This window comes from Nelusetta ayraudi, unplaced genomic scaffold (genome assembly GCF_046127955.1).
Source record: "Nelusetta ayraudi isolate G7.1 ecotype Tasmania unplaced genomic scaffold, CSIRO-AGI_Nayr_v1 ptg000060l, whole genome shotgun sequence".
NCBI classification, from domain to species: Eukaryota; Metazoa; Chordata; class Actinopteri; order Tetraodontiformes; family Monacanthidae; genus Nelusetta; species Nelusetta ayraudi.
This window is the reverse complement of record NW_027466110.1, coordinates 2,630,735-2,772,152: the sequence shown is the minus strand read 5'-3', so window position 1 is coordinate 2,772,152 and position 141,418 is coordinate 2,630,735. Positions and strand designations below refer to the sequence as shown.

The 141,418-nt window shown below is 46.4% G+C and overlaps 7 protein-coding genes across 17 annotated transcripts in view; 2 read left to right on the top strand and 5 right to left on the bottom strand.

The window, feature by feature from the left end:
- Positions 1-10,414: 10,414 nt before the first annotated feature.
- galnt13 (polypeptide N-acetylgalactosaminyltransferase 13) lies at positions 10,415-39,261 on the bottom strand. Its single transcript, XM_076040242.1, has 12 exons — positions 38,857-39,261; positions 35,387-35,650; positions 30,010-30,178; positions 27,459-27,625; positions 27,166-27,373; positions 25,585-25,755; positions 24,937-25,054; positions 23,724-23,904; positions 21,412-21,551; positions 19,603-19,701; positions 18,563-18,697; positions 10,415-10,719 (listed from the first exon to the last, which is right to left on the bottom strand). The coding sequence occupies exons 2-12, from the start codon at positions 35,526-35,528 to the stop codon at positions 10,579-10,581; spliced, it is 1,671 nt and encodes a 556-aa protein (XP_075896357.1). The 5' UTR covers positions 35,529-35,650; positions 38,857-39,261; the 3' UTR covers positions 10,415-10,578.
- A 2,057-nt stretch (positions 39,262-41,318) lies between these two features.
- Positions 41,319-42,131, top strand: rprma (reprimo, TP53 dependent G2 arrest mediator candidate a). The gene has a single exon (XM_076039910.1). The coding sequence runs from the start codon at positions 41,708-41,710 to the stop codon at positions 42,017-42,019; it is 312 nt and encodes a 103-aa protein (XP_075896025.1). The 5' UTR covers positions 41,319-41,707; the 3' UTR covers positions 42,020-42,131.
- A 22,481-nt stretch (positions 42,132-64,612) lies between these two features.
- Positions 64,613-76,762, top strand: prpf40a (PRP40 pre-mRNA processing factor 40 homolog A). 5 transcript variants are annotated; one of them, XM_076039832.1, is made up of 26 exons: positions 64,613-64,660; positions 66,487-66,627; positions 67,663-67,746; positions 68,111-68,129; positions 68,231-68,250; positions 68,362-68,403; positions 68,517-68,627; positions 68,892-69,012; positions 69,151-69,175; positions 69,375-69,590; positions 70,158-70,263; positions 71,761-71,825; positions 71,903-72,067; positions 72,497-72,605; positions 72,722-72,872; positions 73,124-73,257; positions 73,373-73,487; positions 73,586-73,677; positions 73,784-73,900; positions 74,018-74,155; positions 74,611-74,706; positions 74,801-74,887; positions 74,997-75,087; positions 75,194-75,255; positions 75,340-75,495; positions 76,185-76,762. In XM_076039832.1, exons 1-26 carry the CDS (start codon positions 64,658-64,660, stop codon positions 76,272-76,274), a joined length of 2,556 nt encoding a protein of 851 aa, XP_075895947.1. In that variant the 5' UTR covers positions 64,613-64,657; the 3' UTR covers positions 76,275-76,762. The 5 variants fall into 5 exon arrangements, with proteins under 5 accessions (XP_075895947.1, XP_075895946.1, XP_075895944.1 ...); XM_076039831.1 differs by having other exon boundaries at positions 75,337-75,495; XM_076039829.1 differs by having other exon boundaries at positions 73,574-73,677.
- Positions 76,763-78,227: 1,465 nt separating this feature from the next.
- fmnl2a (formin-like 2a) lies at positions 78,228-127,903 on the bottom strand. 5 transcript variants are annotated; one of them, XM_076039721.1, is made up of 27 exons: positions 127,014-127,903; positions 112,385-112,468; positions 108,111-108,191; positions 103,846-103,922; positions 100,069-100,152; positions 98,774-98,929; positions 95,068-95,176; positions 94,784-94,860; positions 92,557-92,650; positions 90,644-90,718; positions 90,160-90,270; positions 89,923-90,072; positions 89,058-89,159; positions 88,623-88,953; positions 88,307-88,507; positions 87,146-87,270; positions 86,865-87,067; positions 86,268-86,502; positions 86,111-86,179; positions 85,925-86,005; positions 85,469-85,598; positions 85,205-85,368; positions 85,016-85,117; positions 84,349-84,444; positions 83,860-83,983; positions 82,384-82,503; positions 78,228-80,432 (listed from the first exon to the last, which is right to left on the bottom strand). In XM_076039721.1, exons 1-26 carry the CDS (start codon positions 127,125-127,127, stop codon positions 82,412-82,414), a joined length of 3,267 nt encoding a protein of 1,088 aa, XP_075895836.1. In that variant the 5' UTR covers positions 127,128-127,903; the 3' UTR covers positions 78,228-80,432; positions 82,384-82,411. The 5 variants fall into 5 exon arrangements, with proteins under 5 accessions (XP_075895836.1, XP_075895835.1, XP_075895838.1 ...); XM_076039720.1 differs by lacking the exon at positions 82,384-82,503 and adding an exon at positions 80,803-80,902; XM_076039723.1 differs by lacking the exon at positions 82,384-82,503 and adding an exon at positions 80,856-80,902.
- Positions 127,904-132,004: 4,101 nt separating this feature from the next.
- Positions 132,005-134,693, bottom strand: sumo3b (small ubiquitin like modifier 3b). The gene is made up of 4 exons (XM_076040245.1): positions 134,544-134,693; positions 133,554-133,682; positions 133,267-133,338; positions 132,005-132,819 (listed from the first exon to the last, which is right to left on the bottom strand). The coding sequence occupies exons 1-4, from the start codon at positions 134,562-134,564 to the stop codon at positions 132,754-132,756; spliced, it is 288 nt and encodes a 95-aa protein (XP_075896360.1). The 5' UTR covers positions 134,565-134,693; the 3' UTR covers positions 132,005-132,753.
- Positions 134,694-134,829: 136 nt separating this feature from the next.
- pttg1ipb (PTTG1 interacting protein b) lies at positions 134,830-138,254 on the bottom strand. The gene is made up of 7 exons (XM_076040244.1): positions 138,034-138,254; positions 137,554-137,609; positions 137,359-137,467; positions 136,759-136,861; positions 136,280-136,345; positions 135,804-135,850; positions 134,830-135,487 (listed from the first exon to the last, which is right to left on the bottom strand). The coding sequence occupies exons 1-7, from the start codon at positions 138,137-138,139 to the stop codon at positions 135,444-135,446; spliced, it is 531 nt and encodes a 176-aa protein (XP_075896359.1). The 5' UTR covers positions 138,140-138,254; the 3' UTR covers positions 134,830-135,443.
- A 1,888-nt stretch (positions 138,255-140,142) lies between these two features.
- Positions 140,143-141,418, bottom strand: part of myo10l3 (myosin X, like 3) — a 47,655-nt gene continuing 46,379 nt past the window's right edge. For all 3 annotated transcript variants that reach the window (XM_076040239.1, XM_076040240.1, XM_076040241.1), the window contains exons 39-41: positions 141,292-141,418; positions 140,993-141,184; positions 140,143-140,864 (exon numbers count right to left, since the gene is read on the bottom strand). The exon at positions 141,292-141,418 is cut by the window's right edge and continues 329 nt beyond it. In XM_076040239.1, coding sequence (XP_075896354.1) covers positions 140,760-140,864; positions 140,993-141,184; positions 141,292-141,418 — 424 coding nt within the window. In that variant the 3' untranslated portion in view covers positions 140,143-140,759. The remainder of the gene's footprint in view (positions 140,865-140,992; positions 141,185-141,291) is intronic.

Here is a 141,418-nt window from a genome sequence, read left to right as displayed (position 1 = left end):
GTTTGCAAAGTCCGAGCGCAGACGCCATGAGAACGGCGGCGAGCGAACCGAACCGCGCAGCATCCAAAAAAAAACTAACAAACCCCCCCCACACCCAAAAAAAAAAAAAAAAAAAAAAAAAAAAAATCACGTATGTCTTTGGTTTGTTGTTGTGTTCCTTCTCTTCACAGCTGCGTCGTGAATCCTCGGTCGACGGAAGTTTTTTTTTCTTTCTTTCTTTCTTTCCTTACGGAAGTTAAACAAAAAAAATAATAATCCGCCTTTCCCCCGCTTTCCTCAGGACGCAAACATTTACGCGTGAACGTCGTCGTCGTCGCTCGGAACTCCAAAAAATCCAGGAATCCGGGGATGGGATGCGATGTGCGCGGCGGTTCGGCGGTTCCGTCCCTCCTTCAGCGCCTCTCGGTGCTCTGCGTGCGCATGATTGCGAAGTAGAAGACGAGGGAGAAGAAGAAGAAGAAGAAGAAGGACGGCTGGTTGGATGAGTGGAGTGGATGTCCGAGCGCTGTCCCCGTCGGCTGCGCGCATCGACGCTGATGGTCGGCTTCTTCTCTCTGTCTTTTTGGGTGGTTGGGGGGTGATGGTGGGAGGAGGAGGAGGAGGAGGAGGGCTGCGCCTCCTTTACTACCACCAGCCTTCAGTCAGACGAGCGCAGACCAGGCTGGATTCTCATGGTTCGCTCGACTGAGATCCACCAAATGCTCGTTTGGCTGCTGCTGCTGCTGCTGCTGCTCCTCGGGTTTCTCTCTCTCTCTCTCTCTCTCTCTCTCTCTCTCTCTCTCTCTCTCTCTCTCTCTCTCTCTCTCTCCTCTCCTCTATTTTCTCCCCCTCTCTTCTCCTCCTGCGCGCGCGGCTCCTGCGCACTTGCAACGCTTCCAGCGATGCGCTCACTGTTGGTCGCGGCGATACTACAAAGACAAGCAGGCAATTTGGCTGAGGAGGAGGAGGAAGAAGAGGAGGAGGTGAGGTGAGGAAGAAGAAGAGGAGGAGGAGGGTTTGCCTTATTTGACGGGGTTTTCTTCTTCTTCGTCTTCTTCTTCTTCTTCTTCTTCCTCCTCCCTGAGGTGATTTACTGGAGAAGCTGCAGCTGAGATGTCGTCATGACTTCCAGCATTCAACTTAACAGGCCTCTGACTTAGAATTCCACTCGTTTTAAATTCTTGCTTTTAAGCTTCTTTTTTTTTATCAGGTTAATGGGGAAGAACGTCTGTCCATGTTGTTGCACATCTGCCTAGTTTTTCTCTCCCCACTTGTTTTTTTTTTTTTTTTGCTTTTCTTTTCTTTTCTAGGTCACCGTGGCGCCCCGGTGGTCCGGCTTTCCATCCCCACGGGTGACTGCACCCACTTTCGCGCACGAAAGGCACAAAGCATCACCAGTGATCTTACGGGAGCAACGCGTTCTGCACGGTGGTGAGATCCTGTCACACACCAGGGCCGGAGCTGCGACCAGGATGCACAGACACGCACACACATGCACCACGATTCAGCCGTCGTTATTGTCGAGATCATGGCCACAGAGGAATCCACCCACACCGTGGTTACCCAGGGCTGCCTGTCAAGCACACACACACACACACACGAGTCTGGATGTGGCACACTCGGCTCCCTACTCTACCCCTCTTGCATTATTCCAAGGCTCCTGTATTCTGTAATTCCTCCTCAGCTAAAAGCAACAATTATCACTTAATCAGGTAATCACCGAGGACTGCGGCTTTCAAATTTGGGGGGCAACCAGATTAAGGCGCAGGCCTAATGAATCAGCAAGAGTTCGAGGGTCGGGCGGGGGGGAATCAGATCAGTTCTGATTATTTTAACCCCAGTAGGAGTAAATATGAACGGGGGGAGGGGGTATAATTAGCGACCCCCTCCCCCATTTTCCGCTGTATGAACAGCCCTGTTTCTGAATCAAACCAATTAGCCGCAGAGAGAGACAAGATTCTCGGCGCATAAAGCCGAGCACAAGACCTCCTCTGCATATGAAAGGAGCTGCTCCTGCACTGTGCCACCGCACAGTTCTGTACCATTCTGGTGATGTGCACTCTTTTTTTTCTTTTTCTTTTTTTTTTTTATGAGGCAAAGAAAAAGAAAATGTGCGAGCACGAGCAAGGGCAGACGCTCCGTCGAATCATTTTCGGATCCATTATCCGGCCTCACACGGATCGATGCGTCGTCAGGCCGGGTTCCAGGATGGATCCCCCCCAAACCCCCCCTCCCCGCCTTTTAGACGATCCTGCAGGTTTACAGCCACAGCCGAGGTCCCAGCATGCCACTGCTAAAAACAGCGCCGCCAAGGCCGAGGTCTGACACAACTCTTTCCAAATGAGCGACGGCACCGTGGCGGCCTCAGAGTCTGCCAGGATCTTTGATTCTCGGACGGGTGGCGGGGCGCTCGTGAGGGTGGGGTGGGTATAGACGGACAGGAAGAAGATTTCCCCATCAGTCAGCAGGCCATCATAATTGCCAGGTGAACGGGAGCTGTGCTTTTATAACGAGAGCTGTGGGACGGTGGGGGAGACGTAGAGGGGGTGGGGAGTGAGATGGTGGTGAGGAGGGTTTTTCTTTGGGGGGCGGGGGGGGGCAGTCAGCCACCATGCATTCCGGCCTCATTAGGAGGAGAAGGCTATTCACATATTTGCAGAGCAAAGATAAGGCTATTAGTCTGGACGAGGCCCCGCAAGCCAGTCAGCTACAGCACCTTTTTTCTTTTTTCTTTTAATTGCAGTGTGTGTGTGTGTGTGTGTGTGTGTGTGTGTGTTTTAAGATGGTCCCTGTTACGACCGGTTTCTTTTTCGGCATTTCATGTCAAGAATCCGTCCTGCATGGTTTTTAGAGAACGCAATTAACTCCAAGATGCAATGACAGAGGCTCCCTTGGCTCTAGTGGGGAGGGGGCTTCATCTCCTAATTTTCATTATTGGGTGGGAATGTGTTTGATTGACAGCGACCAAACAATGCGGCAATCATCAGTCTCGGGATCAATAGTCACTCAGCCCTGATTGGTGCCTGGTGTGTAGTTGACGCACCCCCCCTTACCCCCTTCTGTATTAACGTCAAGCAGAAAGCGAAGAAGAAACGTCTGCCTGATAACAACCTAAGCGGTTCCAACTTTGGTTGGAGGATTGTGTGATCCCTGCACGAGCGCAGCTATAGAAACCATGATACAGTTCTTTTTTTTGGATTTGTCTTACATCATCAAAAGACGTTTTATTTCCAATGGCCTCCAAATAATAAAACCCCATTTCCATGTGGATTAATTTCCAGAAGAGTGGAAAAAAAAAAAGACAATTCTGCAAAGACGGAGAGGCCTTTTAGCGCCGGCTGGCGAGGGAGGCGACATAACCCCGGTGTGAACTATCTTTCAAAACCTTTTTTTTTTTTTCCCGGCCGCTCAGGAGATTCCGCGCGACGCGCAGGGCTTTGTCACTGACAGCTAAATACAAGAATGGGGGGTTAAGGTCTGGGCTTGTTCTTGTCACACGCCAGCAGGCAGCCGGTGTGTAACACAGGCGCGGCCGGCGTGGAACGTATGCAGATGAGGTCTGAGCGAGTCGCGGCTGCACATTTCGAATTAGGGGAAGAAAAAAAAAAAGAAGCGGGGGTAGGTCGGGGGATGGAAAATAGTGGGTTTTTCCTACAACAGAGTGCGCTCCACTTATATCATCCTTGACCTGAGAGCTATTTATGGCCCTCCGGCCTTCCGAAATTCAACTCCAAGCACCATTAGCCGGCGATCGGAGGGAGAAACTTTGACCGATCTACAGTAACCCATTTTGCAAAAATAGCCCCCCCCACTGCAGAAGCTGATGGGTGAGTTTGGGTGCGGGGGATGAGATTGATTTATTAATCTAATCAGAGCAAAATGTAGGACATGAGATGCATTCGTCCTCCTCTCACCGCGTCGGCCCCGGCGAGCACTTGAGGTCATCCTTTGAGAAGATCAGCCAATCACTTCAGACAATCTCCTCTAATTTTCCATCTTGCCATATAATCTCCACAATCAGAGCCAGCGGGTTGGGTGGGGGGTGGGGTGTGTGTGTATGTGTGTGTGTGTGTGGGGGGGGGACTCTCTCGCCGACCTTGGATGGGTTTGTTCTCCCATTTCCCCCTCAAATTGACGACCTCCCGGCTAACGAGGAACTTTTCTGTAATTTCATTTTTTGCTGCCACAATATTGATTTCACCCCCGCCAGTTTCAAACAAACAATCCAGCGGAGGAAGAAGAAGAAAAAAAAAATATGATGAGAGCTGCGATTCTATCCCTGGAAAGAGGTTTTAACCTGATCTGAGAGAAGCTCCGGCTCCTCTCCTGTGCTCGGCGCGTAATGCAAAACCACGGGGCGGACAAGCAGCATCTGTGGAGCTGTAATCCCTGTGGGTGCAGCAAGTGGGTCAAAACACGGCGGCCTTTCAGGGGACACATGAGATTGTCAACATCTTGTGGTAATTAAAGGATATTACAGCTAGATTTTTTTTTTTTTTTTATTACTCAACAACAGAACAGAAGCAGAAGCCTTTTAAAGGTCCCGTATTTTAGCCCTCTTCACATTGCCTGAGTGTGACTTGGCGAGGCAAATTTGCATGATTTTTTTTTCCCCAACTCGCTCTTCAGAAAACAACATATTTAGCCCTCTGGTTACAGCGAAGCAACAGCTGTTTCATCGTCGAAGGAGACAAAAATCAGCTGAAGCAACCCAGCCAGGCTAAGGCACGCTAAGCCAGCAGTGCTATTTGTGACATCACAAAGGGGTGAGTCCAGCCTTTCCGCCTTTTCTCTTCTCAAATCAATTCCAGGCAGCACGTTAAATGTGTCACTGACAGGATAGAGGTTCAGATTTTTGTTAGGAAACATTGGCGAGGTGAATTGTGTGTCATGTGCTACCTTTAAACACGTGTAACTGAGGAAAAGTCAAAGCCAGCCCCCGATGAGCGCGCTTGAAGAGCAAATGGATATACTGTTCGATGCAGCCAATTGATTTTTCTTCCCCCTCTGCTGAAGCCAAACCGTCTTAGGTGTTTTCTCCTGGTCAAAAATAGCAGCTGAGGAGCAGCGGCGGCGTCTCGATCGGAGATCTCCTGGAGATTGACCATTGATTGGTGCACAATTACTGCACGGACGGCAACGAGAGGCCCCCTCTCCTCCCAATCACCACCTTTTTTGTCGCTAAAAGGAGATTACCACCCGGGAAAGGCGCGTAAAGAGCCTCTTCCTCCCTGCAAATCGATGAAAAATGGCCGGCTGAGCGTCGGGAAGCGGCTGATTCCACCGTGTTGGATCTTCAGCACCAGACAGGTGTTGTCGCCTTTTTGTTGTTTGTTTGTGTGCACAGCGTGAGTGGGAGGGTGAGCTGTCAATTGTGTGTGTACACGAGAGAGAGAGTGTGAGTGTGTGTGTGTGTGTGCGTGTGTGTGCGTGGCGGCTGATCTGACCCCCAGTGGAGACGGTGGTCTCTAGCCGTGTCTAATTAAAGCTGCTTCTCAACGACGCAGCCGCTCTGAAACTTAAAGTCCCCCTGAACAATTAGGTGCAGGCAGAGTTTTTTTTTCCAGCTCCCCCCCCCCCCCCCCCCCCCCCCCCCACAAACCCCCAACACCCGTTCAGGTCTCTGGCGAGAAAACTAAAAGGCACATCCAGGAGGTTCATTACCCCTCCCGCCGCCACCCCGCCTCTACCTATTATTGGCTTCACTTAGTTGATGGAGGCCCCATATATTGAGCGGAGGTGGGTAGGGCGGGGGAATGGAAGGAGGGGACGGTCTGGAGAAATAGGACGGGGTGGGGGGAGGGGGGGGGTTAAAGCGTTGTGTTTTAAGTCGAGGCACGGAGAGCTTCCCATCGTCAGGAGCAGAATTAGCTCGGAGACGAAGGCAAGGTTAGAGGCGCAAGTCCACGGTGCATCCATTGTGTTGGGGCTCTTTGATGAGGTGAATTGCTGTGTTTGCCCGGCGTCAACTGGGATTCTTATTTATTCATTGATCATCCTGTTTCACGGCACAGGCCATGTTGTTGTCGTTCTACGGCAACCTGCCAACGCTTCAAATTCACAGTCCACAAGGAGTTTCCATCCAAACATTGTTCCATCGTTTTTTGTTTAAATAAAGCATACTTCCTCAATCACTGTACTAAATACTGGAGCGTTGTAGTACTCGAGATCTTGGAGATTGTGGTCTCAAGACCGGTCTGGAGAGCACTTTTTAAGGGTCTCGGTCTCGGACTCCAGCTGCTTCCTTTTTGCACTCTTGTTTGTGACACCCAGAGTGACACAGCCCCTTATTCCTAGTTAATTTACTTTTTAGTTTTATAAAGCAAAGTTGTTTTTTTTGAAAATGGTTCAAAATAGTTGGCACAGCAGCAAAATGTTCAAGAAGATTATTAAAAGATACCGTTCTGAAAAGAGATTTTGCTGTTTTTAATTCAATTTCAATTTAGAAGCAAACTTGGAATTTAAAAAGTATGCTGGTCATTTTTTCCTGTTTTGTTTTTGTTTTTCTGTGATGTATGAAGTCTTGGTGTTGTCTCGATCTTGACGATTTCTAGTCTTGACTACAACACTAAAATACTAAATCTAAGAGCAAATGAGAATGGAGGAAGTGCAATTCCACCAAAAAATGTGCTGCATTAATTTCCACCTCCAGCGGTTCCGTTTGCCACGTTTCTAAAGAGAGCAGGATGGCCGATATTACCAGAAACTGGAACAAAAAATGCCAAGCCACATGGAATTGGACAGAAAGTCAGCGGGTTCTTGATCTCTGAAAGCCCAAAGGTGTCCGCGGTGAGTGCTATACATTTCCTGAGCTTCAATGAGCCTCATCCTTTAGGTGTTGGAGAGCAGCCAGCAGCTCTGACCGCGAGCGGCAGCGGCTCTCAGGGCAACGGCGAGCCACAGATAAAGCCTCCATTAGAGCTGTTATTTTAAAATATCTCACTCCTTAATGGACTCCCATGGCCCCGACCACGGACCCGCTATCTTATCCCCACGGGCCCCCGGTAACCAGCCCCGGCGCTGCTGACAACAGGTGTGAGGCCATCTGAGCGCCGCCAGTGTCCCCCGGCTGAGAGCGAGTCCAGGCGCCGAGCCGCTGCCTCCGCAGGATCATAAACTTTCAGCGAAGTGAAAGGGAATGAGAGGGAAGGAGGGGAGTGATATATGCAAGCACTTGGATGGGCTCATGAAATTGTCCTACAAGATTTTTGGCACGTTGTTACAGATTAAAAGCAGAACGAAAACTCTGTTTTATAATATATAATATAATAATATATAATAATAATATAATATAATATCAATAATTGAGTTATGAACAGTTTTTTGGCTACACAGACCTTTTTGTTCACCACCTCAAACAAAGAGATCACAGCGGTCAACACTGAAGGCATAACACCAACCAATCATCGTTCTCAGGGCTTCGGGGTGAGAGCACCTCCTGATCCTATTGGCCGGCATCACGGAAACATGTCGCACTAGATGTCACAACGTTAATAATTGGGCACAGTGCTGGGAGTCTGTTTGCCAAAAACCATATCATATAATAATCGAGCAGAAGTATAAAAACCAGACTTCACTAATCGGCCAGCCGGGTTCCCTTTAGTCTGAGGTTTCTCTGGTCGCTGTAATGGTGACTGTGCAACTGAAGATCAACATCACGGAACGTCACAACTTGCTTGGATCAGGTTCGTCCAGTCACCCAGGTTATCTTTCCCTCGTTCAGTCATTCTCAGCGGACAGAATGGGTTTTTTTTCACTTTTACATGGCAGATCTCAGTGCTGAACATTTCCCCACGTCTACCATTAACAAAACAATACATTATTAATATCGCACACCTTTAAGAAATTTAAGCTCTCTTTAGCTTTAGGCAGAATTCTTTTTCTTTCCCCCTCGCTCTAATTGCCAGGGATAATATTTCCGGTCGTCTTCCCAGTCGCCCTCCCGTCCACCCTCTCGCTGTTAGCCGGGAGAGAGTTATTCCTGGCGGCTGAAAGGTCAAGTCTCGTTCGCTCTAAATGTATAAAATAATGAGGCGTGTCACGGGAGGTCGAGCCCATCATCCGCCGGCGACAGGTGTCGTTACATAAACGGAGCAAAACAGGAAGCCGACCTTCTTCCCCGGTCTGGAGCCGATGCGGAATCCTGCCCGCCACACTTTTCCCAGGAGTTCACCGGAGTGAAGCCACATTAAGAAGAGACAAACACACGTATTAAAAGCTCCAATAATAAGATTTATTTAACAACTGATGCATTGTAATGATGGCCACATCTCCCTCAATAGCAGAACAATATCATTAGTGCTAAAATCTACACATGTTCAGTCAAAGATTGATTTTTTTTTTTAATTTTTTTTTGGTTAATATAAAAAAAAGGCAAACGGTACAAAAACGGGAAACATCACTTTGCAAACCTGCACACTGAAACATGACATTCCTATTTTAAACGCCATGCACTTTATGATGATGAAAAACAATAAAGTTGCGGGAGTGTAACACAGAGGGGGCTGATTGGATTTGAGTCGGAATGCCGCGGTGGTCGCCGGGAGAGAACTCCCGTCTTCTGGCTGCATCGATCATCTTTCTCCTCAGGAGTTTCTCCCCCGAGTGTTCCGGCCGTCTCTGAGAATTGGTTTCACGGCGGCCAGCGATGATATTCAAAGCACAGCATAAAGTCCAAACACCAGAGGTAAGCAATGCTTTTTTTTTTTTTTTCTTCTTCCTTTCTATTTCTTTTTTTACGACCACAATTCCGAATAATACGCCGCGGCGTCGCTATTCCGTGCCGCTCCCTCTCGTTTTCCTCTGAGGAGTGTTCAAGTTTTACAGCGTCTTAAAAAAATAAGTGGTTCTGTCGCGGGCAAGCGCGATGAGTGAAACCCGTCAAGTGTCGACGTGTGGTGGAGTCGCTTGGTTTTCCCAGATTTCAAGAAAGAAATACAAAAAAAAAAAAAAACCCCGCAGAATGAAGCGGTCGACTACACTCGCTAAAGGCACACGCCACTTTTCCAGGAGGATCTCTCTCTCAACAGAACTTTGGAAATGTTTTGAAACATCAACACGACGAACAACAGGATGCAGCGAAGTCAAAAGTATTTCAGAATACTGTTGTGGATATTTATGAAAAAACTCTTACATTCGATAATAAAAAAAAACAAAACAAAACAATGACATCTCATTAGCTCCCCCTTCACTCTAACAGTCTTTTATAAATAAACTTCTGAACAGTACGACAATCTATAAAGCTGCCTCGCGTTGTGCTGGTCGCACTGCAGTTCCTCTCTCAACCACACTGGCTTGTCAACCGCTGACGTTTTTTTGTTTTTGTTTTTGGAGATTTTTAAGTTCTCTGCGCTTCTGCTGCACATTTTCATCAGTGTTTGCTGAAAGCCATCGGTCCAGCGCCCTGAATTTGATCTCTGCTAGGAAAACCCACGCGCTGAAATGACGGAGGGTAAACTGGCCAAAGTGGCCCCTAGTTGGCGCAGTCTTCTCTAAAACACATCACGGCCACATTTAGGAGACGCAGCACAGTGCTGGAGTGGAGCAAGTGCCGTGAGAATTATTTCGTAAAACTTCACCTCTTGAAACAACTTTTGACTTCAAGCCGATGTGAAATACCGACTCTTATCAGTAGCTGTCGCTCATCAATGCACCGCAGCAATGGACCTTAGATGCGCGTAAACCTCTTGGATGAAAGAAAAACGATACTTTTCCATGCGTGGGACATGGAAAAATATCCTCCCTGGATTTTATGTCGTCCTCCTCCTCCTGGACATTCGCTTCACATGGTTTCTACGTTAATATTTTTTGAGCGACCCAATCCATCCCTGCGGTATCCTAAAGAGGACCTGCAACCCATCACATATGATATGAACTTCACCGCGTAATCTAAACTCAAAGTACAGGTTGGAGTTAAACTAAACATCACACACATCACTCTTGGATATCTCTTCACTTCCTCGGTATCCAAAAATGCGACTGGAACATTGATATTGTAAAGAGGTCGTGCGGCAGTCTAGAATCTTCCGTCAGGGTAAAAACTCTTTTGTCCGAAAGCAGGACCGTGCTGATTGACAGTGCGGACCGTTGGAGAGAGGGGGGGGGGACAAATAGTTAAACCTTCTTGACGGATAAGTCCCTGTTTAATCATCGGAGTGAATCAGCACAGAGGACGTAGGGTGGGGGAAGGCGGGGGGTCAACAGCTGGCCGGCAGGTAGGCGGGCGACCGCCTTGATTACGGCGCTGTCCGTACGCAGATGTTGCACGTCGCCACACCAGCACGGATCGCTTCCCCCCGCGAGTCGCCGGTGCCGCCGGACGTAATTGGCTCGAAAAAACCCGCGGCGAGGCCGCCACCTTTCGGATCTCTTTCCGATGTTCAGTCCGGCACGGGGTGAGTGTGTGTGTGTGTGTGTGTGTGCGTGGGGTGGGGTGGGGTGGGGGTGGGGGTGGGGGTGTTGTGTGATGTGCGGTGCGGTGCGGTGAAGAGCCACCTGGTGAGCGTAGCACACGGAGCCAGGGCCGGCCGAGATGAAAGCAGCGGAGAGAGGGGGGTGCGGGGAGGGGGGTGAAGGGCGGGTTGGGTCGGGGGTGGGAGATCAGACGCTGAGGGTCATGTTGCGGAGCAGCCACTGCTGCGAGCGGCCGTTGTTGCAGTCTCTCAGCGTGGGCACCATCTTGTCCTCCTCGGACGGCATGTCCAGGCACTGGTTGCTGTTGACGTGCAGCAGCGTCAGTCTCTGCACAGACCAGCACAGACAGACACACGGAGACAATCACACAAATGTGATATACATCTGTTTTTAATGGAGACAGCAATTCTTGGTGAGTAATTCAAAATGTTTGATGATTTATTTCACTCCCTGAACGCGGAGGAAGAAGAAGAAGAAGAAGAAGAAGAAGAAGACCAGGAGCCCAGTGTATTTACAGAAGTAGCAGCTCGCTAGCATGACGCCAAAGAATGCAGACAAAGAGACGTTGTGGATGGACGACAAAGTTGAACATCTGCTTCGAGTTTCATTTCCAATGAAGTACTTCATATTTTTCTTGCTGTAAAACAACATGTGCATTGGCTTTCTCCACAAACTAACGCCTAGAAATAGACAGTTGCTGAAATCCCCACAGCCTCAGGTCTCCGTCACCTCTTAAGGAGGCAGTATAACGCTCCAGGCAAGACTGCTCTTTTGATAGTGAAGGTTGCCGACCCCTGAGTTAAGGCAACTGGACTTGTTCTTGTCTTCCAGTCCAGTGCAGTTGCCCTGACTTAACCCTTCTACTTTACGGTGACCTGGATGACTGAGAACCATCGCAGACACACCCCCAACAAACTCTTTCCCAAACCTGCCGCAGCTGGGGCAGCGGAGGGAAACTGAATCCACCTGGATGACTAAGATGGAGCTCCGCAGACGCACCTTCAGCTATCGATTTACAGCATCGGACAGAAATACCTCTCGGCCCGGCAGATGGCCCGAGCTTGTTACACTCTGTTGCCGGAGCGTGGAAAAACAAATATAGGAGACGACGAGGGAGCAGGATGTTCTGCTGAAAGTGAGAGTCACGCTGCCTCGATTAGGAGAGAAGAAAAAGAAGGAGCGAGCGCCGAGGCAGCGCTGTCAGAGTTGGTGCGGAGAGACTCGGCCTGTCCCATGAATCATTAGCCCAGCTTTGAAGCCAAGGTGATAATTAGTATTGAATAATCCCGCTTTAGGAGTGTCGAATGTCAAAAGACGGCTGTTAGCTGCTAATTTCTCCATTTCAGGAGGAAGGAAGCCCAATGCGGAATGCTGTTGGACCTTGAAATGATGTCAGAGGTGTTGAAACCAGAACCAGTCCCAGTGCGATTGTGTCTCTACAAGTATGAAATACTTCATCGCATTCACCGGCTTTCATTTACTAGCTTGGTTGCAGAAATCCAGATGACTTACAAAACACAACGAGCAAGGGGCTAGAAAACAATAAAAACTTGCACGGGGTAGCAGCAGTTGCTTCTTAAGCTGTTGTAATCACATCAGTCCCATACATGATTTCATGTTCTGAGAGGCACAATTCAGTTAGCCTCTCTCTACTGCTGACAATGAAGGGGCAATAACCCCGTCAGTTTGACCTTTAGTGGGCAGCAATCTGCAGACTTCACAATACGGACCCATCTTGCAGGGTTTTAACCTCTAACGCCTGTTAACAGACTTGTATGATATACTAAGAGACTTGTTAAACAGATGACCAATAGGTCGATAGGTCGTGGATGGTCACCAGAATGTGCAGAACACCAGGAAACTCATGTCTGTGTCTGCGGTCGCTGAGGAGGCATCAATAGTAATACAAATTGATCTGATTGATGATCTATTCATCCTCTGAATTAGATTTTTTTTTCCACCACATGAGCAGCCACGGCAGATTTGAATGTGAACTTCAAACAACAAGGTTATTTTTAGAGTAAATATTCCGCTAAACAAATGTTCTCAACGAGATCAAATTCACATCTTTTACACGCAATGCTTCCCTTCCCCCGTGTTGTGTTCGCCGCTCCGTCACGTAAAGCCACGAGTCCGTCACGCGAGCGCGTTAAAACCGCAACAAAGTCTTCTGCCGCTCAGGAGATAAACCGCCTGCTGCGGACTGGAACCGGAGCTTTCGCCGCTTTTGATTATCCGCTCGCGTTTAAGCGCAAAGAAGTCTCAGACTTTTGCAAAATTTTGCTGCGGCTGAACCGAGTGAGATGGAGCCTGGGAGCTGGAGAGGCAGCTCGGGGAGAGGGGGAGTGGAGGCTTGATCTCCATAGTGAAGCGAAGACACACACAAAAACAAGGAAACGTGGCCTATAGGTGGCGATAAAACAAGCACATTGCCCTGATTTATTCTGCGCATGGGTCGTAGCTCTTCATCACAAGAGCGTGCGGGGGACCGTCGACAGGGGATATTCTGAGTGATGAGCGCACGGGCCCTGTTTGATCGTGAGCCATAAAACAAAAAGGGGCCTGACCTGCTCTGCCTGGATACAGAGTAGTGCACACAAGACACACGCATACATGCGTCATAAAGAACACTGATTTGTTCAAACAGAGGAAGAACAAAGAGAGCAGGTGGAGTTCGACCTCAGACCCCTGACACAACCCCAAACAACATGAAAAAAAAGCTGCAGACGCGTCACCTCACACATCCATGACAGACGCTATGCTTACATGGACACAAATAGTCGGAATAAAGGCCCAATCAGATTAAAAATGCTTCGTGTAAACACGACAATCGGGAGATTCTGATATCGATTGGGTCCATTCGGGATGAAATTTCATTCCGAAAGAGGGAGGTGGTTTATGCCGACCATTATTCCGAATGGCGTCCATGTCCACACCCATTGGGATCCTGTGTCTTCCTGGTTGGAGTAAAAATTACCTCCGCTCCATGCCTGTGTGCTAGGTCAGCATGACGCGTCTCCGCCCTTGTGGCAGCCGGTCGTTTTTCGGCAAGCAGAACACGTGGCGGGAGGGAAGCAAGACTGGACTTTCTGGCTGGAAATTTGAAAAGATAAAAGTAAAACGTGAGGGGTACAAAGGGTGAACGAGCCGAGGACGTGCGGACAGGACGTGCGGTGTTTGTTTACGACACAGGCAGAAGTACACGCACGTCATGATCGGATCATTTTATTTGGTGTACGGTCATATAAATGTCTTTATTCAAGTCTATATACAACAAAAAAATACGTATTCACATATATTAAAATAACCTCATTTACAGCTAAAATCCCTCACTAGGGCATCATATTTTTTTTGATCCCCCTCCGATTTAAAGATTCAAGCCTACTCGGAAGGGGAAATTAAATAAAGGAAAAAAACCTGTGAATAAAATACTAGAAATGTGGAGGTTCTCTCCTGTGCTCATAATTATTGCACATCTCCTCTGGGGGGAAAAGTGGGGAAACTCCCAACTCAGCTCCGCCGCGGAAGAAACCAGGCGGCGTCTGCGTTGCCCAGCGTTGGCACAGCTGAGACCGGCTAATTAAATGAGGCCGTCTCCTCGCCGCACGGCCCTGTTGAGGAAACATTGTAAACAAGCGGCACGGCGGACCTGCTGGAGGGGCGAGTGGGGTGGGGTGGGATCCTGTTTGATGTGCCGACTCGGGGAGGAGATCTCGAGGGCTGGCCTGCTTTTTGTTGGGGGAGACACGAGAGGGAGAGAGGGAGAGAGAAAAAAAAAATCCCTTTTGTCTCCCAGCAGAGCCGAGGCCACGGTCTCATTTAGCTGTAATGGTGGCCTGGTCGTGTGTGTGTGTGCGTGTGTGCGCGTGTGCGTGTGCGTGTGCGCCGGGCTGCTTCCTGATGCCACAAACACTTTGAGCAGGAACAACAAATCAGGCCATCGAACAGCAGGTCACTGCAGCCGCGACTCTGACACACAAGAGCAGCCGCGGCCAATTTAGCCCGTTTGGTCGCCACAACGACAACAACAACAACAACAACAACGACGACAACATCTCTGGCACGTTGCGGTGCAGCAGCTGTTGGAGTAACGAGAAATCTCTCACAAAAGTGCCAAGAGACACACCGAGAGAGCGAGAGAGAGAGAGCGAGCGAGCGAGCGAGAGAGAGAGAAACTCACAGAGGCATTAAGGATACTGGGAAACGTAGCCGGCGTTGGCATAGAAAAGGAGCTCAGAGGCAGATATGCAGGAAAACTGGATGCAACCCACTGTGTTTCCATGACCCCCTAGAATCGCGCAAAACCTAAATATTGCAATAAAAAACTGGCAATGGAAACGGCTGAACTTCGGACGTCTCAAACACGGCTAAAAGGTTTTTACGCTCTCGTGAATTGCGGAAAACCTAAATATCGCAATAAAAAAAACTGGTATTGCGATAGAGAGGTATCTCGCAAAAGTGTCACGGAAACACTTTTTTTTCGCATTTACGTGCGGGGTCACGTGACCAGTTTACTTCAAGTGAAAATGGCGCGTTATGTTTTTTTTAAAGAGAAAAATATAACAACCATCATTGAAAACAAAAAAAAAGGAAACAAAAGCAAACATAATGCTTGGGTGAACTGCGGCTTCTGCGCTTCACACCGTTCAATGGAGACACCTGCAAATCGCAACTGTACTTTGCAGAAACTTTAGAAATATTGCTTCTATTTCGCGAAAAACGGCAATGGACGCGGAGCTATTGAACGATGTGATGGACGCAGGTTTGAATGAAGCTTCAACGCGAGTGCGCACAGCTGCTCGAAGCCAATAGGAGAGTGGCGTGAGAGGCCACTCTCCTATTAGCCGCTCTACGGTGAAGGATCACATCAAAAGAGGAGGGACACAATGGCAGGGGGCTCGTATTTAATCAGCCCTGATGCTAAATAATCAGCTAAAAATAAAGACGCCCTTCTTCCACAATGGGAACGGTGTTTGAAAAGCGCAGGAGGAGAAGGCAGGTGACGGACACGTCAGATCACAGACGAACCTGGCTAAAGGTCCTGCAGTCCTCATCTCACGCCAGTGATTAAAGGTCCCATATCATTAAAAAAAAAAAAAAAAAATTTAACTTTTCTGTTTCTCTAGCCCGTACAGGAATGGAATTAAAGGTCCTTGCCTTCTTTCTCATGCTATACTTTTTCCTTGAAAGAGTGCAATTGCGGAAATGTGCCCTTTGTGATGTCACAAAGAGCACTGATCCCTCACGGATACCTCTCAAGGTTAGCAGCGTCGCCCCCAGCCAGGTGTTGGCCCTTTTCCAATCGCTTGAAAAACGTTTTGCTTCGTCAGTTTTATAAGCTGTTTTTTTTAGCAGGAGACTACAAACAGAGGGCTACATGTGCTGTTTTCTCCAGATCCAGAGGGATTCACCGGAAAAATCAATCATGCTCGGCTCCCCCAACTGGAGTCTGAAAAGAAAAATAAATGTCAGACCATGGGAATAACACCGGAGCTGGATGGCTTTCGGCTTCTTTTGCCGCACACTCTGTGACAGAAAACAACACACACACTAGGCTACAGCGGCGTCTCAAACAGGTCTGAACCGCTACACAGCAGCTACGTGGACTGCTAGCGTCTCCTCTACGACTACTTTGTAGCGACTAAGCGCTCACCTCAGGACCCGCAGCCGTCAGCGGCGCGCTCAGATAAAATACTCAGCGGGGCTGAAGTAAAGGTTCCTGGCCACCTCCAGGCGGGTGTAGTTGCGCAGGAGCCAGTTCTGGGCGGGGCTGCCGTTGCAGTACTCCACCATGGGGCCGTAGGTGCTGTCCTTCAGGCGGCCGATGGTCAGGCACATCTGGGTGACGATGTGCAGGAAGGTGCGCTTCTGCGGACCGGGCCGGGCCGGCAGTGCGGAGGGACAGACGGCGGTGGGGGTTGAGTGTGCGATTCGTTCGTGGTCGAGCTTTTCAAAACTACGAGGCCAGTTTCATGGGTCGCAGTCAGTGTGCGAAAAAAAAATTGACTGGTAGTGTATAATATAATATATATATGTATATATATGTATGTATGTATGTATGTATACATATATATATATATATATATATATATATATATATATATATATATACATATATATATATATATATATGTATATATATATATATATATATATATATATATGTATATATATATATATATATATATATATATATATATATATGTATATATATATATTATTGTCACTGATGGTCATTAAGATTTCTGTAAGATCATCATGTCTAATATTCAATTTTTTTAAATATGCATGCTGCATGGAAACTCAGAATGGTATTAAGCAACAGTATCAGCCCAAGTATTGACGGATATACATATATATATATATATATATATATATATATATATATATATATATATATATATATATATATATATACATATATATATATACATATATATATATATATATATACATATATATACATATATATATATACATATATATATATATATATATACATATATATATATACATACATATATATATACATATATATATATGTATATATATATCTGTCATATTCCACTTCAGTTCAGTGAAGGTGGTGCTGAACAGTCTTTGTTCTTCATTTCTACTCACTCTCTAGGACACGAGCACAAAATCTCACAAGGTGCAAAACGTGGTACATAAATTTCAACCGGATATTTGGATTTCTATCTACCCATCTATCTATCCATCTCTCTCCATCTACGGGAACAGAGCACAGTATTGGGAGCCCTGTAGAGACCAGGATGGGCTTTAGTGGTAAATCGAGGGTGAAAACTGCTTATTTCTGCTGGCTCGCTGAAAAGAAGGGAAAGCGCTTTGTCACGGTCATGAATGAATGAAGCCGGTTCTAAAATTGTGGGAAAAGCGCTTCATTCCTGCGGACGTGAAAACCGATGACCAGATGAAATGTTAAAGGAACGGCGGCGCTGCGATCCAGCCCCCACGTCTGCCCGCGCTGGGGCTAAAAAAAGCCTCGGCCACCGACAGCGGTGAAACCCCAGCGCTGTTTACAGCAGAGGCCGGTCCTCTTCCTTCATGAATTATTCAAGCTTTCTTTTTCTTTTTTTTTCTTCCCTCCTCCGGATTAAGAATACACGGAGAGAGAACAAAGTGCAATAATGAAAGGATTTCTCCTTGGGTTTGCTGACCGTCTGACGGAGGGCCCTCCAGGCCTCCTCACCTTGTCAGAGACGGAACGTCTCAATCACTGGCAGATAACGATTCGCTTGCCGGGGTCTTTTTATAGCCGCTTGAAACTGGATGCGGAAAGTTCTCAGAGGATACAATAGCTTTTTCAATTGTATCCTCTGAGAAACACTGAAGTCTGTGAATCGGCGAGAACTCTGCAGAGTCAATACTTGCATGAGGATGTTTTGCGTGTTTACTGTCAGGATTAAAGCATCAATCTGGTTTTGGGTTGTTTTTATCGTTCGTTTGAGGGCCGGAGTCTTACCGACCCGTGAGTGCCTCGAGAGTTAGGGGATGAAGGTGAGGAAGAGTTTCCGTTTTATTTTTGGTTTTACGAAATGTATGTTCTCATCATGCCGAGCTTGGCATTGCAATATCAGTGATTTCATTTTTTATATTTCCATCCATCCATGCATCCATGCATCCATCCATCCAGGCAGGTTTTAAAGTGATCATTTACCACAATCCTAATATTGATTGAATGGCCTCTATTTTCTTTCTTCAAACTGCATCAGTCCACTGCAAAATACGTTTTCCGCATTTTCTTTTTAAATCTAATTCTTACTAAAGTCTAACCACTACCTCCACTTCATATAGCCCACATGGTCTGACAGGACATCACAGGACTCACACAGAACCAACTTCTAGCTCCTTCACTGCTGGGAATTCTTACCTCAAAGTCATAATGCCATTTGCCGACGACGTACTATTGGAGAAACAACAGGAGGCGAAAGAGAGAAACACGGCAGCTGAAACACTGACAAACAGCGCCATCTGGTGGCAGCAAACGCGCACTCGCTGTGCATGCACAGACAGTAAAGCCACGTCATGAGAAGCGCCATCCTGGTGATGCAGATAAAAACGTGACCGCAGTTACCGTCGCAAAAAAAAAAGAAATGCGAGGCCGTAAGAGCCTTGCCCTTGGAGCGTCTCTGCCGCCATCAACGCCTACCTCAGGGTCGTACTCGAACATCTGATTGCCCTTCATGTGGTGACACTTGAGCATGACGACGGGCCCGTTGAGGCGGGACACGTCCAGGCAGAGGTCGTCTGTCCGGATTTCTTTGTCCGCCGTGTAGGAGAACACCTGGGGAAGCGGGCGGTGGAAAACATCAGCGAGGGCAGAGACAGGCGTGATGGTGCAGAGACGAGAGCATTTTTATCATTTTATTATCATCTTTTTTGTTTTATTTATGAGCCGCTTTTCTAGGAGAAACAGCCCAAGGTCTTTTTTGTATATTTATCTGATTTTGCAGGATAATAACTCTATATGCTATAATAAACAATGCTACTTAATGAAGGCCTTACGGTCGAATGGGCCATAAATTTTTTTTTTTTAAAAAGCTGGTAAATTATTGGCCCAAACGCGAGAGACTGATCAATAAATATATAGAGGCAAACGTAAAGAAAAACACAAGGTGCGATAAAAATTAATTTGAAATCATAAACTTTATGCATTGAAGAAGAGGAAAAGGCAAAAGCATGACGTCTCTATGCATCTATGCATATTTGTGTTTACGTTCTACCCAAGGGACATGCATGTTGGACGTACAGTAGTGGAAAAAAGTTTTCGGACGGCATTAAAATTTTTCTTAATCCCAACTACTATCAATAAACATTTGTCAGAGATGTGTGTGTGTGTGTGTGTGTGTGCGTGTGTGTGTGTGTGTGTCAAAAGGTTTAGCTGCATCAGAGACATGCAAGCAACTTTTTTGTTGTTCAGTGTTCATAAGACAAAATAAGAAAACTACATTTTTGCAGATCTTGTACTCATGTACTCCGGATGTGTTGCAAGGGACTTGCAGTCCGCTTGATGAAGCATCCAGTTGCGAGCTGGACAGAACAGTGTAGTGGCTGCAGGTACACTTGGGAGGCTTGAGACTGACTCTCAGCGCAATAAGGCACATTAGAAATGCATGAGGTGTCCAAAAACCTTTTTCCACCACTGTATTCCACTCTGCTCTGTGCGCACTGCGTCGTGCCGATGCTCACCTGGTTTCCTCCCATGCCGTGACAGTTGAAGAACCCCACCTTCTCATTCTCCTTCCTCCCCATGTTGTCGACGCACTGGTTGGTCTCCACATTCCTGATCTGCAGGCAGGAAGCCAAGAGGAGATAATTACATTTCCCCGCAGTGCGCCCTCACCGTTTGTCATCCGAACCCGAACTGCAGATTGCACGCTTGCTTGGAGAGAGCAACTGCGGCGCCGCCTCCGACGCTGCTGCTGCTGCTGCTGCTGCTGCTGCCTTGGAGATCGTCTTCAAACAAACATGCTCATCAAAAGTTTATTTGATTGATGGCATCACTGCTTGATCCTGTCGCTTCTAGAGTTCATCTTTCCACCGACGTCCAGTTTGGAAGGTTCGGGCCTCTGTTGCATGACCATCACAAACCAGGGCGGGGCTGTGCATTTTGGAGGTGGAGCCAGACGCCTGGTTGTGGCGATTCTGGCTGCGCTGTGACTGGCTGCACAATCTAGTCTTGATATCTACCCTTGAATTTCCTGAGTTCTATGAATGCAAAGCCCTTCAGTCTCACTGCTGAAGAACACGAGTGGGGTTTTTCGGGATGGCGGGGTCGCCACGGGGTGACGAGAAACTTTTCTAATGAATTGGCACAGCGGCAGAGCTGCAGCTGAGCGGGCCCGACGCCGCGTTTCCTCGCTGGCTCATTATCATGCCCATCACGCACGGCAGCGCCGGCGTTCGCAAATGAAGCGGCATGAAACCTAATGCTTCCAGCTGTTGAAGGAAGGCCGACTGCGAGCTGCAGAGTCAGTCTGGCAGACGTCTTCTTTAGACAGAGGAGGGGTGTCGAGGACGGAGGGAGGGAGGGAAGGAGGAAGAGCGGCCAGATGAAAATCCTCGGTTGCATAAACGCTGCAGGATTAGAAGCTCTCGCCGCCGCGACTTCATCAGCCGCCGCCGACTGACGAGTTTAAACGAAGACATCTGTTGACAGGCAGCGGCGGCCCAGACTCTGCTGTCTGTACACAACCGTGAGGCACGAGGAGGGAAAGTTGAGCCACTTTCATTTCCTCTTTGGGTGCCACTGACTTTCTAATCCTAAAGAGAAAAAAAAACAATAATCTTAAAGTGTTTTCTTCAAACTGCACCAGTTCAGTTCAGTTCAGTCTTTTCATTTACAGCACAGCAGCTCTAGGAAGTTGTTGATATTTTTGCAACGACTCATCGGTCACCCAACATAGTTTGCAGCATTTTATTTATACTCTGTATTTTGCCTTTAAATTTATTTCTGAACTGTTTTTTTAAGCCAATAAACCGATGCTGATAATAAAAGCATGCTTCCATTTTTCTTGCTGGCACAGGAGAATGTAAACGAGGTTGCGCTAAAGTCTTCAACGTGCTGCTTCCCAACTGGACAATCCGGAGTGATATTTGCACGCTCTCGTTGTTTTAAAATCTTTTTTTTTCATAAACATGAGCTTTATCTGAGAGAGCCAGCGGCTCTGGACATGGCTGTGTAAACACGCGACTGGGATCGGTCTGCATACGCGGCCTACTATTTGTTCGCCGTATGAACAGCTGCGGCCGTTTGTTTATCGTCTGGCTCGGTTCGGCCTTTTCTCGCCGGATCCTGATGTTTTTCCGGGATTTATCTGGCGGCGATATTGTCTTGTTGACAGGAGGAGGTGACAGGCGACTCAGGAGGAGGACGGCGCAGCAGCGCGAGCCGGGCGAGGCTGAGCGCCGAACGGGAGGATATCTGCAGCATTGCAAAGGGGGTTGGAGGGAGGGGAGAGGAGGGTGTTGGTTCTGCGTAGGAGAGAGAGCTCATACTTCACCAAGTGAGTAGTATCTCCTTGGGATCTGGGAGTCGGGGTAAATGTTCTCCAGGTACCAGGAGAAGGGTTTGCACTGCAGGGCCTGGCGGAGGGCTTTGCGGGACGAGACGTCCCCGTAGTCGACCCGCATCACGCCTGCAGACAAGGACGACAGAGGATTCCAGCATCTAATGGGACTGAACATCAGTTTGTTGTTCAAAATTAGACTAAAAGTACACCCATTTTTTTTTTGTTGACAGCTTTACATTTCAACCCCTGGTCTGAATCTTTAAAAAAAAAAAAAAAGCACATTCAGCCTCCCACCAAATTACTTGGTTCATAACTTCCTGCTAAAACTGCAGGTTTGAGGGCGGAGCCAACCACTGGCTGGTGGGGTCGTCTTTAGCCTGGTGTAATAAGTGAGTTTGATTTTAGAGCTGCCTATTATTCTTAGAAAACCCTTAGTGAAGTTGTTGTTGTAATATAAGACCTTTAAAGACAAAAATAATTTTTCAAACCAAAGCGAAAATATTGACATTGAAGGTGGTCATGAAAGAATTCAAGGACTTAATGCACGGGTAGGAAGTCACAGGAGGAAACGGATTCCAGTGTGTATCCATACATTTCTATCCTCGGGCGTATCCTCGTCAGAGATGCGCAAAGGCTTTGTGCTTGGGCTACGTGTTATTTTAGCCGAACCGGAGCAGCTGATAAATCAGGCCTGATGCAGCTGAAGACTGAGGGAGGGCTCTTTTCGAACGGCGACTGGGCTCAGACACTTACAAACACATTAGGCAGATGGTTTCTCCCCAGAGTGCCGCGGCAGCTCGCATGTAGATAGATCCATCGGGGTAATTAGTCATGAAAGAGCGTGATTGCAATGCGGGGGGAAAACAGAATACGGTTTTTCAAAAACCAGCCAACATGCAAGACGTGCGGCGCTAATTACCCATCAAAAAACGCGAGCCAGAGGTTAAAAACGGCGCCTCGTGTGATCGCGGCGTGAAATAGAGATTTCAGGTTGGGGGAGATAAAAGCTTTGAGGCCGAGAGGCCGTCTCCATCTCCCTCCTGCTCCCTCCGCGGGGCCCTGAACGCAACACGTTGCCGGATGATGAATAGCCTCTTTGATCTGGAGATCGCCGGCGCAGCGGAGGGTTCGAGGACGGAGACGCGCGTTTGTAGCGCAGGCGACCAGACACCGGGCGAGAGAGAGAGGGAGAGAGACTGAGAGGGAGAGAGAGAGAAAGAGAGAGAGACTGAGAGAGGGAGAGAGAGAGAAAGAGAGAGGGAGAGAGAGAAAGAGAAAGAGAGAGAGACAGAGAAAGAGAGAGAGAGACTGAGAGAGGGAGAGAGAGAGAAAGAAAGAGGGAGACTGAGAGAGGGAGAGAGAGAGGAAGAGAGAGAGACTGAGAGAGGGAGAGAGAGAGAAAGAAAGAGGGAGAGAGAGAAAGAGAAAGAGAGAGAGACTGAGAGAAAGAGAAAGAGAGAGAGACTGAGAGAGGGAGAGAGAGAGAAAGAAAGAGGGAGACTGAGAGAGGGAGAGAGAGAGAAAGAGACAGAGAGGGAGAGAGAGAGAAAGAGACGTCTAAGTGGGGTCTTTTGTTCAGCGTGGCCCTGGATCATTCCGTCTAACGCCAGCCCAGAGGAGCAGGCCGGTCGGCGTCGGGGGCGGCACAATGCAGGGAGACTCATCCATCACGGCCGCTCGGCTCTGTCTGCGCACCTGCCCGAGCCGGGCCGGGCGGAGCGGAGGAGGAGAGGGTCGCCGCCACGTGCGGCATCAGATCGGGAGATTTAGGGATAATCCCTCATAGGTTCGCCGCTACATAAAGCACTTAACCAGAGATATCCCGAAGACTGCTGTCTGCTAAAGGGTAATCACATTACTAAGTCGACAGATGGAGGGGTACTCAGCTTTCAATCTGTGCTGCCCCACCGCCCCCACCAGTCTGCCCTGAGCGTCGTTAAATTAAGACGGAGGTGAATTTCTGAACTCAAAGCTTTCAAAGTGGCACCGACGCCGAGTCGTAACGTGGGAAATAATGAAGCCCCAGTATGACCGGAGCGCCGTCACATTTCGATGTAGGTCACAAAGCTCTTTAAATGAGCAAGATGTAAGAAGCGGGAGGTTGAAACGCAGCTCAGTGTGCCATCGGCCAGCACAGCGGCGGCACCGGCGACACTTCCGTTTCATCAGCATCATGCATTTCTGCTTTTCAACGGTCGCACACAACGCGCCGAACATCGATCGAGCGACAAACAGTTTGGGCCGATTTAAATCCCTGAAACTTTTCCCAGCCTGCAGGCTGTCGCAAGCCATGCGCACCTGGTGATATGATGTAGAAGAAATCTTTGAAATCGTCCATCCACACTTCAGCCAGACGGCGGTTGTTCTTGTTGATGACTTGGCCCGTTCCGCCGGGGAAGCTGTACGGGGTGGCCTTGCGGAAGACGTGGCCCACGTGGGAACACGTCACGATTTCCAGGGAGCCGCCGCACTGCCACACCTGCAGACACACACCGGGTGAACTACAACAAAAAAAAAACCCAAGCCAGTGCAGCCAGGACATTGGTCCGATTGGCTGTTTCGTCCCTTCTCGTGAGCAAAGATTCAGACTTGTGCTCAAAAACGAAGCAAAAATAGTCCCAGTGGTCCAGCAGGCCTGGTAGTCAATGACTTGCAGTTCAGATAATCATCCCGAGCTTACTTAAAATAGTACGGAAGCGCATTGCTGCCACCATAGAAAAAAAAAAGGGCTCAGTATCACGATATAACGTGAAACCATCATGTTTTTGTGTGATAGTTTTCACGTCATAAGGTGATACTGAGGCGACATTCTAAAACCTTAATGTAGCTTGATGTCCGAAAACAGCGATCATCTAAGACCAAATTTCACGTGGACCTTTTCAATCAACTCGAGTTGATGCGCTTCCGTAGTATGCCGTCACACTGGATAAAAACAGGGCCGAGTATCACATTATAACGTGGAAATTATCACGAAATAACGTGATAGTTAAACGTTGCAACATGAAAATGATTACGAAATAACATGATAGTTTGACATTATAACATGATTTGCCCTGTTTTTTTGGTTTGTTTGTTTTTTTCTAGGGTGGCAGCAATGCGCTTCTCTACAGTGGAGCTACAGAGGCACAGGAACAGGAAGGAGACTTCCAAGTCTAAAATGATTCTGGTCCATTAACAAAATCCATCTCCTGAGTTGTACCATTTACTTAAAAGATGTACATTTTTATGATTCATTTACATTATCAAGGAGCTACTTTTGTCGGAAGTCATGAATAAACCATAAATAACGGAAAATGCTGTTTGAACCACATGAAATAGAGTCGCACTCGCATTCCTCCATTCCGAGCTGGATTTGAAACGGCGCAACAGAGTGAGATGTGTAAGGGGAAAGATTCCCTCGACATGCATCTACGGGGTTACTTCTTCAATAATTTACAAATTCGTCAAATCTTTACGTGAAGACATCTGGCGGCACGTCGGCACGTAATTGCATCCCGAGGCCTTCACTCACTCTGAAAGACATTTCCAGGTTCTCTCCGCCCCAGATATCCATGCCGGGATCGTAGCTTCCTATCTCCTCAAAGTACGTTTTGTCTATGGAGAACAATCCGCCCGCCATGGTGGGAGTCCTAAGTGAAAGGCGAACACAAAGCAAACAACAATGACGGCAATCATCTCTTTCTCCTTGCAAGCTCATTGATCACCACGTTTGGGAAACCGCGGGAACATTCCGAGATAATAATATAATAAATGACCAATTAGTGCGACAATATGGCACACAATGCGGAATCTCGTCTATCTGTTCATCCTGTGTTAAATTCAGAATTAAAAATGAACAACGTTTGTTTGCCGGAGCGATTTGTTTTGAGTGGCCAAAAAGCGTGAGAGTTTTCTGGGTTTTCTGGGGTAAGAAGGAGGTGAGTTTATATTTAGAGGCGAAGAGAGTGCGAAAAAACGAAGAGCGGCGAAGCGAACATCAAAGAGATTCGCAGAGTGAGATGAGCTGTTCAGATAAAAGTGGCTCATGTCTGAGTCTGTCCAGGCTTCACGCTCGCGCCGCCTTGCGTGAATGATTCGTGACGAGGTCGCGCATCCTCGGGATCACGCTGCCAAATTTAGACCCCGGGCCGAGGAGGAAGAGTTGTTTTGCTCGGCGTACCTGACGGGAAGCGTCCGGTCGCCCTTCCGCCGATCCATCTCTCTCTGGGGAACCGGGTACCAGCGGAAGTTCAGCTTCCAGTTGAACCCACCGTAGGTCATGTCGGAGCCGGCCATGTACTCAAACGTCTCGTCGCTGATCACGTCGATGATGGGGCACACCACCGCTTTCCTGGGCACACAAGCATCACCAGAGCGAAGTCGTTGTGATGAATTATTTAACAAAATGCAGAGACGGAAAAGAGGGAAGATAGTTGTGGGTTATTATTTCACCGTTGCATCACGATCTGAACACATTAATTACAGTTTAAAATATGTTAAAACGGGTGAAAATGAGTATTTTGTTCTGCTAATCGATTGAACAAAAACACCAACCAGCATGTTTGACTGTTGCTTTTGCTACACAAGACAAACACAAATCCTCCTGATGGCTTTTTTTTTTTTGTTTTGTTTTGGGTTTTTTTCACTGAAATTGAGCGAATTGCCATTAAATGTAAAGTACATTTTCTGGAACATTCAGAACAGCATCCGACTTGCAAAATAGTAAAAGTAAAAAAAAGCAAGACAATTAAATTTGAATTGCAAATGTGCATAGTTGAACATTTAAATATTCAAATTTATTGCACTTGCACAGAAACTTTACCACTGTATCATGCAAACCTGGGTTATTTCTGTCAGCCCGGTGATTGAGGAGATGTGCCAGAGGAAAAAAAAAAGGGAGGAATTTTTATATAATAATTAGATGAACCTGGTGTCAAGCAGCACTTCTGTGAAAAGCCAGAATCATCCATCAAATGAATGTCGCCGCTATTCTATCATCATCATACATCTGTGTGGCAGCCGTCAGAGAAGCTATTACGGCCCACTGATGTGCTTTATCGCAAAACCTCTGAGTGTCTTCACGGAAGAAAAATGAAAGTGTCCAACCTCGGCTGGATAACGGGGTAATTGTGATCAATCGCATCTCGGTTGCACGCTGCACATTGAGACTGTTTATTTTAACGGCCAATTACAACTCCACAACAGGGCTTTAAAAGCTGATAATTGACATTAACTGCTGAGGGAAGGAAGAAAAAAAACAACAACGGCGACTTCCCGTATTTGTCTTTAAAAGTAGCGCGAGCTGAAGAAATCATCAGCTGCCGAGGCTTTTTGTCTGGCGACGCGGGTTCAAAAGGCGCCCTTGTCCCCTTTAATCTCCTCCTCTTCAGCGGCGCCTACTAATATCAGTTGCAGCAGAGTTAATATGTAAGGCAACAGTAATTAGAGGCAGATTTTCCCCGCAGGCAGCCGCCGAGGCAGACGATGCAAGACGATTATCGTCTCCTATCTGCCTCGGTTCAAGCGGAGCACTCAGAACCGAGCGGGTTTTTTTCAGTGCCGTTAATATTTAGAGAGCAAGAGAGAGACTTGGCTCGAGCGCACGCTGATGTAATGTCGCTGAAATGAGACAATACAGGTTCGGGCAAAGTGGATCTGAGGACGCCGGACTCGCAGAGAGAGAGAGAGAGAGAGGGACTGTGATAAAGTTTCGGCAAAATGGGTGAGACGCCCGATGCGGTCGTTTCTTCGGAGCCCCCACCTGTCCTCCTTGATGCGCACCAGCAGCGGCTCCAGCCAGCCCACCGTGCACTCGCAGTGGGCGTCCAGGAAGGTGATTACCTGGCCCCTGGTGGCCGCCGCGCCCCTTAACCGGGCTCGGATCAGACCCGAGCGCTGCTCCATGCGCAGGATCCTCACCGGCACCTCCAGGGTGCGCACGTAGCTCTCCAGCTTGGTCTGCAGGAAGTCTGGAAGGGGGGAGAGGAGAAAATTTAGCTTCGGAAGCCGCAGCGGTGCCGCACTGTGCTGGGGCGGTGGGAGGAGCTTAACGACCTCGCTCGCTGGCGTCGTCCACCAGCACGATCTCCACCAGCAGGTGCCTCGGCGACCGGTTGATGGCGCTGTGGACGGTCCGCAGCAGCGTGCTCCACGCCTCGTTGTGGAAGACGATGACGATGCTGGTGTTGGGCAGGTCGTCCGGGTAGACCTTGGTCTTGCAGCTGAAAACGAAGCCGTGAAGCAGAACGGTTTGGCAGAATGTATCCGTCTAGTAAATGGAGTTCATTACAAATTACAAGTAGGTTTTTTAGTGGTGACATTATTGTTGTTACTGGAGGGCGACACGGTGGCGCAGTGGTTAGGCCTAAATTGCTCTCCAATATGAATTCTGTCCATCTCAAAAACCACATCAAAAAAACAACAACAAGTGCCGCTTTGCAAACTTCGGAAGTGGAAAGTTTCACTGGAAGGAATTGCGGAGTGTATGCTGCTGCTATCAATCTGTGCCCTGAGTGCAAAAAGATTGTCATGTGCGATTTACTGGCAAAACATCTTGGGGAAGGGGAGAGCGGAAAAGGTTAAACCGGCGCTGACAGCCGTGTCAGCGCGTCCTGGGCTTTTATGGGACGCCTGTCACAGCCCTCGGAGTGGGAATGTGGCAAACTTGGGCGGCAGTGGATGAAGCTGAATGGAGAGAGAGCCGCGGCTGAGGAGGAGGATGGCTCGTGTGGGGGGCGGGGGGGTTAGTGGGAGGTGACGGAGGGTGAAAGAAGCCATCAGAGCGGACAACGCCACCGCCGCAGCTGATTCAAAGTGACAGCGCTGACTGACAAAACTAGGCCAGGAGGTTGCCTTCAGGAGCCAGTGCCACCGTCACTCTGGGACGGGGAGAGACAACTGCTGCACGCTCCTTGGATGAAATTCACCGCGACGCAGATGGTCGAAGGAGACGCCAGGCCAAGACGCATTCCGTAATAGAGCTGCTGTAATATTCACACGGGCGGAAAGGATGGAGCCGTGACGGACGGACGGACGGACGGACGGACAGAGAGACAGACTAGGGGCCGGATTCAATCAGCCGAATGATCGGATTTTCTCACTTGTGTAGGTCCTGGTGAACACGCTGAATTTTGAATTTTCAAGTTTTCCGTCTTGAGGCGACGGCGTTCTCGGCCAGCAGGACACTGAGCGATTTTATTGCTAAAATCTGGTAAAAGCCCACAGCGTGGCGTGCACCTCAGAAACTCGGGTTTGCTTGTAGGTCGCTGCATGATGAAAATGATTGCGAGTCGGAATTTGCTTCTGGACCTGGGATCAACGTCTTAGTGCCCAAAGTGACGGCGCGTTTCATATTTAGGGCCCTGTCAGGTGGCGCAAGATGGCAGCTAACGAGAAGCAAGACCCTCATTGCTCTATGCATATTCTCAGATACTGCATGTACTGTATAAATATATGAGAACCGTTCCAAGGGTAGGAAATTACTTAGTAACGCTTTATATTAAAGTCCTTGTAATAAGCATTAGTTAATATGTAATAATAAGTACCTTATAAGATGCTTATTAACATTAATAAGTGTTAAGGTTCTTGTAATAAGCATTAGCGAATAGGTGAATTTATGGGAAGTATGTACACACTGGACCTTTAAGGTTGAATGTTTATGTTTAAAAAAACAAAAAAAACATGACAGCCTGGAGCATCAACAGCCAAGACAAATGGTGCCTCGTGCTGATGAAACAGGGCCTATACTTCTCACAGCGTGTCTGACTGGCAATCGCCTTGCCGGTCACTCTGTGGAGGGGGTGTGCGGTGGGGGTGGGGGCCCTCCGCCCCTCAGCGGGGTAATTTATTAAACATGAATCACTCAGATTATGTTTCCGTCGAACGCCGCCACGTATCACCGGCGCAGCGCGAGATGAATGTGCTCGCGTTGCACACAAATTGCTCCTTGGATCTTCATTAAGTGCTCAAGTGGATCTTGAGTGACGGTAAACAAAACCCGGCCTGCATTCAAATGTCAAGTCTAATGCGCACGCTGGAGAGTTCTGCCGGATTTCAGCGTCGCAGCAGCGGCGTCCGTAATCAGGCGCTCGGAGGCAAAGTGTAGAATGCCGCTGATCTTCAATGGGCTCGACTGATTAGTAATTAAAAAAAAAAAGACAGAAAAACAAATATTTACTGATCGAAATCTAATTTTGTTGATAGTTTCCTGCATTTTAATCTGCAGCCACTGCCTGCAAACCTACGGTGACGTTGAGGACGTTTACGAGGGGAAGGACTTTTGCAGCGTTGCCCGACCCGAACGGCGTGTGTTACTTACAAAAAACCATTGAGGAGGTCAGTCATTGGCTGAACCCTCTGTCCATCAGTTGGATGAATGCTCGTTTAACCGGGACACTATATGAGGGTAAGGCCTTGTGTTCTGTGCTCGGTCGGACTCACACTATCAAGGGCCAGTGGAGCGAGAACACCGCTGTATTAAAAAAACACACACACACACACACACACACACACACACACACACACACACACACACACACACACACACACACACACACACACACACACACACACACACACACACACACACACACACACGATTACTCACCCGTCCAGCCTCACATCCGGCAGGCTCCTGTTGAGAGCGATCATGTCGCTGGCCATCAGGTTGAACTGGTTTATTTTGAAGAGCTCTTTCATTTTCTCCTGGTCGTTCTTGGGAATGTTTACGGCTCTGCCCATCTCGCCCGGACCCTCGTGGCTCCGAGAGATCACCGCTGTGACGCGGCAAAGAGTGGGGGGAAGAAAGACGTCGTTAGGAATGATGATAAATATAAATATATGATAAATATATGATAAACAAATGTACAAAAGTGCATTGCTGCCACCCTAGAAAAAGAAAACAGGGCTCAGCATCACGCGATCATACTCACGTTATAATGTGAAGCTATCACAAAATAATGTCACGAAATGACCTGTTGGTTTCACATTACAATATGTTACTGAGCTCTGTTTCCCACGGTGGCCGCAATGTGCTTCCGTATAAATAAGACTGACTTCCAACGCTTTACGTTTTGTCTCTTTGAGCACGTCCATGAATGAGTAGTCTGCTGTTACCTGCTGGAAGTGTCTGGAGGCCATGACAACAAATCAGTTTTATTGTTGTGAGTCTCTTGTGTATTCAATCATACTGGGATGTATAATTTATGATGGAAGTAGCAGCTGCGGGGCTTTTTTTCTTTTTTTAAAGGTCGGCTTTCAGATCTTTTTTTTATCCCCTTGGCGGTCTATTTTCTTTTGCTATTCCAAAAAATCTCTACGGATCTCAAGGAAACATTTAGCCCTCTGCTTACAGCCTCCTAATAAAAAAACGGACACTCTTCAGGATGTGGTCACTTGCAGGGCATGAGTTGAATTTGTAACTTCAAAGGGTTGACATATTTTAGCAACACACTTTCTGAAATATGGAGCGAGCATCAGGAGCATGTCTGGGGGGTTCACTCAGAGGCGAGGGGCGCAAGGGTTTCTCGGACGATAACTCTGATAAAGATTGAATCTACGAGGAAGACCTTCAGAAAAAAACAATAATCCAATTCAACAAATAAATGTACTGTAGGCACTTTATGACAACAGGCAGCATGTTCAGCTACGTGTGTGCGCGGCGTGTTGAATATGTTCCCCTTCGCAAAACTTAACAGTGCGCATCAAGAAAAATGAGTTTCCGCCTTGACTCGCGTGGTTGAAGGCAGAGAAAGAAGTGTTTTCCTCGCACATCAGTGAGGGTGAATGGGAGGAGGAAAAAAAGTAAAAGTGCAGCTTCAACACACAGACGCAGGCGCTCTGCGTAAGCTCTCCCCTGGGTGCAGCACATCAGGCTGAGTGCGTATTAAAGCACTGTATGCTGACGGCTATATTTAATTTTAATCTAATCTATGAGGAGGTTTGGAATTGGGATTGGAATTTCGGAGGGGCATTTTAATGGATACAAAAGAAGGCATCGCCGTGGCAAAAGCTTGATTGCTTTGTTTTGTTTTTTTTGTCGTTTGCTCCTTCAGTGAAACGACTGCCAAACAGGTAAATAACTCTCCACGGATTTATCACTTCTCTCTAGCTCGCTCGATCGCTCGCTCTCTCTCTCTCCGCCTCTCGCTCTCTCGCTCTCTCTCCGCCTCTCGCGCTATCTAAATGATCTCTCCGAGGAGAGGCGAGGATTTCTCCACGAAAGGGGAACACACGGCTCACGTTAGCTCCCCCGGGTTCAGAGGACGCCCCTGGTGGAGGGGACGGGCCTCCGTCTCGGCCGGATCGCTCACCTCGACCCATCCTGCTCTTCCTTGCCACGCCGCCAACTTCTTGCATCATGCAAGTAGCTCATTATAAGTATTCACAATCCTGTACTTGAGTCAAAGTACAGATACTTGTGTGGGAAAAAAAATACTGTGGTAAAAGTTAAAGTATTTCTTCAACTCATTTAGTCAAGTGAAAATGGAGAACTTACAGGTTCTGAAATGTTCTGAAGTAAAAAGTGCATTTTTACTTTATGAAACAATACCTGTGTTGATAATTTTGCAAATATTAAAAAGTTTTGTTAGCTTTGGTAGTCTCAATGATGTAGTTTGGTAGTTTTTCTTTTTCGACTAGAACCATTTGAGGACCAAGCTGGGCATGTCATCATCCGCCTGTCATGATTCATGCAGCGTTTGAGCCCCTTTCAGCACTGTATTTCATTATTGAAATGTCTTGCGCCACTTTGATCCCTGTTTTCAATAGAGCGGAGGTGCACTTAGGCATTAATGCAGCCTGTTTGCATGCACATCGCCCGCCCATGGCAGGCCGCTCTCACCAGCTTCACCGGCAGCCTCCGACTCAATCCCTTTTCCTCCGCTTCCTGCCTCCACCTCTACTCAGGAATACAGCATGAGAGTCTGACCCTGGTGGCACTACATTATAGATCAGAGAGGGAGAGACTCCAGTAGAACACAAAATTATAACAGAGCGGAACCAAACAGACTGCGGACTGCAACGAGACGACTGCGCACACGCGCACACACACACAAAAAAAGTAGGTTCACAGCCACTAGGAGCAGATACATTATGCATTATTAACCTAAAACTGCTCCCTGAAAACAGAAAAGCTTGCTCTTTGATGATATAAGGAACACAGAGAGTAATTATATTTCACAGTTCGGCATAATGCATTGAGGGTTTTGGCCCATAAACCACGGCATGCGTCGCTGAATTGAGTACAAGAAGACAAAAACAAAACACCAATTTAAAGTTTGCTGCTTCATCTCTAAAACTGACTAAACCACAGTGTATACTGGGGGAATTTATCTTGTGTAAAAAAATAAATGATTTAATAAGTACATGTGGAAAAAAGCAATCCAAGGTGCATCTCAAATTCTGCACTGAGACTGCTTGTTTGGAGGTTTGGTTTCACCAGGAACTGAAAAATCAGATAACGCACCCGTTTTAAAATTCACCAATGTTTAAGACGGAGCAATAATGACACCTCCGCCCAAGAGGCGCAGCAGAACAAAATCAGAGGGCAACACTGTGCAAAAAACATCTAAATTGCACCATTGCAAACAACAGACATTAAATGTGAAATAAACCCAAGGCCCTATAACTAGCCATAAAGACTGTTATGGACTATAAGCTCTTATCCAAGGGAGACCTGCACTAGTTGGGAATTCACTGCGCACATTCATCAAAATAGGCCGTGATTAAGTTAGCATCAGCGTGGAATTGAGAGCTTTATTAGCAATGAATATATCAAACAAAACACTAAGTTGCACAGTTTGTTTCCCAAGGTTTAAAGGCTCTTGGGAGCTCGTTCTACTGCTGCTGCAGCAGCAGTTTCAGGACTGGATGATGTTTCCTCATTAAAGGAAGAAGAGGGAATAGCACCAGAGGCGTCTCACAGCTCCAGACTGGCTCTGGAAACACACCTCAGCAGAACCTCCAACATTTGCACCGCACCATAACCAACTTGTGACAGACAGGAGTTCATCCAATCAAAACTTCCACGACTCAAGACAACGCATTCCCTTTGCAAACATATGTGTCGTTGGCTCTGCCTCCTCCGCCTTCAGAAATCAATTCAGTAATATGTCAAAAAAAAAAAAAAAAAAAGATGCCATCTGTCAGCTTGGCCTTGGTTACTTTGCCCTGGAGGGCACTCACACTCAAGAGCACCAACAGTGTCTTCTGTATGATGCAGTATGACTTCAAGCAGGATTGGAAAAAAAAATTGACATCAGCAATGTCAAATGTATTTTTTTTTTTTTTAAATCCAACAAAATAATTTTGCCACTCGTCGCTTCTGCTGCTGATTTTGCAAGAAAAAACTTTCAGCAACACCCGCTTACTTTAAATTCTATATTTAGCAAATCACCTTTAAGCTATTCAGTCATAGCAACCCCATGTTGCATTACACTTTTATATGGTAATCACTCTCAGTGGCTGACAGTTGGACTTTTTTTTCCCCGTCTCTCTCTGTCACTCTGTCTCTCTCTCTCTCACCGTAAAAGCAGCTTAGTGAGCTCCAGCGAAACCTGCTTACTGTGGTGCACGTGAGGTAACGAAGCCGAGAGCTGCTGTGGGGCACGGCGACATCAGAAATATTCAAAGTCATCCTTTTAAATTCTTTTTTAAAGTCAAGATATTTTGCGGCCCACCCAAGGCTGCCTCGCACTCTCACAGCTCATCTTGTTCTCCTTCCTTCACCACAGGCCGAGGCGTTTGACGGTTCGGCACTTTAGCTGTTTTTGCTCTTGTGCTTCGCTTCAGATATTGTACCTGCAATCTGTGGGACCAACTCGCATGTTGTAAATGAAGGTCTTCGCCCCCTGCAGACCCCTACAATAGGCTCCATGATGCCCGGACTGAAGAGATACAACGGCAGGCTTGACTTCTCTCTAGATGTGTCACTGTGGTGGGACTGTGCCGCTGGTATTTCCAGATCCTCCCCACTTGCTTTTCACTGACCCATTATATGTACTTGCTCTCAACTAAAGCAGTAATCAGGGATGTAGCGATTACCGGTAAAATGATAAACCATGGTAAAAAAGTCCCAACGGTTATTATCACCATTTCAAATTTTAATTATTAAAACCGTGTAACACCATCTGACAACCGCGGTTGTCTGCCTGCAGAAATTTTCAAAGACAGGCTGCATATGCACCTACATCCAAATATACTAAAGACCTCACTGCAGCCCTCTCATATTTTATTGTAATGGACATGATGCCATTTCAAATTGTTGTTATGCACATTTGGTTTGTACTAGTACCAGTTTGTACCAGTTGTATGCTTGATGTTATTTTAATGTTTCTGCCAACAAAACTTACATTGTGCTTGTTCTGTTATTTGTGTTTTCAAAATAAAACTTGGTTAAATGATTCCAGTGCGTGTATAAGTACCTTTTTTCTTTTTTTTTACATTTTGAGCACAGTTCAACAATACCGCGATAATAATGATAATCGTGATAATTTTGGTTACAATAACCGTGATGTGAAATTTTAGTTACATCTCTAGTATTATTGCAATGCAGTAATCTCCACATCATTATATGTGTTCATCATCATATTTCCATAGTCTTCTGAGATCATAGATATAATTTAATAATTATATAATAGCTATTCTTGCTTGTTTTGTTTGGGGTTTTTTTATTAAAAATGGTTTCTGACTTGAAGAAATTGCTCTTGCAATCCAAAAGCTTTCAATAAGCAATCTCGACATGAGCTCATTGATATTCTTAGTTCTACTTTTAGGGGAAAAAAAAACAAGAAAAATTCAGTGAAAAATGCTAAAGGCCTTGATATAAATATGATAAGAAAGTGAGTCATGGTACCCAGAGCGCTTTACAATGGCCTCTTATACACTCATACAGTCATTCGTTCATTCATTCATTCACTCATGCCAGAAGATTAAACGACTTGAACCAGGGAATGGAGGCTGCAGCAGCAGTGACGCAGACTCACCTCGGAGGGCAGGGAGCAGCGAGCGGTCCTTCCTCTCGTCACATTTGTTACACTCGCTGAAGTACAGCAGCAGGAAGACGTCCACCAGCACCCACACCAGGGAGGTGGTCAGCACCACCTTGCAGTAGACGAACCGTCGCATTGTCTTCCCCCGGGGGAGTCAGCCAGTCAAGCCGGGCTCAGGAGCGCTGGGTCCGCTGAGGCAGCGTTCGAACTCTGGACGACGGGGAGTAGACTGAGCAGGTTTGACCGAGAGGCGTCAACCTGCCGTAGGGGAGAAATTAGGAAGAAGCGGGGACGCTCGAATTAGAGGACTTCGATAAAGCAATGTGAAATCAGCAAAGTCAGAGCAGGATCAGCAAAAGTGCACTATGCCAAGAGCTTGCTGGAGGAGCGCATGAGAAAATACAAAGCGTTTAAGGGGGGGGAATAAAATCTGAAATCCCACAATATAAAACCATGAAAATGTTTTTTATTTGTTTCCTGTAAGACTTTGGACACATCTCGATTTTTTTTTTTTTTTTAAAACATAATAGTGTGAAATATTGGCCTACTAATATTGCGATATCCAATTTCCATCTACTCGTCACATAAACTGGTGCATTCAGACGCTGCAGGCCAAAGGAGGTGCTTGGGCCATTGCAGACGGGTTAAAAAGCCACCAGGTTCGTCCTCACACAGTATTTATTCCCAGATGGTTCACTCCAGCCAGCAGAAGCTGGTGAGGTCCACCCAGGTCGCGCCCAACTTGCCATTGCTCATGGTGGTGCATTCTCTCGTCGGACCGACCCCCTGCCCCCACCCGCCCCAGACCTGCTACATTTCCCTACTTCTGAAAGAGTGAATGCTAATTTTCTATTCACGGGCGTCTCTCGCCGCCGACACTCGCCGTGCTGCGAGGGCCATCTGAGAAACTTTCATAACAGAGGCAATTTGTGGAGGTTAGACATCTCTTCAGCAGTGCATGTATGCCTCACAACCTTCCTAATGAAAAACATCGTTTTCTACTTGGACAAATTTATGGAGCTCCCCCCCCCGCAACCCCTTAACAGAAAGACTTATGAAAGTATAATGAGGCAGGAAACAATTTAACACACACAGAAAATCAAGCATACAAATATTGCACGGCCTCTTAAGCATTCACAGCAAAAAAAAACAAAGCCGCATAATGCAAAGCACGGCTCAATATATATATATATATATATATATTCCTTTACTATAACGGGAGCAGCGTGAAATGTAATGAAATGAAAAATTTCCTTTGAACATGTGAAAATGACATGAGAATAACAAACAAAAGACACAAGCACAACATGGAAAAAGACAAGTAAGAGAGAAGTAATCAAACAGGAATAATTAAAAAAGATGAGAGGGGGGGAAGAGCGGATTCACCCCCAGCCCTTCTTCACAACGCAATAATTAATGATCATCTGCTGACTTCCACATTTAAATCCCATTACAACATTCCCGATGCATCTTAACCCATCCTGACCTTTACTTTTACAACTTGTGAAGAAGAAATAGCCTCCGGCCTCTCTAGTGGGGAAACTGACAGATTTCCTTATCTTTTGCTTGCAGCATGGTCACGCTTCTATGCTCAAAAAACACACACGCACGCACGCGCGCGCGCGCGCACACACACACACACACACACACACACACACACACACACACACACACACACACACACACACACACACACACACACACACACACACACACACACACACACACACACACACACACACACACACACACACACCAGCACTCGTGCGGCCCTCTATGCTGCCTGTCTATACGTCCATCAAAGGGTCTGACACTGCTGCCCTGGGCTAATGCTTATCTCATTCAAAAACAAGGCAGGCTCTGTGCATCTACATCAGAGGCTTTAGATCCCAGCGTGGTGGCCGATCTTTGACAAAAATGCAAACACCACTTGCACCACCCCGCCCGCCAACCACCCTGAACAAACAGAGCCGGTGCGGCTCTAAGATAATGACGAGCATCATCGGCGAAATGTTTAAAGGTGCATGCCAAAAAAAAAAAATGTTCACATTGACACGTCACCTGCGCGCACGCGCAGCCGCAGATGCGTTGTCACCGATGATTTTGTCTGTTTGCATTTCTGACCATCTGCTTCGGCGCATCAGAGGAGAGACGTGTTTTGGGTTTGGTATGTCTGGCTTCACAGCTTCCTGGAGACGCGTCCGGTGAAGCCTGAGTCAATTACCATCTGCGCGGATCTGTCGGTTGTACGCCGTGCTAAAAATGGCTCCCTCCCGTCTTCACAAGAAGACACTTTTGTTCCGCCGTGCTTTTGAAGGCAACAACAAAGCATTCGAGCGTTGTGGCTCACATCCCAAGTGTCAGGCGCAAGAAATGCTATCATTTGCTTTATGTCGTGCAATCAGGAAGTTCTATTTTCTGTTTAGGCCCCACTGATTGTTAGGTCAACAGGTGCACCTCTGCTCTTTCACTCTTAGGACCCATCAGGTTGCTGTCTTTGCTTTCCAAAGTCCCCCATTTGCTCAGCACTAGAAGCAACAAGACAAATAACGTGTATAAACAAAGTAATCAAATCCCACCGTCCAGTAAGAACATGCTCAGATGTTTGCTGCTGCCAGGTTCACTGGCACAAAAGTATATCGCAAGCTATCGGGGCTTAAAATGGCCAACGTTGTCCTAAATGTTGCATCCCAATTGGAACAAGAGTAATAAGTGCCCAATGATGATGACAGGAGAATTGGTGCAATATGTGACATGTTAACATACAATTCAACTGCAATACTTTCTTATCATATTAGCATTTGACTGCACTGGCCAGCCAAGACATGTATAGACGTGTATGCACCAGGCCTAAGAGGGCCAGCAGGTGATTACAGAGCTGATCCCAGTAAGCCCATTAGCCCAGTGACAGCAGCGTCTTTTCAGACCCCAAACAAGACTCCAAACAAAAACAAAAGCAAAATACACTCGTTTGGACTTGAAAGGTATTGCACGTGACAAATCTGGCCATGACTAAACAAAGTGATATGCAACGGATTGGGAGTCGTTGCAAACTGCGCGCAGGCTGAGGGGTCAGTGCGACACAGATTGAATATGTGTGTGCACACACACACACACACACACACACACACACACACACACACACACACACACACACACACACACACACACACACACACACACACACCAAATCCTACCTAGCCGGTGGATGGGGTGAGCCACCAGTGACCTGCTCAGGCAACGTGTTGAACGCAGAACAGAACAGAACAGAACAGAACAGAACGCACACCCCATCAAGGCACAACAAAACAAGATACCAACATTGCACGAAAACAAATTGAATCGAACGAAACCCCAGCGGACGACTGCTAACTTGAATACAATGAATTCTATGTACGCCGGAAAATCCGCAATCCCGGCGTGGTCAATGTTCCATGAAAGCCTCTCTGACGGTCGGTCGGTACCTGTCGTCCGGGCTTCTTGACATCAACCGCCGCCGGCTCCGCGGCGGTGAACCGGGGGTGGACATGGACAGCCTCCATCAACGTCCCCAAAAGCGGCCACCGTTTACATACGTCGCGGCACGCACCTGTTCTCCAAACTGGGATATTATCACGGCGAGTGAAGGGGGAGAGGAGGGAGGCGCGAGACAGACACGCAGCCGCCAGAGCAGCGCAATCTAACCTCCACTCAGCGACGACCTGCAAGTAGGCCGGCTGAGCGGGCCGCTCCTGCTCTCTGATTGGCTGTGAGCGACGTCAATCAGAGACTCCTCCTGACGGCACAGCGTCACGAGCGCCCAGTGGAGAGGCGCGTGAAGCATCTCCACGGGCAAAAAAAAAAAAAAAATACACAGCGACACGACACGGAACCTCCTCTCTGGATTTTTCCCCCCCCCGCATTTATTTTGTGATGTGATCACGTTGTGTGTGTGTGTGTGTGTGTGGGAGGGGGCGGGGGGGTGTTTTCGTTGGGGTTTTTTTGTGAATGACGTAGAACGTTGGCCATGCTTGAGGTCTGCCATTTCTTTCATTTATTTTAGGTGGTTTATGTGGGTTTTTTTATGCAAGATTGACTATAATATAATATAATATAACATATGTTTTGATAAGCCTGAGTCAATTATATGACTATTTGTATGATACGCTCTCATTTTATAAACAGAGAGCTGTTGCAGATTTGATTTCTGCTTTGACACTCTCGTTTGTAACACTTCTTCAATTTCCAAATGTTCCATCTTTTGTATCACACTCTGGCAACAAGGAAGGGGAAATAGCAGTCCCGTTGTTGAATGTGTGGAACAGCATGGACATATATTCTGAAATGAGGGGCGTCCAAACTACGGCCTGTGGGCCAACTGCGGCCCACCAACTGATTTTAAGTGGCCCGCGACAGGTCTCTGAAAACATTTTCCTTATGGCCCGTCACTCAGTGCTGAATCAAAAGGAGCTGACTTGGCAAATTTTCTGTCCACCTTGCGATGGCAGCACTTCCATCTGTGGTACGTAGTCACGTAAAGGTGGACGCCAGGTGGGTAGTAACCACGCAGGTGAAATTAAAGTTGTGTTCCATCTGCATTTATTCTGCCGCAGTTGCATCAATTGTGAAAAAATTGATGTTATTGTCAAAGCCAAAGTCCCAGTTATTGTCGCATCCCAAAGGATGCAAAATTAGTTCTCATTTGACCCATCATTTCCTGAGGAAAAGCAGTGGGCAGCAGCGGTTCCGCGCCCGGGTGCCATTACATTATTGGAAATAATGCTAATCATCATAATCACAACTTAAAGGATATGTTGCATTCTTTAACAAATATTTCATGTCATTGTTTTTTTGTTTTTTTTTTAAACTATTGACTATTACCAGGGAGTCTGGGGTTCATAGCCCGCCTACGCCTACTGCCTCTACGCCTTGCCACAAGTGCCTTGGTTTAGCTCAGAGAACTATTGTTTATTTAAGAACGAACACACTGTGCTAAACATGGTTCGAAAAAAATAAATATATATTTAACGTAGCATAATGTAATGTTTTTATTCAGTTTGGCGAGTTTCTTTGTTTGTTTGTTTGTTTTTGAACAAATTATTGTATGTGACGAAGCTGTTGGCCCCTGGGTGTCATCTGGTTTGGCCCCCATTGTAAAAAAAAAAAAATTTTGGACACCAATGTTCTAAATGCATGCTTTTGTTGCATGGTGCAGAATGAGACTGCGTCTCGCAACATATTTAATGAATGTGTGTTTTTATTTCATTTATTTTTAATTTATTTTTTCACTCTGCAAGACAGTGAATTGCTTACATTAGCACGTTCCCTAACATCATCAAACTTCCTCCTGCTTTCCTGACAGTGAATTGCTTTCATTCACTGATGGCACATTCGCTATCACGATTCACTCCGTGTTTCTCTGAAGCCTGAACTGAGATCCCACGAGAAGTCCCTGATCACGATTACACCGTGTAGCGAACGCACCATCTACTGGCAGGAGGCAGGTATTATGTACATATTAATGGCTATGTGTGTGACACTTTTTTGTGTGTGTGTGCATACACATGTTGCTCGTTCATGGACCTGTTGCTCATTTTACAAACCGCAAAAATATGTTATAAATAGGAGGGCCGCCAATTATCAGGTTGGCTTTTGAGGTAAATCATCCTCAAGCAGTGATCATTCTTTTTTTTCTTTTTTAATGCATTCATATTTTAAATGCGTTTCTCTTTTAACTTTATAATCGTTATAATTCAAAATGCTTCGTAGCAACTGTTTAAAAGAAACCAAAAGAAGAAAAAAAAGACGCCAGCGTCACAGTGGCATTCTGTATACTAAAAAAAAAAAAAAGTTTCTCAAAACATCCACCAGGTGTCAGTGCGTGTCCTTTTACTTTTAGTCATAGTTTCATCTTCACAGTTCTTTTTTTTTTTTATCCCACAGTTTACCCGTGAACCCTCGCCTTTGGCCGCATGGTGGCGCTCTCGCCGCTCTGCCCCCTGCAGACTCCGGCGCAGACGGCCGCCGTCTGGCTACTTAAACGGGGTGGGCTACAGGAGTCACTCAGCTCTGAAACCGAGCACGGGACGCACCAAACAGCCAGTGATGCCATGCCGAGGCGGTCGGTCCATCTCCGGGAGAGCGCCGTGTGATCTGTCGGAACTCGTGCCACTCCTCATCACCTCCGCACCTCCACCTCCCCACCCCCATGGTGCATCTGGCCGATCACTTCTCATCCTCCGCCGCCTGCACTTGAAAGTTTGACTCGTTCCGAGTAGTCGGGAAAGAAGGCGGGCGAAAGAAGAAGGTCAGGAGCGGAGAAGCGGAGCAGCGGAGATGAACAACACCGGCTTCAACCAGACGGAGGGCGGGCTGCTGCTCAACAAGACGGAGGAGTTCTTCTGCTGCAACTTTTCCTCCGTGGTGACCGACAACGGCTTGGTGGCCGCCACGCCGGACGAGCGCAGCCTCTTCGTCATGAGGGTGGTGCAGATCGCCGTCATGTGCGTGCTTTCCCTCACCGTGGTCTTCGGCATCTTCTTCCTGGGCTGCAACCTCCTCATCAAGTCCGAGGGGATGATCAACTTCCTGGTGACGGACAGGAGACCGTCGAAAGAGACCGAGGCTGTCATTGTCGGAGCCTACTGATCCCACCCGATGACCCGAATACAGTCGGAGCTCCTGGAGGAGGCGGGTGACGGATGATGTTTCACTGCCACAAGTCCCCGTTTTCAATGTTTATAGTCCTCAGGAATAAGAAGGGGGGGAAAAAATATGGGGAACCTCGCCCAATAGGTGACTCGAACCTTGCTGCTGACTGAGGCGTCACCTTGTTTTCCTGTGGGCGTTTTGCTTTTGTAATGCCAAAAACAAAACAGAGTCGCCCATCACCCAGAGGTACAGAGAGTTTGGAGTCTGTATTTGTTTATAAAGTATTCAGTCGAGCACTGTCCTTATGTCAGTTATAGTTGGACCACAGTTTTCTCTCCCCCGCAGCATCCTCTGACAAGTCGCTGCGTCTCGCTGCCGATGAGATGGAGACGTCCATGTCGGACATGTAGCGCGTGTTGTATGTGTTTTTTCTTCTTCCATACAATATGCGAAAGCGTTAAGTGAGTGTGTTCCTGCTGCACGGGCATGTGCGCACAGGTGGTAGAGAGGAACCCAGCATGCCATGTATCTTGTTAATTGGAGTATATTCATTCTGTAATTAAAGTTTTCTTCCTAATTAAGGTCTATTTTTTTCCCCCTACTTCGTGCCTTTTAATTAAGATCTTAAAATATGGAAATTAGTGCTGTTTAATTAAGAAATGTTGTGGCTCTTTTTTTTTTCTCTGAAACGGAGACGCTGGAAGGAAGAGCCGTGCATTCTCTGGCATTTAAAATGTTCACTTATTTGCAAGTGACATAAAGCATTCGTCATTCAGTAAATCAAAAGTCGTAATTAAACACACTCCCATTAGTGTGGGAAGAGGGACATTAATATTCGATGCAAGCAGATGTGTTTATTCTTATTTATTGCATTACCTGTCTGAGTGAGATTTCAATCCGCAGCAGGGCTTTACGTCATGTCTCCCTCAGTCAGAGCCTGTGTTGCCTCGTGCTCCTGGCCCACCTGCACGTCAAATCCCCAGGGTGAACCAGCAGCCTTGGAAATGACTTGTCATCTCAGCCCAGGGAGGCCAAAGTCGGCAGGCAATATGCTGCTGTGCGATTGCCTGATCCGCAGCCTTAAACAGTTTGAAACTTCTTTCTTTCAACATTTTATGTGTTTTGAGAAAAGGTTGTAATCTCAATATTCACCTTCACTTTCTGTCAATGAAGAGTGTGAGATTATTGACATGGTGACTCATGTCTGAGTTGGCCAGATGCATCCTTGAGGATCAAAAAATAATGTATATTTTAGTGGATTAAAGAAAAACAAAATAGTATTTTGCCAATAGTTTGTTAGTTGTAGTTGTTCAGTACAGAGCAGTGACTAAACAAAATTGTGTGTGCCGAAAATATTTGGCACTTTAGCTGGACAGGATTTGTAAATGTTCTTGCAGGAATGTGTGACGCACACATGCTGGCAACACAACATCATTCCAATTGATGCGTCCAACATCAGCGGCTCTGAAAATTGAGTACAAGTGAATTTACAGCCTCCTGGTGCAACTCGGCAACCAAAACAAACTCAATAAAACATCACAGAAGAATGGAACAGCAGAGTTTTCGTTGCAAAGCATCTGAGACCATCAATTATGAACTGAAATAAAATTGAGATTATGAAATGTTATGAATATGATTTATTATTTTGTTTTCGGTCCATTTCATAGATGCCTGACCTCACCAGTTTTGTTTAAGTATTTTGCATTTTATTTATTGGGCCTCCAGGAGCAGAGGGCAACATCATGACATCACCACTTAAAAAGTCCCATGACAGAGGTGGCATCAGGCAGGTTTGCACCGTGTGTATTCAACAATGTTTGATTGACACTGCATTTATAGAACCTTTTGAACATTTTACAGGATGATGCTTGATTCTCACCACCAGTTGGTTCAAGATAAGACCAATAACAGGCATTTTGGACTGAACATACACGTGGCACCACAATCATTTTTCTCATGACATATTCTTTTGATGTGGGATTAACAAAGACACTTTAGGGCAATGCAAACGCCCTCCTATATGTCACACCTCGTACTATTACACTGCTTTGTGGAATTGCTTTCATTAGAGAGGGCTAGGAATAGCTCCGAGCCAAACGTCGTCGCAGTTTAATATCCAGCAGAGAACAATCTTCCCTCCACAGCTGAACCAGTGTTTCAGCATCCAGCTGTGCCGCGTGCACCGCTATTCGGATGATTTGGATGGATCCTCATCGATTCAGGCGAGCCTGGGGAAAAGATTACAAAAAGCGCTCGTTGAAGTTAATAAACGTGGGGAGCGGCGCCGAGGCTTTGTTGCGAGAAGTTTTTCTGCCAGGGATCCAACACGTTTGGTTTGTTTGGAGACGGTTACTGCCGAGTGATTTAACACACCCGTCAAGCACTAATGCGCTGGGAGAATTTAGAAAACAGTAAACATCGATCTATAGCAGCTCCCCACTCAGATGTTCACACGCTGATGTGCATCTTCTGCAAGGAGCTGTTCGCCGCAGTCTGGGGGGAGTGAGACAAAACTTATTCGGTGTCACAGTGCACACACACACATACACAAAAACATCTTCCAATCTGTCACCGATATAGCACAGGTGAAAACAGCGGCAGCTTACTTTACCCGGCGCTTGCCGTATTGGAGCTGTGCTCAACGGTGATACCATCCGCAGGGTGTTGATTATGGGCTAAAAGAGGCTTCAGGCGGTCCAGTCGATGGACTGTATAGTGACTCAATGCTCCAAATAGCAGTGAGGCGGCCACAATCACCTCCCATTTACTCCCATTGTCCGGCAGCACCTCATGCATCCTCACCTCCGCCGCCCAATGGATTCTGTGGGTTGAAGACAGACCTCTCTGGTCCTTTGTGTCGGTTCCCGTATGGGGATTTGCTTAAGTTATGGGGCCGTCATGTCAAATTTGATTTTGTCCCGCTGTGTCTTTCATCAGTTGGGGAAACACGTGGAGACGGCACGATAATCAATGGAAAAAGATGAAGATGATGCTGAGAAAAGTCAGGCACTAATGTGGCGTAATATTGGGATTCCGAGACAACAAGCTGTGACCAGTCCACCCAGACTGGTTTTAAAGAGTTGTTCCATTACTTGACTTGTCTGGTTCCTGCAATGAGTCACGGCCCTCGTTGTATCCACCAACTGTTACACTCGTAGAGGCATTACAGTTTTCCAGCCATTCGCACTCGCCTGTAACTCAATGTGTGTGTTGGCCAGTTGGTGTCTATATGTGTTTAAGGCAGGCATGGGCAAACTATGGCCCGGGGACCTTTGGGGGCCTTGGCCTTTGCGGCCTGTTGAAGAAATTATTTTAATAATAAATAGCTACATTTCATCTATTTTTCAGTGTGTTAATAGTAATTTCAATAAAGAGCTAAATACAGTGGGGCTTCAAAGCCAGATATTTCGTTGTAATGCTTTTGTTCATTTTCAGTCGTCATGAAAACACTTTTTTTTTTACATACTGTATCTTATGCTACTTTTTTCTCTGTGAGGTGGATCACCAAAACATTCCATCCACGCCTGGTCTGGCAGGAGGTCACTTCATTGGCCAGCTTTGCTCTATGGAGATTATTTTTAGACTCAAAGTTTGTTATGTTCATTAAAGGTCTGTTACCGCAAATACGGTTCTGAGGATTTGATACTTTCTGTATCATGTCACACTGTTGAGACACTGCATTGTGCCAAATCAACTTTCAAATCAAATTTTCAGTTATTCAGGAAGAACACAATTTAAATGGTAAAACAACCAAAGTTTTGTCACTTACTCATACAGTATATTGCTACCAAAGGGAACAGAATGTACCCAACATGTGGACGAGCAACAGGGCTGCATTATCCAATTGCAATCAATGAGTGTAACTAATAACCAAGTTGATGCGATATTGACCCTGAAATCTATTTTGGTTGATGCGCGTACACGTTTTAATGCTTTATTGACCTTCTAATCATGCAATTCTCTGGCAGCTACATCCGAGCCTCATGGGAACCACGTCGTCTTCACGCGACTGTCCCTTCGTAGACTGTGAGCAGGCCTCTCCTCTGCAATACAGATGGGACAAATGAAAGTCTTCAGATCGCTGTGACAGTACAGAAGTCTCAGTGAAAGTCTCATCACCCGCTGTAGTTTAATGCGCATTAGTTGATCTATAGCACATTCTGTCCGGGCTGCACTCTCAGCGAACATAGCCCCTCCTCTTCCTCGATGCGGCTTAACGCCTCTTAATGCCCTTTAGTAAAACACCATCTGATATTACTTTGTAAGTCTACTCCCACTTCACACTAAGTCCCTTTTTTTTCTAATGCAAAGCACTGCAGCCTGTTAGCTCGGGAACGGTCATTATATAGATGACAGGTGTGACGCGCAAAGCTCCCTAATCGTACAGCGTGATGCAAATATGCTCTTCAGCAAAGTGCACACTCGTTCAACCGCTACGTTTTCTCGCTCATGGCATATGGTTATGCAATGTTTATATCTGGTGGTGGTAAACACACGTCCGTGCGGACGTCCATCCGTCCATGCATCCATCCTCTAACACTGCTTATCCTGCGCTCATGGGGTTTTGCTGGAGTCCATTCAAACGGTCTTTGTGCAAGTCACCAGTTTAGTGAAGAGACAAAAATGTACGGACGCTCGGATGCTCTCTACATCTCTCTCTCTACTCTACTTTACGGTCACGTAACTTATGGTGCATGACCACAGAAGCAGTGACAGGGAAGGTTGGCATGGGAAGAACATGCAGACTCTGCACACTCACAGACACACACACACACACACAGTTGTAATTGAACCCACAGCAAGAAGGTTGTGCCAAAGTGTCTCCCAGCCTCTGTCATGTCACATCAGGAAAAATTCTGAGAATATTTAGCGAATCATGTGATATTCCTGACATGATAATTATTACCAGTCAGCTCATGATTGTTTTTCCCCATGTTGCCGCTGATTGTGATCACGACCACAGATGGACTCTTCGTTTTTCTTGCGCTTCGCTCCTTTCCTCCACTCTCCGCTGGATAAAGATACGCTGATGACATGTGTTCTCTTCAGACATGACTGCAGAAATCAGCGGTGACAGTTTGGACCTGCCTGCCAAGTAGCAGTGTCCCGACTGCCTGCCTGCTCGACGCACTCCTTTGCCCCCGCTGTCAGCTGCACTCAGTCACCGCGCCGGTAACGAACCACCTTTGGCTAAGCCATCCATTACCCCGCCCTCCCATGAAACAGCCAATCGTCCTCCAATCAAAGCCAAATCATCCCTTTGCATTTATCACAACAGGATTCCTGTCGGCTTTCTTTCCTTTTTCTTTTTTGCAGGATTCAATCTTTAAACAAGGCGCGTGTGCCCGGTCGGAGCGGGGACTGCATTATCTGATTTGCAGGTTGGGAATTTGTGCCTAATGGTGCAGCTCATGCTTGTGTCACAGCACATGAGAGTGAGGCCTCTTCAGGGTTATGACTTATTGAGCTTCCTGAAATTGTCTCTCTGTCTTCGCCTGCGAGCTCGTCCTCCCCCAAGTCCCGACGCCATTATCACCCCCGTTACATTATCCACATGCTGCGAAGCTCAGACGACCGACGTCTTACAGGTGAAGTGCATTAATTAGAGCTGTGAAATCTAATTAAGAATCCCTAATGAGGATTCCTGCCTTTGTTTAAAGAGAGCATTAATTCCCAGCCTAGGCGCCCTCATTTGAAGTATCATATTTTACAAAAGGCGGCGACGGCGTCCATATATAGGAGACGTGGTGAGGCAAGATAAGCTGTTGCACTGACAGCGCTGATCTATCATGGGGCCAGAGGAGACGCAGGCACGACAGACAGATGGAGAAGAAAAGCCGGGGAAGATTAGGCCGAGAGGGAAGTTAACTCGTGGAAATGTTATTTCGTGCAAACGACGCTATCTGGGTCCGGCGAAAGAGAGCATCAATCACTCAGCAGTCAGAATCATGCACTTCACCGCGCGGGCCGCATGTGGCGTCACGGACACTGACATTGCAAAATGTCACATCTGCGTGGACAATGAGCTGATGGCAGCCGAGAAGCTGAGCTGTCACTCACAGGTGGGGGACAGGTGGGGGCGGACGGCGGGGCGGCGGTTGGGGCGGAGGAAGATGCTGAAACCTGTTTTACTTCACGGCTCTGCATCATTTCAAGGTTGGTTTGGTCACTTCTGGCAGATCGCCCTCCCTCTTCTTCACCTCACAGTTAGATTTGCACCGTGCAAAGTGTTTGTGCATGTGTGTGTGTGCGCGCACATATGTGTGTGTGTGTGTGTGTGCCACGCCTCGCATCCCGTGCTTTCAGAGGGTCATAACTGCACGTGCATCCGGCTACACACGGTGTTGTAGCTGTGTGTGTTTGTGTGTGCATGCGCCTGTGTGCAGGAGGGTGGGCGCCTGTGTGTGAAATGACATCGCGGTCTAGCAGAGCCACACCTTACAACACAACAGCTGTCACAAGGGATTAGCCTCCAGCTCGCCACACTCCAGGAGCCGCTGTCCCAAAGACCTCCACTGTTCCGTTGTCCCCCACCGCCCCCGGATGAAAGGTCAGCCGCATCACATGACCAATAAACTCCTGCTTATCTGACCGCATCGCTTCGCATCAGCTCAGGTTCGGCCAGCGGTGCTGCCGAGCAGGTTCTTTATTTTAGGTGTCATAATCAGTGGGACTGCGTTTTCATCCAAAACCTGTTGGAAAGTGACACCAATGAGGAGCACAACCGTCTTCAACTTGCAAGATTTTGACCATGACACTCGAGAAAACCAAGTTATTGCCTTAGTCCGATTATGATCGGACAACTGAAGTGCACGTAAACACATTAGTCCGACTGAGATCGGAGTTTGAGAACTCCAATTGGAATCGGAGAACTCCGCTTGAGACACCCAGATAATGTGATTGGAATTCGACTTCCTCCGACATGTATACGCCACCATGGTCGGAGTTCAACTGGACAATGCGTGTGCGCGTGCGTCACATCCTGGACATTAATATGACATTGAGGTCCCATATTGTGCCCATTTCAAGGCTTTCATCATGGACTTTCAGAGATGAATCTGGCAGAACAACACCAATAATAACATTTTTCAGATTTCAGAATTTTCTGATATTTGTTCATAGACTATCAGATAAACTAGAAGACAAAAGCAGTTTCAAAGGGCTAAACAAACATCTAGCAGTGGAATCTCTCACCAGTCTGAGAGAGTTATTGCTTAGAGCTTAGCCCTCATTGACAACACAGAGAGATGATCTTTCCTTTTAGAACTGAGTGTTTCAGCCCAGACTTTCTAAAAAAAAGTGGGCCAAACAAACAAAGCAAAACACAGGCTTTCATTCATTTGGGGAGAGTTCACTGACGGGCAGATTATTTCACAGAGAACTTTCCTAAAAAGAAATGTTGCATAGCATAAGCATAGCGCTTATTGGACATCACAGATCAGCTGCAAACCGCAGCAGCTCATCTCGGCGCCATCATTCATCCAGTCAGGGCTTTCAGATATGATTAGCCTATTTATGACAATCTAACGTGACCTCGTTTCATTTACATCAGAAATGAGCCGCAGACTGGGCCATTTCAAAACCAAAATCTCGCCGTAATTCTGTCCAGCCGCCACATGAAAGCCAATGCCGGCCCGCCGTCGCACCTGGCTGCTGCTGCACACGCTTTGATCTATTTCACTGCTTGTTTTCTCCTCTTTGTAACCATTAAATAGCCACCATGTCTCCAGGAAGAGGAAATTGATTTGTGATTAAAACACAAGGGAGGGGAGGGGTCAATTTCCAGACAGGCTTCCAGCAATGTGGGTGTGAGAGGAGATGTTGCAGGAACAGAGCAGGTGCTGCCAGCATTAAACAAATTACCCCGTGGTCATTATGCCTTTTATGTTTACATAAGATTTTCTTTTTGGCCAGAAGCAATAAAGAGGAAGAGAAAGAAAAGGAAATATCGACAAAACTCAGTTTCACTTGAACTTGTCTGTATGACAGTTGCTGTTCCAATTATTTACAATTTTGCATTGCTTTTCAATTGTTAGAGTTCACAGGTGCTGGGTGGGTTAAATTGATTTCTAACTGCACTGCTTGACCAAGATACTAGTCACTTCAGGAGTCATGATTTATTCGGGGGGGAGACACAGTCAGTGCATTCATACAACCTCATACAGCAGCTTTATCAAACCTCAGGAGGGATCTCGGAGTAAAGCAGGTTGTCCAGGAGACGAGGCTTCACCGCAGCTCTTTCTTTTCCTTTTGGGAAATGTGACAATGGTGACAATGGCGTCCAGCGTCCAGCGGTTTCACCCCCTACTGCCGCATACACGTAAACTCCTTATTTATTCCTCGTACCTTCTTCTGTTTCTCTCCCATCTTTTTTGGAGTGCTTCTCACTCTTGCACTCCTTTGTGTGCATGAAGGAAACTAATCAGGTAGAAATATTTTAGAATATGACGGCAGACTGGTATGGAGGTTGGCAAGAGCAATACTTGAGATTTTAAAACATTGTTCATTAAAACCGGAGTGATCCGGCTGTCACGCAAACACTTGCTAAATCTGAGCTATAAGAAGATCCAATGAACGATGAATAAAGAGAGGAGCATCACAAATGTCAAAATATATGTTGAAATTTTAAAAACAAAACAAAACAATGCAATATATATCTAAATTCAATAAATCATACCAGGGAAACTTTTAGAATTCTTAAGTATTGAAAGAGACTTGATACTAGTAATAACAGTGATTTTTCCGGCAGGCATGTTGAACATTGGGCTCAGTCAAACATTCACATTTTCTCTTTTTATCTGTCCGTTTGATTTGTGAATCTTCCCTAGACCGCGTGGCAGAACTCACATTTTGTTTATTATTGCCGTTACTCCTAAATGCTATACTGTTCCCCCGCAGAGTGATGTCCCTTCCCATCACTGATGCATGAGAGTGTAAATGAGGACGGTCCCCAGGGAGCCACACTCGTGCCAGCTGGGCCAGACGTCTGCCTCGACACTGGCCACGTCCTCAAGTTGTGCGAAGACAGGCGAGGAGAGGGAAGCGGTGGTGGGGTTGCAGGAGGGGGATCATGCATTTTTCAAACTCACGCAACTCATCACGGATTTGTCAGAAATCCAGCTGGTCAGGTGAGAGAGCGTTCCGAGTGCAAAAGATAAAAGGTGTTTTTGGAGCCGCTCAGAGCCCTGCACCGGCGCCCAGGAAGACTGTGGAAGGGGGTGAGGTGAGGGCTTCTCACCGGCTGTCGTGAATCGGTAGCCCCGAGGTGGCGGCCAATCTCGGCAGCTGCAGCTCATTCTTGCTCCGACTCCGTGGCTACGACCTCCTTCGCCTCCGCCACCTGCAGAACTGATCGCGTCCGTTGACAACGGCCTGCGGGGGCTTCACCTGAGCGATGGAGCCTTTCGGTGCACCTCGCGTTGCACATTAGCCTGTCAATAAGACCCTCCGCCCCAGCCACCCCCCAGCCCCCACCCCATCTGACACGAAGCATCTGTCTCGTCTGTGTCCCTTCCACACCCGTTAAAGTCATGCTGAACTTTTACTGGCTTGTGGGCAATCGAGGCAGAATGACACAGCGGAGATCGAGGCTGCTGATTTTTAACTCTGCCGTGTATGCAGTTATATATTTTGTAATGTAAACTAATCTTTGTTCTGAATTCCCTGTTTTAGTTAGGTGTTTTTCTGCCATTCTTTAGTATTTATCTTTTGTTTAATCAAAATTTTCAGCAGTAAGAATCATTAAAAAAAAAATTCATTTTAAAAAATGTGAATGAGAGTAAAAGAGTAGGTCTGTGCCTTTGGACCATCGCACAACAGAAAGCATCCGGCTGTGTATGTTGCACCAAATGTATGTATAGCAACCATCCTGTTAACGACAATGATTTTCTCTATTGAAAAAAAAAGAAAAAAAAAAAAGGCTGCACATGTCAGCACTACACAGGTCGTCAATACCGAACACAGAATCTGTGTTAAATGACACATGATGCTGCGACAACCTACCACAACAAGCTGCAATTTACTGGGAAGACGAAAAGAGAAAAAAAAGCTCCGACTGAAAAGAAATGAAAAGAAAGACACCCGACGCTCCTATACTGTTTGTGATTCCCAGTTTGCCGGACCGCTCATCAGAGCGAGCGGCTCTCCTGTTTATGAGGCGGAATCCAGATCAATGTGTATGAATCCATGGGACTTTCCACTGGAGGCGCGTCACGTGTTTCACCCGGGCAGAGAGCACAGGAGTTTGGAGCGTCGCTCAGTAATAAGGTGCCTTGACATCACGAGAATGAAAGACTCGCCTGCTGCTGCTGCTGCTGCTGCTGCTGTGGCCAACAGGGAACTGTCTCCAGGTACAACCAGTTCAATATAAACTCCTGGACAGATCCCCGGTGGTGTGACCCCTGGGGCGGCCGGAGAGAAAGCAGAGCTTTAATCACGCAATCCACCCCGGAACGATCCGCCGAGAGAGACCCCCCCACCCACCCTCCCCACCGCACCTACTTCGGGGGCCCTATTTTGTCAGCCTCTGTGAGGGATCATTGGGGCGAATTGGTTTCCGAAGGTTTTTTTTCCCTCTAAAAATACCCAAGTCTGTGTGGTGCCATGTCAGGCTATTTTTACACAGCACGGGTTGGTGGTGGTGGTTGGGGGGGTTAGTAGTGTGTCACGGCAGCGCAAAATGGATACAGAAATGGGGCCGATGATGATCCTGCCGCCTCCTCCTTTGATCTTTGTTCACTCCAAACAGGCGAAGCCGTGGTGAGGCGACGGTGGAAACTTCGCCTTCCTTCCTTTCTTCCTTTCTTCCTTTCTTCCTTTCTTCCTTTCTTCCTTTCTTCCGTCCGTCCGCCCATGCACGACCGACGCAGCAGTGTGTTTTTTTTTTTTCCTCAACAACTAATGCCCTCTGACAGCCAAGTGACAGCAGCCAATCCTCGGACCCCGGGGGCGGTGGGTGCATAGAGGTTGGCGACGTGCATGTGCGCCGCGTATATACCCGCACGTGCATGCATAAAGTGACAGAGAAGCTTCTGAGAGAGGAAGAAAGCAAAAGCTCTCAGCTGCAAGGAGGGCTGGTCAGCGGGTGATGGAGGGAAACAAAGGAAAAACCTGCAGGTGACATTTTGAGAAATGGTTTGTTTCCTGATGAAAGGCTAATAATGTGAGCCGGCAGGCATGGGCGCAAATTAAACTGTTTGGTTTTTTTCGTTGTTTTTGTTTTTTTCCATCTCGTAAAACTCGATGGCAAATTGAGACTCAAACTTCTGCTTTCCCTTTGTTTCATTTTTTTTTACCCGGGCCGTGCACGTCACTCTCTCTGGAGCGTCACTCTGCTTTCATCCAAGGCCGTGTTTGTGTGGTAGCCGGTGTCACAAGCCGCAGCGGGTTTCAGCGCCACCAGGCGCTGCCACCTGGATCCCCAAAATGCAGATTTTTGAAAAATTATTCTCTCGGAGACCACAGACGCCTCATCTCTCCCGCTGAATGCCTGACATTATACAGCTGAGCACACACGCACGTTTTTTCTTGATCAGCGCCAGGCAGACTGCTCCAGGCTGCGAGCACCAAAAAATTGAAGTGGAATAAATACCCATAAATGTGATAATGTCTCTCTATCGAGGAGTAATGGCTCTGCAGATTGCAGTGCACATAGCAACCGGAGCCTTAAAGACGAGCGGCGGGAGATCCGCGACAGATAGACAAACTGCTTTCTCAAACAGTTATGGGGACGGTGTCGCAATTAGCGGCGTTTTATCCCTCTCTTATCACCGGCCACGTGGCAGCATGTCTCTGTTTGTTTGTCTGTTGTCCCGAAATGTGTCGCACGTGTGCGTAGAGGGAAGAGAGTCAAGGCCGCCGGTCAAAAGTGAGCCGAGCGCGCGGCGCTGGCGGCCGAGCAGCTCACACAGCATGTCGGGCCCCCCTAATCCTCCACAACTTGATTTTGCGGCGTCTGATTTCAGAGGCTCTCCTCCAAACGCCCTCGCCGTGTCCCAACAACCTCGGGGACATCTGTGGAAAGAGCCAGAGGACAACTGCAGCTTTGAACTAACGACATCAAAAGGGTAAATATAGAATCTGCTAATTGCGTTTTTATAAAGAGGAAAATCACAGGGGCGTACGTAGCTATGTAAACTTCACCTTTGCCAGGTGCATTGCCAAAGGTTGTTGAGCTGTAAATTGAATAAATAATATTTGAAACTCTACCTGACGTCAACGGCCACTTATGCCTTTTTTGAGTTTCCCCTCTGTGGATTTCTATTGCTGCCCAAGCACTTTGAGGGAAAAAAAAGAGAAAACAAAGAAAGCACTTCCCCTCCTCATTACTAAACTCTCTTTTGTCATGACTCTTCCCCCCTCGTGCTTAAAAACAGCTCCACCTGTTTACCTTGGCTTCCCTGATTAGATTTAATTTAATTTTTTGGACACCTTGATTAAATTTGTACAATACTAAAAGGAGGAAACACAAACACACACGCAACACCCAAGAAGAGGATGAAATTCCCTAAATTAAATATGTTAAATGGATGAAATATTAAAGTGACAGCATACTTTTAAAGGGAAAATGGGGAGGGGGGGGGGTAGAAAGCATCAATAATGGATTTTGGCTGCACATGCACGCAGCCACTCTTAATGCTCTGTTGTTATTGTTTTGCAGACTCGCATGGGGTTTTTTTTCTTCTTCCCCTCCTCCTCCAGACTTCCTGACAGCTCCCCATGTTCCACCTTACGGACAGACGGACGGACGGACGGGGGAGGAGGGGTGGGGGGGGTGGGGGGGGTTGACGGCCGGCCGGACTGGCGGATGATTTCCACACAGCCTCGAGCAAAGAACTGCCTTCCACGGGGAACATGGCTTTTGACAACTGCCACGACGTGTTAGTCTGCGCGCGTGGGGCTCTGATCACTGGCAGGTCAGACGGTTCTGACACAAGGCAACTGACACTTCGTGTTTGAGTAGCCAGACGACGGGTCGGGAACAGAGGGACGCTGGGTAAAAAGGTGGCTCTCAAAAAAAAAACAAAATCTGACTGGCTCCTCCAACAACTGCAGAGACGCAAAGACGTCGGATTCTTGCTTAAAGAATTGTTCTTTTCTGTCTGGAACCCCGAGAAATCAATGGCAGCCGCTCCTGACCTTTACGTTGGCGTTCAGATCGGGGCTGGAAATCGCAGCCCACCCGTGATTTATTCATTTATTTATTTATTTACTTAGACAGGAGGGGCGAGCATAAACAGATTACGTGCCACATACTTCAAGACTTTGCTGTCCTTTCTTTATCAAATTCTGCGTTTTGCTGAATTCACTGCTTCTGCCGTGCATCAGTTACGTCCAGGTGGCATCTGCCTTGATCTGACTTTTGAGTCCTTCTGATTGGCCCTCTCAGTTTGGTGCCAATGTCAGCTGGCCAGGCTGTGGCTGGAGGACTGGTGTAACCATGGTGACAAAATGGAAGATGTGGGAGGTGGGTTTTTTTTTGTTTTTTTGCCAGTTGGATTTAGATCTCGTACACCTGTTACAGGCCCAACAAGCACACAAAAAATGTCTCTGTTTTTATTTTCATATTATTGATTTGTTTTTAGCCTTTTAAATGTAATCTTACAAGAAAAAAAAAAGTTTTTTGCCAGTAGCTGATTCCAAGGAACTGTATGATTGAGTGACTGCAGCTTCACACAAGGAAGTTTTTGTACTTCTTTTTTGCACCATCTTTTGTTTTTCGACATGATGAAAGCGCTTCAAAGGAAGAAGTCTAGGTTCTCTCTCTTACCACGTTCTACACCGACAATTCATAGATAAGGCAGCCTCTTCAGTCTGAGCCAATTTACAACCAGTTGAATGAAGCCACGAGCACCCTGGGTGAGAATCTAATCGGGTAACAACTTTTTTTTTTCAAGTGATCGATCCCAAACAGCAAGACCACTCAAAAAATAAAAAAATAAAAAAGTAAAAAAAATTAAAATGCCCCGAGGGTAATCGATTCATATTCACTGCACCCCACCGTTTGATGACGAAATACAGAAAAAAAAAGTGGGCGCCTCAGATATCCTGTGACCCAGTGAGTTGGAGGGCCACACGACTGGAGGCAAGACGGCGCAAAACAACTCAGCGATTCTCTTTTAATTAAATGCCTGTCTCCAGTCTGACAGCACTGGGGCCGCAGTATCAGAGCTTCAGAGAAGCGGCACAAAGGATCGCTCCGTGTGTGAAGTCAACAGGGCCGAAAGCTGCAGCCGAAATGAGAGCCAGCGGAGAGAGAGAAAGAGGGAGAGAAAGAGGGAGAGAGAGGTAGAGAGAGATGGCCTCGGCCCAGCTGTTTCCCGGAGATAAGCCGGGGAGAGAGAATTTTGGGACGGGAGCAAATTAAATAGCCTAGGTCGAGCAAACAGAACGACAGTTTAGCGTGATATCTAATTAACGATCGGCTCCTGCCAGTTGACATGCACTGAAGTGTCCGGTTTGGATTAAATGTTCTACTGAGAAATCAGAGGAGTTAAGACATAATTAGAGACCTTTCTGTTTTGTTTTTTTTCAAATAGCAGAAAAAAACTTTCAGAATTTCTTTAGAACAATAAAAGCCAGCAGGGATGCGCAAATAAAAAGTTGAAGCAAAAAAAAACTTAACATTCATGCAATGTCCTGATCAGCCTGGTAATATACTTGTGTTTGGATACACAGAAAGTGGATCCGGATCCCTGATCCGTCTTTCCCATTGAAATTGGCGCAGCAGAAAAGTTTGTTTTTTCAGTCAATCTCTTCTAGTATGTGTTCCTTTCATTTAGATAAAATAATAATGTAATAATTTTACTAAAATATGGATGGACATTGGACACGCCCATGCCCATTACCTTCTACGCAGCTCCAAGTCTGTTCAAAATCTGATGTCATGTGGCCACAACGTGAGACAGAAGCTTTGCCCCGATCCGGCTTGAGTGAGGTTTGCAAGAGCAAACCGTTACTAGGGCACCTCAGAGGAGGGTGTCATTTTTAGCCAGCGGATACAATAGATAAATATAAAAAATTCAATCTTATGCACCAGGTTCACAAAGGGCCAAATCTCATCAGGTCACCGCACTTGAGCTGCGGCTCAGATCCTATCCCGTGTGAGATTTTTAAATAGAGCCACCTTGCATACGATTTAAATATCAGGTCATTTTCCCCACCTGGACCCACTGTTTTCTTTTTTCCATTTCCTTCATGTGCGGCAAACTCATTACAGGTCGGGAGCAGGTGCTTTCAGCTAACTGAATGTCCTAATGCTCCGTCAGTCACCACACGTGGGCGGACAATCAGCCCGCTGGACTCTTTTTAGGTCCTCAGGGGTCTGGGGGGAGACTCTGGAAGTCAGTTTTGGACGTAGGCCAGGAGCAGAGACATTAAATAAATATTCTTCTCATAAATGAATCCAAAGAGCCTATTTTGTGGATGCCACCAAAGTGAGACGACCACCATGGCCTTCAAAGCAGTGAGCGGGAGATTAAAATGTTGTTTACCTTGAAATCTGCTATTCAGTTTGAGATTATTTGACAGAGAAGGGTAATTAGAATTAGAATTTAAATGGTTCCTTTCCCATTTAAAGATTTTCAAAGACAGCTGCTTTTGAATATGATGCTCTTGCAGCACAATTACAGCAGCCGTTGATATTGAACGTGCCAGCGGTGTGTGAAAAGGCAAATAGTCGGGCCAAACAGTCGTCTTTTGTCCACATTTGATAGCATTCGGTCAAACATATTTTCTCTTGACATTTGCCAAACAATCAGCAAGCCAAGCCACACACTTCCAATATTACACCCATATTCCCATAACAAAAAAAAAAAAAAACAATTTCTGCTGTGGGCCTTTCTTCCCTTTCCTGACCATACAGAGGAGGAGCTCCTGCTCAGAGTATGAGAAAACAAAGTGCAGGCTGTCTGGACTGTGCTTTACCCGGGTGCCTATGTGTTTGTGCGGTGATTCTCGCTTGAGGAACAACCCCCTTCACCTTTGCGGCAGTCGTGGAAACAGCGCACGAGGACATCGCTTCGCACAAGCTGCATCTATTATTTACAGATAAGCTCCAACCAGGCTGGAGCAGCCTTTACATTCACTGCCACAGACAAGCCGCTTCCTCCTGCCCATTTAATGCCTCCTCGCATTAACATGTCCATGTTTCCCACCCAGTCACTTACTGTAAATCCTACATTTGACACAAAGGCATAAATATAGAATATTTTTCCCATTACCCTGTGCAGCTCTGTTTTTTGTGTTGTTGTTTTTTTTGGTGAAGGTGAAGAAATTAAGTTTTAGCTCAATTTCAGACATGTCTAGAAATGCCAGGAGCCTTTACCTGGATCTAAAATAAAAACAGCGATAAGTACTTCCAATTAGACATGGAGCAGTTATCTTCTCATTTTATATGATGTGGATCATCATCTGACCCATATAAAAAAAGATTTAGGGCAAAAATGTGTCACATTGGGGTCATGCTCTCAATCAGTTTCAGACATGAACTCATTTTGGAAGGAGACCACAGTTCATTTTCTCGAAAAATCTGAATCTAGCTTTTCAGCAACGGGAACAAAAACTGTTTCGGTAAATATGCATGACATCCCAAATATCTTCCAGTTGGTATTTCCCCATGAAGCTCCCAGGGGTCACAAAAACAGCACTCCCTGAAGTGCTCATTTAAAAAATTCAGTCGGTTGGGATTCTTTGAAAGGTCCAGTGTTATGCTGACCTTTAACATTGACCTTATTTAAAATTACGTTAGAAAGCCCATACATTTTTTATGATATTCCATGCTTTGATTTTCTTTTTGATTTATTATCTAATTGTCGTTATCTTATCATTTTGTCAGCAGCATTGGCAAAAAAAAAAAAAATCTGTGGTCAACGTGGTGTGATTCTGGGGGGGAAAAAAAACAAAACAACAATTCCCCAGTCAAGTTTTCAAAAGTTCAGAACAAAATGTTCCGCTCTCTTGTCCCTCTAAATGGGTAACGTTGCATGTCTAATTGGTGCCAGTTTGGCCAGATGTTTAGAAGCCCTCCGCGACGCACGCTTATGCAGAATTAGTCCTCTTGCGTAACAGATGCTGTATACGTTCCCTCCAAGTGATCGCTCCCGTCAACCGTTTTTTTTATTTTTTATTATTGTTTTCATTTTTTTCTCTTGCAAAGAGCTGCCGGAGCCAGCAAGGTGTGGCGAACCTGCCGCCGCTGTCCCATTTCACAGCACACTTCCCACAGCAGCCCTCCTGCGGGATCCGTGTCTCATTCCACACCTGATGTTGCTCCGCCACCTGATCTCAACACTCTCGCAAAAACAACCACGCTCGGCTTCACAAACAGATGCCATAGTGTGAATATTTTCCCTTCTTTTGTTTTTTTTTGTTTGTTTGTTTGCTAAATTAGTTGCTTTGAGCGTGCCAACTTTGGCGAGCTTCAGTGTCTCCATGGAGTCCCTCCATTGGATCGACAGACGGGTGTATTACATACAGGCAAATGAGCACTGTAATAGCTGATTGACCGCTCATTCATGTCCTGGACACAGTGTTCTGAGAAGAGAGAGGTGGGGACTGTACAACAGCAATTACATTTAGTGGGTGGAAGTCAATGTGCTAATCGATTGTGTTGTATTTTCCCTCCTCCTTTGGGTAACACAGTTCCGCGCTGCGCCTTGGAGATAGTTGTCCCGCTATCTGATTTTTTTGCTGTTCTCCAGGAAGCGGCCTGTGTTGTCAAAGCTGACGGAGTGTCGTTAAAAGCCGCGAGGTGATCCAGAGATTACGCCGCATAACCCGTCGCTCTCGAGTGAATCGAGATAAGCTGGGAGAAATATAAATAAATATATAAATAAAGCCTGTGACTGTGAAATATTCATCCGGCAATCAAGCATAAGTTCCCTCGGACTATAAGTACATGTGATTTTGCACTCTGTGTGGAGAGCTCATGTTTTAATTACACCTATATAGTGTTTAGCGCAAAGCTGCGACATGGGTCTGCATAATGCATGCATTAAAATTAAGCGTCTCTAACATGGAACACGTAGCTGCGGGAGCAATTCCAAAAACGCTCCACTGAGGGAATAAGCAATTAGGTTTATTTTCCTTTCTGCCATTTATAATAAGGATGCCCTAAAAACCAAGCAAGCCGTGTGAATGTTCTCCCATGTAGCATAAAAAAAAAGAGATTAGACCGTCAAAAGAACCTGACATCAAGCAGGAGGAGATACTCCTATTCAACTTCTCCCCGAGTGGCAGAATAAAACACCTTGCTCACGCTCCACGTGTGCCGTGTTATTTTCCCACCATAAGTGCATCCGCAATCACGGAAGAGAAAAAAAATACCACACAGCTCCCCTGTAGGAAATTTGAGACAAAGGACACGGAGCATAAAGGGCAATTTTGAAGACAGCTATTACACATAAATCCCCCGGCATCCTCTCACTGAGCTCGCACCGCTGCACCCCTTCTTCTGCAGCCATTTCCTCTCATTACAGGCAGCAGGAGCCTCCAGCCGGACATCAGTCGACGGCTGAAAGCCACCCCTCTGCTTTGGTCCTGCGTCAAATGCATCAAAAGGGAAGCTGTGTGCCGTCATCAAGACAAAAGTTCAACACGTTATGGGCCTGTGGAGCCACTGCATGCGCTTGAGTCTTGGTTAAAAGGGGACGTTAAAAGCAAAGGGAGAAGCCCGGGGCTTAACTGAAGCGATGCTTCTCTTTGGATTTTTATGCTGTTTGTCTGTGTAGCACAGTGGTGACAGGGGGACCGGTGGGTGGGTGGGGTGGGGGGTCATAAGTTGATCGAATAAAGAGCCACTTGTATCAGCGCTCAGCTTAAAATGTCCTCCATCTGCTTTACGTCAACTCTTCTTTTTTCTTTTTTTTTCAAATTGGATGATCCATTAGCCGCAGCTGAGCCGAGTCAGGCCCGTGTCGGGTCCCTCAGCCAGGTCAACATCAAAATCCACATTTGAACTCATCCTTGTCCCGCAAACACTGAACCCTTCAGTCTGGAGCAGACGGTGTGTGTTTGGCAGCTGACTTGTCGCTTGACTTACTAACAAGACCCGTTTCTGTTAGAGTCGTTACTTCGTGCTTCACGTTTAAGACGGTGAAACAAAACCTTGTTGTTGCCGCGCATCATGAGAGCGTCTGCTCATCAAAGCAAGGACGAATTGGAGCGGAGTCTTGCCACTGAATGTCAGCCTTCATCAGTGACTCCTGATCAAGGGCGTAGGCAAAGCAGGCTGAGTTAATGCCAGGCAAGAAAGCCGAAGCAGGATATTTCCTATCACAGTGAACTATCGCTTTCAAGGTGGTGGTGGCGATGGCGGCGGAGGCGGGCAGGTTAATGGACTTATGGACGCACTTGCTTCGTGTCTATCTCTCTGCATCCACACACACACTAACCACACCACCTGAAGCTTGGCCAATTCATTTTCTGAAGGTTGAAAGTTCTAAAGTGCTCTCACGTGTTCCCGGCCACTACACAACACATGCAGCAGAACGTGAGTGCTCTATCTGGAGGTCTATTAGACAGTTGCAGTCTCTCATAGAAAAAAAATAAGCAAACAAACAAAAAATGCGAATGCGAAAATGTTTGAAGTTGAAAAGATGAACGTGTTGGACTAGTGTGAAATATGGGATTTGCAATGTGCTGTGAAATTGAAGCGGGCGTGTCTCGCTCGTCCTATCTCTGCGCCCATGATCCATCCGCACGTTTTTTGTGCACATGCTGGCGTGCACATGTGTGTGCGTGTCACATCTCAGGGAGAATTCTGAACACTCCCACCTAAATAAATATCCGTGAAATCAGCAGCTTCCAGACAGAAGGGCCGTGAATAGTCGGTACGTAGCAATCAACGGCTTTGTGTGTTCTCGCGTGATAATTGCAGGCTCACCGCGGCACCGCGCCAAAAATAGTTCGGCGACGGCAGGAATACATTTTGCCATGCAGGGCAGCCAAGGTTCACATGTGCAGTGCAGATAGACGCAAAGCTGCATTACATCATTCATTTTGCCATTTACCATATATTAGTTACGGGAGAACAGATGAGTCTTACATCTGACGATCTATCTAGGTTTGTCCCTAAGTGTGTATGGATGCAGATGGATTATCATATGCGTCATGTTGTTATGATATTATTATGGATTATCGCTCTGGAGATTTACAACATTCTAAGAAAAATAATCCCCTCAAGCAATATCACCAATCTAATAACCAGGGCAAATAATTTGTTTCAAGCACAAATGTGGCAACAGAGACGAAAGCATTTATGATTATCATAAAATACAAAGAATCACAAACAATTTTACCCAAAATGGCGGATTGAGAGAAACTGCATCACTTTTACAGAGAAAAAAAATCATTTCAAAAAGCATTTACCGAGATTAATTTACATCATATCACAGCATTATATTGCTGTGGCGTACGGTTGGCACTGTCGCTCATCCCTGCCCCTCTATTTTTAGAGAGGAAATTGAAGAGCATGTTGCAAATGTAATTCTGCACGTTGTTGATTGTTAATGTGACTGTTGTTGACAGGAAGCCAATCGTCGGATGAAAGAAGAGTGCCTGTGAGGCAGGTCACCGTCGCGCTGAACTCACAGCTCACAGAGCAAAACGGCCGCTGGCGCTGACCATTGACCACCTCATATGATGTGAATCAATCACACACGCACGTGCGCGCGTACACACACACACACACTCACACACACACACACACACACACACAAACAAAAATGAGACACAAGCAAACTGTGTCAGGATGGTGGAAGCATGTGTGTGTGTGTGTGTGTGTGTGTGTGTGTGTGTGTGTGTGTCACAGCTAAGGGGAGGTACAGTGTGTGATGCTCAAGCGGGAGACACACTCGTTCCTTTGATCTAAATCATTTGCTCAAGTCGCTTTGGCCTCTTTTAAACATTTTTTTATGAAAACTTGTCCTTAAACTATAGTCATTGTCATTAAAAAATGTGAGCGGGACACATAGTTGGACATTACTTCCTAAATTGATTCCCTTTGGAGAGGGAAGGCAGGAGGGCTGCAGTGAAATCGCCCTCCTGAAAACACTTTTTAGTGTCAATTTGAGGAAATATGCCAACAATTGCTCACATTATATGTCCAATCATGCCATTAAACTGTCTTTTTAATTGTTCTGTCCATCCAATTGCATTTGCATGCAGACACTTCTTCATCCCTCGTTTTAATGTTTGTCTCCCTGACAACAAGTAATGCACAGTGGCGGTTTACTGCCTCCCATCATTAATGAAGCTCAATCCATCAGCACTCCTCCCGGCCATGTCTGTTGCACTTGTTGAGATAATGAATAGGCAATTCTCCCCTACTTGTCGTACAATACATCAGTTGGCTGCCATCATAAGTGAAAACTCATCTTTCCTGACTTTTGTTTTTTTTTTTTTAATGTGTCACTCTTTAATAGCCATTAAATTCATAATCTCCACATTCAACAACAGCAGTGAGCATGTTATTGCGAAAGATGCTCAGCAGATGAAGAGTCTGGTGGTATATATTCCAATTGTGCACGAGGCAAGAGTCAATAAACAAAGTGGTTCTCTGTTTAAAATAACTATCTAATTTAAACTAACTCAGAGAGCTGACAATTTGCCTCATTTTGAATGAACAATGCAGGACCAGAAAACAGTGGGAGAAAAAAAAAGAGAATGTAATACATACCAAGTGGGATTAATGGTAGTTAAACAGGTGGGGGGGGGACAAGTCTTCACTCTCCACTTGCCACTTGCCACTTTCCAATTTCCCAACATCATCGGATATCATTCCAGCGAGAATGCCAGAGAACTGTGTCACAGAAGCCAATAATTGGAAAATCTCAGCCAGCTGTCCAAATGATCCCCAATACACCAAGGTAATTTTGCTCCATGTCTGAATGCCAGCGAGTACAGCTTCTAATAGTGGAGGCTACTTGTATGTAGCAAGTAACAAAACAATGTGTCAAATAAAGCCCCCCAAAAGGAAGAAAGGTACATGATAGAAAAAGGCGGTGAGATGACTGTTCAGAGAATTTTTAAAAATGCTCCAGAAGACAAATGACTGAATGTGCTTTTATGTTAAAGCACCTGTCTAACATGTATTAATTATGTAATGTGAATATGTGACAAATATATAGAAAGGTGTTCACATTGATCATGCCGCTTTCACCTGCTGCACTCTGGGTTGTAAAGATTTATCTAGCAAAAATAATTTGTGCATGTCTTAAACATTTCCAAAGATTAAACAAAATAGCAATTCCATAACAAACAAAAAAATGAAGAAAAAAAAAAACAGCATTTAACAAGGTGTAATTATTTGCAGCAAGTAAAACTTGATAAAAAGCTGGGGGGGTTGATTGTGTAAATACAAGAAAAATGACTGCTTCAGATCTTTTTTTCATTGTACTTCCTTCTCTGAATATAAAATCATTTTGTAATGTGTAAACGTCTATCGTTTTCTTCGAAGAATGGGTTCAGGAAACGCAGCAGTCGTCTAATGCGCATGTATGCACATTTGTAACGCAGAACGAGGCGACGTAATCGTAACCTTTGACCTCCAAGTGTCGGTGGCGAGTTTAACCAATCGGCTTGCTCGTTGTTGAGAGGTGCTCAAGTTAGTCGGGGGGTTCTTGCCTTCTGTTCAACATGGTGAGTAGACCTTTCTTAACAATGTCTTACCTTAATTAATAGTGAACATACGTATAGATACCGTTTGTTCTCTATTGGCTTTTGGCATTTTACTCATTCTATCGCTTCTATTTTAAATTCTGACGTTGTAATTCCCAGGAACGCAGTTGTATAGCATGTCATGTTAGCTATGTGCTAGGACAGCGGCGCACACACACCGTCATTGTTCAGACTATGTTCTGGTTTTGATGGTTGGCGCAAAATCAAAAATAGAGGCTATTAACCTGCAGATTAATTTGAGTACTACAGCGGTACGATTTAAATGTAAATGAGTGGGTAACAAAACTTGGTTAGGCAGTAGGGCGGGCCTTCTAGCGACTTAAAGAGTTAGCTAACTAGTATCTGTCCAGTTAGCTTCATGGAAAGCGTTGTATCCTACCAGGGATTAGACAGACCCTCGTCATTCATTGGCACAGTCGCTGTACACACTGCTGCCACTGTATGTTTACACTCATTTAAAATGGTGGCATTCGTCGTTTCAGGGTATTTTGCACTTAGTTATAGGATTTCACACTTGGATAAGTTTTCTTTTTTAAAACGCAATTAACTGCAACGTAACAATCTCTGAGTCAAAATCTCACAAGTTGGCGGCTGTGTACCACCGACTAAGAAACGAATACCAATTATCGCAACAACAACACAAAAAAAAAGTCTATATAATGGCAACACAAGTAGATTCTCAAATTAAATTTTGTCTGTAAAAACCTTTGGTAATAGCGTTTTCTATATATTTATAATTGCATATGCAGGAAATAACGTAAGCAAACTGTGAGCAAATGTACAATAAATAAACATATCCTTAAACGGGGACCGTCTTATGTTAATAGTCTGAAAAGTCATCAATTAGAACAAACAGTTGTGGATTTTTTTTTTGTTTTTTTTGTTTTTTTTGTCCAGTACAGTGTTTTGTATCCCAATTAACTGAATGCCTAATAGTGGCCTTTAAATCAGCACTGCCAATGTCAGATTAAGCTGAAAGCCCAAGTGCAGCAAAATAAGGTGGGGGAAACCGACGGAGGTGGATTTATTAAATTCTATTACACCTTTAAAAATCTGTCTGTGTTGGTTTGCCGAAGTTTCCCTTTCTCAATGCTTTTCCAAACCAGTGACTTGTCCAGAGAGCTGGAATCTGCCCCAGCATCTCCGAGAGCAGGATAAGCAGTGATCGACGATAGATGGACTACTTTCCCATCGTTAGACTTTTACCACATATATGAAGTTGTGATTTATTGAAGTGAATTATTTCCATTTTTGGCAAAACTGTCATGGGAATGAATAGATTTTGGTTGCTTTTGAAACACTGTTTTGCTATTTCTTATCGTGAGAGTTGCCTTCATACTTTGTCTTCCTCTGTATTGGCAAATACTAAATCATCTACTCCTAATTCAGTCACCAAATGTTCATAATCAATTAAAAGTTGCTAATTCTTAATCCAAACTGCTGCGGTGGGAGGAACCTGGGGCTCGCCGCCCCCTTTAGCCGAACACCACCGGCTGCCGTGAGCTCACTAACTCTCTGCGGTGTCTCTCATTCATGACAGTCTTCATCGGAGACTAATAATGGTCCGACTCATGCGCCACCTTATCCAGGTGTACCGCCCTCAGGGATTCCTCCCCCATTTGTAAGTCAGTGACAGATGCTGTGTGATTATCACATTCAGCTTTTCATCTCTCGGTAGTCACGGACTCAACTGCTTCCTGTGAATGACGTCAAATTCGCAGTCAGCGTTTCATCCGAACCGTCTGTTCTCTCGCTCTCTCTCTTTCTATCTGTATCTCAACCTTTAGATGGGACCACCGGGAATACCGCCTCATTTCCCTCCAATGGGAATGCCAATGGGACAACGGCCTCCCAGCATGACCCCCATGCCTCCCGGTATTCTCCCTCCAGGTATAATGCCACCAATGGGAGCACCGCCAATGGGACAGGTGAGCCTTCCAAAGATTTTATAGAGTAATTTCACTTGCTGTGAAACCATTTTGCATACATACAGCTGCTTGGCCTCATGCCCATATCCATGATGTCATTTTAGCCTAGTTCAGAAAGCCAATCAAAATCAGATTTTTAGCCCATCTAGATTGAAACCGGGTGGCTCTTTTGTAGTCTGTACAGTCACAAATCGCATGAAATCTGATTTTTGCAAAAAAAACGGATTGAAACCACCTTCGGGGGGTAGTTTCAAATCGCATTTGGACAGATGCGTCTCAGTCTGAACAGCTCCAAATACAAGACCCAATACACCAGACCAGAGAGCACCATTCGAGGTGCAGGGCTGTAACGTAATGGAGCAGACAGAAGAAGTAGAAAACGGCAGTTCCTGAAACAGATTTGCCTGCAGTCTGAACGCAGCCTTTGCTTTCAGCTATCAAGTCAGAAATTGCAGTCAGACTGAGTGATCTGCTCAGTGGAATCACAAAGTGTTTGACTTTGGCTGTCTACTTTTTGCATTGCAGCACACATTTTTAGTTTGGGGGATTTATCATAGTTGTGTTGTTTGTTTTTGTTAAGCTGAGTTTTATTACTTTAGCTAAAGAATACTGCCTGCAGAACAATTCTCATAACCGTGAATGAGTTCACAGAAGTAATTTTCTATGACATTACAGTCAATTTTCTTTATCACCACGCAAAGAAAATGATTCATTTTAGTAAACATCAACCATCCTATCATAGGGCTGTGATATTTTGCGGTGTCAGATCAAGGTGGCAGCAGCAACAGCAACATACTGTAGCTCACAAATGTGGAAGCGACAGAGTCTGTGTGCTGCCTAACAAGATCACACCACTAAATAAGCACAGCAGAAGTCTCAGTTTCACTCTCACCTTCACCCCCCTCAGTTGCAAGCAGGCATCCAACACACACACACATCTATGCCACACCTTGTTCCACGCTGTGTTAATACTTCAGCATGCGCTGGGCAGCATGGAAATGCCTGATGAAATTTTCATGACGCCTCTTTTATTAGATGCCAGGCATGATGCCACCCATGATGCAATCGATGATGATACCCCCTCGCATGGCAGCTGCGTCCGGACAGCCAACAGGACCGGTATCTCTCCTCCACACTTCTTTTCTCATCAGCCCTCGGCTTCACACTTCTTTTAGGCCGTCACTTGCTAAATTGGGGATTTGTGCATCAAAGTGAAATCAGTTTGATTTAGATGGATGTATTTTTCTGTAATTATAGTTTTAATCAGCTGAGGCTGGCAATGACAGAATTTTAATTGCAGTGTTTCTGTTGAGGTTTTAATTTGGGAGCAGTGTGATATGTCTATCTTATGACATCCACTGCACCACTAAAGTTAAAGTTTTGTGTCTTGGTAATAAGAGGATCTTTGTTGATGATTGTGAGCGTCAGTTACATTTAAGAATTTGTGAAAGCTTCCACTGACTGTGGTGTTCTGTGTTTACAGCCCGGCGTCGACACCGCAGGTGAGATCCGTCATTCAGCCAAACTGTCACATTTCATTCTCGCATGTTTTGTATTCATTAGTACATCGTCTCATTTGCTCGTCTTCGTCATATCCCCACAGCTGCTGCACCTGGAACAACTGTAAGTTTACAATCATTTCTCTCAATGTGCTTCAATTGCAAGATGGCAGTTGTGAGTTCTCCACCGTAAGTTTGTTCATTGGGTTTTAATTTGCTCCTCCTCTCTGTGCAGAGCACCACTAATGGGTCTCCACCAGAAGACCAGTCAAAGAAGGTTTGAAAAACAAGGAACTATTGAGTAACAAAAGAAATTGTATAATTGTAGCAAGCACAATAACGGTGAAAATGTACTTAAACAGCTGATTGGGTTTTGTTTTTCTGCCTCAGAAGTCCTTGTGGACAGAACACAAGTCGCTGGACGGGAAGACGTATTATTACAACACAGAGACCAAGCAGTCAACCTGGGAGAAACCAAATGACCTGAAATCTCAAGCAGAGGTAAGAAACCTTTGAATTATACTTGCAACCTTGCTATTAGCTACTTTGGGAGTTCCCTCGAGTAATTATAATACATCAGAATCAGTTCGGTCATGATTAGAAATTAAAATATGGATTTAACAAACTTAGCATGTGCATGCAAAATGACATGAAGTAAGAAGCGAATAACTAAAATAAATAAAACATGTTAAAGTCTGGAATTTAATATTTAGCTTTCTTCCCCATTTCCCCCCCCCCTTTTTTTTATTTTTTATTTTATTTTAGCAATTGCTTTCTAAATGCCCCTGGAAGGAGTACAAGTCAGACACAGGAAAGCCGTACTTCTACAACTCTCAGACTAAAGAGTCCAGATGGGCCAAACCTAAAGAGCTGGAGGACCTGGAAGGTAAGAGGGTTTTTTTTAATAGATGGCAGCAGCTGATTGACCAGAAGCACTCTCCTCTTTGTGCTTCCTGTTGTCTATGTAATTCTTTGATATGAAAACAAGTGCCCTGACTTCCTCTCTCCTTTTTCTATTTTCCAGTCATGATCAAAGCAGAGGAGAATGGGTAAGAGCTTCCTGTTTATCCCTCAGCTGCTCTGCACCATGTATCATAAATGACACATTCACCACTTACTTGTTATGACTTTGGCTTCCTCACCCTCCATTTCCCATTACTAATTCAAGGTTTTGGCAGCGACTTAGTTTCCCCTGCTCCCCTCCAAAGCAGCGCGGCTGTGATTTCACCTGTCGTGGTCTGATTTCAGAACGGCGGAGGCGCTCGCTCCCGGCACCGCGGCCGTTCCTGCAGTGCAAGCAGATAACGCGGCCGCTATGGCGACCGTAATGGAGGCAGAGACTACAGCGGCAGTCTCAGAGGAGCCCGTGTCTCAGGCGGTGGTGCATCACACAGCTGAGGTCAAGGCTGCCGATGCACCTGTGGCTTCCTCAGAGACTCCAGTGGCCACAGAGGCCCCGGCGAGGTAAACAATTATAATGTCTACACACAGAAATAACCACTGTTGGAAGGCTGTGCGTTCATTGAAGATCTGTTTTGCATTCCATTATTTAATGTCTGAAACTCAGTCTGTCGTTATCTTTAAATTAAGACAGATAGGCCATTATTTTTGGCCTTTTTCCCTATTATTTCTGTAATTTCATTAATGTAAATATGCATAGTGTACTTAGGAGTGTAGCCTGATGCACCGTTGGCACTTTTGCCATACAGGCACTTTACATGTTTTTTAACCTATTGGTATCTTTGCACTGACTCAGGGAAACACACAAAATGCCAATGTACCTGTTTTAAGCTGTTTTGAACTTGCACAAATGGCAATAAATCGCTAATCTAATACTTCCCCAGGACTAGATCTGTCAATTGACGTGAGCGCTAGGTGTTGCTAATGACCTTTTCACCCCCACAGGAATAGAATTTAGCAAGAGAGAATGTTCACAGCATCTCAGCCCAGCAGGTGTTAATGCTGTCATTGTGTGTTCATGTATCCACCTCAATGTGATCCGGCTCCTTTCCCCCCCCTTTTCGTCCCCAGCGTGGAGCCCCCGAAAGAGGAGCGTCCAGAGCTCCAGAAGAAAACCTACAAGTGGAACACGAAGGAGGAGGCGAAGCAGGCCTTCAAAGAGCTGCTGAAGGAGAAGGTGAGTCGGCCGGCCGGCCTGTCAAACAGCGTTAACACCGACATCCAGCGACAAAGGTTGCGCGCCGCTGGAGAGTGAAGGCGCCGCGTCATTCGCTCCACTTGACATTTGGCTGGTCACCATGAAAAACCGGTGCTGGTGATTAGTCTGCCTGCACCAGCAGGTTAACCTGAATGGACGTCACTCCCCATTTGTTGGCCCGTCCTGTTCATCGCCAGTGTTTAATTAGCTTTTTAAAAAGCTTTATTTAAATGTGCCTTTGCAGACTTGTAGCTCTGCAGGCGGTGGTGCTACACAGAGCCCTACACTGGTTCTCAGGATTTATTCTCACTTTGCAAAGGAAGCCTCAAGCTAGGGAGGTTAACAATTAATCGAATAGAATAATATTTAGACTTTTATAGTTTGTTTGTTTTTGTCAAATGACATGGTGTATACCTGTATACATAGAACAAGTTACTTTTAAACAACTTTATTTTAAATAAAAAAGTTGAAATGTGACCCATTAGTGGTCAACTTAAAGTCAGAGGATAAATGTTTAGGGTGTTTTTACTGTTCTCTAATGTAAACATGGGTCACATTGGACCGTCGCCATTATTTAAGGGTTAGATAATGTGTTCCTTACACATTTTTCATTAGCTTCCTTTTTTCAGTAGCTCCAGTCACAAATCTGATTGGTCGGGCAGAATGTTTGCGCCCTCCATTTTCTCATCACTTTCAATGGGTTCTCGACCAGATGGATGCGTGAGATTCGGCGTCTCTGGTTAGCGCTTTAGCATTCTCCATTATGTTCTCTTAATCAAGGTCGGCGTGTTTGTTTGTATTTCTAACTGCGTGTCGACACTTTGCAGTTTAATGTGAATCTAATTTCTCCGTCACCCCTCGAGTCCCTGCGAGGTGTGAGAGATCACCTCCTGTTGATGTGGGACACCTTGCCTGTTTGCCAGCAGAGCAAAAGGCCATGAGGGCAGGTGGTGGTGGTGGTGGTGGTGGGGGGCACCCACCCACCTTGACTGCTGCTATATTTAGCCTCATTTGAGTGTTGTGCACCGAGCTCTCCTCTGAGATTGCTCGCCGTTTCCCGCAAGATCTTAATGGCTCTGTCCTTATGATTGGCTTTATTGGATCGAAGGCACGCGCCCTGCCGGGACTAAGACAGTGAGAGAAGGCAGCACGCCTCAGCGAGTCACAATAACTGCGACAGCCGACCCGAGTCCCTTCATAATGGATGGAGGAGTCGCTCCTCGGAAGAGCCGAGTGCCATAAAGGGAACTTACAGAAGTCCTCAGTGGCTCTTCTTTGAATTACCGCCAAGGCCTCGCCTCTTAACTCCACATCTATTAGTAATTAAAGGGAAAAAAATTTGAAGGGCACAAAGCATCACGGTTCATTGCTCCCATTCTCGTCTCAAATGCAATAAAGAGCAGCAAACTAATGTGAGTTGATTTTGTTTTGCACGACACTTCGTGACTCTGAAATTTACTCTTTCATTTTGGTCAGGGTGTGTCCTCAAACTCCTCCTGGGAGCAGGCCATGAAGATGATCATCAACGATCCTCGCTACAGGTAGACCGGTGCTCCAAGCACGACAGCACGACCCCTCTCGACTTCAAATTCTCACCCCTCCTTCCTCTCGTTCAAAGTGCACTTCCCAAGCTGAGTGAGAAGAAACAGGCCTTCAACGCCTACAAGGTGCAAACTGAGAAGGAGGAGAAGGAGGAGGCACGAATCAAATACAAAGAATCTAAAGAGACCTTCCAGAGGTTCCTGGAGAACCACGACAAGATGACTTCCACCACCAGATACAAGTAAGAGCGGCAGATGTTCCGACCAGTCGACTATCTACTCCCGTTTCCAGCCTCAGTCTGGACTGATTTACAGTCCTCAGAGCACAGTTCAGCACAGTTCAGCCCAAAGAAAATCAATGTAAATTTGGTTTCTTCAACGTAAGATGCATGTGGGAGTTTTCTCCTCAGACATTTTAAAACCTCCAGAAGTTTGTTAAACATCAGGGAAGCCTTCAAGGGTCACAACATTCAAGCATCCAGCACAAGACTGAAGCCCTTTGTAGAAACATTTCAGCAATTTTTATGGATCATTTTCGTGAAAATTTTTGAAATTCCTTGACCGTGAATGTGCCAAGTTGCCTGAAGTCAGTTTTCCTTGAGAAATGCTGCCCTCATGTGGCTCTCATTGTGAACATCTACCAACCAAGGGTGTGTTTTCTGTGAATCCAGGAAAGCTGAGCAGATGTTTGCCGAGCTGGAGGTCTGGAGTTGTGTGCCGGAGAGAGACAGACTGGAGATCTACGAAGATGTCTTGTTCAACCTCGCCAAGAAAGAGAAGGTGAGACTCTGTGGGCCGTCTCACTTTCAATCCAAAGTGAACTTCTGCTCCCGATCATTTCTGGAAGCTCCGCTAACTCCCTGGACTCCTCCTCCTCCTCCTCCTCCTGTTTCCAGGAACAAGCCAAGCAGCTAAGGAAGAGAAACTGGGAAGCTCTGAAAAACATTTTGGACAACATGGCCAACGTCACGTACCGCACCACCTGGTCCGAGGCCCAGCAGTACCTGCTGGACAACCCCACCTTCGCCGAGGACGAGGAGCTGCAGAGTAAGACGGCACCGTGTTTAATTTGCAGATGGTGGAAGTCTGAAAGTTTCTGCCAGGTTTTACCACTTTCTTCTTCTTCCGCACACCGCTTGAGCGACCGTCCGTCGTTCCCGCAGTCTCCTCATGGCTTATTAATGCCATGAACTGTCCACACCGAAGGACGGCACTTTTGAATTTTGGTTGTTCTTAAATGTGCCATGACAATAAAGAATTGACTTTGACTAAGTTCAATTGAATTCACTTCAATGCAGACATGGACAAAGAGGACGCCCTCATCTGTTTCGAGGAGCACATCCGGGCGCTGGAGAAGGAGGAGGAGGAGGACAAGCAGAAGACGCTCCTCAGGGAGCGGAGACGGCAGCGCAAAAACCGAGAGTCCTTCCAGGTGAGAGGCAGCGCTGCCCGTCCGAACCCACTGAGTGAGGTCACCTCACCTCCCAGGAAGTGGGTTTTTATTTTATTTTTAATGTGAATTCCCTTTTGCGTTTGGCCTCCTCCAGAAATTTCTGGACGAGCTGCACGACCACGGTCAGCTTCACTCCATGTCGGCCTGGATGGAGATGTACCCGACGCTGAGCTCGGACATCCGCTTCGCCAACATGCTGGGCCAGCCGGGTAGGTCGTCCATGTCCACCCCTTTCATTCTGCCGACTTTGTTTGCTTGTATTGTTTTGCCTTTTAAACATCCTTTAATGCGTCAGTCTCTTCTGCAGGATCCACTCCTTTGGATCTGTTTAAGTTCTACGTGGAGGACCTGAAGGCCCGCTACCATGACGAGAAGAGGATCATTAAAGACATCCTGAAAGTAAGACTGTCTCCTCATCGGGGGTCGGGGGATTGAATCTCCCGGCTTTTCAGTTTTCTGTAATCCTCAACCTCGGCTTTATTTTTGCCTTCCTACCGCGCCGCAGGACAAAAGCTTCCTGGTGGAAATCAACACCAACTTTGAGGACTTTGGGTCGGTCATCAGCTCCGACAAGAGGGCCACCACTCTGGATGCAGGCAACATTAAACTGGCCTTCAACAGCGTAAGTGCAGCGCCAAAACTTCCCCGGTTCGAGGCCTTCATCGTGTATATTCCAATTTTATAACCCGTATTTATTTATTTATTTATTTATTTATTTTTGCACCTTTGCGACGTGCAGCTACTGGAGAAGGCAGAAGCCAGAGAGCGCGAGCGCGAGAAGGAGGAAGCCCGCAAGATGAAGAGGAAAGAAGCCGCTTTCAAGAACATGCTGAAGCAGGCCACGCCCTCCCTGGAGCCGGAGATGAGCTGGGAGTCTGTGAGTGTTACGGCTGGATTCACAGCTTCAAGTTAAAAGCCCCGTGTCGAAGCATCACTTCCTGGTCTTTACTTCTGGTCCCACACCTCGGTCAAACATCAATGAGCTTGACAAACTCGTCTGAAAACATCAGGAAGCAGCAGATTTAGCCTCCTGCATTACAAAAACGTGTTAAGTTATGCTTTGTCAGCACCCTTTGTGACATCAGAGAGTACATCCGGTCTGGTTTCCACAGCTACTTTTTTTTTTTTTTCCATTTTCTGAAAAATTGGAGCAAACAAGGGAAGTAAAGGACAAAGTTTCCCCATTTTTGAGTTCACTGACTAAATTTAAACATTGTTTTTAGTTGCATAATCCAGAGCCAGTTATGGTAAAAGTTTAATAAATATTCTTATAAGAGAGGATCCTAGTTTAGTAATAAGATTCTTCAGTTGTTCTTTTCTGTTGAATTGCAGGTACGTGAGAGGTTCTTGAAAGAATCTGCCTTCGAGGACGTGACCCTGGAGGCCGAAAGGAAGCGGATATTCAAAGACTTCATGCACGTCTTGGAGGTTGGTTTGCGTTCGCAGCGGAAACATCGCCTTTCAGTCTCCGTCCATGAGGATCGTCGGCGTAACATTCCATGTTTTCCTCCCGCCGCCGCAGCACGAATGCCAGCACCACCACTCGAAGACAAAGAAGCACTCCAAGAAGTCCAAGAAGCACCACAGGAAGCGATCGCGCTCTCGATCGGTTCGTCCTCGCCGCTCTCCCTCCTCCTGCGTCGGCACTGCCGCCCCGCGGTGGCCAGCTGGGCCGATGTGTGAGCTCTTATTGTGGTTGTTGTCGTTGTCGTCGTCAGGGTTCCGAGTCTGAGGAGGAGGAGTACCACAAGAAGAAGAAGAGGTCACAGTCCAAGTCTCCGTCCGAGCGCTCCTCCAGCGGAGAGTCTGGTGAGTGGCTTTTGAGGAGCGAAAGAAAGGAGGGGGGGTGGGGGGGGGATGTGAAGTCGCGCAGCCGTCACTGACATTTACTGACATTTTCTGCACTGAAAAACAGAGAGGAGCTATAAAAAGTCCAAGAAGCACAAGAAGAAGGCCAAGAAGAGACGTCACAAGTCTGTAAGTCCCGCAGCAGCTTTTTACGGCCTTTCTGAATTTTGAAACCCTCGCTGTTGATTGACGGCCGGCGCTTCTGACAAGCAGGCGTCTCCGGACACCGACAACGACAAGAAGGGACGGGAGCGCGACGGCAAGCGAGACAAGGACCTGGAGAAGGACAAGGAGAACGACAAGTCCCGGGGGAAGTCTCGCTCCGAGTCCAAGCAGAAGTCCCCCAAAAGAAAAGCTGCCAAGGAGGAGGTCGGCTTGATTTCCTCTTCTTAAAAAAAAAAAAAAAAAAAAACACACAAAAAGTTTATTAGATGTTTGTCTTGTTTCACTGCATCCACCTGGACTTTAGTGTCGAAGCTTTTCAAGTGACAGAATGAGCAAGTGTCCATGGAAACACTGAACTGAAGTCAAACCAGAATAAGGCTCAAAACTGGGACGCTCAAAGTCCATGTGAGCAGAGTTGGCGCTGAGGGAATCGCAAGGTTTGCTCTTTATCCTTCAGTCTAAGATGAGATTTTCATCCTGATCCAGGATGAAACCATTTAGGTCACCTGACCAGCAAGGTTAAAATGTAAAATCTGTGTTTGAAGGAATCCAGACTGACTGGCTGGCTGCAGCGATGCCACTTTCTTTGTAGAACAAGTAGAGTACCACTTACATTTCACTAGTCATCGATACCAAGTACTTAATAAAGCTATAACACATTATAGAATTACTTCGATCCCTCCCCCAGCAGTACAAACACAAATTTAACAAAATTGTCATATAGAACTGATATCGGTGTCGCGGTATTGCCACATATTTTGAGTAGAGCAATGTGCCCTGGAATCGGTAACTCATTCAGTTGATAGCAATACTGGTATCATATCGGTGCATCCCTAACCGGTTGCTGTTGTTGTAGTTGCGATTGCGGGACTGAGAGCTCGTGTTGTGTTCAGGGCGGCTGGGACACATCCGGCAGCGAGCTGAGCGAAGGGGAGCTGGAGAAGCGGAGGAGAACCCTGCTGGAGCAGCTGGACGCACCTTGATGCCACCTCCACCCAGCACACACACCCTCCATCACTTTTTGATTTGGTCAAAATCCTACTGTCATGCATTCCCCTCTAAACTCATCTGGCTGTAACCAGTTTGGCCGCGCGCATTCTGGGATGACTGAGACGTCACTGATCTCTGCTACACAGTGATGATCCACACTGACTTTACCAGGAGGGAAAGAAAAAAGTTGATCAACTGTCAGGTTTTTTTGTTTCGTTTCTGCTTAAAATATTTTTAGGTCTAGTTGTATGTTTTGCCATGGCAGCATTTTTTTTTATTTTATATGCAATTAAAAGCGTAAAAAAAAAAAAAAAAAAAAAAAGATTTTGCAACTACTTTTCATCATATGGATGCTGAAAACATGTTGAACCAACCAGACTGAGCTACAGCTGATCTTGAGGAAGGACTTGAGCGTTTTAATTGGAGCTTCTGTTAATCCTGATACTGTAGTGAAATGTAATAAAGAAAAACTTGCAATGGATATTCTCCTGTCTTATATTCTGTTAGTAGCTTGGATTTCTAGACCTGGAGGTTTGACTTTAATGGATTTCTTGACCTCTGGAGGCAAAAATTTTCCAGTGCTTTGGTTTAATATTACATGTTCTGTGCCTGAATGTTCTTGGTTGGTGGCTTCTTTTAAGGTTTCTCAGTTTTGAATAATTCTTCGAAGAGCAGCTGGAAATTCTAACTAGAATCGGTGAATCCAAAGAGCCTCGGCCCCGTACCCACAGCCTAGACCAGGGGTGGGCAAACCTTTTGACTCGTGGGCCACAATGGGTTCTAAGATTTGAAAGAGGGGGGCCGGAGCAGGAACTGATGGACGGAGTGTTTTCATGAGCCACTTCATAGGAAGAAAAAAATAAAGCACGGAATATGCAGAAAACACGTGCTGTGATGTCAATTGAAAAATGAACCAAAGCGTTGCGGCAAAATACGTCTTTGAAGCCTAAACTGGACTTGCAGGTGATGAATTATGGGGGTTTAGGAAAGGCCAGGTTGTTGCATGAGTGAGGCTACTACTCATAAAAGAAGGCTCGGCTACAATCAAGGTCTTACTGGATTGTACCAGGGGGAGGTACTTACTGCTATCCCAGCACAGACCAGTTGTTAACACCGCCAGGTTGCTCTGGTCCAGCTAGGCAGGCTGAAGATTCTCTTTCAATGTCTGAACCTCATTCATGCGACACCTAAAATGGATCCACCAGCCAGGATGGAGGGAGGCCCCAAAAGGGCCATGCACCCTCCTGTTCCTGTCACCCCGAGGGAAGGAAGCCCCCTATATACTCTACTTCCTGTGTCCCATACGCTACAAGACTCCAGGAAGGTGAGAGTAGAAACTTGTATTAATAACAAGGAAATAATCTCCCAGTGATGCTCAACAGGTAGTAAACTAATCTAATGAGATTATCAAGTCAGTCATGGAGGTGTTTAGTGAAAAGTACCAGTCCTTTTGCTCATGGTGCTTTCCCATAATCCCTTTCTGTGTGGAGAGAGTGGTTGTTGTTTTTTTTTTTTGTGAATAGCTCCTCCCAGAAGCGTTGGAGGGCTCTGAGACTGAGCTCAATTTGATCCTGCTAAAATGACAAAAAGGACATCTATTGATTTTTAAAAAGTGTGATTCTCTGCAGAGAAGAGAGACGTCTGTTACTTTGAAACTTCTCCCAGCTAAAATGGCTTCTTTTCCCTCTGAGTGCATTTTTGAAAGTTTCACCTGGTGTGAAGCCATAATAGCCATATCCTTGTCAACAATTAGATAGTTAATTGAATCCCATTTTTTTTAAAATTACAATTATACACATTCACGTGACACTCATCCGTCACACATATAGTGAAAGATATTCAGCTCTAAAAACAAAGATACACACTGAGTTTCAATGTAAATTGTTTATTTAATCATATCTGTAAATCTCATTTTACCTAAGTTTCATCTTTTTTCTTAAAAAAAAGAAAAAGAAAAAAAAAGTTATTTTTGTTATAAGCACAAACTGCCTAAAATACATTTCTGGTGGAATAAAAAACAAACAAACCAGAAGACACATGCCAGTATTGTCCAGTTAGAGAAACGTCACTAGAACAGTCAGTGAAGTGGAGAGAGAGAGAGAGAAGAGATGAACGGCAGCGGGAGCTTCAGTGGGAACTGACGCAGGTGGGCGTGTCAAAGCCAGGAAACCGACCAATCGCAGTGCAGCTAGTCAGCTAGTCTCATCAAGCATATAGTTTAAAGAGCTCATATATAGGATTCACCTTGTCACTGCCTTCTAATCCTGTCAGTGAACCAGTAAATTCATGTTTTTTTGTCCCCTTCCAATCGTGTGGAAGAATCCGTTTTTAGCAGAACGCTGTAAACAGAAGGCTAAATTTGCTGCGTTCTCAGCATCAGAAGTTTTCAGTTGGATGAATAATTGCGTGGGCCTCCTCCACTGCAGTCCAGAGTGAAAAATATTAAGGAAAATGGGCAGAATATGTGGGCTTTAACGCTCTGGTGAATGTTGCGTTGTCACGGCTGAGCTCCACCTTCCTGCGACGTCCCCGCCGGCAAAGCGAGCGACCCCCCGCCGCCTGCCCGCCATCGGCAAGACGCCGCCACTGAACGCACCGCTGCAGATTCATTTGGCTTCATTAAATATGGACGACAATAAGAAAAAAATAAAATAAAATAACGCAACAAAAAAAACAAACAATGGAGACAAAAAAAAAACTATAAGTTAAAATAACATTCAAGTTGTATAGCACAAGGCAATGAAAACTTTTTTTGTTTAAACAATATGTACAACATTGACCGTCTGGTAATGTGAATTAAGTAAAAAATAACAAAAAAAAAAAAAAACAGAACAAAAAAAACAAAAAACTTTGTAGCAAAATATCTGTACATTTAGGGAAGTTCTTCGATTTACGTGGTTTTTACTTTTGACATAGATGGAAAACACAAACTTAGAGGAATCTTTTGAGTGGTTAAATACTATACATTAACATTACAACAGTGAGTAGACAGTGGCTTGGAATGAGAAAATCAATCAGGTGAAATTTAAAGTTAAATCCAGTTAAGCTCAAAAGATCCAGTATGGCCAGGCTGTCGTTTTCATGTTTGCTTTTCATGCAGCTTCGACATTTTGGTAGTGTTTTTTTTTCTCTTGTATGTAACTCTGTTGCTGGCTCATTTATTCTGCAGTGGAATTAATTGTTCCCAGTAAACACACCAACTACTCCAGCAGGAATGCTAACCTTGTTTTGTCATAAATTACGCAGAAGATGATGGATTAGGAGCTACAAACACAGGACAGATTCATCTCTGATCCTGTTACTGTCATTTAATCTTGACAGTTTTGTTCCTCTCTGTATCCTCTTTATCCTCTCACCTCTTTCGTGCCCGATCAACAGCCCTTTATTTTCAAAATATATGTATATCTATATATATATATATATATACGTTTACTCACAGTTGTAAAAGTCTCATGAGATGTGGAAAAAGTGCGGAATGTAAAGCATGAGGACCAACTCGGGCAGCGTCCGACTCAACAGTCCTACCAGGTGTGACCGCTAGAGGGAGCTCCTCCCATACATTCTACATCCTGCTTCCCAGGAAGTATCTCTTCTTGACGTGACTCTTAAGGCCGCTGCAAGTCTGCTCGTTTTTTTTTTTTCTTTTTTTGTTGTATATAAAGAAAAAATAAAGCCGCGGTCGACTTTATATTGATCATAGAAGACAGAGTGACGTAAACCCGCCGTGTCGGAGGGGAGACATAAGTTCAGGCACTTGGCTGGTCGAAGGTTTCTGCATCAACCTTTCACACACATTCAACTCAGTCCCACAACGTGTATTTTCGGTCCTTCATAGTGACAAAGTTGCTCCAACACAGTCAGAATAACCAAATATTCTTTAGTAACATATTTACACGCTCCTTGCCGTCGTCTATCACTTCCATTTTCTTCCCCCACCACTCAGTGTACCACTTCCGGTCTCTCTTTCTTTCGCGACATCGTCCCATCCAACTAAACTTCTTCCCACTTGCCCCTCCTCCCCCCCTCTCTGGCTTCCTTTCATCACATGACCACCTCGCCGTTATTCATTGGCCGCAGGTTCTGGTCGTCGAAGCGCCGCCGGACGCTCCGCCGCACGGCGTCCGCCCGCCTGTACGGCTGGTTCCTCAGATCTGAGAAGGGGAAATTAAAGGATAAATAAAAGCCGTCAGTCCACCTGTGTGCAGTTGTTTGTGTTGGAAAGAGTGCGCATGCTCTGACTGCTGGCAGCCTGTGTCTTCAAGCACCGTGAGTTTCTTACACAAGAAAGAAGCGCAGGCGCCTGTGAGACGACTCTCAGGGCCGCTTGGGTGCCGACTTATAAAACCCATAAAGTAGGTGAGAGGGGGAATAATTGATTTAAATCATTATTATTATTATTATTAAAGTCCCATTTTGTTATCCGTCTTAAAACATTCAGTGATGGGGAGGGGAAACACCCGGAAAGAAAACCCGGAAGTGAGAGGACAGTCTGAGAGGATGAGGTAAAAGAGAGATGCTTGCCAGGTTTGGGACACATCCACCACTACAGGAGAGCTACTGGAGGAGTTCCTTACCCTCGAGTAGACATTGGGAAATTTAGTAATATTATTCTTCTTTAGTGCTGGATGAAGAGAAGACAAAATGAAAATGTTAAAAAATAATAAGAAGAAGAAGAATGGAAGCTGGCTTTGCTGGGAGAGCGCTGCAAAGCAAAGCTGCAGGAGCTTGAGGGGGGTGGGGGGGGGGGGGGGGGGAGAAGACGGCTGGCAGCGAGAGAGGGGGGGCGGGGGTGGAATCAAAGCGTCTTTCTGATTTCTAATGTCTTTCTTTCTTGTTCTTGTGTTACAAACTCAGTCTGCTTCACACAGTGGCCACCAGCAGGACAGGAGGGGAGCCCGCGCCATCAAACAGTACAGGAAAATACACAACTGGCTCCAGGATACAGCAGACAGAAAAACAATGCTTCAATTGAAAGAATAAAACTCAGGAGAAAGTCAGGCAGAAGCATGCATGCAACCTTGAAACCCTGACTGCTACTGTGTTAATTACAAAATAAATAAATGAATGAATGAAGCGTAAGCACAGCAGAACAAGAGTGTTAGCAGTTGGCGATGTAACGATATCAGCGGGTTTGTCGTGTCTCGGTGCCGTAGTGGACTTTTGAAGAGGGAACTGCACCCACCACAGGCCCAATGCCTTCCCAGCATCCTTTGCACAGATATGAACTTTAGTAAAAAAAAAAAATAATAAAGAAAAAAAGAGAAAATGGTAGTTCTTGCTAGAAGATACTGAATATTGCAAAACTGTTGCAGGATGTGTGACTATCACACACTGGGCTTGTTGCTCAAGAGGCGACGTGTTACTGTGAGATTCTGATATCGTTACATCTTGACGGCAGCCCGAACAGCAAACCGACTCCTGCTACGCAAACAGTCATCCCTATAAAGCAGCTGCTCATGCAGTACATTAGGGATGCCCGGCAGTGCAGGGAGAGCCACTTCGAAGGCAGGCATTGCAAACAGGGGCGAAGGAGGGGAAGCCAGTGATGCATTGTGGGAATAGCGGCGGGGGAAGCAGGATGGCGTGTCTGCAGCTGCAGTGATGTGACAGCAAAAACACACAACAAACATTTTCAATCAAAAACATGAACGCACAAATGAAGCAAGTGATGATGCCACAGGACAACCAGAGGAGTGTTTGGCATTCAATTCAATCTGCCACCACCAGATGGCAGCACAGGGTCTGGTTCGTCCTCCTGTGGCATTATGCTTTGCTGTGGTTCGACAACAAACGATGAGGAATGATGGTGTGTCACTCCATGCAGATGGTTGTGTTATAAAACAAAACAAAAACGTGGTTAGCCCTGAAAGTCATGCTGAGAACGGGAGAACAACGGGGGGAACACACGGAACCGCATGCGCTCGTGGACGACACGCGTGCACGTCTCATGTCCGAGTTCGGGACGGTTAAGAAGTGGGAAGGGGCGGTTTGACGGGGCATGCTGGGGTCGGAAGGGGGTTTGGGTGTGTGCGTGTGTGTAGGGGGGGCAGGGGGGGGGTTCGGGGATCACAAAGAAGAAGAGTATGTTTTTGTTCCAGCAACCTTAGAGAAGAGAGACAGTTCTATGAGCTTAGTAATGGTACTCCTCATTGAGGGCGGGCTCGCAGAAGAACCGAGAGCCGCGCTTGGCGGTGCGGGCGGTAAAGGGCACCGTCTTCAGCACTGCATCGAGAAGGACAAGGACAACAGCCAGGACAAGACACAAGACACAACATGACAATGTGAGAGAAGCAAAGGAGGCTCCTGCAGGGAGGAGGGGGCCGTTTGGCTCTGGTTAGCACCGAGCGACTTTCCCCGACGGCGGCATCAGGAAGTAGCGTCAACTCCACGGCGGGGCGGGGGGGTTTATTATCACATCGATTCCAGTGGCAGAAAAATAATCACGTTTTGGTTTTTAGTCAACTAAGCTAAGTCATTGTAGAGAGGAAATCTTGGGAGGGATGAGATGATGAACGATGAGGTTAAAACTTTAAACACTTGGTGAACCATTACATCTAAATCCACTCTATAACTTTTATGTAGCGAATCCAATTGTATTGTGTTACTGTATTCTAAATGTACATTGTTATGAACAATGGGAAATTATTCATATGCTTTATTAAACCAGTGCCAGCCTAAAAACCCTGTATGGGTCGAACAGTTGGAGCTGTATCTGCAAAAAGGCCCAAAATCTAGCAGCATCTAGTGGTAAGAAAGTATATTGCACAATTGTACATGTTTTTTTTATTTTCTGATGTTGCTGATGAAAGCTTGTGCAGACTGATGCTCAGGGCTACTGCAGAAACATGGGGGCACTTTACGGCCTCCCTTCGTTAAGTTGCTCTTAATGCAAATATACATTATCATTATCATTGTTGTTAGCAAACAAACGTAAAACTTATAGTGATTATAGTGACGCTGATGAGCTACAAAGATATTTGTGTGTCTGTTTTTTCACTTTTATGCCAATGAGTCCCTTTGAATGTTACACAGTGAGCCTTGAATTATTTCTACTCAGGGACAAAGTTTGCAAGCTTGTGTGTAAAGTGTCATAATTCACAAAACTATCAGAAAAAATATATTGAGAATTTGCTTTGGGCTGTGCTCCAGAACTTGAACCGCCACCTTGCAGGGGAAAACCGGGCTTGCGGAAGCATGGGGTTACTACAACTGACGGGTGTTGGTCACTTCCTGGTCAGCCCCCGTTCACAGCTGGTGTTACGAAGCAATGACAGAGCAGAACAAAGGTAAGCAACGATCGCTGGACACATTCGAGTCCAGCGTCTGCGGATTAGGCCCAGCTGTCGCCTCATGTTTGGACTCAGCGGGTCGTTAAAACCTCTCGGTTCACAAACATCCGACAGCCGATTCATTTTGCTAATGTTAGTTGCTTTTTCGACGATCCCCGTTTGTTAATGGCTGAATGTTGAGGCCCAGCGGAAATCTTCATGCAGAGCACGTGTATACGTGTGCGTGTGTGTGTATGTGTGTGTGTGTGTGTGTGTGTGTGTTTTAGGGGCCAGGCCTGGGTGACGTTACCCGTGATGATGTCCTCGATGGCCCCGTCTTTGCCTTCGTAGACGTGGCGGCTGTCTTTCACCTGCTTCTTCCTCAGCTCCTGGATCAGCTCCTGCTGCTGTCGCTTGTTCTTGTGCGATGGAGACTGAAAAGAAAAAAACACACACAAGACAGACGCACAACTTTCAGTGTTTAGCATCTATTAATAACTCGTTACACAGACAAATCCACCAAGGACTCTCACACATTCCTACTACCACCACTGTGGGGGCTCTTGCATGTGTGAGCTAATTGGACCTCGGAGGGGATGGAACCGCTGACTCTGAGTGGATGTGATGCGACTCAGCGGGGGGGAGGTGGAGGGGGGTAGTCGCCCTACAGGCAGAGCCCCGGCTGATCCCCCGGTGAGTCTGGATGATGAGGCGGAAGGCGAAGGAGGCCGAATCGGCTTAACCTGCCGCCGCCTCCTGACCTAGAAAACCCGCGAGGCCAAGGACACGCGCGCCGCACCTTCTGGTTTTCCTCCATCATGGCCTCCTGTTCCAGAAGTTTCTCCATCAGGATCTGCTCCTGCCTCTTCCTCTGCTCGTTGTCCTCCTCCGCTTGCTGCGGAAATGGGACACACAGGTGTCACGCAAGCGCATCGTCACCAGGTTTTTGTAGAAGGTCGAGCAACATTGTTGACGCTGACTTTGAATTGTAAAGAGTGCTTGGTTGTGCTTACATCATGTTAAGAAAACAAACAAACAAAAACTTGGCACTTCTTCTGGCACTAGCGGCTAATATAACTTGGGGCATGTTGCTGCACTTACTAAAATTTTTCACTCAAGTCTAAATTCTTGCTTGTGCTGTACATCACTTTGGATAAAAGTGAAATTGTTAGGGCTGTCAGTCGATTGAAAATTGTAATCGTGATTAATCGCATTAGTTTCCTGAGTTAACTCGCGATTAATTACAAATTAAGTCTCTATATGTAACTTAACAAAATATTTCTTGTGTTTCTTATACTCAAATATAATTCCTTAGTGGAAATATTCTATTTTTTTCATTCGAAGAACAATCACAAACTTGAACTGTCCAGATACTCTCCCAAAAAAAAACCCCTCAAACCTTGAGGTATTCTCAATTGTCTACGCGTTAACTAGAATCACTTCACAGCGCGGGAAGTCACACTCACCCTGTAAGCTCTGACGAATCGCACAAACACGGGGAAGAAGACGGACGGCGGCGTGGTTTTGGAGTTCTCCCCAAAGAACTTGACCGCCTCCTCGAACGCGTCCTGCGGGAACAACAGAGGGTCGTTGGGACTCGTCTGGCCTCCGCTTCGCGATTCCCCGGGGCCGCAGCCAGGCGGCGCCGTTCCTACCTGCGCGATCTTGGCGTCTTCCTGCAGCTTCTTCAGCTTGCCCTCGCTGTGCGCGACGAACTCCTTCAGCATGGTGTTGTGGCCGTGCATGCTGTACTCCCTCCTGGTCAGCTCCATGCCCCTGTTCAGCTCCTTCACGTCCAGCAGGACGTTCTCCAGGGACACTGCCAGGGTGGAGACGTGCAGTTCAAGTTTAACCGCAGGGGAAAAAAAAGAAAAAAAAATCACAAACGAGTGGCACGGCATCTGGTCCCTGTGACTCACCCGCACCGGCTTTCTCCACGTAGTGCAGCTCGTTGTAGAAGAGGGAAACCTGCACGTACTTCTCCTTCACAACGTTGGCGATGTAGTGCAGCAGCGTCTGCTTGCGGTCCGTCGACTTGGTGTCGAGGAGCTGTGAGGAAAAAAAAAAAGAGAGAGCGGCGGCTCGAGAATACTGTCTGTTTAATGAGGTTCAGCGTGTAAGATTCAGCGCCATCTAGTGGTTGGAAAACATATAGCAAGCCACGTCGATCCACGTTTTCTGAGGCGTCGGTTGATCACATGAATTTCTTTTAGACAAACTCATGATCTACGTGTGCATTAATGGAAGTGCTCTTCCCATCAACATGAATGCTTAGTATGTGCATACTTGCAGCCAGCGGATGCCTTTAAATCTTACACACATGGGGCCTTTAAGTTAAAAAACAAAAAACAAATAGGGCAACAGTTGCATCTTACCAAGTCTAAACTTTGCAGCTTGAATCCATAGACGGCTCCTCTTTTACTGCTGTTCATGTAGTTCCCGAGTGCCAAGATAATCTGAACAACAGAACACAGTGTGGAGCAATGTTCGGAGTGATCATAACAATGATAATAGCGTCATTATTATCATTATGGTCAATAGCCCAGGTGTGATAGAGATACCTCGAGGATTTTCTTCAGCTTCTGTGACGACTTGATGGACACAGACGCCGCGATGACAGCGTGCAGTTGCTGCGGAGGAACAGAAGACGGCGACGGTTGAGGCAACAGTCTGGTCTAAACTGGAAGACGGCAACAATGTGCAGGCGACGGCGCTCACCGGCGTGAGCATCTGGATGCTCTCGGTGAAGTTTCCGATGAAGGCCATGATGGTCATCTTCTGCATGAGCCGCTCGATCTTGCTGAACTGCATCATGAAGCGGTCCTCGTCCGTCAGGCTGTCCAGCGGCTTGCGCTCCTTCTCGAACTGCCGCAGCACCTTCACCTCCGTCTCGGTGGGCTGGAAGCGCATCAGGCACTCCACGAAGTCCACGGGGAGGGTCCGCAGGTCGAAGCTGAGAAGAGACGAGTCCACGGGGACGTCAGGCTGTGACATTCGGAACGTGTGCTTGACTTACCGAACGAGAAACATTCAAGTGAAACAAGAAGATTTTCACTGCCAGTTCAGTCTCTCGGAGGAGGAACTCTTGCTGCTGCTAACGACACAGCAACATGTCAGAAGGTACAAACACCCTGACGTCTTCTTTATCTTTTTAGATGAAATTTAGTCCAATTTGGCTGAAACCTTGGCAAGGTCACTTACTGCTTGAGGGTTTTAAGGACAATATGGATTTTGCAGCGATTCAAAGAAGATTTGAAAATGTCTCCTGCTGGATTTTCAGAGAGCAGAGCAGCGTTCATTTGTTATGTAACTTACATCTGAATGGCCTTGCAGATCTCCTCGGGCGCCTTGCCCACTTTCCTCAGCGTGATGGCCAAGTTCTTTGCCCTGTTGGAGTCCAGCAGCGTCACCTTGGCGGGGCCCTTCTGGCTGACCTTCTGCTTGTTGACCGCGAGGTCGATGGACGGCCCCTGAGCTTTCGTCTTGAACATCTCCTCAAACTCGTCCACGTTCAGGTCCTTGAGGGAAGAGCAGCCGCCGCGTTATGAAAACAGGCCGCAACGCCGCGAGGTGCTGTTGCCCGAGGAGACGCTCACCTCGAGGATCCTCTCGTCGTCGATCTCGTTGAAGACGGTGCCGTTGATCTGGTTGGGCTTGAGCGCCACCCAGTTGAAGACGGGCATCCGGAACTTTGTCTTGATTGGCTTCTTGATTTTAACAGCTACGTGGGACAAAGAAGAATTAGGGCGGTTTGGCCACTTGATATAGGCGCGCACACACAGACACATCGGGTCAACAGGTGGACGGAGGTCTGGGATTGGTGGAATACACAGATGAACATTCAATCCTGCTACTGGTTTATCACTTCTTTTTTTTTTTTTTTAAACAACATTCTTCCTTGAAAGAAAAAGTGCTGACGAGCCTCCAGACACTTAGCAACGCCTGCGTGCCGCAGCAGGTCTAGATGCCTCGGCATGCAACTAACACAATTACACTGAGCCCGACACAACCAGGCGCACAGACACTCGCAGGCCAACAACACTAGAACGAGGTGTGAAGGAGAAACATGCAGGGCTTTGAAAGATGGTACTTTTCTTTGTTTTCTTTCCAGTGTTTGTGAATAGTGAATAGTGCAAAATGTTCCACACCACAAACACACAGAAAAAGCAAAGGAAAAGCGAAGGAAAAGGAAGCGGCGTCAAAAACAAAATACCACTTTCAAAAACACGTGACAGAGGGAGGGAGGAGTGCCAGGAGAACAGAAGAAGAAGCCAAGCAGAACCTACAAAAGAGTTTGATGGGTCCCTCTGGTTGGCAGCAGAGAGAAACAATTTGAAGAAAAAACAATCATGAGGCGACAGGCGAGCGTTAGTGAGAAAGAGAAGACGTGCACGACTCGGCCATCAACGTGCGCTCTGGCAGAGTTCAATAATCATCTAGATTCCCAAAGCCCAGAGCAAATATCAGGTTGGCTCAGAAACTTCTTGTATTTAGTAGGTTTCCAAAGCTGGAGTCTCTTCTCTGGCTGTTGTTTATGTAATTACCCTGGACGCCAGAAGGGGGCGACAGTAAACTGCAGGCTCACAATAATGAAAAGTATTACATGTATCTTTAACAGTGCTGCAGTTTTCACAACAAACCCCCATTGACATCTATAAACTGCGGAAGATCTGCGAGAAGCTCCGCCCATTTGCTCCATCATTGCCACCGCCAGACTGGACATCCAGCTCCAGACTGCAGGTGGATCGTCATCTTACCTGCCAGGCCGGAGTTCATGATGACGGTGGGCGTCCCGCAGCCGGGCAGCGGGGGGGCGGCAGGAGGCGGTGGCGGAGGCATCGGACCTGAGTGCTCTGAGAAACCCAGGAGAGGGGGAGGGGGAGGTGGCGGAGGGGGTGGAGGAGGAGGAGGAGGAGGAGGAGCAGCTACAGGGACGGGCGACGCCGAGCCGTTTGTCACTGAGGAGGAGACAGAAGTGACGTCGTCATCATCATCATCATCATCCTCACCATCACCATCCTCACCATCATCATCAACAAGATTGTACAGTGACTGTGCTCCAGCTGAACCTACTTGAGCCGTTGACAGGCAGAGGAGGAGGTGGTGGAGGAGGTGGGGGTTGGCCTGGCACGCCGCCGCTGACGACTCCAACGTGGTTGGGCCCGACGGCGGTGCCGTTTCCTCCGACCACCACGGTGGCACCCGGGGGCAGCACCGCCCCGGGGGGGCAGGAGGGCAGGATGGAGATGTCCCCGTCGCCCTTCTTGTGGATCTTGATGGTGCCCTGCTTCTCCAGCTCGTGGATCTTCTTCTCCAGGTTGCTCTGCCGCTGGATGGCCTCGTCCTTCTCCTTCAGCATCTGCCGTAGGGAGAGCACCTGCGAGCTGGCGTCCTTGTAGACCTCCTGCAGAGTGGGGATAGGGTGGAGGGTTAAAGCTACGGGATGCCTCTCGGTGTGACGCCTCTCTCTGTCGCCGTTGGCTTTGGAAGACGGATGCGAGCACTCACCTTGATGGATTCCAGGTCCTTGTTTCTCAGCATCAGCTGCTTCTCCAGCTCCACGATCTTGCACATGGCCTCGTTCTCCATGTCCTGCAGCTTCTCTGTCATCTATGGAGACCGGGGCAGAGACAGACAGAGAGTTCTTTTTTTTTTTTAGCCTTTGCACGACCAGTTCACTTCAAGCGAAAATGGCACGTTATGATTGGACGGAGGAGACAGAATATTTTTCACAAGTCATCAAAGAGAAATATATAATCATCATTCTTGACAGCAAATAAAAAACAAACAAAAGCAAACGTAAAGTCGTAAAATCTTAAATTATGTGCCGCGAGAATTATGAGAATTCCTGCAAATCGCAATTGTACTTTGTGGAAAGTTTAGAAATATCGCTTTTATTTTGCGAAAAACTGTAATGCCAATGCAGCTTATGTCCTTTGCGATGTCACAGAGGGCCCTGAAACATCTTCTTGGGAAAATGGCTCTAACAGGGGAGCTTTAACAAAGACAGCAGAGTCGGTATAAATATCTGGTGTGAATCAGGCTCCCTGAGCCACATGACGAGGACGTTCCTGCAAAAACGCTTCCCAAAAAAAGAATGAATTTGGAGCAGAAGAGCCTGGAGGGGAAAAAAACAATAAAAAGAACTCTCTGACAAATTTTCCCAGTGTAGTCACACACTTGGGAATGTGTGAGTCGTAACTGCGTCACACTGACCATGGTGGCTAATTTAAAAAAAAAAAAATCCAGAGTTCCAGTTTAAAAAAAAGCAGTAAAAAGTTAAATGTAGTAATAGAAGTAGTTACTGGAGATGAGTCGCTCAATCACAGGAACAGGAAGACACGGAGGCAGTTTTTCTTTCTTTAACTCTTACATGCGACATGTTCTCCTCCAGCTCCTCCACCCGCTCCAGGGCGGCGTTTTTGGTCTCGGCGTCCTCCAGAAGGGTCCCCACGTCGAAGACGTTGTCCAGGTAGGCCTGGATCTGCACCTGCAGCTTGTCGCTCTCCGTGTGCTTCAGTTTCTGGCGGGCAGAAGGAAAGAAAGATGAGAACGAGCCGAGGGAGCCGGAGGGAGAAGATTCCTGTCAGTTCGGCATCTCCGCTCTCACGTCTAGGTAGTCGTCCAGGCACAGCTTGGTGAAGTCGTACTGCAGGTGGACTCTGAAGTTCATGTCCTCCACCGAGTGCACCACGATGTTGATGAACTGCATGCAGGCCACCTGGTGCACACAAACACACCAAAGCATGAGATTCAACTAGGTGAGATGAGACAATTGTGTTTGTTTTTGTATTATCTTTTCATCCCAAAAATCTAATTACGCGTTCTTCTTGCAAAATTCACTATGGCATGGTTTTGCAACTACACCAAGGGAAAAGTTTTGGGAGGGATGAAGAGGAAACAGCAGACTGAAAAAAAAAAACCCAGCGTGGACGCCATCTGCAGTTGGCCGGATGATGAAGAGGTTTCAAGGGGATTGCAGGACAATCAATAAACCATTAGGCAAGTGTGTGTGTGTGTGTGTGTGTGTGTGTGTGTGTGTGTGTGTGTGTGTGTGTGTGTGTGCGTGTGTGCGTGTGTGCGCGTGTGCGTACCATGAAGTCGATGTTGTTGTCCTCATTCTTGAAATACTCCATTAGCTTCTCAAACCGCTGCATCTCCATACACACCTGCAAAACAAACCATGACACACTAAATTTCCCGGAGTCTGTTCCTCAGCGCTAAGTGCTGCGCAAACACCGGCGGCGGCGCTGCACATGGTTCGTCTCCGCGGACGTCCTTTGACAAGGAGAGGCCAACGGAGTTGGCCGACCGCCCCGACCGACTTCTACTTCTTCGGGAAATTGCGATTTTACTTTGCGACGCAGCCACGTCAAGATTTCAGGACTGCCAAAGCCTTCTCACTCTGCCTGAATCTTAATATTTCACAGCCAATCAGTTTCTTTTAGTTGTGAGAAAAACAAGACAAGACTGCCCAGATACCTTTCCAAAAAGTTAGAGAAGCAAAAAAGAAATGTCGGAAGCAAATGCTGGCCTTGTTAGTGCTAATGAGAACACATTCGACCACATGAAAAGAAGAACAACCGCCAAGCACAACCAGAGACAGACTGTCTCACTTCGACGTTACTCGAAGGTGTACAAGTATTTCCCGTGCGTGTCTTTCCCAGACGGCGGCGTGAAAAAAAATCCTGCATATTTGGGGAAACGTTCCATCAGAGGTGTTTGTGTAACCGGCGGATGGATCCCCACGCGTTCCAGATGCACGGGAGTCGTATCCGGACTCCGCCAGACCTGAATGGAGCGCAACCTTTATCATCATAACGACTGGAAACACTTGTGACGACCGGCAGGCTTAAAAAAAAAAGAAAAGAAATCGAGCAGAAACCACAGACGTCTCATCGCCAGACTCTCGATTTCTAACGAGCTGGCCGGGATGAGGAAGCGCCGGTCTGGTTTGTGCGGTGGCCTCGTTTCTCCCTCTGCACTTGGACCAGGATTTGGGAGGTGGCGAGAGAACGGAGAGGGGAAAATCGAGGGAGACAGAGAGAGGGAGAGAGAGAGAGAGAGAGAGGGAGCGCTCCGACGGTTCACTCAGAGGGCAACGAATGAGATGGAGCATGATGAAGAATTGAGGAGGAAGTGAGGCTGGGCGTGTGTGTGTGGGTGTGTGTGCGTGCGTGCGTGCATATATGTATGTGTGTATCAAAAAAAAAGAAAATACAGACTAATCTCACAGAATTTCAGCCCTCAGCTCCCTCTATCAAACACGGAATATCAAAGTCTCCTGGTGAACTAGATCTCCTGACGCTGCTGCTGCTGCTGCTGCTGCTGCGTCTCGCCTTTTTAATTACAACACAAGGGTCGAGATGGTGGTGGGGGGGTGGCGGAAAAAAAAGAAAATTGTCCTCGAACGCTCCCAGCTGCACTATCATGACACCGACGCTCATCTCATTAGCCGCGCTACATCCTCACTAAGCCTCATTCTCCCACTAATGCCACTGAGAGCATCGCTCAATATTTCATTCCGGGGGTGTAAATATTGCAGTAAGCGCAAGTCGGCCCACTTCCGGATGTGTGTTGCGGAACAGACGCCTCCCGCCAGAATACCTCATCGGCACTCACACACACACACGTGCGTACACACACACACACACACACACACACACAAGGCCGTCTGGGGTCAGCCGGGGCTATCTGACATCTCCCCGCGAGCTCCGGCCAAAATCCTGTTGACACACACGTGCAACGGCTCTTGTGCGAGACCCCTCCCTCCGTCCCTCCCTCACTCCCAGCCAGCCAGCCAGCCAGCCAGCGCCCTCAGTCTGCAGTCTGCTGATGCTATCCCAGCCTGCAGGGACCGCCAGGAATCCGGAGCATTCCTCCGGGACCCGGTCGCACTTTGACGAGTCCGAGACGGTAATGAAACATCTACCCCGACTACTCTGCCTGAGTGCAGCCCCCTCCCGGCCCCGACACATACACACCCACCCACCACTCCCCACCGTACCTCCTTGAAGTTGTCGAAGGCAGAGAGGATGATTTCGTGGCCTCCTCTGACCAGACACACCGCCGCCAGCAGCTCCAAGACCAGCGCTTTTGTCCTGCAAAACCAGGGGCGGGGGGAGAAAATAAAAACAGGGAAAAACAACAGCAGAAACCTGCACTTATAGCAACAGAGGGACTGGCAGAGTCTGTGTGTGTGTGTGCGATGGACCTATTACAGTGTTATTACAATGGCTTTTTTCATAATGACCACTTCTTTGCAAGGTGAGATCATTTCATTGGAGTGACTCGTGGGAAAACTTCAGATGCTATGTGCTGGATATAAGGCAGGTATCATACAAAAAATATCATAGCCCAGATAATCCAGATTCACCCTCGTTCTTGACTTTAGCCCCTTTGTGGTGGGAATCACAAGTTTTTGAGGGGTTAAGTTTTTTTTCCACCCTTCAGTTAATGATACAGCCACATCGAGAGACAGACGTTTGGCTGTGATTGTTATGATTAGGGTGGTGGTGGTGCAGTCCCCCCCCCCACCCCCAAGACCTCTGAAGTCGAATGTTTGGCGTTCCCGGCCGGCTACGTCACCAGAAACACCGCCTGCAGTTGGAATTTCAGCTCGGCAGGATCTTCGGTAAAACCCCCGAGCTTGAGATAACACAGGACTCCCCTCTGTATATCAACAGGAACTAAAAGCCGCACCTCACGCTTTTTTTTTTTCAAACAGCCTCTTCGTCTTATGCTGTGGAAGTTCATCGCACCCATTAGATTGTCAAGTGTTGTGTTTGGTACTTTTTGTAGACATAAAAAAAGTTGGGTTTTTTTTTTTCATTCTGCTGACAAGTTTTGGCACATCTCGAACAAAAAAGAATCAGAAACAAAAACTTTTAAATCTTGTTTTTGAGTCAGTCAGTCAGTAAGTCAGTCAGTCACACTGGCACGATGCCAGTGCAACATCTACCTGTGGACACGCAATTAAAATGCCTTGACACCAAAATATGACATAGTCCGCCATCACCTGCTGCTATCAAGTAACAATCCTTGCAAAAGCATCAGCATCCGCCTTCCCCTTTCTGACCTGCAGCAGCTCTGACCAGCAAATTCTGATTAATGCACCGATAGAGGCCGGGGATATTGTTATGTAAGCGGGTGTGTGTGTGTGTGTGTGTGTGTGTGTGTGTGTGTGTGTATGTGTGCAGGCGGCGGCAGCGGCAGTAGCGCCACATGACCCCGCTTCTCCACTTCCCTCCTGCCGCGTGTCTCCGTCTGGATGAGACGATATGTGACAGGTGATGCGAAGTGGTTTCACATTCACTTTGGAGAAAGTGCCCGCACCACAGGGCACCAAGTGAAAAAGCCTGCCTGCCTGCCCACACACACACACACACACACCCACACACACACACACACACACACACAGAAGTGGTTCCTACTGGCTGTTTAACAAAGCAGCTGCCAGTGCAGTGGAGGACGCCAGCGGTGGCCTTTTCATTCTGCAGGTGCGCCGAGGCCAGAAGAGCTTCCTGAATGCTCCTTTCTGGGGATGTGGCTCTTTGTTGTTCATTCTTCTTTTTAAACATAAAACTTCTCCTTGCCACAAGAAGCACTAGATCTTCTGCACCTTTATGCTTTATGCATCCAACAGATTGGTTCTGCACTGGAAGAGAGTAATACACATGTCCAATCACATCATCTCAGATTCCTGCGATGCAGACCGTTTGATTGAGAACTTTACCAGGCCAGAAAAGGCTTCCCGCCTGAGATGATCTTCCATTATTAAGTGAGCGACTCTGAAATCAAATCTAGTTCTCAATCTGTCACGCCTGTGTTGGACTCCATGACCAATCAGTTTCCTTCCATAGCTGAGACGCAACCAGAGAGAAACTGCTGCCAACTGCCCTGGAAAACCACTGAAGAAGAACAACCAGCAAGCCAATACAATCCGAGCTACCGCTTAAGAAATTAGCTCATCACGGCACAGCCCAGAATTTACTTCAGCGCGTACTGACTAGCGCCACATTGTGGTCACATGTGGTAAAACGTCACTCCTGCAACGAATAGGAGTCTTCCTGGCTCAACCAGTAGCAACAAATCAATATAACCCGTTTAAAGATAAGTATTTGCCCAATATCTGACAAGTTCTATGGGTTCTTTAGCAGATGGATAGTAGACACAAATGCAGCAGGTCAACACTCTATTTCTTTCTCAACGTTTCAGACTGAAAAAAAGCTCACCTTGGATTTTTATTGTTGAGACTTAGTGCAATTTCGTTCACAGCGTGCGGGTGTGACATGACCATGTTGAAGCCGTACTGCAAGGACACAAAGAGAGAGAGAAACAAACAATTAACTCATTTTCAGAGAATAAACAGAGGTGCACTCCTCCCTAAGCATAATAAACGAAACATCTCGAGCTGCAGCTAATTGAATTTGGCGCCAGTGAGATAAGTGCGCTCGACTCCCGGGGGGGGGGGACGCCGGCCCGATTAGATTGAGGAACGTGCGGGCGGTTCCCCGACCTGGTAGTTCATGATGGCACGCAGGCACATGATGCAGACGTGGACGTCGTCTTTCTTGCAGACCAGCCGGGAGTTCTTCAGGGTTCTCCTGCTCGGCAGCGTGTTGCAGCTGAAAGAGACGAGAGAAAAAGAAAAGATGTGACGGGGACGATCGAGGGCTGAGTGGACGAAGAGGTGAGCGGGTGGGAGGGAGCTGAAACCGAGTAAATAGAGGGCTAGTATAGTCGATGCCGATACTTTGTATCTGAAATATTACGATAATTGAAGAATTTTTGTGATTTTGTCTTTAGTTTGTGTTGGTAAAGCACACAATTTTGGGGCAAAACAACGACAACAACAATGTGAGAAAATAAAAACCTAACAATGTCAACAACGCAGCAACAAAACAAAAAAAGATAATTGGTCACTGGCGACCTGGAGGTTGGATTTGCGACACTCTTTGCTCGGACACGCTCGGAGAGAAGCTGTGAGGAAGTTGGAGTCATTTGCCAAACGCTTCGAAGAAAAACGGTGACAAGATCGTCGATATCATCACACAAGTATCAATCCGATACCAACACTCCTCCTGGCGTCAATACTATCCAGATTAAGACGGATCCGCCCAGCCCTATTGCAGAGTCCTCAGCCCCTTACCAGGTCCTCCATGCGGGGAGGCTGTCAAACAGCTGCGCCACCTGACATTAATACACACAAAGGGAGCAGATAATGTACGGCCCCGGCCGGCGGGGGCCGCGTGACGCCCTCGCTCAATTGTTTCAACTTGATGTGCTTAACAAAGATCTCACTCGCAGGCCAGCACAATGGGAGCCCAGTCATTTGCATGCAGCGCGGTGACGGCGCAGCTCCATGTGGACAGAAAAAACAAGGGCCTTTTTTTCTTCTTTCCCCCCGGTGCAGCTCTTACAATCGAGAAGAAGAAGAAGAAGAAGGAGAAGAAGAAGGGGGGGGGGGGGGGGGGGAGAGAGAAGGGAGAGAAGCAGAGATAACAGCGATATTCCAGAATGATACTTGGTGTCAGTCGGGGAGAAGCGGTTTAATTAGCGGGATGGTTTCTGGAGGAGAGCGTGGCCTCGGGCTACAGATAGACTCGCTTGTGTGCGAGGGCGTGACTCCGCTTTGAGTCACTGCAACGCAACTCCACCGTTTTAGGAGTGGAAGTGTATGAGAAGTGCTTTTTCTTTTTAATGGGAAGAGGCAAAACGTTATGAATAAGGACGCTGACTCATCAGCAACACAAGCAATGACAAAGTTGCTGCAATGTTACGCCACATAGAGAAAGCCCCTCTGCCGTCTCACTGACTTATCAGCACTCAGGTGTGGCGAACAAAAGCGGCCAACAGTGTTTCTTCACAGGAAAAGGTGCAGGACCTGCGTCGACTTGTCTGGATTCATCCGTTTTTTCATTTTGTATCCGATATCCAACGGAACTCAACAGAGAAGACAAAAACATACATCTTTTCACATTTCACATTTTTCTTTTTTTATCTGGAGCAACAAGAACCACTCAACAGATCACAAAAATGACACACACACACACACACACACACACACACACACACACACACACACACACACACACACACACACACACACACACACACACACACACACACACACACACACACACAAATCCATCTTTCCCACTGTGAGAATGTGACACTCTGATGCTACTGGCAGCTAGCAGACACAGATCCAACACTGCTGCTACGTCTCTCTAAATAACGTGTGGCTCACGTACCGTCTCACTTGGGGGCACTGCGGACAGCCCAGCGCGCTCGGCGTCCTTGGCGGAGGCAGTGTGTGGAAGACACAACAAGCGTTTGAATTTTGCCGCACATACAACCACCACAATTCATTTGTTGATACGACGCTAACGCACAGCTACAGAAGCAGGGTAAACACAACGCGACTGCAGCGGGTCGTCCAACGACCGAATGGTTGGCGGTTCAAATCCCATTCCATCCCAGTCTGTCGTTGTGTCCTTGGGCAAGACACGTACGAATGGGAGTGGGTGGTTGGTGGTCGGAGGGGTTGTTTGCGGCAGACTGGCTGCCACGCTTCTGTCAGTCTGGGTTCTAAGATTTGACAGAGTGGCCGGAGCAGTAGCAGTTGGGTTGGAGTGTTTTGGTGACCCACCTCATAGGAGAAAAAAATATATCATGGAAAGGCCAATTGTATTTAGCTCTTTATTGAAATTACTCTTAAAATAGTGAATAAAATTGATTAAATACAGTTTTTTATTACTTAATTGTTATTAATATAATTTCATCGACTTTGGCGGGCCGGATTAAAAAGCTTAACGGGCCGCATTTGGCCCCCAGGCCATAGTTTGCCCATGCCTGGCCTAAGAGTTAGGAGCCGTTCAGGAGATACAGCATCAAAATGAGGCAGACTTTTGCAGGCTTTCCAATCTGTCCTCAGCGGTCATGGTCTAGTAGTCTTTGGCTTTTACAGCCTGTGCAGAGCCAGAAACTAGGCTAGGGGTTTTTTTTGCATTTAAGGAGCCACACAAGTGGCGCACGGGCTCAGAGGGGAGAACAATGAGTGCAGAGAAAGCCTTTCACACCGAGGAGGAAGAGAAGAAGAAGAAGAAGAGGGAGAAGAAGATTTCAGCCTGAAGCGCAGGAGGGGAGGCTGGCAGTACAAATAATTCACTTCCCAGACACAGACAGCGGGACAAATAAACTGGGCAGTGCTAGCAGGGTGGTACGGTGACAGAGGGGAGGGATCTGGATGTGCGCGCGCGCGCGTGTGTGTGTCCAGGGATGATGTAGGGTGAAGCCTTGCAGGAAGAAAGCTCAGTGTCAACCAGCAAAGTGAACCTGCCTGCTGTCCAAGACGGGCAGACAAAGGAGCAGATGACTATGGAGGAGCAACCGGGACAGAACAGACCAGACAGTTAGACTCAGTCAAAACACTTGGACTCATTTATCACATCATCTGGTAGTGGGGGGGGAAAAAAAAGCCTATCTGGAAAACAGATGTACAATCAACACACACATTGTGATTTAAAATCTTTATCCAAGCCCAAAATGTCGAAACACTCTTTCTGTGCTGCGCCGACTTACTTCACACGTGAAGCGCTTGGCAGGAAAAATGGAAGGGCAGGAAGAAAGCCGTCAGGAAACATCAATGGAATGACGAGGATTAAGCGGAATAAGGCGCCATTGAATAGGATTTGCGGCGCTTCCCGGCGTACATTTGCATGGTCTTACGAGTTAAAGGCGGAGCAAAAAATTCTCTGCACGCAACATTTGGAGCCGGCCGGGTCTCTTTAATGTTTCAGAAAACCCCCCCCAAAAAAACAACAGAAAGAGTAGAAGAAGAAGAATGCGGACGGTCAGAGGCATCGTCTGTTGAATAGTCGTCTGTTGTGTTTTGGAAAAATGGCCAGGATTGTCAACCCAAATAGCCCAGATTAAATTTTTTTGGGCCATTTAAGCCATTTAAAATCTTACAGGCCACATGACCGCATCAGACGGCTGCATCATGAGATGCTGCGTGAACTGTGCGGCTGGAAAATAATCACAACTTGGTCACAATGCTGCAGCTTAACACGGAGGGGGTTAAAAAGAAAAAAAAAAAAAAAAAAAACGGAACACAAAAGGTCAGCCGCCAAAAGTCACAGACCACACAAACACAAACACAGGAGGAGAAAAGGTTTCTGGTTCGGTTTTCCGGCCGTCAGTTTGTGTGTCCGCCGTACCGTAACGTGGAATGTCGTCCGACACGCGTGATGCCGTTGCCGGTGATTGGAGACTGCAGGGCGTTGCCGCCGTGGAGGTCCTCTATGGAGCGGCTCCAGGGTTTAGACTTATCCAACCCAGCTTCCGGGTTGTTCTCCACAGAGTCTCCATCAAACCTGATAGATAGATGGATAGATGGATAAGAAAGAGAAAAAAAAACTGTTCCGAAAATATTGGAGATGCACAAAAATTCGGTGACGTCAGAATGATCCTGCTTTAAAGCAGGTTTCTTCCAAAATCCCCCAAGGAACGAAATGATTTTTGAGGCCAATCAGAGAAGGAGGAAGGCTGGTGGTAGATTTTGTGTATTTGTCGTATGGAAATGCATGTTTGATTTAATTGCGCTACATGGATAATTTGTCCAAGAAGAAGCAGCATTAGGTGCTGAAGCGCAGCAGGCTCGACACAGAGCCCTGCGGAACACCGGCAGACGCTACAAACGGTCGGGATCTATAAAGTGGTAACGCTCATGTGTTTGATAACCTTTTTTTTTTTTTTTTTTTAACGATGCAATAAATCCGCAGAAAGGTCGACTCGACTTGATTAAATGTGCTTATCGAGCTTCCTGCTCAAACAAAAAGCCCTGGGCATTAAACCGAGCACCGCAGGCTGCTGCAGCTCATATACTGGCTGCAGCCATGATATTAATGAGTGCTGTCAGGAGGTGAAAATGTGCCCGGTGCTGTAAAAAACAGAAAAAAAATATTCTGGCATTTTTTTGGGGGGGGGGGTTGAGTCATAAAACAGGCAGTAAGCAAACCGTCTCCTGGTTTGTTGCGCTTGGCAGGAAGCTCGGAAAGAGCCGCTCGTCGGAGAGCGTACCTGAGAGCAGCTATTTCAAGTTTTATTCCTTATTTTTACGACGCTTGTTTCCAGGATTTTTTTTCTTTCTTTTTTTTTCTTTTTTTTTTTTAATACCGCCATGGCAAGCACATTATATCGCAGCCAACGAACCGTACTGCGGACAGACCATAATAACACGTGTTGAAGTGTGGCTCCCGGGGCCTTGAGACGGACTGGTAATCACACGGTGGATCTATGAATAGACACCCGGTGGTTTGGTGCCATACGCGGTGCCAGTGAGTCAGCAGTGGGCCTCGGTGGTGACTCAGTAGTGCTGCTGCTGCTGCCGTCTGGAGATGCATCAGTCTGCAGAGCGGCTGCACTCTGACCCTGCTGCTGCAGCGCTAATAAAGCAAGGAGGGAGGTGTTGAGGGTGGGAGTGCTAGCGGCGGCGGTGGTGGTAGTGACTTACGTGACGGCGTACTGTGCAAAAGAGAGGTACTCCACCAGCACGTCCAGCCCTTTGTTGTCTTCATTCAGGAACTCCCTCACCCACCTGTGGGGAAATGAAAGAGGCAGATTCACTAGACAGAACTCGCCCTCAAAAGAACCTTGATGGGTCGAGCTCCAAGAATTCCTTCGAGTGGATTTTTTCCTATTTCCAAGTTGAAACCAGCAGCTCCTGGTTTCCCATCGGGGCTGCACGTTAAGAAAGTTTTTCTTGGGAGTTTCAACGGGGAAACTGAACCCCGAGTGGAAATACAAAGAATGCCACATTAATTTTTTTTTATGACAACCTCCTCCACCCTCCCCACCCGCCGCCTGTTCTTCATTTTTATTACAAATCTACAAGTCTTGTGAAGCGGCCGCATGCCGAGACGACCGCTAAAAATACTTGCATGACAGTGAAAATCTGGGAAAACCGTTCGCCGGCGCAGCGGCTTTGATTTGCACATCTGATACCCGACATCCTCCTCCAGACACTTTGTGCTCGGGCTCCGGCTACACCTGACCTCAGCGTGCATTCGCTTTCAGATCTCCAGACTCTTGTCTCTCCCGCAGTTTTTTGCACAGAGGAATCGCAAGACTTCAAAGCTCCTCAGCTCGGCGGTGGCGAAAACAAAACACGCGCACGGATACGGAATCTTATTACCGACGCGTCTGCTTGTTTTCCACACACGCGTTTGTAAAGCTATCTTTGTGATGGGCTTTGAATTGATTTCCATTCACTCTCCATTCTTCTGTACAGCCTAACCCTAAACCTTACATGAAGGTGGATTATCAAGGGTTGGTTCATACAGGATTAGAAAGAGGAGAACACACACACATACGCGCACGCACCCACACACACACACACCTTTAATTACCACTCAGCTCTCAGACTGATCAAAAGCCCCTTCCTCGCACACACACTCAAGTGGGCCACCAACCCATCCAGCCCTCTGCCTGCTTTTCATTTTATTTTCCATCTTAAACCCCCCCCCCCACCCTCCTCAACCCCACCCCACACCACCACCACCCAAAAAAAGAGAAAAAACCCACCACACACAGACAAGCTCTTCACTGCAAAAGCTTCAGCTAATTTGTTTTGCCACCTCGCAAGTGTCGAGACGCCGTGAGCGGAATCGCAAAGCGCCTCGACTTGATTGCGTCAAAAGCCGCCACCAACCCCCACCCCTACCCCTCCTGAGTTGTGCTTGGACGAGAGGGACTGGACTCGGACAAATCTGCAGGGGGCATAAACAAAAGAAAAAACCACATGGGTGGGCGGCAATAAACTGCTGAGCTGTGTGGACGCCACGGTAGCCGGTGGGACTAACATGCAGTGGATCAGCAGGCGGCTGCTGGCTGCTGGTTGCTGGGGCCCGTCGTATCTTAAAGAGGGGTCGATGGAGGGGGAGTGGCCTCGTCAGGCCACATGGCAATGATTACCGCAGGACACTGGCTAACAATCCTCCCATTCACCACATGTTGCTGACCGCCCAGGGACATGTGAGGAGCAGGCAGGCTGGCCAGCCGGCCGGCAGGCAGGAGGAGGTGGGGTGGGGTGCGGTGGGGTGGTGGCGGGGGGATGGGGAGGGGAGGAGGAGGGTGGTCAGACTCAGACGGAGGGACAATCTGCCTGTTGTGCTCATCCTGACGTTTCCCTCCCTTCCTCCAGAGCAGGCATGGGCAAACTACGGCCCAGGGGCCATATGCGGCCCGTTAGGCTTTTTAATCCAGCCCCTCCGAGCTTGAAGAAATTATGGTAGGAATAAAAATAACTGTATTTCATCCATTTTTTCAGTGTTTTAAGAGTCATTTCAATAAAGAGTTAAACAATGTGGGGCTTCAAAGATGCTTCGGTTCATTTTAAATTCACATTAAAACACATGTTTTCTATATATCTAAAGATCTGTTGTTTTTTTTTACGGTGGGTCACCGAAACACTCCATCCATCTGCTCCTGCTCCGGCCCTCTCTGTCACATTTTAGAACTCATTGTGGCCCACCAGTCAAAAAGTTTGCCCACCCCTGTTCCTGGGGAAGCAGCAGCAGCAGCAGCAGCAGCAACGCTCATTCACCATCTGAGCAGGTGACATCCCACTCCCTCGCCAGCCTAATCTCGATTAGGCAGATTATTTATGTAATCTAATTTGCTGCCATAAGGGCTCTAAAAAGAGTTAATCCTTGTGCATAGTGGCGGCCGGCCGGTCGGCTGGCCTGATCCAATCCGTCCCACATCTTCTGTGTGGCAGGAGATTATTTTTGGGATGAAGAGCGGCGCCCCGGGATAGCATGCTGTATCCTACAGTCCAACATGATTAATCATCCCCAGGAAAAAAAAGACAAAAAAACTCAGAAAACAGCATATTTAGCGCTCTGTTTACAGCCACTCACAACAAAAACTCAACATTTTACATTCCTGATGCTTTGTTGGACCTTCCACATGTTTGGAAGGGGATAAAAACAAAGTGGCCGCAAGAACCTGACGGAGGCGTTCTCACTGACTTCTGGGAGGTGAGCAATTAGTGCCCTTTGTGAGGTCACAAATGGGACAAAAGGCTGATTTGCTGAAAAAAAGAACAGACTTCTCTTGTTTCTGGGAAGTTCATGGACAGACATAAGACTTTATATTATGTTATTGTCTGTTGTAGAGACTTTTAAGAAACCGCGATGTAGAGACTCTCTGCTGCCGTCATCAAGCTAGAGACGGACATCAAGCTCTGACGGCCTCCCTCTCCTGAGAATCAGCAGAATGCTGGATTTGTAAACTTGTGTGAGTGTGTGCGTATCTGACGGTGTGATCGACATCCTCCCTCCGCACACTGAAAGCGCCAGGCAGAGACCCACCCTGGTGGAAAACTAGCACGGCACCAGCGCCACTGGAGAGGTCTGAAGGTTGCTGTGCAGCACCTTGCGAGCGTGACGCATCTTGCAGGAAAAGGTGATTGGCTCGGCCGAGCTGACAATCAGCTGATGTGGGAGGGGCTCGACTTCCTGGGCCTGTTGTTCCCACCGTTTTTTATTACGAGAATTGTTTTTTTTTTTCTCTTTAGTACAAAAGAGACTCTGCAAGACTGGACTGGTAATGAATGCATGGCTTTGTGCAGTCATCATGATGTATTTTCTTTAAAAAAAAAGAAACGAAAGTGGGCTTTATCAGTGACGCAGAACAACAGACGCCGCAGTGTTTTGACTCAGCATCTCTCGCCACAGGGACAGGTCACATGATTTAAAGGAAAGATCAGGCAGCGGGTGGGATGTGGGGGGGTGTCCGAGATATCGATCTCCTCCCGGAGTTTGTGTGACACTCAATCAATATCAGATGCAGCAGGTTGAGTCTTGTTATGACAAAGTAACTGGAATCACACACGCAGGCGGCTTTTAGGCTTTTCTAGATCCGTTCCCAAATCATCACCGTCTTTCTTTTTCCCCTCCCGCAGCAGGACAAACGCCTTTAGAGCAGGAAATAAACTGAAAAGAGTGGTTCGCATTTAACAGCAGCGTGAAAAATTGCTCTTCCAGGCGGCTGCTCATGTGTCAGGCGCCTCAAACAATCAATCGATTCATCGTTTCTCCGTCGTCGTGTAGCTTTTTTTCTTTCTTTCTTTCTTTCTTTCTTTCTGTGTAATATCAGGCAGGAGCAGCCCACGGATGAATGGGGGAGGGGGGGTGGTGGTTAGTGTCAACGTCTCCGGGTGTCTGGAATGCCCTGAATCTAATACATAGCAGGGCCCCGGACATTCAACACCGCACTGCTGACTCACCCGATGTGATTGGTTCGCAGGGAAATCTCCAGCTCTCGCAAGACTTGGGTGGATTCTTGAACTCTCCGTCTGAATTTCTGCAACAAAAAAAAAAGGAAAGGAAAGAAGGCGAGGGGTGTTAATATTCCTCGAGACTCGCTCGGAGATTGCAGGTCATCACATGGCAGCTTTGACTGGAACAAACTTTTTCCTGAGAGGCCGGAAAAAAAGAAAATCAAGAACCAGACGCAGACGCAGCCGCAAACTGCAAACGCATCGGTATGAAAGAAGATTTGAACTGGCTCGTGCCAACGAGAGTGTCAGGTACCAGTAACCCCATTCATTCAGGGAGCTGGGAGGGAGAGAACTCCCGACTCATTAGAAGAGTTCCCATTATCTTGTTTGCTCACATTGTTTCTTTACACAGCGGTAATTCCTCCTGGCAGCACCGTGATAAAATCAAGCAATCTAATTGGTTACCTCTAAAGGGACTGCTACGCAAACACATAGGTACACACACACACACAAAGAGACACACACACATTCTTGGTGCTGTTACTTTGGCTACAGCTTTCAGCGTTTGAGCTGAAAACATGAAGACATGAGCTGCTGCTGCCGCAGAGTGAATGGCAAATAAGAGCGCAGAGAAAATAGGACGCGCCAGGCTTTCCGCTTCAATTTAGTTTTTTTGTTTTTGCACAAAATCAGACGGGAGGTGATCTGCAAATAAACACAAAAGGCCCAACAGGGCCGTTACGCAACCTCAGCAACAGAACAGAGCTGAATGAGCGGCGGTGATTAACGGGAGGAGGGGGAGGAGGAGGAGGAGGAGGAGGAAATCCCTGAAGAGACAAACCGTTGAGTGAGAGGAGGCAGAAAAGGTTTCACTTTCTCAGGGCCTTCAAAGGGCCACAAACAAAAGACGTGTTATTTCATTTATTCTTTAATTGATTTTTTTTTTTTTTTTTTTTGTACTGTAAGTACGTTCCCAACAAAAGGTGATGAAAAATGGAAATTGTGGAGCTGCCGTGGCCATGGTTCAAACAAACTGTTCACTGTCAATGTGACTTTCTTTCTGTACAGTGCTGTGATGAGAAATATTTTATCATCTTAAAATGAAAAAGGAACCTTATGAACTTCAGTGAGGGTTTTCTGAAGTAGTACAACAGTAACGCAAAGCCTCAGAATAAAACCATTAAACATGTTTTATGACAGAGCTGTGTAATCGTTCCATATTAAAAATCTATTTTTTAACCTCAACTCCATTATACATATTGTTAAAACAAAAGGTCAACGTAATTCCTTGCTTCTGGTCTAATTAAAGCAAAAGGGTCTTTTGTTTTCGTCTGGTTACTAAACCCATAACTGGATTATCTTGATTTAAGAGAGCAGGCAGACAAAACACAAGGAAGAGAAGAGAAGAGAAGAGAAGAGAAGAGAAGAGAAGAGAAGAGAAGAGAAGAGAAGAGTTCACTCGGGGTTGGAGGGCCTTGCCCTGCGTTAACCTGTTATTAACGTCCAGAGAGGCGTCCTCCCCAGAGAGAGGCGGCCTCTCCGTCCTCAGCATCAGGCCAGTGTGTGCTTGGCACAAGGCGAGATGGGGAACAGTGCTTTGTTTATTAGGGAGGAGCACCTTTTCCCACATCTGTCTGGGAAACGGAGCATATTTCAGGCTCCCACCCTTCTGCTGCCGCCGCTTTCTCCCACCCAAAGCAGCCGACGCTCCGCACGTTAAGTGCTACCAGCTGTAACAGAGAGGGAGCAGGAGGCGAGAGGAGCCGCTAGTAGGGAGTGAGGGAGGTAGGGAGGGAGGTAGGGAGGGAGGGAGGGAGGGGTGGCGACAACACGAGGGAGGGAGGGATGAAGAGGAGGAGGAGACGAGGAGGAGGAGGAGACGAGGAGGGCGCAGTGAAAAGGGAGAACATAAAAGCGAGGCGACGGCCCTGGAAGGGGAAAAAGGAGAGTATTTTTGGGGGGTCATCCTGGAAACAAATCAATGGCTGATGCATTCTTGGGGACCCGGGTTGGACCGGGAGCTCTTTCCTCTCCTTGGCTGCCCATTGGCTGGGAGCAGCCCGGAGGAATGTATCGCAGCCGGCCTATGGAAAGCGGAGCAGAGGCAACGACCTCCAAGCTCCCTCACGGCGGCACAAAGTGGCAATTGTTTTGGAGTTTGAAGGAAAAAGGGGGATGGAGCCGGAATGTGGAAAGAAGCCCATAACTTTTTTCCTTTCCCCTCTCTTTCTCTCTCTCTCTCTCTTTCTCTCTCTCTCTCTCTCTCCTGTGCCTCTTTTTGTCTCCCTCGCTCATGTTTCCCTGCCCCGTCTTGTTCGTTGCGCAGCCTTCCTCTTTCCCTTCCTCTCCGCCTCTCACGCAGTTTGTGATTTCTCGTATTTTCTTTCACTTCTGAGATTCTGATCAGGACGGTCAAACAAAAAGAGGCAGAGGCAGTTGGGATTCCTCTCAGATCCCACGAGCCCCGGGTGCAGAAGACTAAACAACCGAACCGAAATGAAAAATAAACACAAAAAGAACAAAAACACTCTAAACAGGCTTGAGACAGACCCAACAATGAGTCACGCCATCAGCATAAGAGAGGACGGAGGAAGAGAGTCGCTGGGGGTAGGAAGGTGCTGAGTGATTGCACCCAGACACTCGACCCACAAGTTTGCACTTAGTCGCTTGACTCCTGCTGACCGTCAGAGATGAAAAAGTTCCGACTAAGTTTCCTTTGATCAGAACCAGGCTGTTTACACCCGATTCCAGTCTGTGTAGTGAGCAGAGATGAAGGCTGGTTTAAACACAGAGTCCTACGCTGTACTGTAGGTGTACCTGTGCGGCCAACACCGGCGCTAGGTTCCTGTGAAGTGAGCTCCATCCCATTCATCTGCGCGTTTAGCCAAGACTCCCTGAAGTCACATGGTTTGTTCTGAAGCAGCAACGGTTCACTAGGAGCGGCGTTGCCAGCGCACGTCTGCAGTTTGGACACAAGCTGCGCTTCCATTGCACAAAGGCTAAATTTCACAATAAAAAACTGGTAAAGGAAACCCCCTAAACTTCAAAAAACATCTCAAAGAGCCTCTCATGAGGCGGTTTATCAGATGCATCGATATATATAGGTTTATCACAAGAGTGTCATGGAAACACTTCTTTTGCATTTACACGTCGGCGGACGTGACGTACGGGGTCAAGTGACCAGTTCACTTCAAGTGAAAATGGCTATGTTACGACGGAGGGGGAGACAAAATAGTTTTTACAAGCCATTAAAGAGAAAAATAGAACAACCATGCTTGACAGCAAACAAACGTAAGCAAACGTAAGCAAACGCCAATTACAGTTTATGCGCTTCACACCGTTCAATGGAAATCACAATTGTACTTTGTCGAAATTGTAGAGGTATCGCTTTTGTTTTGTGAAACACTGTAATGGGAACGCAGCTACAGTGTTGGAAACGGGAAGTGTGTCAATATGAGCATGGGAGACGGTTCTTGTCCAAATAAAATGGTTGGTTTAAGCTAATAGGAGCAGTGTATAATACCATACAGAAGCAGGTCTCATTTCAACAACAGCATCTCACGAATGTATTTCTTTTAGTGCATGCACGATGCAGTGCGCGTGAACCCTTTTTTTCTGCACCATCCGAGACGTTAATGAAGCGATTTCTGATGCTGCTGCAGCCGACGCGCCAGCACGCTCAAACTTTCCCCGAGTAACACAAACTGAATTATGCATCAATTTGTTGCTATTCTGGCAGCGCGCGGCGGTTAATTTGTTTATCACAAAGACTCCGGCGCTCCCCCCACGCAGCCCTGGCGAGGCGCGGAGAGGGTTGGCTGTCTGTCGTCTCATCCCCGCTTCCAGCTGAGGGAAGTCACAGCCGGTGCGGTTCAGCACGCATGGGAGACGCGGAGAAGTCGCCGAGTCTCCCGCAGAGCTCTCAAGAGTTCGATTCCGAGCGCCGCGCCCCCTCCTCCCTCTGGCTTTACACAACGAGCGCTGCTTTTATTTCCACTGCTCTTCCCCACAGGAAGGTCGGAGCAGGGCACGGCCTCGCCAGTGGAAGGTCCCCAACGCCAGCGCTTCCACGTAAACAACGGTCTCCTTGGCTGTTTCGTAACCGAGTTTCCCATGCCGTCAACCCGGCCAGCGATATTTCCCTCGGCCGAAAGGAAATCCTGAACAAGAGATAGAGGGTCGGAGGGGATGGGGGTGCTGATGCAGCCGGTGGAAGAGCTGACAGCTGACGGGACGGGAGGTCAGGAGGTCGGCGGGCCGGGGACGCTCACCTTTCTCGTGACAGCGGGGTCCAGATAGCTCCGCAGCTTTTGGAGGTACGTGTGCGGCGGGTTTTTCACCTGGAATCGCTCCTGTGCAAAAAAAAAAGAATTGGAAGAAGAAAAAAAGAGAATTTACGACAACATGGAAAAACATTCATAAAGCTGCTGTAGAAACAAGATGGGTTTTATTTTGCCAATGTGCAACAGATTAGCAGCACTTATATTATCACCTACATCTCTTCAGCAAACAGCAAATGTAGCCGTCTGCAGGGAGTTCACTTCCTGCTTAGACTGATGCCTGGTTGTACCTTACACATGTTTGAAAGGGGCAAAAAAATAAGGCATTCGGGGGGTGGCCTTCAAGGGTGGAATAGAGACCAAGCTGGGAGCAGCATTGAGCCCTTTGTGACATCACAAATGGTATCGGGCTCTCGCTTGCCTCACTTTTTAGAAGTTGCTTCTCACTTCTGGTGAGTTCGCTGACTAGATTTGACTAGACACACAACAGCGTCCCACTGCTCAGGTGAATTATTAGCAGCATAAGACATTTAAAAAGAGACGTTTACAGAACATCTGAGGAGAGACTTGGTGGTTTTAATATTCCAAAGGTCTCAGAAGGCAAAAACAGTGAGTTCCTCCTGGCTGCGACCTCACCGAACCTGTTCTTCCACTTAAGCTACAGCCATGCAGCTCTAAAATCTGCTAAGAGAGAAGAAGAAGAAGAAGAAGAAGAAGAAGAAGAAGAAGAAGAAGAAGGAAAAAAATAATTCTTTGGCTCACGACTCCACTCCACATAACTCTAGTAGGTGCAGCGCGTGGCATCGCAGACACGACAGCAACGCGTGTGAGCCGTCTTCAAAGCAGCAGCGTCAGACAGTTTCGTGCTGAAGTTATCCATTTAATTTCACCGCCAAATAATCTGCTCTAAATTGTCATCATCTTATCACTCATTAAGGGGTCCTCACTGAATCCCCTCGCCCAAGTATTAAACTTTGCTCTCCACGTTGTGCGTACATTTAAGTGGCATTATGCTCAATCATAAGGCATCAAGGTCGCAAGTCTGAACAGTGAACACTGCTCTATTGTATAGAAATCTGCCGTTAAGACTAAGCCATCAGAGGGAGCAGGCTTAAAAGTAAATCGCAGTCATGAGTCATCCCTAACTTGATGGGAAACGAGATTACGCTCTAGTTCGAGTCGCGGGGAGAGAAAATGCAAACAGCGATGCCTTTTGATGTAAATCAGCCACCGCCGCAGCAGCAGCAGCAGCAGCAGCAGCAGGAGGTTGGTGGATCTGACTCACTGGAGATCAGCAGCAGTTTCAAATTTAGAAAAGTCAGCCCTGGGGTTGTCTGTGTGTGACACTCAGGGTAAAAAAAAAAAAAAAAAAAAAGCACAAAGCGGGAACCATAAATCTGGAAGGTTATTCAGGCGGCAGGAGCCGCCTTTGCTGCTAATGATTGTGATTTGCTTTAACGAGCTATAAAGCGAAACCTGCCAGGAGGATTGTGGCCAAATATGTGCGTGCGTGCCTGCCTGCATGTGTGTGTGTGTGTGTGTGTGTGTGTGTGTGTGTGTGTGTGTGTGTGTGTGTGTGTGTGTGCGCGTGTACATTCCAAAGAGCCAGGAACAGGTTTCAGGTCAAATCCCCGACTACAGCCCTCTAAATATAAATAACAGATTAGAGGCGTATTTGGATCAGTGTGTTGAATGAGAAACAATATTCAGACCCACCGCAGCGTCAACACTGGTTCTGTTTACTGCCGTGCGCTGTGGTGTGTGTGGAGATTAGGGGAGAGCGAGAAACATTTCCACTTTTTAAGGCATTTTCTTTGTTACCTCAAATTCTCAGCATACAGCAGAACACGCAAAGGAGGCTGTCGCTCATGTGAAATATTATTTATTGGTGCAGAATTGGAACTTTTTCGTTTATTGGGCGACAATTTTTTTTTCTATATCTTGATGGGTTGCGCAGATTTTGTAGAGTATCATGTGATTTTATTGATTGGGATTTTATTGGGATTTTTGCAGACTTATTACTTCATGATACCATCATAATAAAGGGCAAAATGTGCTTGTTTACCATCATTTTGTTCACTGTGCAGTTGCCCGTCACTCCTGGCTAGCGCAGTGTTTAATATTTCATCCCTCGGTGGCATTTGCAGGTCTTGTATTTTCAAAGAAGGGGCTGTACCAGTACCTGCAACGTTTCTCTCCCCATCAATGCTGCCATGGCTACTTAGAGGGATTCTCTGTAGTCATGGTAAAAAAATAAATAAATAACAACACCAGGGCTGCAGCATCAGGGGACCAGGCTCGCAGGGAAAACAAAGGAGTCAAGGAGGGACAAAAAAGCTCCTGCTGGTTTTCGCTCAAATGAAGCTGTCCGTAGTCGAGGCTGCTGCGGTGCGTCGAGTGACTGTGAGCATCACTCGCAGCCTCGTGTCTGCAGAGCAGGTATGCGGGCCCTGCCGCGATATTAGCAGCATTCATCACTGTCCCGCCACAACAGGAAGGAGACGCCGGCGCTGTCGGGAAAGGAGAGCTCCCGCGAAACAGCTCGGGCTAGAGAGTTGAGCTGAACCTTCATCAGGCGAGCGACTGTTTAGCACACATGTGGATGATAAAGGCAGCAGGATCCACTGTACTGTGCGATGTGCTGTTTGCCGAAGATGTTTCGGGTTAAACCCGAGCCCGGGAGGGGAGTGAGAGACAAGGGCCGGCTTTGTAGCGAGCAGCTCTGATAACATCGTTCACTATGTTCTGCGGCCAGTCATGCGAAGATCTAGTTAGCTCACATATTAAAGCAGCGCTGTGCAGCTTTTCCAGCTCAAAATTTCAGATTTTACTTTCTTAAACTAAAAACTTCCCGCACACATGGCCCAGTAAATGTTTGTGGCCACACAGGAAGCCATCTTAAATAGGAGTGGCTCCGTGACACCAACCATTCCCTTTCCCACACGTCTGAGTATAGAGAACTTAAATATTAAATATCAACAATATCAAAATATAATCAGTGGATATGTAAGTGAGCACAAAACCAAGGGACACAGATAAATAAGCCTGATGTGAACACAAACATACATGGCTGCATCTTACATGGTTTTTCATTTGGACTTCATCGTCACCCTATGACACACCTGCTGAGGAAATATGATGTGTGAAGATTTTTGCCTCTCCAGATTTTATTTCTTAAAAAAAAAAAAGTTTTTTTCATGACTTAAAAGTGGGAAAATGTCCTTGTTGGCCTTCACACACTGGGCCTGGCTGCCCCACTATAGGACCATACAACTTTGCTTGCCTGACCAGTACACCACCCTCTTGTGAAAGACGCTTGGCAGCTCTTTCTTCTTCTCTTTCTCACCTTCCTCCCGACAACGTCTTTCCCGGGTGTCTTCCATTGCGAACACGTGTAGAACAGCGAGCGAGTTTTCTCACAGGGAAGCAGAGGAGCTGATGTTGCAGCGCTCGTACTTCAAAGACGATGCACCTGTAATATTTCCCTCCCCTGCCGCCTTCCTTCAACGTTGTCATGGTTACATAAAGGGATTCCCTGTGGTCACGGTAGGAAAAACGTCTATACCCCTGACAGTGAGCTTGTTGGAAAAACAAAGGAGGAGTAAAAACACTTGTTCGGAACAGTTGCTTGATGCTGCTAAAACGGTAGAGCTGCATCTCATGACGCTCTATTTTCAATCTTCGCTACTTCTGCCAACTTCTGCAGTGCCACCTCAAAAAAGGAAGTCGGCTGCGCTCACTTCACGTTCCGACAGAGGAACACGGAGCCAGCCACACCGAAATGAAAGAGGATCTGTGACGGGCGGTCGGCAGCCGCTCCCTTCAGGGTCAGCGCCTGTCAATGCGGGTTCTGAGTGGGCGGTGGTCTTGATCTTTCCTCCATTTCTTTCCACTCTGCTCAGGGAGGCAGAAGAGGCCTCTGGCACGGAGGTTCGGGGGCAGAGCGAAGTGCTCAGACCACAGGTCGCTGCACAACGTGCGCCCTCTTGTTATTTCCCTGCGTGCAACAGCGCCAGTCACTACTGACAGCAGGTAGTTGTTTTTTTTTTGTTTTGTGCCGCTGCTCCACTCGACCCACTTGACCAGAGGGGCCCAGATCAGAGTGGAAGAAGCAGCGTAAGAAAATGGTTCGGATCATTGATACAAGTCCAAATGATGTTGGTTGATTGATTATCATAGGTTGAGGGAAACACCAGTCGTGCATACAGTCTCCCCCAGCGAGTCAATCACCACTTTGGACACCTGTGACAGCGATCGATGCCCACCTGATCGCAGATGAGCTCCCACTTCTTCTCGTTGTCATACTGCCGCAACAGTCGCGCTTTGTCCGGAGGAAGATTCATCGAGTTCTGCAACAGAGAAAGAGAGTTCACAGTTAATTGGACAGCAGATAATGAGCCATCGTCGGTCACGTGGTGTCGAGAGAGGAATGTCCAAGAGTTTGCCGCCGTTATTAGGTGATCTTTTGTAAGTCAGGAGCGGCCGCGCATCGTCACACACTCAAACTCTCTCGGCCACATTGGGATTATTTTTGGAGGGTTGAGAACAATGTTGGATTGTACTTTTTATTTTTTGGGAACTTCAGTTTCAGTTGACTTCTTCCCCTTCAGATTGAATGACTTTTACAAGTTTTAATACAACGCAAACCTCCATCAGAAATCCACTTCTGCTTCTTCCATCAAATGTGGAAGAGAGTGAAAAATGATACAATACACGCAATGGAAGATTCCACAGCTTCAAATTGTGTTTAAACTTTAACGAACACTTCCTTTGAAACGGCTGTTACGTAAAAATATAAATATTCATTCATTCATTGTGGCAGATGGAATTTTTTAAAGTTTTAGACCTGCGATACGACCTCTCGTCTTTGTTGCAAAACTTTCTTTGCCTTGTTCCAACCACAGTCGACAAACCTTTGGATAATGAAATGAAACAATAAACTGAACATTAAAAATGATCGACCCCAAAGAGAAGTGACTGCGACCCTCGACAATCGTGACAAAGTAAACAAGGATACTTTTCACTACTTTCAAGCGTGTATTTTTCCCCTTTCCCTGTTTCCAGATTGTGGTAGATTCGATTTTTCTCCTTGAAATGCTCGGGGATGATTTCCTGAGAAGTGTGTGCTGCCACTTTGGGAAACTAATTCGAGCCACGTGTTGGCTGACAGCATGTCTGCCCTGCCGTCGAGAAAAAACAGTTATGCAACTGCATCTTCTCCCCGACTCTCCTTCAACGACGCCGGGGCTGATTTGACCTGGTTCAGTGGAACCAATGATTGGCCAGTGGAAGACGAAGACAACGGAAAATGCCAGCTTGTTTCTATTGGTACGTGGTCATATATAACCGGACGCCATTGACCGTTGTTGTGCGAACTTCATGATGCCATGCTATTGGCTAATGAGAGAAGGACTGGACAGAAGGGAAGGTGCAACACAACAATGAGGCTCATCCTTAAAAATCAATGAAAACAGCACAACTTTGCATCTAATGTTAATTCCCTTTCTTTTGTTTCAGTGATCCCGAACGTCAATTGCACTCATTTGCATTTCTTCAAGAAGCACCATTGACTTTCATTTGAAAAGGTGCGTCGATGAACCTTTGAATGGATTGAAATACGTTTTGCCCCCCTTTCAAAAGGCCCGACGGCATTGGAATCAATGCGAAGGCGCAACAGTTGGGGGGTTTAATTGGCGTCACCTACAGGTTGCTGCCTGCCAGGCCTCCTCTAAAAGGAGGAGCCGCATTACTATGCAGCAGATGCTGCGGGCCGGCTGATCGCTGCCGTGCTGACTGCAGCGAAATGAGGGGAGGCTATTGACTCGGCCTGGCTGCTCACCAGGGAAAGAAAAGGAAGCCACTTCCAATCCCAAAAACACATTTTGTGATTTGAGACCTGGAGGAGCAGTCGGCTGCATTACGCTATCGGCATCGCTGACATTGGGAAAAACATACAAGAAGCTTTTACATGTCGCTACAACACAAGTTATTTCAAGACTTTTCATTGGTGTGTATGCACCATGGATGTATTATAAGAACTGGACTGGCAATATGGCGACGGGTCAATTCTTTTCCCCCAGTGGCCACTTGAGGTACTGTAGCAAAAACCTCCCATGGGCCCAAAAAGTGTTTTTCCCATAGACCACAATACAAAAATAAACGCCTTTAAAACGGCTGACAGGACAACAGTGACCTGAAACGTGATTCATAACAAATCTTTCTATTGTAGATTTTTCAGTTTTAAAAAAATGATTGGGCTGCCATCTTGGAGTCTGGGGGTCTGGTTTGCACGCAGGCGGGAATCAGCTCCGGGAAGAGCTAAAGCTCGCGGCACCAATGCCGATTTTGTGTTTCTCGCAGACGAGGCCGAGCCGCCGTGGGGGCCCCATGGCTCGGTGAGGCTCCAGTTAAAGCAGAGAGCCCACTTCTGCCAACAGCCTTCATTTCATCCCGATGCTAATGAGCTGTGACAGGCACTCAGCGCACCGGGGTTAGGTTACCCCGTTTGTCTGAGAGTCGAGTCTGGTTTGGGAGTGTGCGAGTCTGAGCTATTAATGAGGCGATGTTAGGGAGGGCGTGGCAGCCCTTCACCGTCACCCCATGGCGGGTCAGCCTGACAAATATGCACACACACACCGAGAACTTACTCAGTAGCAGCTCAGACGTTACTCAAGAAGCATGGTTACGATGTCAGTACGTTTTTTTTTTTGTTGTTTTTTTTTAACATATTGACAACAGCATTTACTGGAGCATCACCACTGGTCTGATCTGAGTCTGACTTCATATAATGCAGGTGTGGCTGCAGAGTGAGCTACCGACAAGACACCGAAGCTTTGCAGAGCTCAAAGCTTTGCAGACAACGCTTTGGAAAAAGACGGACGAGTGAATTTTCACAGGCCTGCTTTCTGAACATCTCCAGCCTCACTTTCACACTCGCCAAACTCATCTCCAGAGCAGCTGTCTCACATCTGTCCTGTGACAGACTGAGAGTGAATTCCAGTAACAAAAAAAAATGACTTAGAAATAGCAAAGCTTTGTACGGAACTCAACAAGACCTGCAAAAAGAGAACTGGATGAAGATCTCACTTCCTGTTGTTTCCTTTGATGGTGATATTTAGAACCTCGCGTTTGCCAAAGAAAAGCTGACAACAGATAAGGACAAAAGTCTTTTAACCAACATGACATTCCTGCCAACCATACTTTCAAATGTCACTTTTTTGAATGAAGAGGTGCAGAAAACCTAGAACATCACACAGCTTTTCCAGGTGTTATAAATAAGACTGATACATCTTTACTGGCAGAGATAGTCTTCCTCATTGTCTCACTTCTTCTACTCTGCCAAAGTTAACTTGAATCCATGGATCATTGTGGCTGTTTCCCATTTTGTGTTTAATCTTGAGACAGGAACCACTAACGGCCGACAGTATCAAGGCCCTGTTGCAACCAAGTAGACAGATTGCTTATATTGGCAGAAACCAGCAGAGCAGAACTAATCCGAATGAGTCTCCGGTGTGCATTTGAAAACAGTGAAACTGGTGTGAAACTACAATAATGAGCCATAAGCTAAAGAAAAATGATGTAAAGGGGAACAAAACAGAAACGTCCGCAACCAGGTTCCCATTTTCCAAAACCACCGGAATTGAACTACCCTCACGATCACACGTTTCATATTTTTCAAACTTCAGGATGCTGGCTGCTCGCTGCAACTTCATAAAAAGTCAGATGTGGCAGCAGATCCTTCAAGGGCCCAATTTAACCTCTCATTAGCCCGTTTGAGTCAAATATAGATAGCTGGCTCAAAGCCCACTGACTCACCCACCCAACCTTCCAGGTGGTCTGGAGCCAAGTGGCCCTCACAGCACAGCTGGCCGCAGAAGCAAACACGCAGCAAATGTCAAGGGCCAGTTTCAGTCGCCGGTCACCGTGACGAGTACGTGCTCAGGGATTTAGACCTTTGCGTTTCCACGACCGCTGCAGCCAGATGGAAAATTTTTGGGCCAATAACCGTGTGAAGATTTACGGATGGCCAGAAGAGTTTTCTGTTGTTCTAAAGAGTTAAAAAGAAATAAAAATTAGAAGCTTTAAAAGTAGTACGCGCTCAGTTTCCCCTTGTTGCCATCCCTCGAAATTCTCCACCATCATTGAAAAATTGGATTTAAGACAAAAAAAAACAAAAAAGGTTGAAAACTATTATTCAAAAAGATCCGAACAGATGCGATGGGACGTCTTCTAAGCCTCCAGGAATTATGTTTGACGTATCCATCTGGTAAAGACACTCTGGAAAGCATCTGGAATGAGGAGGTATAACTTGGCTGGGTGGAACCTTCTGTCTGTCACATTGAAACGACCCGATCAGACTATTACTGGCTAGCAACACAGTGTTCTACAAAACGTTTTTTGTGCCAATGCAGGTCTGGAGTTTCTCTTTCATGCCTTTTCATATTATCTTATTCCATCCAGCTCTGACAAACCTGCTGTTATTTGGCCCAGTCCATGCTAATCTCTCTATCAACAGCTTTTGTTTACCACTCACAGCAGCATCATCATTTCAGCCACCGCCTCTTGTTCTTGTACCCCGCCCGCCGCTTCTTTAGCCAGAAACAAAGCAGACTGATGATGGAATCAACTCAAAATTTTAAACCCAATTAATAAACCGATGGCTTTGGGAGACCAACGACATGGAGGAGATTGATTTCAGAGGTCGAGTGATTTGGGAAAAGTCAACAAAAAGGTTGGAGAGTGATACATCTAAAGCTAAATCATCATCATTCAGGGATCCAAACCTCTCCCCATCTTCTTATTGGCCAAACCCGCACAAACCAGCAGCATTTGATCCAAATCATCAACAGCCTCGGCAGAGCAACATGGCACAAGGGAGAAAATAAACTAACCAGAACCATCTCAGTTCATTTCAGTCTTTGGCGAACACCCAGTCTGCATCCGTCGTCTCATAGCCACTAATTTATGACTCATGTTTAATATCCAAGGCCCTCTTTTGAAAAAACGAGATTGCGACCATAGCTCGGCGTGCCACAACAAGAAAACCATCCGACTGCGTTAGTTATTGATGACGACTCGTGGCAAACATTTGCAACTTGCTCAACGCTGGAAATGAGAGAATTTTCCCTCCCTCCCTCGCCTTACGGTGGATGTGTGTCGTGTCGTGTTGTGTTTTTTTTTGTTTTTTTTACTGAGGCATTTGTGCAGCTTTAATGAGGTCAGAACGCGGCGTGCCTGCCTCTCTCGGAGGTTTTAAACCGCCTACCTCTGTTTACACACACAGAGCTGCGACGACGACAGCACACGCTGCACAACTGCAGTCGCATTCCGCCGTCTTCCTCCTCCTGTCATTTAACCTGCAGGGACGTGAAGGAGCCCCGCGGCCCAGACACACGAGACTCCAAATTTGTCACGGCGCCGAGCGACGGACGCCTAAACTGGCGATGGGCTGCCCTCCCCACCCCAAAAAAACAAAACAAAATATTGAGCCGTCCGCCCCTCATTAGCCCCGGCATGGCTCTGTAATCCTCGGGCCTTCTTGGAGGGGCACAGGTGTCCTCTGTCTGTCCCCAGATTAGCTGTGTAATCCCCGGGACCCCCTGCTCTGGCTCAGCAGCCTCCTCCATCGAGAGGGCAGCGTCGTGTGTTTGTGAAGCTGTTCGCTGGAGCGGCCGCTTCAAATGTCTCCGGCCTCGCGCGCGCGTGTGTGCACACTCCGGCACATTCCAGCGGAATTCCTCCCGTTGACTTTCCTATAACAACCCCCCTCATAAAGCCACATTTCACGGATCCCGTGGAATTCTGTCTTTTTTTTCTTTTCAAAAGAGCAACGAGCTAATTGTACTCTTGTAGGACCGGGATGTACCCTAGCAGAACTTCTCAATGAAAAATCATTACTGTGACTTAGATATCCTTGTTTAAAGCAATGTTTTTCAACATTTTTTGAGCCATGGCGCACTTATTACGTGGCTTACTCATGGCACACCACCAACCAAAAATACTATAAAATGACACTTTCTAGCCTCATAATGACAATATAGTCTTTTCATTTATTTATTCTCACTCCGTGTGAAACGTGGGCCTGTTTAGATGCACACAAAGCTGATATCCTGGGAGGAAAATAGGCTTAAATTCCTTTTAAAGCACTTTTTACTTTTTAAAGACCAATTATTTGAAATTCGATAATTTTTCAAGGCACACTTGATATTATCTCACGGTACAATAGTGTGCCACGGCACAGGGGTTGAACACTGGTTTAAAGTGACACTTCTAAATGGCGCAACCCAATGTTTGCGGCTGACAAGGCGACCGCCGATGCTTCTGAATGCGAGTGGCATCAAACAACAATTACAAAACTATCGCGGTTGCATTTCGTTTGTTACCGCGTTACACGTCCAAACTAGTTTGCCGGAGGGAACGCACACCTGACAAACATGGTTGTGCACGGTGAATGCAGCTAACCGCCAAACTCCGCTACAGATGATCTTGGAAATGTCACACGTCCCAATTTGTACAGGTTAAATGCTCCAACTGGGCACTCTTCAACTCATCAAGCGGGAATCAGTTGTTGTAAAAGCATCAACTTGTGCCCTCACTGTTAATAAAGTCCTGCATCGTGTGCACTATACTGCACTCACAGCGTATAGCGTGAAAAAGCTAAAGCCAGCAGTGATGTACCGCAGCTGCAAAATGAAATGGAATCACATTCTGTTCCTCTGGTTCAGATTTGCGTCTACGCATCTCATGGGAAGCCATGAAATACATTCTACAAAAAAAAAGAAAAAGAGAGAGACTGGCAAGGTTCCATTTCGTTCCATCGTGGGCAAAATACCCCCCAAGACAAAACGGTTTTCACGCTGGACATCATCCAACGAGCTGTAACATTATAGAGATGAACTGCAGCAGCAGGAAGTTGCCCAAATAAAACAAGCAACTAAAAAAGAGAGGGGGTGGGAAGAGAAAGAAACACCATCACAAAGGAGGAGTTCTCGCCAGGCCAGATGTTGCGAGGTTGCGAAAGTGTCTGGGCCGAGGTGGAGCCCGTGTTCTCGTTCGGAGGAACAAAGAATACACATTAGAGGCCATGTTTATCTCCGAGGCAAACAACAGCTGAGTGGCATGTAAAGGCAGCGGGGGCGAAAACGTGTCTCATAAAAGTTTTAAGGAACCACCTCCAGAGCTCAGAGTTCGGCAGCCGCCGCCACCGCCGCAGTAAAACTTTTATCCCTGAAGTTTGCTGTGGGACGAACGTGAGCTCACAGGAACCAGGCCGACTAATTCGACGAGGCGGCTAAGTATCTAATCCTCGCCGAGCTTTTAATCTGTTTTCTGTTCACGGCAACATCCTGTGTCACATTCGGGCACACTCGCTCGTCAGTGATGCGGCAAAATCCGAGCTCGAGCCCGTTTAGACAATTTCAGGTTCATATTTGTTCGCTCGGGTGTTTTTTTTTTTTAGCATCCAGAAGCCAACATTTGGCTAGCATTGCAGCATTGTCCATTCCTTTTAGGAATTATTGTATGACATCACATAATCTGATGAAGTCCTGACTCAACACCCTGGAATTGTTTTCGGCCGCGTGCCGTCTTGCAATGTCACTTAAATGTGACACAAACTTAAGAAGTCGCCTCCAGTCTCTGTCCTAAACGTGAACATCCGCACTCAGCGCTGTGCTTTCATTTTGTTTTTGTGTCGATATGGAAACTATCTGGCAGGCGCCCGCTGGTGTTTGGAGATATCAAATTATTACACAAGGTCGGCCTCTTTTTCGGCTGATCTCAGCTTCTGGATGGCTTTTGGTAGCCCTGCGGAAAACATCTGACTAAGCTTTAAGCAAAGACAAAAAAAAAAAAATCTTTGATTAATTATTTGAAAATGAAAACAGTCGTAAACTTGAACAAAGTACTCCCGTCAACGTTACGTTGCCAAACATCTGAAAACGCCATCAATGTCACAGTCACTTGAAATGGGAATGAAACTGGTGGCCGTGGATTTTGACGGAGTGGACAAAAAGCTCTTATGCGTAAATAAACTGTCTTAAAACAAGAGAAATTCATTGAACCTGATTCAGTTTCATTATGATTCACTGGCCCGTTATCAAAGCCTTTATCTCAAAAGTAAAACTTTATGATTAGATAATTCAAAATTGCGTTACAACTCATGGCGGCCTTCCTTCTTAAGTCCTCAGCAGCTGAAAATGTTGACAGGAGGACAGGAGGGAGCTTCAGGTGTCCATAAATCTCAAGATCCTCCAAGTAATAAACATATTTCAGAAGAACAATTTTGTCAGGTCCCCTCTCCGACCTTTAACCGGCACGGATAAATGAGTGATTGCTCGGCCTAACCCTTCAGCAGTCCGCGCCGCTGTGGCCTTTACGTGGGGGGTCCAGGTGGAGAGGCGCATCCTGCGCATCAAGAAAGCCTGGAACAACAGACCGAAGCTGTGATGGGGCCTCCAACAAACTCTGGCGCTCAAGTGCATTGAAAAGCGGCGGCGGCACCGCCACCTCCCTTTGGGGCCCTGCAGATGTTCATTCTGGCAAGTCGTTACCCCGGCGAAACCTGCCTTTTCACCACAGTGGCGGCTTCAAAAGCAACACATGTCACATGAGAAGGAAAGTAGCGGCCGCGAGAGAGGCCTAAAAAAGACAGGAGGCTACTTTCAAGCTCCTTCAACGACCGATTTACAACAGTAGTAGCTAAGAAAGCGACAACCGCGTACTTTTCCGCTTACAGAGGAGATATTGTGCCAGTCTGTGAAAAGGCCAAAAGCATAGAAAACTGAGAAAACTGGTGCAAAGAGCTAAAAAAATGTCAGCTGACCGAGCATGAGTCCTCATCTGCGTGTCACCCTCACAAAGTCGGTGTTTAGGCCCTCCAACAGATGGAACCGTGATGAGTCAGCTATTCAGCTTAGAGGTAAACTGTAAACATACTATAAGGGTTTAAAAAAAAAAGCCATTGACTAGAAGATTAAGCCGTCTCCATAGTCACAATATAGAACTAACTTGTCACGGTGACACAAAGATTAGAATGTTATGGCTCCTGACAAGGCTCAACACCATCAACAAGTTCGAAACTGATCCTGATTCTAAACACTAAGCCGGGGCCGTCTCTGCTTTATTAGCACAGCACCAGCAGCTTTGGAAACCACAAAGCACTTCTCCACACACAGAGCAGCCAACCCTCGGCTCTCCACAGTTGCCCTGGGACCGATCTTTACAGACTGTGATAGACATAAAAGAGCCTCGACAAGCCATTTCCAAACTGCACCGTGGCTCTTACGCAGAAGAAGTCATTCTTCTGCAAGTATGAGGGGAAGCCTTCGACGTCTGCACACTCCAAAATGCGTCAAAGCAAATAAACGCTCCGCGGTTGGCAGCTCTTTTTCCACAAAGAGTCATTTTGACTTGCTCTCATCTTCAGCACTGGAACAAACTTTGGTCTAACTTTGGGGTCTCTGTGTTCCTTGCTTAGTCAGTGTTTCTACCACTTTATTTCCCATACAGGGCAGCAATGCAGGAGGCCGGACCAATTCGGAAGGTGTCAGATGTCAAAACCAAACAAAGAGGAACAACAACACCGATTGAATCTCTTCTGGGTTTTTTAAACTCTGCACTCAGCCAGGCGACCTGTTCCCACATAATCAGCTGATCGTCTGCCAGCCGGGCAAGGATTCCCCCTCCGGGCTCCCATTTGGAGATGTGAGCAGCGCATCACAGTTCACTAGCACAGCACTTTGCTTCCCCTCCGAGAGAGAGGCTGCCGAGGCCAGCGACACTGGCTGCCGGATCCGATCGCTCCCCAAGCATTTCATGCTCGACTCCGTCACGGCTAATTGGTGGGTAGGCGTGCTGGGGCTCTGATGGGGCAGAAAAAAACTACACAGAGCACATACACACACATACACACTCCCGTATGCAAGCATGTGCGCACACATGCACATGTTTGGGTGTGTGCAGTGGCCTCTCAACAGCCTGCTGGTTCTGGGTCCAGTGCCAGGCTCCGTCTTGGGCTCTCCACGGAATAAAGAGCAACTCTGTTTCCCCCCGGGGCTCCAGCGCGGGATCGAGCCACAGTGCGCCCTCTGCTACGCAGACAATAGCAATTGTTCCGCCTCTTAATGAAGAAGAGTCGACACGGAGGGCGAGCTGAGTCACTTCCTGGCCCATGTATAGCAGTGGCAAGGACGGGAGGAGGTCCATACGAGCGCACGAGCTGACAGACCTTCCGTACGGTGACGCTATCCAGGTTGCTCATTTTGAAACGTTATGCTCTCAAACTAAGAGAAGTATCCCACAATATTTTGGTGAGGTGTCTCACCCACAGCGGGATTTGATATGCAGGCACCCAGCATGAGCCAAGCCAAGTAAGGATTTTGGAATAAGGCATCATATTTTTCATATTCATCATCATTTTCATATTCAAACCATTGTGCGATGAGCGCGCATTCCCTGCGGGGAGGCATTTGCATGGCTTTTGTCTTTTCCGTTCCCATATACACGAACATTCGATCATCTGTCAACCACCTGGGCATTTGAATATATATTCGCGGAAATAAAAGAATTACAGCGAGAATATAATTATGCCAAGAAAAGTCCAAAAATGAAACTTTCAAAAATGGTGCAGAACTAATTTTGTTTTCCTCTGGAGAATTAGACCACTGACTTTGGGCAATTTTAAGACTACCAAAAAAAGAAGGAAAAGAATAGAAAAGGATCAACTAAAGTACACTGTTACTCAGAGTAAAATGACCAAAATGCTCCAATGTTCCCCAAACAGTCGAGTGCTTTTCTTTGCAACCTTGTTGAATGTTTACTCTGCCACGGGTGATTGCAGGCGTCATTGTCATTCGACTGCTAGTTTCAACAAAGTTAACATTTAGCTAGAATGCAGCTCAAGTAGTTCCCCACTCACGAGTTAAGTGTGATGAATTCTACGAAAAAGGTAGCGTAGGGACAGAGAGAAACCGCAGAGAATGCGGTTCTCTGCAGAAAACGGCAGCTACATCACACACATCGCTTTTATTTTGCAAAAAAAATGTAATGGCAACACAGCTACTTTGACCAATTGGACTGGAGTTAAACGTGAGGGCTGCTCATGTGATTAATCCAGGGGGTAGATTTCAGGTGCAGGGCCTCTGAGCACAAAGAACACCAGCTCGTGAGCCTCAGCAACCTATAAACAAAGCAGCTTAGGCGTAATCTGGGCAGGCTATCGGGAAGCGCGGGCCCCGCAACCACAGATTAACCTGCACTCCGCCATATGGCTTTTCAAATGAGTCATGAATCTTTGCCTTTACCTCCGGGACAGAGGTTGGATGTCCAGCACACTCAAGGCCACTCAAAGCGACTGTGTCCTGGACTTGGGAGTTGGGGGTGGGAAGGGTGGTACAATCTAATTTGAAGCCAATGACGTGGTTGGCTGAGGCAGAAGAGCCGACATGAGGCTGGAGCTGAATTCCACTTATCCTGAGTCGCTTTCCTGCGGTCCAGCAGAAAGCATATAGACGGCAGCGGTAGCTAGATTTGACTTACAGAGATTGATTGTAGCCATTTCACAAGCTTTTAACCACCATCCATTTATAGAGCAAGAGACAAAATTGCTACTTGGAAAGCTTCACTTGTCCCTTTTTATTTTTTTGGAGTCGCCTTAATGACAATTTTTGGTTCATTAAGTAATGGGTTCAGAACAAATTGATCTCAAAAGACATTGATATGGTCATCTATAAAGTGGATTCACTGCGATAACCCCACTGTGCTGTACAAGTACTAACGTCAAGCGAGACGCCACAGCACCCAAGCTAATTATCATGTGCAACCCTTTTACCTCTGCCCGCAGTGTCACACAAATGCATTGGCGACCACAAGAGAAAAGAAGGCTTGTAAACATGCTCAACAGAGGGACTACAAAGCCGTTTTCTCCAAATATCGTATATGGGAAAAAGTAATTCCCACAAAACAGTGCATCACAAGAGCCTTTCAACATCTCTCCGGTTATTTACCGAGGTGAAGTGTTTTTTAAATACATTTCCTCTTTTATAAATACAGAACTGTCAAACCTGGCGTGAATTTCAGCTGACCCTGAAAGCTGTTTAGTTTTCCCATTTTCTCACCGTTGCCAGGTCAACAGCCAGTAAGCACATTTGTGTAATATCACAAAGTGCAAACATGATAAAAACGTCTGCGCTGTCCTTACTAAGAGACGTTCATCGAACAAACCAAACTCAAGGTCCAAGAACACGGTATCCAGAAGCTTCCAACCTTCTGTCGATAACGTCCCGTCTAGTCAACCAAATTCTTGGGGGCGGGTAGGGAGGGGGCACTATTTCTTCAACAACAACAAAAAATCCTGACTGGGTAAGTTGATTTTTTAAGGTAAATTAAAAAGCGTACCATCTCCACAAAACTTCGATTGAGCCACATTCAGGGCTGGGATTTCCCACATTAGTAATTTTATCCACACTGACAAATAAATAAATGCCTCTGGTACCAGAAATTCGTGTAACGCTTTTTTTTTTCTCTGCTTTTAATTAAAAAAAAAAAAAGGGGGGACTTCTAACTTTAAATGTTACCATTGTAACACTATAAAGCATGAACATTTGCAAATGTATCCTTCACAAAAATGCAAAGTGAAATACAATTTATAGATAAATACTTTATTTCATATGAATGGCACCATGACTGGTGGGACTTTGAGCCGTGTCAACATTTAAAGGAAACATTTTTAATTCAGACACCAGACATTTATATACCCCTGAGGTGCGTGAAATTATCCTTGACGATGAATCGGAACCATGGAAACATCTGCCTCCAAGGTTCTGGAATTTTAGTAATCTGAACGATTGGCACTTTAATGTGGTTGCTTTAATGTGGTTGCAACAAAGGCGTGAACATCCCAACTGTTGATCAACACACACAAGCACATTAATCAAACAACTATAGAGTATCTAAAAATGAATCAATACATAAAGCAAATTAAATCAAAGTAAATGAAGACACGCCCCTAGTGCTGACTTGGTTGCACTGGGATGCCGCGACTGAGTCACGACGAGGTATCAGCCTAATCAGCCGTTATCGACCGTGAAGTCAGGTGCTCAGAGTCACACAGTGCCACTCACTTGGTCGATCGTCATCAGAAGAAAGTCACACAAACGCTGTAATTAACACCTAGCTCTGCGATAACAGCCCAAAGTTTTTGTAATGCTGCAGAGCTTCGATCCAGCCAAGAGATGAGGCGTCATGCTGACAGCAGCGAAAGAGGTCAAGAGCGTTCCTCAGCGTTCCTGAGCGTTCAGGGGAGTTCCTGAAATGCTACTGGGCATTTTCTTTCAAAACAGACGTGCCCTGATTCAAATTCTCAAGTTAAGCAGTTTATCTTTCCACAAAGATAAGCACTCGTTGCTTTCTCTGTTGGTTTTAAACCGCACTTCTGGGTTCTTCAAACTCAAGTGTTTACACATGCAAGAGGGGACACGATAGTCAGAAATCGCAGGAAGTGGACAATTCCAAAAGCTGACGTGATCGAGGAGGTCCACATCCATATGTGGAGTGACGTCAGAGCTCCTCAGTCTTTCCCAATGTCTGCTGAGAGGCTCTCAGAAGGTGTTTCAACCGCCCCCCCCCCACCCCCCCCCCCACCCCGCCGGTACATCTGGGCTTAGAATCTAAAAAGGTTTCCGCGCCACCAACGTCAACATTAGACGCAGATCTCCCCCCCCTCGAAAGGGGAGCAATTATGTTTACAATCTGGCAGCTGTAAAGAACCTGCTTGCAGAAAGTTGAATTCCTTCCGCCGCGCAGATAATGTTTATGAGAGCAGTTGGCCGGGCGACAATCACATTTGACCCACATTTTGCCGGCTCTCAAATTACACCACTGTTCTTCTGGTTCTTTTTTCATTGGCTTACTGCTGCAGCACTGAAGGTCCTAATCAGCAACAAGTCTGCCATGGCTTAAAAATAAAAAGGGAAGAATCGACAGCTACCAAAATGCCAGAGCTCTTTCCTTGAAATGACCACGCTGACACAAATCCGTCAGCATGGTTGATTGTGGTCCACGTTGTCGTTGGCCTCCACCAATACAAACACAACGTGCCCCAATTTAACTAAACATTAGCCGTCTGCTGCGCGGTACGCAGTAAAATCTACAGGATCTTTTCCGACATGCGCGGCGGGGGATTTCACTGCCAGGTGAGCTAAATGTTGACAGACGTTGCTGACACATTATGGTGTGACAGATGTTTGGAGGGTCTGGCATGCTGGCCACTTAGAGCTTGGAGCAGTGTGAGCCAGCATCTGGGCTCATAAAGTTAGTAGGGAAGATGGATGGGGGTGGGAGGGGGGGAACCCAGGCAGGGCCATAAAACCAATAATTTGCAGTGTTATGTCTACAGGTGTCTCATGCAACTGCACTTGGAAATTTACAGAAGCACAGAGGCTGAGCGTGCGGTGGCAGCCTGCTGAAAACATTTATTATCTTGTATTTGGAGTGACAACAACCCAAAAAGTATTTGACGCATTCCCAACTGTCAGATGAAATAATAGGGATTAGTGTTGACAATATCATTTCAATTTGATTACTTTAATGGGAAACGTGTTGAGCACTGACTAATTCTGATTTCAGCAGAGGGAACAACTTCCTGAAGGGAGGAAAGCCCCAGGAGTGGCAGTGTGCTGCAACACATGCAAACTTCTTTTATTTCTCTCCAACAAAAGGGCAGGAGTGCTAGTCAAACAGCGGTTCCAGCCTATCTACACACACACACACACAGCTGTCCGTGTCCCCAGTGCACAGGGGCCGGGTAGGTGGGGAGCAAGCAGAAACAAAGAGAGACGAAAACAGATGAAAAACAGAAGAAATCGATTCCCGTTTTTCCCAATGAGCTGTACTCACCAACACGCTGGCGAACCTTTCCTCCAGCTCCCCCGGGTCGGGCATGGGCAGCTTCAGGGGCATGTTGTGGCCCCTGAAATCCGGGTGCTGGTCCATGCTCCCTGCGTTCCCCATGATTCCTCCTCTGTGAGCAGCAAAGTAGAACTTTCTCAATCACCACCACCACCACCACCACTTCCCCTCCAAGTCCTCCTCTTGTCTTCCACTTCGAGATAATAAAGCCAATCGGGGGGTAGGGATGGGGGGGAAAAAAAGTTGATCGATAAAAAACGCACACGGGGGAAAAAAAAAAAAAATCCCCCTTTTCTTGGGTGTTTTTTTTTTCCGCTTTGTCGCTTCTTCACTTCTCCTACGTTAAGCACATGTGCGGGCGTTTGAGGAGGAGGCGAGAGGCGACGGGTCCCGGTAGCGGTACAGGAGGCTGTGGCGGCAGCAGCGGAGCCCCCGGTGAGGCATTTTCTCCACGGCCGAACACGACTTGGAACTTTCGCGAAGAAATGCGCCCCACTTTACACACGCGTATATATCCAACACCGTTCTCTCTTTTCTCTCGCTCTCTCTCTCTCTCTCTCTCTCCCTCTCTCTCTCTTGTCGCTGCTATCCGTATCTTGCACAACTGGGGCTCCTCCACTCCCTCTCCGTAGTAGTGACGCCGAGCATGATTCACGCTTTTGATGCAATCCGCCGCCCCTGTGCCGTCTGAGAGGAGTTGAAGTCGCCGCGGCGGAGCGAGGCTCCTCTAATCCCTCACCCCAACCCCGCTGCTGACCGGCTAGTTCTTCTAGCGGGAGGAGGAGGAGGAGGAGGAGAGAGAGAAGCGGGGGAGGTTGATCGGACCCACGCACATACACACTTTACTCCACTCGCACACACTCCTCTCACTCCCTACAATGAGCTCTTTGAGGGGGCCAGCCTGCCCCTCTCACTCCTCCTCCTCCTCCTCCTCCTCCTTCACCTCCTCGGGGCGTAGCTCCCGAAGCCGTCGCCAAGGAGATGGGAGTTTTTGACCCCCTGTTGCATTGTGGTACTTTGAGTCCAGCGTGGGGCAAAAAACAAAAACAAAACAAACAACTTTGGGTCCAGAGCAAGCATGGGCAAACTACGTTGGCCATATAGGGCCAGACAGATTTTTTTGTTGTAACACATGTTCTCTACATATCCCATGACATATATTTTTTTCCTATGATGTGTGTCACTAAAACACTCCATCCATGTGCTCCTGCTCCGGTCTCTCTGTCAGATTTTAGAACCTATTGTGGCCCACCAGTCAAAAAGTTTGACCACCCCTGGTCCAGAGCATCACCTAAGAAAGACGACGCAAGAGAAGAGAAAAACTTGATTTGTTTAATAGGCCTGTGGGCTGTATAGTACTATTGGTCACATATTTTACAAAATTCACTTCACCAATATTTTCTAACTGCAATAATATGTCTAGCATGTTGGTGAACATCCTAGAACTGAGAAAAGTTTATCCTTTGCTTAACCTTTAACATTGTGCGTTAAATCACAGATTTGGAAGAAAGTCCATTGTGATGTCACGAAGGGCACTTAAACATCAGTTATACCTTTCCCAGGTAAATGGAAACGCAGCCAGTTGTCCTTCCTGTCCTTTGAGAACCATAGCATGAATTTGGATAATTCTGCTGCAGCATGGAATAGATTGGCACTATTTCATTAAAATAGAATATACCTGGTTTGTTTTTACATTAAAACCCAAAATATGCATAATGAAATGTATTTGTGCTCTACATGAGTAGGACACGTACTGTGTGTTGTCATATTTGAAAACAATGCCAGTGCACAAACCTGTAGCACCAGTCAGTGCATCAAAAGCATATTTGACCTTGATAAGATGTGTTTGCTATGCTGCCAACCACTGTTGAACAGATGCAAATGCCAAGAATGACTTAATAACTCCTAATAACCCTGTCAGTGTTGAGAAAAATAGTTTGTCATTCAACAGGAGAGAAGACGCCGAGCCAGTCAGGTAACCAGCACAGCTGAATGCCATTAAACAGAAATGTTAATTATGTTCGTGACACACCTTTTGTCATGAAAAGTTAAAATGTGAACTATTATACAAACTCTTACCAAACGCACCCCTTGGAAGCCGCACAGCATTGTCAGCGATTATAGCATGTTTAGGGACAAGGAAGGGGACGATCAAAGAACAGCGAACCTTTCGGCCTCAACCTGCAGAAAAATAGCTCTTTGTTTTTACGCCCTTTTTTTTATGTGTTTCTCTGAGGGACAAGAGGGTAACGATCTGTTGAGTTACAGTGTTCATAATCTTGACTCACTTCTCTGGTGTACGCTCTGCATCTTACACTTAAATCTCAAGGAAGAAAAAGTTTAGAATTATTTTTTTTCTGAGCAAAGTAAGGGAAAAAACATGATTTTTAGTAACTCCAATAAAGACCCTGGAAATTAAGTCAATAGTCATATAATAATAGTGTTGTGAATCTTCCTCTGATAAGTTTTTTGGGGAGTAAGCGGTTCAATTCTGCCTAAATTTCATTAGCATGTTTATCTTAAATCCTTACTGAATGAAAGCAAATGTCCTTTCTCTGGTAAGACGTAACAGATGATGCCATGAATGACAGTTATGTACGTGTCACGGCTTGCTGTGGCCGTTCAATGAAGCCCTTGTTAAGTGTCACCAACGACTGTGACCGCTCAAGATGTCACAGACAAAAAAAAAAAAGTCCCTTCAATGAACCCGACCCCTTTATCTACCATTTAAAACACCACAAATTGGAAATTTAAAGTGACATGGGTCCGTAACGCCAGCGTTTCCCTAAAGATCTCAACATTTGCTAAGAGCGAAATCTGATCTCCGGACAGGGTGGGGAGCACATTACGCACGCAAGGGTGACATCAGTGTGCAGCGCTCTGGAGAGGATCCAGAGGTTCTCCAGATGCACAGTGGTTTTCTTTCAGGCAGCTGGACTGATGCAACAGGAAAATGCTGTCCGGACGCATAGGGGACGAGAAACACAGCTGACTGACCCCAACCACATGACCACATTACGCGCTCGCAGTTAAGTAGATTTGTTCTGGAGACTGGAGACTCTTCCCCCTCACGTCGCGCACTATAATGTGTGCTCCATTTCTACCAGTTGTGTTGTCCCAGTTGAGCTCCAGTAGAAAAAAGATGAGTTTATTCTCTTGTTTCCGAATGAGGAATACACATGTTGAATCAAAAGCACTTGATTTAAACAGAAAGACCCTGGACAGAAGGATCACTGCTGGGTTCACTTGTTTAATTGCTTGTTGCAACCACTCACATGGGATCACAGGTAGCTAGGGCAAGAAAACCTACTGAAGTTCAAGCTGAGCATCAGAGTGACAGAGACCACACAGCCACGTTGAATCAGAACCACTTTTAAAAAAAAATTAGATTTTCATACACAACCAGATCTAAAAGTTTTAAATAACAGATAATAAGCAGAAGAGTATCATGTGAATTTCAGTTCTTGTTGGTCTCAGGGATCGGAAGAGAACGGTCAGACTGGTTTGCCTGTCAGCTTTCTATCCATTTATTAAGAGTACTCTCTCTTAACACACAGGCACAGTTTGGGGCCCTTACTATCAACTGGGAATCATTTGACCCCACAGCCATATGTGAAATCCCATTGTATTCTTCAGTACATGTGAACGTAATGGTCCACCTGCTTTGTCACAATAGTGAACAAAGCTAACCGTGTGGTGAAAACAGTCTGTGCATGACATGAGTTGAGACGAGGGCAATTGGGTGCTGGGACAATAATGCACAGTGTCTCTTCATTAACTGCAGAAAAGAACACAACTGGAGACGTGTGCTGATGTGCAACGAGGGACCCTGATACAGTAGATGGTGCCTGAGCACAATGTGTTGTTAGGTTTCTTATCTGTGCTCGTGGGGCATTATGCATTGTGTAGCTGTTGAAAAATATATATAGAATTTTTTAGGGTTATACCGGTTGGAAAAAATGTCACCACAAAGACAAAAACTATCTTTAAAATCTGTTTATGAACATTTTACCAAAACAGTACATTCTTCCAAAGCCCCAGTTTGCAGGAGGCAGAGGGAATTGGAACACTGCAATACAGGGGGAAGCGTAACACTTAGGAGAAGTCCAGCAGGAAATATAAAATGCAACGGAGGTGCCAATAATGAAGGCAGCACAATGACAGCACTGTTTCTGGAGGCTCGAAAGGAGTTCATCAGCTAACATCTGTGACATGAAGTACTCTTGAACTCTGAGAGGACTCTCGTGAAGTTATGGTCTTTACAAAGATGCAAAGAAGGGACAAACGCGTCTCTGTATTCGTCTTCGTAATACAGCCTACAGATAACCAAGGATGCCCTCTGTTGTATGTAAAGTGTATTACTACCTTTGTAAAAAAAAAAAAAAAAAATTCTACAAGGATTTTAAGAGTGAAAAATACACTTTGGTCGAGGCTATTTTATTTATTGTTACTATTATTATTAGTAGTGACATTACAGTCAACAGCTGACCTCTTTTTCTTTTAAAGCTATTTAAAGGGACTGTTTTGAACCAGTCAAAGGGGGAATTTACTCTTAAGAATTCCTCCAATAATTTGAATTACATGAATTACTCATTCTGTGAAATGCTTTTCTATAGTACATTTATGTTGAGCTACTTATCTCATGAGGATAAGTTAATAAAGCTATTTATACTGTGTTCTAAAAACTCTTGAGAAGGATGAAATACCTGCCAAACACAAAAAAATCTCATTAATGTATAGGTTAAAGGGTCTGCCAAAAAATTATTGACTTTACCATGTATACTTTCAAACAGGACCTGCATGTAATAAATGTGATACTAGTTTAAGATGTTTCTATCTACTTCTTTTATTCTAAATTTTATAAACCAATCAACAATGAATTACAGTCACAGTTTACAGACTATGTCAACTCAACCCTTTTATATAAGGAAATAAAATAATAAGAAAAAAAACAAACCAAAAAAACCCAACACTATTCATTTAACTTTTTGGTCCAAAAACATTGCTCGAGTTTTATTAACCATTCAGTCAAATCTGTGTTGAATGTGACAGTATTGAGGTAAACCATCCATACAGATCTCAGCAAAAGCATGTTTTCCAGAGGAAACACTGAAAGGAGTATTGGCATGGGTATAGCAAAAAACAAAACTTTGACTGTTTATTTGATAAAAACAAGCAAAAACTACAAAGAGGAACAAGAACGACAGCATCTCTCTCCGCCGGTGGAGTGGAACCTCGAGCATATTTCCAAACATTGTCATGTTTTCTTTCATCTTAACTGTTGTATCGACGAGCCCATTCTGGCTATATATGTTTACAATAATCTGGAAAGCAACCATAGAAGCCACAGACAAACAAAAGAAAGAAATTTGGCATGAAGTTGAGCTCAAAAATGGTACGACATGCAAGCGATCAGCTCAACAATACAGGAACATGGTGAGTTTTTGCATTGTGAGCCATATCTGATCTGAGATGTGTCCCTGACGTGGACAATTTTAAAATCATCCATTTTGTGTGAATAAACACATAAAAAATATTACCCTGCATCTCAAAACGAAGGATTTGGCCCCAAGGCAAAACAACTCTAGCCTCTTATGTTGGGAAGAGTCTGGCATTAATATGAGCACAAAGGGGGAGAAATAAAGAGAAATAAAAACAAAGAAAAAAAATAACAATAATCAGCATGAAAATATTGGTGTCGACGTTCTTCAGAGAGTTTGCATTCCACTTAAGAACAGCGTCCTCCAGTCTGTTGCTGAAATACATCAATAGTGTCCTCATCCTCCATCTCCAGCTGTGCAAAAAAATAAAGATATTTTAGGGAACACATCACAAGCACAACAATCTTTTAAAGCTTTACCTAAAATAAATTTCACTATTCCTAATAACAAAAGATTTGAGGTACTTTTCAGAACTGCAACGTGCTACTTCAAATAAAAATGCTGCTGTTGACAATAAAACTGGAACCCTCATCACATTAAAATTCCAGTATCACCTCATTCTGGCAAACACATGCAACTGCCACAAAACACTTCCTACGAACCACATGTTGCACTCAATAGCGTTAACCGTTTAAGAAACACAATGCAGTGTCTTTCCGCCATGAATTAAAATGACTTCTTCCCCCGTGTTAAGAGAAGCTGAATACTTATGCAGATAACAAATGGACAACAGTGAGCTGACAAGCGGTGTGGCGTCGCCATGTAGACTAGTGGTCTGCAAAGATGCAACGTTCACCAACCTGTGCAGGGGTGTCTGTTTCATTTATCGGCTGTCCATCAAACCTGAACCGTATCTGACGAATCGACACTCCCTGGAAAAACACACACACACACACACACACACACACACACACACACACACACACACACACACACACACACACACACACACACACACACACCAAACAAACAGTTTTGGTGACTAAGTGCTTCCAATAGTAAAATATATCAAACTAAAAACAAAACGTTTTGCCAAACCGCAGAGAATGGCTCTCTGGTGGAGAGGGAGAGGGGGGGGGCGACTCACCTGTCTTTCGCAGTACGCCTTCATTAGTTTGCTGAGCGGAGTGTGCCTTTTGATTTTAAACTGTACCACCGAGCCATCCTGACCAGCCACTTTGAGGTTAATGTGGTCGTTCTCCGTCTTCACTCCCTCCTGCGACAAGAAAAAACAACAACAATGTGTTACAGTCGGACGAATAACCCACCCACACACACCTGAATGCGGCGACTTCCGGTTTTTCCATTTCCAGTGCAGGTGTTTACATCCGGCGAAACCTCCGCGCTGGAGGCGGCGGCGAGGTTTCAGCAGAACGCTCATTGCGTTGTTACATCGTCATTTAACTATAACCACCCATTACAATAGTCCATCTGTTTTGAAACGTCTCTCGTTGCCGCAGATGCGTTGAAGCAGCCCGACACGCAAATGCGCACAGAAACGAAGTATCCCACGAACAACACGGGGGTGGTGTTGAAGCGTTCAACCTCGGCAGCTGGCTAACTTTTGCTTCGCTCGCTTTGCTTTTAACACGACTATAACTGACCTGGCGCACACACACGCCGAACCAAAACACCGCCGCCCCCACCCTCTCGTGCTGCTGGCGCACAGTCCCCGCTGCGTCCCTCCTCCCTGGGTTAGCATAGCAAGCTAGCAGCTCCGTTCGAACTGGCGCAGAAAGCCACAATGGCGCAAACTAGCGGATAAACAAACCATTCATTTTCCACGGGCAATCTCTGCTTTGCCGTCGCCGCCAGCCCTCGCCGGGCTCTCGTTGACAAGGCGCGGGGTAACCACCGGCTGCCGGTTATTATCGGTGGCAACATTCCAAAAGTGAAAGCTGCGGATCTTTTTTTGGACGCAAACGATCCGCTATTTGGCCAACCTTTGTTTCTCTCGTCGACCCGCTTAATTTCGATAGCCGCGCAGCAGGCTAACTTAGCTTAGCAGAATGCGCCCAACGTCCGCCGACCATCGCGCCTCTCTCGCAGCGGCCGGTTTGCGGACCGCGGTACTGACCTTTGGCTTTTCTTCAGACATTGTGCCGTTTCCAGGGATTCGTTAATAACGCGGCGACGTTGCTGAACGTGAAGCGGGGTTTGCGTTCCTCCGGCTCCGTCGTTTTTGTTTTTTTTTTTGTTTTTTTTTGGTCCAGGGGGCGCGCGTTGAAATTTACATCATACCATTCGACCAGAACGGTCACGTGCTCCGCTTTTCCTCGGGGCCGCGGAATTGTGAGCGCGCAGGCTAATTTGCGCGTGCCCGCGGACAATCTCAAACAAAAGGGCCTCGAAGCCTCCGTGTGCGTAGTCACAAAATACAAGATTTTATTCGTTGACATCAGTCTGTGGGATAGTGACATTGTGTTTTTTCTATAAAACAAACAAACAAACTGCACAGCAATCAAATGCATTACCTTCAGATGGGATTACTGATTTTTGATATGTGTCCACATAAATCAGCGCTACAAAACAAAGGCAAACACTGGTCCTCAGAAACTAGACAATCTCTCAGTAACTGGTGTACGGTGTAAATATACACAAAAGCTAATTACAAAAGAATTATTACATATCTAAGTTTGGTGAAATGTATTATAAAGCATACAATCTCCTGCAGCCTAGGCGAGTGAATTTAATTTTGTACCATCATGTTTTAAGTATGTCTACAGAATGAGACACATTAATGTAGTAGGCTATGATACAAAGAGCAACAACAAACAAAACAAAAACAAAAAAACATATATTTGGTGAAGCATCAAAGTCAAATTCATCAGTCTAATTGATTTCAAAGTATTATTGCAATAACATTAATTTACTGAAATCCACAAGAATAATCACAGTTGATCTTTCACTACTATTTTGCACAAGGCATCAGTAATATCTTCCCAGGAATTTAAAGGAATTATGGCTGAGAGTCTTCTCAACGTTCATCCATGCGGGCATATGGATTATTCTTAGCCAGACCTAGAAAGAGAATTAAAAGATTGACAGGGTTACCGTACTAAACCTTAAAATCCATCTCTTCATAGCATTTGTGCTCGAACAAAATCTTTAAAACACGGACAGTGTATTCATTTGCCAGTAGATGGTACTGTCCAACCGATTCTATATTTTTCTTGTGATTGTGACAGGCTGTCATTCAGTTCACTCAGTCCTCTTTAGTTCAGTTTTTTAAGATATAATCTACTGCGCGTAAAAAAAAAAGAACATTTAAATAGCATCTTTTCATCCATAAATTTCCATTCTGATTTAAAACAAACATAAGGGATGTGGCTCTTACCATATTTCTGCCTGATTTCATCGTGTCTCATATGCATCTCCGTTCTCCTGTTTCAAAAGGAACAAAGACAAACATAAGTTACACCAAGAGGTATACTGGGAACTTCTCTGAAAAGTTTGCCTGCCGGGCGCCGCTGTGACACCGTAATGACGTCTGACAGAAACAGCTTTTCTGAAGGTGTGCTTGTCAACGTTTCCAGACTAAATCAAAGGCATGCCAATCTAGATTGTAAATATGAAAAATAGAATAAGCATTTATTGACATTTAATGTCATTTGATTAAAACAATGTGTCTGTGTTTTAGAGAAAAAGAGTATTTTATTTGCCACGGACTAAAAAGTGTTGACACTGCACTGAGAGCACAGTCAGGAGGGACGACCGGAGGTCACATTTTTACCAACGTTCACATAAACCTCTGGCAGGTATGCGATGTGTCACTGAACACACGGCCGTAAATACAAAACCAGTGCTGCTCACCGCTCTTTCTGACGAGTCTTCCTCGCACGGTCTTGTCGCTCCGCCCTCACGTCTTCCCGCTTGTTGCTGACGCACAAGTGACAAGATTTTTTTTATTTTTTTTAATGAGCATTGCAAATTTCACTGATTTCAACATAGGACAGTTTCAGAGAGCCGTGACCAATTCAGCAATGATCGACCATAGCGTCCACCACAATTACATCTATGACAACACCCTCGACTCCTCCTTGCTTAATCAAGGGTGTGTTAAAGAAGCTGCAGTGGACATGAATCACAAACGGCAGCGTGTTCCCTCAGATCCAAACTACAGCCACAAACGCTGGCAGGCTTTAGGAGACGTCCGTATCAGGCCGGGCTCGGCTCTGAAAAAGAAATCCATTGTGCCTCCTCTGCCCGCCTTCCTCCTCCTCCTTCTCCTCCCCCTCCTCTACATTGTAGTGGGTTTTCTTTTTTTTTTTGCCGTGGATTGAAAAACTCACCCGATTTTCTCGCACTTGCAGCAGCAGCAGCAGCACACCAGTAAGGCGATGAGGATGACCCCCACCAGCACTCCCATGGTGATGATCAAAATCTGGAAGTTCACTGCACATGCAATAAAACAGAGCCAAGATTAACACAAGGTTGTACTTTATGATTTATCAACAGAGGCCCAGCCCCACTTCATCACAGCTGTGATAAAAAAAAAAACAAGCAAAAAAACAGTTCAAAAAGGATATGTGTTAGAGGAAGTCATAGAGGAAGTAGTTTCAGATATGTTCACATTCTTTGTGTTTTGTTATTTTGCTATTTCAATCTGTTATTCATTTTGTATGTCTTTCTATATGATTTCAAATTGCAGAATTGTTTGATTTTTAAAAAATAACCTTGATTAAACTAAACTAGTTACAAATGTACTTCAGCAAAATACTGCTACTACTACTTCTAATAATAATAATAATAATAATAATAATAATAATAATAATAATAATAATACATTTTAACTGTCATCCCTTAAAATCAGCACTTAGCTATGAACAAAAGCCTATAAAAAATGTTGTCATCCGCTTGACATTGATGATGTGAGGTTTGGTCAGTCTTACCCCAACACACCCCCCACCGAGCATCATTCAGAGGACACAGGCTGTTGGGGGGAAAGATCTTCCCCACTGGGTAGTCAGCACACAGTTTGGATGGTTCGCACCACAGACACTGCATCAGGAGAGGAGTCAGCTCACATTCATGTTTGCAGCAACTCGTGATGTTGCATCGGTTATAGATGAAGCGCCAACACTTACTGTCACATTTTGCAGGCATTCAGCACAACTGGTGTTGGACCTCTGAGCACAAGAAGCTAAAACAGAGATGAGGTCACACTTTTTTATATTACAAAGCTGCAATCCCAAAAAGAGGCAGTGAAATTCTCGAGGTGGTGTGAACTCTGGTTTCATTTCCTGGCCGCTTGTGGCAAATCATTTGTTGCTCTGAGGTTAAACTTCACAGTAAAGTGTGAGTGACACACTTTCCCAAAAGACACAAAACAGGGAGTTTGCTGTTTACAGCAGTTTGGAGGGGGGGGGGGGGGAGTCCTTTATCACAGCGGCTGTCATGAGATTATCACCAACGGACATATGATTACTGTAAATCCATTTCTGCTGCCGTCATGTGACTGCCTCCTGACTCGGCCGCGGCTGGACAAAACAAAGTGGAGCAGCTCAGTTTTTCTGTGTGAGTGTGTGTGTGTGAGTGTGTGTGTGTGTGTGTGTGTGTTGACTTACAGGATTCCGGAGGAGTGTGAGTCTGAGCCTTCGCGGTCATCAGGGCGCCGAGGAGGATCCACAACACCACCACCACCATGGCTGAAGAGCCGCGAAGAGCCGACATGCTCGGACGACCGAGAGGACCGCACGGAGAGACACAAGGAACAGAAGTAGCGAGAAAGAGTTGAGCAGCCGAGGGGTGGACCCCGAGTTTACGACGGGATGACGTCACCGCCTCCTGACGCCTCCGCCGCCGAGCAGCTGCAGAAGGGAAACGGCCCAGTTTCCCTCCCTCACACTGGGGACAGGCGACTCTCTCTGTGAATGATTCATGGATTTTCGCCAGACAATATTGTGTCATTTTATTTTATTAAATTTTAAATGTGCGTTAAATTGGTGCTGATTTACAACGACTTTCCGTTTGTTGTCGTTTTAAAGGCTTTCTCGCTGTGGGTTGCCAGGTGGTGAAAGTCTCTACCTGTGCACAATTTCTCACATAAAACTTAATTAAACCTGGATATAAATGAAATGCTTTCATCACTTTCTCATAAAAAAAAAGCTTCGATGGGTTTATTGTGATTAAATTTGACCAATCTTAGAAAATAAATGTGATCTCAAAATCTGTGAAACAAAGTCGACATGTGAGACATGTCCGTACGCAAAGGTTCTTTAATGGGCGCCTTCTAACAACATACTTTTTTTTTTTGTCTTGCTACGTAAACTACTGGTTTGTTTAGTCGCACAGGTGCAAGCGCTTGAGTGCAGACCTCAGATATCTAATAATGCTATCAGTGTTGCACAGTTTGCTTTCCATTCTTGAATTTTTCTATTGTTGTTTTTGTTTTATCTGAAAAAATATATTTATACATGTACTAATTTACTTAAATAACTAAGTTAGATTCCAGTCACCGTGGCTTACAAAGAATATTTACTTTGTTTCAAGGCCCAAAATTATACAACTGTGTGTCGCAACACTGCCATCACTCACATCACTGCCTTTGTGATGCCACAAGTGGTACACTCCTCGCCTTTTGTTTTATCTCCTTATAAACACGTGGACGGTCTAACAAAGCATGTCTGTAGCAGGAAGCTATGAATAATGGTTTATTCCTGGGAATCTGTAAAAGTTTTATGGATGCTGTTTAATGGAAAACTATACAGTTTTTGCTTAACGAATGATGTGAGACTGCTCCGCTGGAGTCTGGGATGAATAATAAAGGTCTGAAATCAGGTGCAATGTAATACCTTTAAAGATGGGCAGTTCATGAAAACAGCACAGTGAAAACCACACAGAACTCACACAGAACTTTTTTTTTTTTTTTTGAAATACAATAATTTATTAAAGCATCTTTAAATTCTGATACAAAACATTTTCTGTTGTTTTTTTTTTGTCTCTCACTCCTCAAAACAGTTGAGAATCTCTGAAGTACAGTTATCAGACTCTGGTGTGGCCGCCGGCAGCTGACCAGAAGCAAGAGCAAGGACAGTGATGCGATGTGAGGTAAATACTAAGCTGATTATGTTTGAACCACATTCTCATCATGAACTACACTAGAAGTTGGCATTGACTCCATTGTATAGGATCAGCTCCTTTACAGTGGAGGACCAGACTAACTCTTATGTTAAACAGATGATATGAGGAATTGACTAAATCAGGCAATGTACTCAGGTTAACTATGTTGACAAAAGCTTTGAGAGAGGACACAAAATCAAGAGTTACTATTAAAATTCACCTACTTCTGAAAAAAAGAAGGATTCTATGCCCTCCGATGCACAAATGCTAAAAAACAAAAAAACAAAAACAAACTGCTGGTATAACTGCATCGACACATTTCCAGCACGTTTCATCTCACTCAGAATGCACCTCAATAAATAAATATCCTACACACACATGCCAACAGTCCTTAGGTACACAAATGTTCCTATCGAGACACTTCCTGCTTTCACAACAAAACAAACAAACATTTTTTTACGAGACAAATTCTCAAATCAGTGCACAGAATACGAGCTGGACACAAATAACAAGTTTGAAAATGGAACACAAGTTTCTCACTTTTTCTAGTTGGTGCCCATCTGAGAAGACACTTGACTCGAGTGGTCGACAATTCTGAGTGTCTTTGTTTGTCGCACGTCTTTTAATCAAAAGGCAATTTCAAATACTACTGATCAAAAGTATGAAACATTCTAAAAACCCCTATTGTATTCCTGAAATTGTCAGTAAATCGGCAAATCCAAGAAGAGCTTAAAAAAACTTAGATAAGGCAAGAAGAGGGAGATAGTTAAATTACGCTTTAACCTGAGGGAACCTCCAATCAGGAGAACATTCTTTACAACTGGGCACAGGATCCGTAGGAAAAATGAAACACTTGGATAAAGGGACTTTTGCTGCTGAAACGTATCCTTGGGACTCAATTGAGAGAAAAGTTGTTGCAGTTCAACACTTGTTGGATGTTTGTTTCGAAGACGGAGACACAGGGTTCAGGAGGAAAATGCAAGAGTGCAAGAGCTGATTTTCCTGGAAACTAAACACTTTAACTAAGGTGTGAGGAATGACCAGTGTATTTAATGAGAGCGCGTAACAGGTTTGGAGGAAAGCAACACTCGTGTTCACCGCAGGATGAGAGAATGTTCCAGCTTTTCGTCCCGTAGTACTACTACTCTTGTCCGTGTTGCCTGACGAGAGCTTGGAAACTCGACGCCTGTTGGAGCCTGTGAGCATTTTCCCACTGTCTCGTCTCCCGCCATCACCTGATCCAGTTGCTGCCGTAGCTGGAGACCGACTTCACGCTGCAGCGCTTCTTCACGATCATGTTTATGTAGGCTTTCATGATCTTTGTGATCTCTCCAACCTGGAAACACAGGGATAAAGACGGCCTCATTAACATGATCTTACGGCAATTTTCAGGTAAAGCACAAAGACAAGCAACAACCAGACATCAAGTGAATGCACTGATCTTCCTGTTGCAACATGAGCTACCTGTGGCGTTTCAAAGAACATCTCCCGCTCGTCCACCGTGATCTTGTAGGTGCAGGGCTGTGGCGCCCCGAAGAAGATGATGTGCTCGTACGGGAAGGTCTCCAGCGGTTTGGGCTCGCCCCTCTTGTACACGGACACGTTCTCAGCGCTGACGCTCAGCCACAGGTCGTGAGGGAAGCCACCTTCCTTGCACTAGAAGGATAGGACAACAGGATTTATGTCCGCAACCCATTAACACAGGCAGCTGACAAAGATTTTAAGATTTTTTCCCCGCAGTGCTTGGACACTGTGAAATTTACCTCTACGTCAAATAGGGTGGATCCATAGCCGGGCCACTCCTTGATGACTGTCATGTATTTGAGCATGGCCTGGTGCTGGTCCAGACCATTAAGGCGGGACCACTTCTCCACGATGCTCGTCCTGGTC

Bases quoted from the DNA above. Each gene is read 5' to 3' on its own strand.
- pttg1ipb (XM_076040244.1), bottom strand. From the start codon at position 138,139: ATGTCGGCTCTTCGCGGCTCTTCAGCCATGGTGGTGGTGGTGTTGTGG. The intron at 137,468-137,553 runs GTAAGTGTTGGC...CTCCTGATGCAG, and splicing joins AATGCCTGCAAAATGTGACA to TGTCTGTGGTGCGAACCATC. The intron at 136,346-136,758 runs GTGAGTTTTTCA...CTTGTGCGTCAG, and splicing joins TGCAAGTGCGAGAAAATCGG to CAACAAGCGGGAAGACGTGA.
- prpf40a (XM_076039828.1), top strand. The intron at 68,404-68,516 runs GTTTGAAAAACA...TTTCTGCCTCAG, and splicing joins CAGAAGACCAGTCAAAGAAG to AAGTCCTTGTGGACAGAACA. The intron at 69,591-70,157 runs GTAAACAATTAT...TTTCGTCCCCAG, and splicing joins GCCACAGAGGCCCCGGCGAG to CGTGGAGCCCCCGAAAGAGG.
- sumo3b (XM_076040245.1), bottom strand. From the start codon at position 134,564: ATGTCTGAAGAAAAGCCAAAG. The intron at 133,683-134,543 runs GTCAGTACCGCG...TTCTTGTCGCAG, and splicing joins TGTCTGAAGAAAAGCCAAAG to GAGGGAGTGAAGACGGAGAA. The intron at 133,339-133,553 runs GTGAGTCGCCCC...GTGTTTTTCCAG, and splicing joins AGGCGTACTGCGAAAGACAG to GGAGTGTCGATTCGTCAGAT.
- fmnl2a (XM_076039719.1), bottom strand. From the start codon at position 127,127: ATGGGGAACGCAGGGAGCATGGACCAGCACCCGGATTTCAGGGGCCAC. The intron at 108,192-112,384 runs GTGGGCATCGAT...TTTTTTGCACAG, and splicing joins GGGAGCTCATCTGCGATCAG to GAGCGATTCCAGGTGAAAAA. The intron at 100,153-103,845 runs GTGAGTCAGCAG...ATTTCCCCACAG, and splicing joins CTGCGAACCAATCACATCGG to GTGGGTGAGGGAGTTCCTGA.
- galnt13 (XM_076040242.1), bottom strand. From the start codon at position 35,528: ATGCGACGGTTCGTCTACTGCAAGGTGGTGCTGACCACCTCCCTGGTG. The intron at 30,179-35,386 runs GTGAGTCTGCGT...GCCGCGTCACAG, and splicing joins GCTGCTCCCTGCCCTCCGAG to CGGTGATCTCTCGGAGCCAC. The intron at 25,756-27,165 runs GTGGGGGCTCCG...TTGTGTGCCCAG, and splicing joins GTGCGCATCAAGGAGGACAG to GAAAGCGGTGGTGTGCCCCA.
- rprma (XM_076039910.1), top strand. From the start codon at position 41,708: ATGAACAACACCGGCTTCAACCAGACGGAGGGCGGGCTGCTGCTCAAC.